A 121,896-nucleotide genomic window follows, 5' to 3' on the forward strand; every position below is an offset into this window, starting at 1 on the left:
TCCAAGGGACTCTCAAGAGTCTTCTCCAGCACCACAGTTCAAAAGCATCCATTCTTTGACGCTCACCTTTCTTTATAGTCCAACTCTCACATCCCTACGTGACTACTGGAAAAACCATAGCCTTGACTAGACGGACCTTTGCTGGCAAAGTAATGTCTCTGCTTTTTAATATGCTGTCTAGGTTGGTCATAACTTTTCTCCCAAGGAGTAAGCATCTTTTAATTTTGTGGCTGCAGTCACCATCTGCAGTGATTTTGGAGCCCCCCCAAATAAACTCTGTCACTGTTTCCATGGTTTCCCCATCTATTTGCCATGAACTGATGGGACCAGATGCCATGATCTTAGTTTCCTCAATGTTGAGTTTTAAGCCAACTTTTTCATTCTCCTCTTTCACTTTCATCAAGAGGGTCTTCAGTTCCATTTTGCTTTCTGCCATAAGGCGGGTGTCATCCGCATATCTGAGGTTATTGATATTTCTCCCGGCAATCTTCGATTCCAGCTTGTGCTTCTTTCAGCTCAGGATTTCTCATGACGTACTCTGCATAGAAGTTAAATAAGCAGGGTGACAATATACAGCCTTCCAAATCCTTTCTCAATTTGGAACCAGTCTGTTGTTCCATGTCCAGTTCTAACTGTTGATTCCTGACTTGCATACAGATTTCTCAGGAGGCAGGTCAGGTGGTCTGGTATTCCCATCTCTTTCAGAATTTTCCATAGTTTGTTGTGATCCACACAGTCAAAGGCTTTGGCATAGTCAATAAAGCAAAAATAGATGTTTTTCTGTAACTCTTGCTTTTTGATGATCCAATAGATGTTGCAATTTGATCTCTGGTTCCTCTGCCTTTTCTAAAACCAGCTTGAACATCTGGAATTTCATGATTCACGTACTGTTGAAGCCTGGCTTGAAGAATTTTGAGCATTACTAGTGCGAGGTGAGTGCAATTGTGCAGTGATTTGAACTTTCTTTGGCATTGCCTTTCTTTGGGGTTGGAACGAAAATTGAGCTTTTCCAGTCCTGTAGCCACTGCTGAGTTTTCCAAATTTGCTGGCATATTGAGTGCAGCACACTCACAGCATTATCTTTTAGGATTTGAAATAGCTCAACTGGAATTCCATCACCTCCACTAGCTTTGTTCGTAGTGATGCTTCCTAAGGCCCATTTGACTTCTCAATCCAGGATGTCTGGCTCTAAGTGAGTGATCATACTATCATGATTATCTGGGTCGTGAAGATTTTTTTGTATAGTTCTGTGTATTCTTGCCACCTCTTCTTAATATCTTCTGCTTCTGTTAGGTCCATACCATTTCTGTCCTTTATTGAGCCCATCTTTTCATGAAATATTCCCTTGGTATCTCTAATTTTCTTGAAGAGATCTCTAGTCTTTAGAATCAACCTGTTTGCTTCTGGAAGAACTATTCTTCACCATAGTCTTTCAGGGCTTCTCCTGAGTGTGTCTGTAAAGCCACAGCCATCCGTCTTTTGTGGGAGTTACTACACCAGGCAGACCAATCTTTAAATCAGACACACATGTTTTCATCCTCCATTGATTGATCACAACACTTCCCATGGGAGCATGGCTGTTGCGGGAGGGGCGGGGGGGGCATGGTTTAAGAGTTGGTAAAGAGTAGGAGCAGATACCATGGAGTCTAAGTCACCTACTCATGAAGTTTACTTGTTCCTTCCGAGTCTGTTTGGGATCAGTTTCATTTTACATTGAAATGCTATGTACATATCTACATTTAAAATTTAGCAGGTAAAACAATATCTACTTTATGATGGAAATCTTGAGTCCTAATCTCTTGGTTATCCATGGTTAGGCATTAAGTCTCCATCTAGACCCAACAGCAAGCCAGGAACAGTCCTTGAAATGGAGAAGAGTTGTTGGCAGAAGAAGACATGGTCTGCAAATTCCTTGATGGTCCAGTGGTTAAGAATCTACTTGCTGATACAGGGGACCCAGGTTCGATCCCTGGTCGAGGAAGAGTCCACATGCTGTGGGGCAACTAAATCTGTGCAGCACAACTGCTGATTCCACGTGCCACACGACTGAAACCTCCACGCCTTAGAGTCTGTGCTGCTCAGCAAGAAACACCCTGTGTGCAGCAATAAGACCCAGCACAGCACTCTCCCCACAGACAGACAACGAGCCCAGGGCCTGCTGGGCCTTGGTGCTTGACTGCTTCTGTGGCAAGGCAGTTTGCACCAACATCTGGACCTGCATTGTTCTGAACCCACTTTTTTCTGGGTTTCACTCAAAATTGACAGTCTTCAAGGGTACCCAGCGAATGAATCAGAGAAGCTTACCCAAGTAGTAAAGCCAAAGAAGGCAATCAGGCACTGTCCCTCTGCCTTCTTGGTGGTCCTTCATATATCTGAAAATGTCTTTATTTCCACCTTCATTTTTTCAGAGATATTTTGCTGGGTATAGAATTCTGGGGTGGCAGTTACTTTGCTTTTCTTTTGGTACTTTAAAGATGCCATGCCAATGAGACGTCTTCTCATTTACACAATTTCCAATGAGAAATTTGATGTCATCTTTGTTCCCCTGCACATAATGTGTCTTTTCCCCCTTCTGGCTGATTTTTTTTTCTCTTTATCAACAGGTTCTGAGCAATTTGATCGTGATGTGCTTTAGTATTACTTGTTTGTTTGGGGGGTTTTATTGTTTTTTCTTATGTTTCTTGTGTGTGTGTTTCACTGAACCTCTTGGATTTGTGATTTATGGGTTTCATCGAGTTTGGAAATTTTTCAGCCATTATTTCTTCAGATTTTTTTTCCTGTTCCTCTCTTTCTTGCTCTTCTCCTTTGGGACCCCAGTCCATATATGGGATCACTTGATATTGTCCCACAGTTCACTGATGTTCACTTTTTTAATTAAAGGATTTTTGGGGGGCTGTTCTAGGGCTTCCTTGTGGCACACAGGCTCATTAGCTGTGGCCTGGGCTCAGTAGTTGCTGTGCAGAAGCTTAGCTGCCCTATGGCTTGTGGTGTCTTAGTTTCCCCACCAGAGAGCGAACCCATATCTCCTGCACTAGAAGGCAGACTCCCAACTACTGGACCACCAGGAAAGTCCCTTATTTTTTTCTCCCCCCTCGCTTTTTAATTTTTTTGGATAAGCTCTACTGCTGTACGTTCAAATTCAATGATATTTTCTTACCTAATGTCTAATTTGGCATTAATCCCATACAGTATGTTTTTCATCTCAGAAAGTGTAGCTTTAATCTCTGAAAATTCTATTAGGTTTTTTTAAAAAATGTCTTGTATGACGCTACAAACATTTTGATCATGTGGAATACAGCTATAACAACTGCTTTAGTGTCGTTCTCTGCTGATTCTAACATCTGTGGAAGTTCTGGGTTAGTTTTGATTATTTGATCATTCTCTTCGTTATGGGTTGAGTTTCCCTGACTGTTTGAATGCCTAGAAGTCTTTGAGTAGATGCCAGACATTGTGATTTTATCTTTTTGGGTGCTGGATATTTTTGTGTTCCTATAAACTTTCTGGAATTTGGTTCTGGGATGCAGTTAAATTACCTGGAAACAGTTTGATACTTTGGGGTCTTGTTTTTATGATTTGTTAGCAGGCAGATCTGGAGCAATCCTCAGTCCCAGGCTAGTTCCCACACCCAAAGCACAAACTTCTAGGGAATTCTGCCCAGTACTGAATTATCAAGCTTTTCTAGTTTGTTTGGTGAAAAACAACACTAGTTCCAGTATATGTGAGTACCAGGCACTATTTGCTGTAGTCCTTTTGAGTGGTTCTTTCCCCAGCGTTTGATAGCTTCCTTCTGCACAAGTGCTGGTCAGTATGCTTCTGGGAACCTGGGGGACCCCCTGCAGATCTCCAGGGGTCTTTCTCAGTGCACTTCACTCCTCTTGGGTACTCTGTCCCAAGTCTTCTAATTGCCAGACTCTCAGCTCTGCTGCCTCATCTCAAAAGAGGTTTCCTTGCAGTTTCAGAGCTGTGTAAAGATGCTCTTAAGACACGCTATTCGAGTCCACGAGAAAAGAAGTTGGGGGAGAGTGTTCACTGCCATACCTGTGGTTACCCTAATTAGGCGAAACTGTACTATTGGAAGACTTCCCAGCAAGAAATGGCACGTAGGCTGTTTCAGAAAACTCAAATACTTGAAAAAGTTGTTGTTGTAAAGAAAGGAAAAATGAACCTGTGTGTTTTTCTGGAAGGAGTGAGGTTGCCACTATCCAGCTTTCACTGGGGGAAAACACTGCTTTTGGAATCAGTCCCCATTTCTCAGGTCCACAAAAACAAGTTTCCCCGCAATTTCAGAGCTGTGTAAGAAAAGGGGTCAGGCGAGACTGTTCTGTGAGTGTTGACAGCCATACCTGTTGTTACCTAATTAGGTGAAACTGTGTTGTGGCTTGATTACTGTATGCTGTGCATGTTTCAGGGCCTGGGGATAAGGCTAGGCTCAGTGTGATGTTTTTTAGGAGGTGGGGCTTTGGTAAATGATTAGGTCATGAGGCTGGAGACCTCGTGAATGGATTAGTGCCTGTTTATAAGAGGCCAGAGCTACCCCTTTCCATCATGTGAGAGCACAGAAATACAGCCCTCTGTAACCAGGACAGCACAGTCTCCCAGAACCAGACTACACTGGCATCCTGATCTTGGACTTCCAGCCTCCAGAACTGTAAGAAATAAACTTCTGTTGTTTATAAGGCACCCAGCCAATGGTGCTTTGTTTTAGCAGCCCAAAGTGATTAAGAGACACAGAGGAACCTCAAGGATGGATGCCTGAGGACACTGGGATTCCCTCCTCTGGGGAACCCAAGACACTCCGCCCATCAGCTGGTCACAGAGCCCCTGCCCCTGGTTTTAGATAACAATTCTATTGCATGACACCAGCTATCAGTGTGTGAGCATGTGAGCCAAAAGGCAGTTCAAGGTGCTTTTGGGGTATTAATTTCATTCTTCCAGAAACTTACTGAAATACTGGAGTAGGTCCTATTATTGTTCTCTTTTATCTTTGACAAAACTGAGGCACAGGAAGATTTCTAGTATCCAGACTAATGGGCAAGACTCACAGGTACCCAGTTTGCCAAGTGCTAAGGAAAACTATGGAGTGGGGCCTGGGGAGTTAGGCAAGGCTGCTCGGAGAAGGCAATGGCAAGCCACTCCAGTACTCTTGCCTAGAAAATCCCATGGATGGAGGAGCCTGGTAGGCTGCAGTCCATGGGGTCGCTAAGGGTCAGACACGACTGAGCGACTTCACTTTCACTTTCACACATTGGAGAAGGAAATGGCACCCCACTCCAGTGTTCTTGCCTGGAAAATCCCAGGGTCGGGGGAGCCTGGTGGGCTTCCGTCTATGGGGTCACACAGAGTCGGACACGACTGAAGTGACTCAGCAGCAGCAGCCCTGAAATGACAATTCTTAAACAGATTTGGGCTGAGCAGACAAAGTGAAAATGGTCAGGGAAGGGCTTGACAAGTGCAAAGGCCCTGAGGCAGGAGGGAGCAGGAATGGTAGACGAACAGCAAGGCAGTCAGTGAGACTGAAGTCAGATTCAAGAAAAGAGAGTAAGGACAGGACTAGAGGGCTGAGCAGGCCCAGGCCACCCCTGCTGTGTCTGGGGATGAGAGAAAATACTGTATAGATGGGGACATGGTGGGAATGAAGGACATTGTTATATGAACACTGGGACAGTGGCAAAAAACTGGGACTGTCCTAGACAAATTCAGGCATTTGATCACTTAAAATGTAAGGTGTACAGCAGAAACTAACACAGCATTTTAAATCAACACTTTCACTTTTCACTTTCATGCATTGGAGAAGGCAATGGCTACCCACTCCAGTGTTCTTGCCTGGAGAATCCCAGGGACGGCGGAGTCTGGTGGGCTGCCATCTGTGGGGTCGCACAGAGTCGGACACGGCTGAAGTGACTTAGCAGCAGCAGCAGCAGCATACTTCAAAAAACAAACAACAAACAAAAAAAGGTAAAGTGAAGAGTTTCGTCTTTACCCTAAAACCAGTGGGGCATCTTTGGTTTTGGGCCAGTTTTGTTGGCTTGGCCTTTTTTTTTTTAATTGAGGTATAATACATGTGTTTGTGTGATGAGTTGCTTCAGTCATGTCCGACTCTTTGTGACCCTATGGACTGTAGCTTGACAGGCTTTTCTGTCCACGGGATTCTCCAGGCAAGAATACTGGAGTGGGTTGCATGTCCTCTTCCAGATCTTCCTGGCCCAGGGATTGAATATGCATCGCCTGCATTGGTGGGTGGATTCTTGACCACTGAGCCACCTGGGGAAGCTCCATAACACAGACAAGTGTACGAATATTGAAGAGCATGGTTTATTGTTTTGTTCTGTACCCTCGTGGCTCCGTTGGTAGAGTCTGTCCGCAGCATGGGAGACCTAGGTTTGATCCCTGGGTTGGGAAGATGCCCTGGAGAATGAAATGGCAACCCACTCCAGTATTCCTGCCTGGAGAAGTCCACAGACAGAGGAGCCTGGTAGGCTACAGTCCATGGGGTCACAAAGAGTCGGACACGACTAACTGACTTTGTAAGAAAATTTTTTCTCCTTTTTCTTGATTAAACTTTATGTATGTATAGACCCAGATAGTAAGATGGGTCAAGATACAGAATGTTCCTAGTCCTGCAGCATGTATTTCCCCTGACGTATCCACTACTCTGACCTCTAACACCAAAGACTGTTTTTGCCTGCTTTTTAAAAATTAAGGTCTAATAGCAGTGACATACACTACTCAAGTGAACAGTTTAAGAATGTTCCTTATATGGAGTCCTGCATAACCACCATCCAAGTCAAAGTACAGAACACTCCTAGAAGCCCGGAAGGCTCACTGCTACCCATGGCACTCAATGCCTCCCCGACAGAGGGAGCCGCTATTTTGATTTTATGTCGGTAGGTTAGTTTTCTCACAGGCTTCTTTGGTGCGCTGTCTTCAACCTCATCTGCTCTGCCTGCCTGGCCCGGCTCCTCCTGAAGCTGCCCGCTAGTCCCTTCTCCCACTTTTCCCTTGAAACCTGGGAAAGTGAAGTCGCTCAGTCGTGTCCGACTCTGCGACCCCATGGACTGTAGCCAATCAGGCTCTTCCAGAGTACTGGAGTGGGTTGCTGTTTCCTCCCACTTTAGGGATTCCCTAATCCTACATCGTCATTGGAAAAGACCCTATGCTGGAAAAGACTGAAGGCAGGAGGAGAAGGGGATGACAGAGGATGAGATGGCTGGATGGCATCACCGACTCGATGGACATGAGTTTGAGTAAGCTCCAGGAGATTGTGATGAACAGGGAAGCCTGGCGTGCTGCAGTGCATGGGGTCGCCAAGAGTCGAACACGACTGAGCGACTAAACTGAACTGAACCCTACATCCTGGCTCCCCAGCCCTTGCCTGCTCATCCCCACGGCCTCAGTGACCCCGCCACGAGTTCTAGCCTGCCCATCCTCTTCCGACGCCAAGGGTTCCTCTGGGTGCAGATATTCACCATCACCCTCCTTCCCCAGCCACACGCATAAACCCGCAAACTGAGTAGCAGTCCAGAGGAAACGGTAGGCCGCCTCCTACCACACTGCCACCACAAGGCATCTATCTGCGGGGAGGGGACGGTGGGCAGTAGAGTTTGAAGCGGCCGTTGGAGGTGCATCACGAATTCATGGGGCGCTAGGTGGCCCCTCTCCGGCAGCCCCCACCCAGCCCGGGCCTCAGTCTCTCGCCCGTCAAGTCGGAGCAGGGCCCGCCTTTTCCCAAAGGCCGCCCCCAGCTCAGAGGAGGCCCGGCTTTAAAACGCCCCGTCGTGCGGTCGAAGTCGCCAGCGCTGCGGCAGCTGGGCAGCCTTGACGCGCGCCTCAGCGCACCAACCCCGACGCCCCCGGCAGGCCAGAGCCCGCGGGCGTCGCCTCGCGCCCCGGGGTCCCCTCCTGCGGGCCCCGCACACAGACGCCGGGTCCCGCACTCTCGGCGGCGCGCCGGCCGCTCGCTCGGCCCGCCCCCGCCCGGCGGCGCTGCCCTGCGCCCCCGCCCGCCCGGCCTTCCCAGCATCCCGGCCCCGCTACGGCAAGCGGCGAGGCCCGGCCCCGCCGGGAGCCGGGAGCCGGGAGCGCGGGGCGGGGCGGCGCGCTGAGGTCAGCGCGGCGGCGGCGGCCGGCCCCGCCGTGGTTGGCTGCGCCCGCGCTGGCCGCGCCCTGGTTGGCTGCGGGCCGCGGGGCTGGGCCGCCGGGTCGGGGCCTGGGGTCGGGGCTCGGGCGCCGGCCGGGCTTTGCGCAGCGGTGCTGGCCTCAGCGCTGCTCCGGGCCGACCCCGGGGGGGCGGCGGCGGCGGCGGGCGGCGGGGAGGGCGCGGCCGCGGGTGGGGCCGCGGGGCGCGCGGCGCGGGGGAGGCGAGCGGCGCCGGGCGGGGCGCGCGGCGGCGCCGAGGGGAGGGGAGCGGCCCATGGACCCGCGGGGCCCGGCGCCCCAGACGCTGCGCCGCCGGGCCCGCGCCCAGGAGGTCGGCCTAGGCCGGGGCGCGACGACGCGGACGGGGCGGCGGCGAGGCGCCGCGGCTGCCGGGGCTCGCGGCCGCCGGGCCCCCGCGGGCGCGCCCTGACGGGCCGGCCGAGCGGGCCGGCAGGAGGCCCGGCGCGTTGGGAGCGGGCCGCGCGGCACCATGTCGGCCAAGGTGCGGCTCAAGAAGCTGGAGCAGCTGCTCCTGGACGGGCCCTGGCGCAACGAGAGCGCCCTGAGCGTGGAGACGCTGCTCGACGTGCTCGTCTGCCTGTACACCGAGTGCAGCCACTCGGCCCTGCGCCGCGACAAGTACGTGGCCGAGTTCCTCGAGTGGGGTAAGTGAGCGGCGGCCCTGCGACCCCCGCCCCGGCGCGCCCTCCCGGCCCTCGGGCGGCCGCCCGTCCCGCCTCGTCACCGCTCCCAGGCCCGCCCGGCCGCTCCTCGCGTCCCTTCGCGGCCCTCGGCCCGGCCCTGCCCTCCTCCCCGGCCCTCGCACGTCCGCGCTGGGCCGTCCCGCCCCTCATCCTGCCCCTCGGAGCCACATCCTCGGTTCCCACCCCCGCCCCCACCGCCCGGCCGGGCCCGCGCCCCGCCGCTTCCTAGATCCACCCTCTCCGAGCCTGGATATCGTTTCCTGCAGCCCTCCCCGGGATATCCGCCCCGGCCCCCGCCTTTGGGGTCCCGAGTCCGCGTCGAGCTCCTCGCCCCCCGCCCCCCGCCCCCACTGGCCCTGCTGGGTCGTGTGGGCAGCGGCGCGTGCCTTCTGCATCCGCCTCCCCACCCCCGCGCGTCTCCTGGGAGCCCCTCCTAGGTGACAGCCTGTCCGCATCCCTTGGTGTCCAGGGCCTGAACATCCATTTTACTGTACCACCTCCAAGGGAATTTTAAAGTTGAAAGCCTTGTTTTGAAACGCCGTGCGAGAGTCGGTTGATTTTTTTTTTTTTTTCATTGTAATTTTGCCAGACCCTGGTAATGCTCGGGTGGCGGAGGGGAGGGCAGCTGGAACTGTTAAGTCTATGGAAGTCACTGTAAAACTTTATTCATCAGACGTCTGTATGCTTTTTAATCTTTGGTCAGCTAAATTATTATGTTCTATTAGGGCAGAATTCTGATTAACCTGTGCAAAGGTTAGAACCCCAGAAACAACTCCACGTGTAAAGCGACATCTTACCTTTCTCTGTCTCTAACTTGGGCGTCTTGTCAAGACCCTCAGCCTCGTTTAAAACTACCTAGAAGGAAGGTGAGATGCTTCTGTTCAGGGTTCAGGTCAGAGCTATGAAAATCTTGGATCGTTTGCGTTGTTGGGTTCAAACTGTGCCGTTTGGACCGTAATTTCTAACCTTTGGGGCTGATAAACCTGACTTTTTTACATAAATGAATGTGTTCTGTAGTTAGGACCCCTGGCCTGCCAAAATGGTAATTGGAATTTGGGATTTTGTTTACCAAATAAAACTTAAGTTGTTACATTTTTTAGAGAGCTTTCTCTTCTTCCCTCTTTAGTGAAATTTTGAAGTCTTTTGAGAGCAGCAGGAAAAGGAGGCCCACAGGCCCCAAGACAGCCTGTTTCGCTTTGTTTGGGGCTTCGTTTTGGTGCTGACCACCCTTCCTGGTTACATACAGTGTCAGTTTGAGAGTACTATTCATTTTCTGGCGTCATTTATTAGTGATGTGATCGCCAGCTGAATAATGAACTTGACTTCACAGTTGCTTTGAAAGTGACGTCTTTGGGGCCTCTTATATCCCAGCCTTCTGAGGATCCTGTTTGCTCTTCCTTGCTGAGCATTTGATCTTGGAATCCAGACAGTTTCACAATCAGGTTCCACTCAGTGCTTGGCTTGTGAGTCAATGTGTGATTGAAAGGAGGAAGCAGATGGAAGCTTGAGTTAGCAGGTGAGGTGTGGTCCCAAAGGCCTCTGGCCTGGGAACCTGCAGTGCCTGGAGGGGCTTGCTTATCCCGAAGGCCAAACCTGCGGTTGCCGTGCAGCCTTCTTAAAACCAGAGGGCACCAGCCACTCTGTGAACTGGTGGGTTTCGTTGGGGGAAGCTCTCAACACGTGAGGAGGTCTTACTTCATGAGGTTTGACTTTTCCCAAGTCTAAACAGAAGCTGTGTGCTGTAATATAGAAATATTTTGACTCTTTGGAAATTATGATTACAAATAAATGACATTATCTCCCTAAGAATTTCATCTGCACTGAGCTTTAAATACAGAGGAGAGGACTGGACTCTAATTTAGGTGGCATTTTTCGTGGAATAGTAATATGTTTGAGAAGCAGCATTTCATGTCATGTCTGTTAACATAGGCACCGTTGTAACTCCACAGCGTGTGTCACTCGTTAGGATGTGGGCAGCATTATTTATTTAGTGTTGCTTGGAATGCCCAGTTATGGTGCTGGAAAGCAAAGAGTGGTCTTTCGAATGGAATTGTGCGTGGAGCATTATTGGGTACTCTGACTTCTAGTGGAATTACTTCTGCTTTACTCAAGAAACACATACATAGGCTGTCACCCTGCGAGTTGTTGATTTACAGTCTGCATGATGTTTGTCACCTCTAATGTGTCGAGTCCTGGCATGCAGAGGACCAACCTTGGTAGGTATCTGCTGACAGTTATGTAGAAGTCTGGAAGCTCAGTGAAGAAAAATACCCGATTCAGCCCAGATTTGAGAATTCTTGGGGATTTTTGAGGACGTTTGGAAGGTATAAGTAATAAAGTTTTAAGTTTCAGAAGAGAATTTTCCACAGTGGTTGCATGGAGTAGACTCATCCTAGCCTCCACTGTAGGTTTTGCCTTTAATTTTCCCTTGATTATGTTTATAGTTTGATTAGTGTCCTCTATGAAATCCTGGACCTTAATTAAAAGTTGGAAGTACCCTGCTCTGCATGTGTATTTCTTTAAGCTATTTTTTAAATGCAAATTGGATACCGTTTGAAGCAGAGCATGCGAAACAACTTTGAAATTTCTACAAGTAAACAGCAACAAATATGGACAACTAAATGAGGTGAAGTTGTCTTTCATCTTCGTTATATAAAGATACTTGTACATGTGTTAAATTGTTTTCCCTGACTTAAAAAAATAATGACGGCTATTATGTTTGGACAGCGCCGATGTTGGAAGTTCCAGCCCATTGGCTTTGGATGGACCACAGTGGTCCTGTGCCCCAGCCCCCGTGTCGCTTGCAGACCAGGCGGGCGGCAGACCTCAGCCCGGTTCCCCGATTCCCAGTCCAGGCCCTCTTCTCGCTCTGTGCCACCGTACTTCCTCTGGAAGGGGTCGAATTCATCTCTGTAGCCCTCTGATAAATTTCCTCATTGGTGATTTTTCTTATGAATGAAGCATTACCTTGTTGGAGTTCTCTCTCATCTGTGTGAATTCCTGTAGCTTTTGGCACGGGATGCTCAGCGCCCATTGTGAATGGGATGTCTCTACCAAATTGAATGTGTTCAGGGCTTAACTGATGGTGCTGAATATCTCTGCTGCTGCTGCTGCTAAGTCACTTCAGTCGTGTCCGACTCTGTGTGACCCCATAGATGGAAGCCCACCAGGCTCCCCCGTCCCTGGGATTCTCCAGGCAAGAACACTGGAGTGGGTTGCCATTTCCTTCTCCAATGTGTGAAAGTGAAAAGTGAAAGTGAAGTCGCTCAGTCGTGTCCGACCCTTAGCGACCCCACGGACTGCAGCCTACCAGGCTCCTCCATCCATGGGATTTTCTAGGCAATAGTACTGGAGTGGCTTGCCATTGCCTTCTCCGCTAAATATCTCTACATACATTTTAATCTCAGTGACTTCTCGAGATAGAATTTTTGCGTGACATGGAAACACTTTTTTTTTTTTAAAGTAACAGATTTTGAGAAACAGATCTTTTGAATAATAAAATGTAACTTAGTAGAGGAATACTGGGATTGTGTAATAAAAAGTAGGTTAACACAATTTGGATTTGTAAATAGCTATTTGAAGTGCAGAGTGATATTGACTATGGCACTGTGACGGAACAGCTGAAACCATTAAACATTAACCTGCCCGCCTTACCTTTTCTCTCTTGAAACCTCCTCCATTGACAGTTGGGCTTTGAAGTAGACAGCAGTGTCTCTGTTAAGTCTAGACCTGTGGTAAATGAAACTGGAGTTGGAGTGAGTTGCCCTCACTTGAAGATACCACTGCCTGAAAGGGCTTAGGAGGTGCGGTGCATCGCTCTTCAGTTGCACACACACATAAGGTAAAAACTTCAAACACAGCGGCAGTGCGTACAGGAGCCCCCCTTGGCTTTGCCCTGCCCCCTGTTGGAGCAGCTGATGCCCTTGGAAGTCTTGTCCTGTCTGTGTTGATATTGGTGATGCTGGATAAACATGTGAGCAAACAGGACTGTTAATTGCAAACTATATTAAGTACAACAAAACTACCTGAACTCTTTTCTTGGTAAAGAGGCAAAACATATTTTTTTTAGAGTAATAAGGTAAAAGGATCATGCTGGAAGGAACTAAATACATATTTTTACCCTTTTTTTTTTTCATCAGAAAGGTGATAAAATGCATGTAAAGAAGATTTTGAAAGAACTGAAAAGACAAAACTCCCTGTAATTCCCTCACCCCAACCCCCATATTATGACATCTTTAAGTCCCTGCCCTGAATTTGATTAAGTTCCAAATGACAGTATGTTAGCATTACCTGAAATTTGTGCGAGAAGCTCTCTTACTAATGAAAATGCATGAGAAAAATACACTTTCCTTAGATTTAAAATCATAAGTATTTGGGGACTTCCCTCGAGGTCCAGTGGTTAAGATTCCACCTTCCATTGCAGGGGGTGGAATTCGACCCCTGGTTGGGGAACTGAGGTCCCATGGTCCTTGGGGGTGTGACCAAAAATTAAAAAAAATAAAATCATGAGTGTTTGGCCAGCATAAACTTTGTATGGTAATTTTTGAAGGCTTTATTTAGGTTTAAAATCTATCAGAAATTTTATTAAGTCAATAAAACAGATACTATGTATGAGATGAAGGTCATACGTTATAGTATGATTTTAAATGTGTTTCATATTAGATATTTGGTCAGTGTTACTGAGTGGTAGGTAACTGGCAACAAAATTGTTTTCAGATTAAAACTTTGTGAAAAGGATCAGTATGTAATATAATAGGAGACTTTGAATATTTTGTTATCTTTAGGAAAGAATTAGAGATTTGAAGAAAATTTTGAATTGTATAATTTCTTATACTGGAGCATCTTTGAAGACATATGAGATTTACTCTTATAAGGGGGCCGCCGACCTTACTGACGTGGTGATGCTTCCTGTCGCTTCCAAGTTGTGGGTTTGAAAACTGTTGGGAATTTGAGAGATGGCATGGTCTGTCCTCCACCCCCATCTCCCCTCTCTGTTGGGTAAACCAGGCTCTGGACTTTTCCCCTGATCATTTCTGAGCAGCTCACCCTCCAGCCAGGGTTTCTCTCCTCCATGGGCTCCTGGTCAGCCATGGGCTGCCTTGCCGGCACCTGCTATGTAGCATCTCAGTTTTATTTTAACCTTTTTTTCTCCTTCATTCCCATCCTCACTGGCCTAGCTGAAGATCTCAAGACCTAAATGAAAGCCTTTCTCCCTTGAAGATTTCAATATCTCTGCCTGATTAGTCTTCAACACTGCCTTGCATTTCATCCCTCCCCTTTTCAAAACTTCTGCCATGACTTTGGATTCTGTTGCCTTGAGAAAAATCAGATCTGAAATCTGCAGTCCAACGTTGGAATTTAAAATTGACCTAAAGGGAACTTCCCTGGTTGTCCAGAGGTTAAGAATCCAAGAATCCACTTTGCAACGCCAAGGCCTTGCGTTCCATCCCTACTCAGGGAACCGAGATCCCACGTGCTGTGGGGTGGCTTAGGCCGTGGGCCGTAACTGCTGAGCCTGCATGCCCCAACTCGGAGCCCGTGAGCCACAGCAGAAGATCCTGCAGACTCAACGATGATCCTGTGTGTTGCAGCTAATACCTGCTGCAGCAGCACACAAAAAAGGGAATGAAAGAACATACTCTTTCAAAGTAAATAAATAAAGTTTACCTGAGAGACTTCCCTGGTCCAGTGATGAAGACACTGTACTCCCAGGGCAGAGCACGGGTTCCATTCCTGATCAGGAAACTAAGATCCTGCACACTGCACAGCACGACAGAAAAAGAAGAGAAAAGAATAAAGACCTAAAAGGATACAGCTAATCCTGGTTTTAGAGGTTGAGATGAACGGCACATCTGACCATACCCTGGGGAGTGATTTTCTTTAAATGTAATTTTACTTTTATCAAAGTAATGCATTTACTCAGTTTTAAAAGTGAAGTGGTTCTACAGAGTTGGGATGAAAGACAGAAGTCCCTTTACCAGCCGGCCTGCTCTGGGCTCTCACTTCTCAGAAGCAACCAGTTTTAACCCTTCTGTTTCTCCTCATTATCAGCTGTCTTAGGCTGCCAGTGACAGAGAACCAGATAACAGTGACCTAATTGGAAGGACTGATGCTAAAGCTGAAACTCCAATACTTTGGCCACCTCATGCGACGAGTTGACTCACTGGAAAAGAGTCTGATGCTAGGAAAGGTTGCGGGCGGGAGGAGAAGGGGACGACAGAGAATGAGATGGCTGGATGGCATCACCGACTCTGTGGACATGAGTTTGAGTGAACTCCGGGAGTTGGTGATGGACAGGGAGGCCTGGCGTGCTGTGATTCATGGGGTCGTGGAGAGTCGGACACGACTGAGCGACTGAACTGAACTGAACTGAAACAAAATCAGGTCTTCCCTGAGAGCTCCGCTGGTAAAGAATCCACCTGCGATGCAGGAGAACCGGGTTCGATTCCTGGGTCGGGAAGATCCGCTGGAGAAAGGGATAGGCTACCCACTCCAGTATTCTTGGGCTTCTCTTGTGGCTCAGCTGGTAAAGAATCCACCTGCAATGTGGGAGACCTGGGTTTGATCCCTGGGTTGGGAAGATGCCCTGGAGAAGCGAAAGGCTACCCACTCCAGTATTCTGGCCTGGAGAATTCCATGGACTGTATAGTCCATGGGGTCTCAAAGAGTCAGACGTGACTGAGCAAGTTTCACTTCACTTCAAACAAAATCAAGGTTGATTGGCCTTTCATGCGGTTTGTGAGCAGTCCTGGGCTGGTTTGACAGCCTCGTTCCAAGAAGTCTTCAGGGACCTGCCCTTTCCTGCTCAGTCCACTGTCTGATCTGAGGGTGACCCTCCTCCCTACATTCCAGGCAGAGGGCGAAGGTGTCATTAAGTGGATGGGGGAAGAACCTTGGATGCTGATGGTGGGGGTTGTTGAGTCGCTAAATCATGTCCGACTCTTTGCAGCCCCATGGACTGCTGCACGCCAGGCTTCCCTGTCCCTCACTATCCCCTGGTTTTTGCCCAAGTTCACGTCCATCGAGTCGGTGATGCCATCCAGCCATCTCATCCTCTGTCGTCCCCTTCTCCTCCTGCCCTCAATCTTTCCCAGCATCAGGGTCTTTTCCAGTGAGTCGGCTCTTCGAATCAGGTGGCCAAAGTATTGAAGCTTCAGCATCAGTCCTTCCAGTGAGTATTCAGGGTTGATTTTCTTTAGGATTGACTGGTTTGCTGTCCAAGGGACTCTTAGAAGTCTTCTTTAGCACCACAATTTGGAAGCATCAGGTCTTTGGCACTGATGATTACTTATTTAGCAATTCCTGCCACAAATTTCATGTGTCTCTGTAGCATGCTTATGCTGCTTATTTCTGATTTTCCATTTTATACGTTATCTGTTAACTTTCTCCTATGGAAGAGAAGACCATAGAACCTTACGCGTCTCCTCCCCTGCATTGTCGAGACGCACTTACCCTTCCTCCCTCTTCGTTTTTCCAAATCTGGCTATATAATAATTATTGTTTAAATTGATATTCAGTGTTTGTTAACGGCTAAGCCACATAGGATGCAGTTAATTCCCAGTCTACTAAGACAAGGAATTATTTTTAATTGGAATGAATTATTTTTTCTCTCCCTTAGCGTGGATGCAAATGTATAGTCATGAATTCAGTGTAGAACTCCCCAGTGCAGTCAGCCACCTTGAGTGATCTCTCACTTTTCAGCCCTGTAGAGCCTTTCGTTTTCCTGTTCCACTTGAGGCAGTGTCTTTTCTAGGCCTGCTGCTTAGTTGCCATCCTGGGATTTCTCTTCATTCCTTATGGGAATTCTTTCTGTGCCTCTTCCTCTGTTGAATGGGAATTCCGGGACCCCATGTCTTATGTTCTGGTGGCTTCCCTGGAGAGAGTTCATCAGAGAGAAATTTTTTGGAGAACTAAACTATCTGAAGATGCCTTTTCTTCCTTTGTATTTGAATGGCAGTTTACCTGGGTATTGAATTCTGAGTTAAAAGTCATTTTCCCGCAGAAGTTTGAAAGCCTGACTTGGATGTCTGCCAGTTGTTGCTGCAAGGGGAGGCCGTTGTGATCCCCACGCCTTGGTGAGATTTGTTCATCCCTAGTGTTCCTTGGAGATCGTTCTGGTGGGGGCTCTTGGGTCCTTCAGCTCTGCAAAGCTTTCCTATATTATTTCTCTGTGAGCTCTGATTTCTTTACTCTGACTTTTTTGATCACCTGTTATTCACATGTTGGATCTTCTGGAGTTTTCTCTTAATTTCCTTTCTCCTACTTTTTTCTAGTTGTTGACCTTTTATCCTTTTTCTGTGAGAGATCTTTGACTTTATCTTCTAGTCCATACATTGCATTTTTATTTCTGCCATCATCATATCTTTCATTTCTAAGTGTTTTTGTCCCTAGTATTCCTTTTTATAACATCTTTTTTCTGTTTCATGAGGGCTCTTATCTTAAAAACCATGTCTCTTTGTGTTCAGCCACTGGGTGGTGTCTGACTCTTTGCAGACCCGTGGACGGCAGCACGCCAGGCCTCCCCGTCCCTCACTGTCTCCGAGTCTGCTCGGACTCATGTCCACTGAGCCAGTGATGCCATCCAACCTTCTCACCCTCCGCCCCTCTGCTTCTCCTCCTGCCCTCAGTCTTTCCCAGCATCAGGGTCTTTTCCAATGAGTCAGCTCTTGCATTGGGTGGCCAAAGTATTAGAGCTTCAGCAGTAGTCCTTCCAGTGAATATTCAGGACTGATTTCCTTGGGGATTGACTTGTTTGATCTCCTTGCAGTCCAAGGGACTTGCAAGAGTCTTCTCCAACACCACAGTTCAAAAACATCAATTCTTCGGCACCCAGCTTTCTTAATAGTCCAACTCTCACATCCATATATGACTACTGGAAAAACCAGAGCTTTAAGAGGATGGACCTTTGTCAGCAAAGTGATGTCTCTGCTTTTTAATATGCTATCTAGGTTGGTCATAGCTATTCTTCCAAGGAGCAGACATCTTTTAATTTTGTGGCTGCAGTCACCATCCACAGTGATTTTGGAGCCCAAGAAAATAAAGTCTGTCACTGTTTCCATTGTTTCCCCATCTGTTTGCCATGAAGTGATGGGACCGGATGCCATGATATTCGTTTTTTTAATATTGAGTTTTAAGCCAGCTTTTTCATTCTTTCACCGTCATCAAGAGGCTCTTTAGTTTCTCTTCACTTTCTGCCATTAAAGTGGTGTCATCTGCATATCTGAGGATGTTGATATTTATCCTGGCAGTCTTGATTCCAACTTGTGATTCATCCAGCCCAGTGTTTTGCATGATGTATTCTGCATATGCACACATTTGAGTTATATAGACATTTTCTTTGTTTCCTGTGTTGTCTCTGTTTCTTCTGAGTCCTTTTTATCCGGTTTCCTACTTTGGTCTTTGTCTTTGATGTCAGAAGCTCTTCTTCCAATGCCTGGTGATTATTTTCTGTCTTCCACAGCTATGAGTGGGCTGATTGGAAACTCTCTGTGTGCATAAACTTTAAATGTGAGCCTCACCATTAGGAAATAGGATGGGGACCTGGCCCATTGGAGGAGCGCTAGCAGAGTGCTAGAGTAGTTCCTTCTCTGGGCCTGTCGGTTTTCCCAGAGCAGGGCTCCTGGTCTCCAGCCTAGATGGTGGCGAGTGTGGTACAGGCCCAGCTGCCCGCATTCTGGGAGAGTGGGGGGCGATGGGTCTGGGTGGGAGATGTCTGGAGTGTGACAGCTGCTCCTGCAGACTTGCAGCCTGTTCTGTGCTCTGTCCGTCACTGTTTGTATGCGTGTTTAGTCACTCAGCCCTGTCTGACCCACTCTAGCCTGTGAGGCTCTGCTGTCCAGGGAACTCTCCAGGCAAGAATACTGGAGTGGGTAGCCATTTCCTTCCCCAGGGGATCTTCCCCATCCAGGAATCGAACCCGCGTCTCTTGTGTCTTCTGAGTTGGCAGTTGGATTCTTCACCCCTGTGCCACCTGGTGACACTCATTTCTGTTTAGTCTGCAAGATACTGGTGCTGCTGGTGATTGCTGTTTCTTGTCCCTCCCTCACATAGTCAACTGTCACTTTTCTATCTTTGCTGAATTAGATGCTGCTTGTCCATTTCCTCTGTGCAAAACTGTGTTGACTTTTCTAGTCTACTGTCGTCTTCTGTCATTGATTCAGCAAGTACTCTTTAGGACTTAGGAAGTGCCCAGGCACTGCAGTGGTGAACAAAATTCTGTTCTCTGGAGCTCATGTTATCCTTGAGGCTATGGCCCATTGTAATCCATGTTGTCATTTTAGCTGGGCTTCCAGATGGTGCAGAGGTAAGGCTGCTCTATACACTAGAGGTAACTGAAAGGTACTCTGATTTGCATCTCTAAATGAAGTCAGGGTGTATAGTTACCATTTTAGTTTTTTTGGCCAGATTGTGTATCTGTTATATTTACTCATTAGAAAGCTTCCCCTCCAAGTAGAAGGGAGAAATGCAAACATGGGAGGGCAACGTTTTTTTCCGGTAATTGCACAGCATTGGAAGAGAGAGAAAGGAGAATGGGTAAAAGGACGTGAAGACAAGGGACTTGGATGTTTTGAGAGCTGAAAAATGGCTGGAGGGACACAGGGGCGGCACCCTAGGTGGGCTGGGGGCGAGGCAGGGGTGGTGTCTGAATTGGCCGCTTGTGCCTCAGGGACCCTGTGTGTGAACTTTTATCTTTCTTGAAGTGACACAGACTGGTTCTGTTTAACTCCAAGGCTTTTGGTACGTAGGAAGAAATCACTAATTTAAAAAAAACAATAAGATATGCTCTTGCCAGTCATGATTTTCTAAAACCGTAAATAAATGAAATCCAAAGGTAGACAGCTCGGAGAAGGCAGTGGTACCCCACTCCAGTGTTCTTGCCTGGAGAATCCCAGGGATGGCGGAGCCTGGTGGGCTTCTGTCTATGGGGTCGCACAGAGTCGGAGACGACTGAAGCAACTCAGCAGCAGCAGCAAAGGTAGACAGACCAACCTTAACTGTGACACCCAAACTGCATTTTAAGACTGTTATTCTCTTGTGCTTTACCCCGTTCATATGAAAGAATTCATTTGAAAACACTGAGTTTCTCTTTTTTTTTTAGTTAAAAATTTAAATTAGGGGGCTAAATTAATTTTTTAACTTACTATTTTTAACTTGAAATAGAATTTGTATTGATTCTTTGTTGAGAAAGATGTTGATTTTATAATTAATGGGTTTGCAGAGCGACTTCACTTTCACACATTGGAGAAGGAAATGGCAACCCGCTCCAGTGCTTGCCTGGAGAATCCCAGGGACAGGGGAGCCTGGTGGGCTTCCGTCTATGGGGTCACACAGAGTCGGACACGACTGAAGTGACTTAGCAGCACCAGCAGCAATTCTTAAAAAAATAATTTTGCAGCTCAGATTTCTTTTTTAACTCTAAGTATTTGAAATCAGATTGTTGAAACATCTTTAAGTGTATTAACAAATCATCTTTCAGATGAATCTGGGAGAATGCTGATGAAGTATTGCTTTCAGATATGTAGGATATATTGTCTAATTAGCAGATTGGGAAATTATTGAGAATGTTCTATATCAGTTTCACCAATTAAGCTGTCAAGGGTAGCATTTATATTAGACTGTATTAGGACATAAAAAATGTTCTCAAAACATCGGGCATTATTGTGGTTTTATGTAATCAAAGTGACAAGCCTGGATAAATTTTCTTCTACAAATATATAATTTTTTTTAAAAAAAGCAAGATTTGCGTTCATGAAGTTTTGATAATTCTTGTGAAATGATATGTTAAGAAACCAGACATCTGTCGACAATATGAAGCTTGAATTGAACTGTACAGCTAACTGATTATTTTAGTGAAAAAGGAAGATTTCTCTGCCATTTACAGTTACCAGATGATTTCTTTTGTTTGTAACAGATTTATTGAGATATAATCCACATGCAAATTACCTATGTAAATTGTAGAGTTCAGTAGTTTTAGTATTTCACAGAATTGGGTAGCTAGCTCTGTTATTTCCAGATATTTTCATCACCTTAAAAAGAAATCCTTGAGCTATCAGTCCTAACTCCCTCTTTCCCTCGCCACCCCCAGGCAGCCACACATCTGGTTTTATTATATATTTGCACATTCTGGCCATTTCCTACAAATGGAGTCATATAATACGTGGTGTTTGGTGATGGCATTCTTTTCACCTAGTGTGATGTTTTCAAGGGTATATCTGTGTTTCCTTCCTTTTTATTGCTGAATAATGTCCTGTCGTATGGATTGTCCACATTTTGTTTACACATCCCTCAGTTGATGGGCACTTGGGTTCTTTCTACCTTTGAGCTGTTCTGAATAACGCTGCTGTGAACGTTAACGTACAGGTTTTCATGTGACATATTTTCCTTTCCCTTGAGTGTGTACCTGGAAGTGGAGTTGATAGGTCCTTTGGTAACATTGTGCCTGGCATTTTGAAGGACTGCCAGGTGGTTTTCCGTAGCGGCTGTCCCAGTTTACATTCTCAGCGGCAGTGATGGGGTTCCAGCTTCTCATCCTCACTGTGTGTCCTTGTTTGTCTTTGTTATTCTAGCCATCCTGGTGTGTGTGTGAAGTGGGGTTTCACTGTGGTTTTGTTTTGCGTTTGCCTCAAGGCCAGTGATGTTGAGTATCTTGTTTATTGTTTTGTTATTGGCCATTTGTATATGTTCTTTGGAGAAATGTCTGTTCTGTTTCTTTGCTCAGTTTTTAATTGTGTTGGTGTCCATCTGTTTTTCTGTTGTTGTAAGTTATGTACCTTCTGGATACAGATCCTACATCAGACATGTGATTGGCAGATATTTTTCTCCTGTAGGTTGTCATTTCACTTTCTTACAGGTTTCCTCTGAAGCCCAAGTGACTAATTTTGATGAAATCCAATTTAACTTTTGTTGCGTTTGGTGTCATATCTAAGAATCCGTTGCTAAATCCAAGGTCACAAGGATTTTATACCTGTGTTTTCTTCTAAGAATCTCATAGTTTTTTAGTTTTAGCTTTCACATTTAGGTGTTTGATCTGTTTCTATTTTTTTTTTTTTAGAAATAAGGTGTGAGATGGGAAGTTCTAACTCATTCTTTTTCATGTAGCTGTCCTGATCTCCCAGCAGCATTTGTTGAAGAGACTTTTTTCCCATTGAATAGTCTTGGCCCCCTTGAGCATGAATGTGTGGTCTTGTTTCTGGGCTCTTGGTTCTGTTCTGTCGGGTTGATGTATATGCCTGTCTTTGTCCAGTATACTGCCACGCTCTCGTGATTACTGTTGCTTTCTGCTCAGTATTGAAATCAGGGAGTTTGAGTGCTCCAGCTTTGTTCTTAAAAAATATTAAGAGTGTTTCGGTATTCTCGGTTCCTTGACTTTCCATATGCATTTTGGGATCAGTGTGTCAGTTTGTTTAAGGAAGCCATCTGGCATTCTGAGAGGGATCACGTTGAACCTCTGGATCACTTTGGGGAGTATTGCCATCTTACAGTATTAGCTTTTCCTGTGCATGAACATGATATTGCTTTCCGCTTATTTAGATCTCCAAATTGAAATGTGCATTGAAATGTGTATGTATATATTTTTTGTAGTTTTCAGAGTTTAACTTTTTTTACTTTTTTATCATGGTAAAATATATATGATACAAAATTTGCCATTTTAGCTTTTTAAGTGTTCATTTAGTTCCATTAATTTCATTCGCAGTGCACAATGTAAGATTTGTACTCATTTTGTTAAATTATACTCAAATGTCTTTTTAAAAATTCTATTATAAGCAGAATTGTTTTCTTAATTGCATTTTTGGATTGTTTGTTGCAAATTTATACAAGTACACTTCTTTTTAAAAAATAGCGATTCTGTATACTGCAAAATTGTTTAACTTTATTAGTTCTAATGGTTTTCTTAAGTGGATTTCTTAGGATTTTTATATACAGATCCATGTCACCTGTGAACAGAGGTTGTTTTATTCCTTCCTTTCCAGTTTGGATGCCTTTTGCTTATTTTTGTTGCCTGTTTGTGCTGACTAAACCTCCAGGACAGCGTGGAATAGAAGGGGGGCAAGCAGGGACACTCTCATCCCTAATCTCAGGAGAGCGCAGCTTAAGTCTGTCACCAGTAAGTTTGCCTTTTTCTGTGTTTGATCAAAGGCAGCTACGAAGCCAGCTGGGTTTTCTTTGTGATTAGTCTTTTGGTTACTAATTCAGTCTCTGTAGTTTTAGATCTGTTCACATTTTCTGTTTCTTGAGTCAGTTTGGTAGGTTTTGTCTTTTTAGGAATTTGTTCATTTCGTTCAGGTTAGTTTGTTGGCATACAGTTTTTTGTAGTATTTCTCAATCCTTTTGTTTCTGTAAGGTCTACAGTAATGTCCTTCTTTCAGTTTTAGACATTAGAGTCTCTTTTTTATTTTTTAAAAATGATTAAAATGGCAACTTTTATGTTATATATCTTTTCAGTTCAGTTCAGTCGCTCAGTCGTGTCCGACTCTCCGCGACCCCATGAATCACAGCACGCCAGGCCTCCCTGTCCATCACCAACTCCCTGAGTTCACTCAAACTCATGTCCACAGAGTCGGTGATAACATCCAGCCATCTCATTCTCGGTCGTCCCCTTCTCCTCCCGCCCTCAACCTTTCCCAGCATCAGAGTCTTTTCCAGTGAGTCAACTCGTCGCATGAGGTGGCCAAAGTATTGCAGTTTCAGCTTTAGCATCAGTCCTTCCAATGAACACCCAGGATCGATCTCCCTTAGAATGGACTGGTTGGATCTCCTTGCGGTACAAGGGACTCTCAAGAGTCTTCTCCAACACCACAGTTCAAAAGCATCAGTTCTTCGGCGATCAGCTTTCTTCACAGTCCAACTCTCACATCCATACATGACCACGGGAAAGACCATAGCCTTGACTAGACGGACCTTGGTTGGCAAAGTAATGTCTCTGCTTTTTAATATGCTATCTAGGTTGGTCATAACTTTCCTTCCAAGGAGCAAGCGTCTTTTAATTTCATGGCTGCAATCAGCATCTGCAGTGATCTTGGAGCCCGAAAAAATAAAGTCTGACACTGTTTCCACTGTTTTTCCATCCATTTCCCATGAAGTGATGGGACCAGATGCCATGATCTTTGTTTTCTGAATGTTGAGCTTCAAGCCAACCTTTTCACTCTCCTCTTTCACTTTCATCAAGAGGCTTTTGAGTTCCTCTTCACTTTCTGCCATAAGGGTGGTGTCATCTGCATATCTGAGATTATTGATATTTCTCCCAGCAATCTTGATTCCAGCTTGTGCTTCTTCCAGCCCAGCGTTCCTCATGATGTACTCTGCATATAAGTTAAATAAGCAGGGTGACAATATACAGCCTTGATGCACTCCTTTTCCTATTTGGAACCAGTCTGTTGTTCCATGTCCAGTTCTAACTGTTGCTTCCTGACCTGCATACAGGTTTCTCAAGAGGCAGGTCAGGTGGTCTGGTATGCCCATCTCTTTCAGAATGTTCCACAGTTTATTGTGATCCACACAGTCAAAGGCTTTGGCATAGTCAATGAAGCAGAAATAGATGTTTTTCTGGAACTCTCTTGCTTTCTCCATATCTTTTACCCTAACAAAAAAGTAATTGCAAGTAAAAGTAATTGAAATCCATCCATGTTATTGAGTGTAAGTAACAATAGCTAGTTTTTTCTGGTTGCTGTATTCCACTGAATTCCTTCCCCACAGTGTATCCATTCATTCAATGTGCATCTCAGCTGTCCAGCTTGGGACTGCTAATGAAGAGTGATACTACCAGAAATTGTTTTAGCTTTTAAAATTTCCCAGAGAAAATGAATGATTTTTCTAAATCCACTGCCTGTTTCCCTTAATGTTGAATTCTCTTATAGTTTGTGGAGGGTGGTCACAGATGGTCCAAGTCACGGTTCTTTGTCATTTAGGATTGTCCTTTGTACCAAGTATTAAAAATGTCAGCACCTGTATCACAGAAATTGTATTTGGCCAGTACTGTTTTTAAGTAGTGTTAAAATTATAAAAAATAACATATGCTCATGATTTGGTGAATTCAAGCAGTATAGAAGGGTATGTCATAGAGTAAAAAGTCTTCTTCCCTCTAGTTGTGTTATAACTTTTTAAACTTCTTTTTAGATTTTAGAGCATAATCTAGAATTTCCATTAAAATTGAATATTGACTTGAAAGGTTTTTTTAACATCAAAATATGTTTATATTTATTTAAAAATTTTCATAAGAAATTAATGTTGGAATATGGCTTCCTTTGTGCAATGTGGGAGACCTGGGTTTGATCCCTGGGTTGGGAAGATCCCCTGGAGAAGGGAAAGGCTACCCACTCCAGTATTCTGGCCTGGAGAATTCCATGGACTGTATATAGTCCATAGGGTTGCAAAGAGTCGGACACGACTGAGGGACTTTCACTTTGACTTCATTTTCACCAATTTTGTGTTGTCAGAGTTTATAGCATTTATGTGATGTTGTCACTTACAGAAGTCTTTTTTGTTTTGTCTACGTTGGTTGTACAATTTGGAAACTAATAAACAGAATGTACAATAGCTATAGGTGTGTAACGTCTTCACTGTGAACCCCGGCTGTGAACCTCTGGGCTGGGCCCAGAGGGAAGGCCCGTCCTGTGTCCTGAGCGGGAGAGCCTTCTCCGTGCTGGTGTTGAAGAGCCCCTGGACTCCTTCCTGACATCCTTTGCTGCTTCTGGGTCACATGCAGCTGCCTCTGTTTCTTATGCTCACGTCACTTTCTTGGATTCTTTCATTTTGATGACTGACTAGAGTCTTTTCCTAGTGTACTAATGCTGAGTTGTTTCGGTCGTGTCTGACTCTTTGTGACCCCATGGACTGTAACGTGCCTGGCTCCTCTGACCGTGGGATTATCCAGGCGAGAATACTGGAGTGGGTTGCCATTTCCTTCTCCAGGGGTCTTCCCCACCTAGGGATTGAACCCACATCTCTTAGGTCTCCTGCATTGGCAGGTGGATTCTTCGCCACTAGCGCCACCTGGGAAGCCTTTCATGGTTGTGAGGGGGGATGTGTATATGTTATACATACACACATATGTGTATATAGCATTCCCTCCCCGCCATGTAGGATCAAGGGTGGTAATCTTTCCAAGTTATTGCATTTCTAAAAATGTCTTCCCTTACCCTCATTTTAGTGGTGTGTGTTGTTTGACTGAGAATGGAACTCTGGGGTCAGAATGTCTCCCTCTTGGAGAAGACACTGCTGTATGATTGTGATGAGGTGCGGGGTGGTAGGAGGCTAGAATCTCCTCTTTCGGAGAATATTAATCAGATTTTTTTTTTTTTGGCTGCACGGGGTCTTTGTTCCTGCAGGCAGGCTTTCTCTAGTTGTGGTGAATGGGCGCTACTCTCTAGTTGCGGGCTTCTCTTGGGTTGTAGAGTATGGGTTCTAGGTGCATGGGTTCTAGAGTGCAGGCTCAGTAATCATGGCACATGGGTTTAGTTGCTCCGCAGCACGTGAAATTTTCCCAGACCGGGGATTGAACTCATGTTCCCTGCATTGACAGGCATATTCTTAAGCACTGGACCACCAGGAAAGTCCATTAATTAGAATTTTTTAAAGTTTTCTTTTTCCTGATTTGTCTGTTTTCTCTGGAGTCAGTTCTTTGTTCACCTTGGAACTTTTCCTCTTAATGAGTTTCCTTCAATTACTGATAATCCTTGGTTGTTGTTTTTGTCATGCAGTATTTAGAAAGCTTCCCTAAAAATAATATAGAGTTACTAGTTGTCCCTGTTGAGCGGTGATGTTTTTGAGTACTTCTAGATCCTTAGTCCATCAGGTTTGATAGTTTTTCTTCTCTGATAGCATTTTTGTAACAACTCTAGTTTGAATATAGATAAAACTTCATTTCATAAGAATAAAAAAAAATTCATGCCATTCTTTATGTCCATTTCACGGTACCACCCGTGTATCTTTTCTTATGGCTTATTTTTTTCCCTACTACAGTAATTATTTTAGATTGTATTATAAGTTTAATGATGCTTAAAATATTACATTTATTATCTGAGAAAAATATCCGGCAATAAAATGAATTTTAAATGTTTTTAAAATGAAGTTTGGAGTGGAGAAATTTAACTGATTGTCCCACTTTTCCCATAGTGTTCTCATTTCTCCATAGTGAAGGCTATCCTTAGGTAAACATTTAGCAGTCAGAGCATCACCTGGCCCTTCTGAAAGAGGAGTCTAGAGTATTCAGTGCTGTACTAGCATCAGTCAGGTCAGGGGAGAGATCTTTTACACCGAATACTGAAGCTGTTAGTCATGGCAGCTTTTCAGAGTTCGTATGAAATGTTTACCAGCTCATAAAACTGTTTTATGACCCAGAAGGAATTCCAGCAATAAAGCAAACGAACTCATAACAAATAACCTGGGCATGTAGTTGATTTTCGTGCCCAGATACGCTTCCAGTGAGGAAAACTGCTGTGTGGTTTGTGACAAGAGAAGAGCTCTGGTGATTTGAATTCTTTCTGTTTGGAATTCAATTGGTTTGAGTATTTGTAAAAGGAAACTAATTTTTCAAAACCTTGTAACGTCCCTTGTCATGCCTTCAGTTGTCCTCCATTTAGATATGAAATAGTCAAGGACACCACGTTTGAAAATGCCATTGTTCCTTTTTGGAGGGGCTTGAATTTTTCATATATTGATACTCTTTGTTTTTATAATTAGTATTAATAAAAATGATAGCTATTGATTATAATTCTATTTAAAATTTTTATCATAGGGACTTCCCTGGTGGTACAATGGATAAGAATCCACCCGCTAATGCAGGAGCCACAGGTTCTGTCCCTGGTTTGGGAAGATCCCACCTGCCGTGGGGCAACTAAGCCCATGTGACACAACTGTTGAGCATGTGCTGTAGAACCCTTGCTCGGCGAAAGAAGCCACCACAATGAGAAGCCTGTGTGCCACCATGAAGAGTAGCCCTCGCTCACCCTAACTAGAGAAAGCCTTGCACAGCAACAAATATCCAGTGCAACCAAAAAAAAAATATTATAGGAATCGTGAACGTTTTAAAAAGTAGAGATAGTTGACTCATGAACTCCTTGTTTCAGTCACTCCCTTCAACGGTTAAGTCACCATCTGTCTTCATTTTGATACCCTTTCCCCCAAAAAAGAGTGATTTTGAGGCAAATCCTAGACATCTGTCATCTCATTTGTAAATATTTCCCTGTATGCCTCAGGAAGATGAGGCCTTAGCCATATAAACATAGCATGTAACATAAAAATTTAGTATTATGTCACTGAAAAAATGACCATAATTCCTCAGTACCATAAAATACGCAGTCAGGGTTTAAATTTCTCCTTTTTTGTTGTTGTTTTCAGTTAATTTGTTCTGTAGCAGCCAAAAGGAAGTTACTCATGGCGTTTGGATTGCCCACCTCCCGGTTCTCCTTTAACCTATAGGCTCCCTCTCCGTCTTCTCTCCAGTTTCAGTTTATTTGTTGAAGCAACCAGACCACTTGTCTTGTTCTACTCCTACCGTTTGAATTTATTTCTAGCTGGACAAATTTGGCTTTTGACAAAGCATTCCTATACTATTGGCCCTGTATATTTTGTGGAAAATAGAGCTGTTAGGGGACCAAACTGATGTTAAAAAATAGATAGTTCTTACTTCATTTGAAACCTCCTTTTGTGAGGAGTATCGCAGTCAGTACCTGACAACCTAAGATCCTGAGTGTGGGCTGGGTGCCCCGGGGTGCTATGCCAGAGGTCAGTGGTTGGCATTCTGGGTGGTGATGCAGGGGCTTGGTGGGGGCTGGGGCAGTTATTGCCTCCCTTCCCCCTCGGTCCCTATGGAGACGTGGAGGCACCAATTTGACAGTGGGCACCTGCCTTTCTCTGGAGCCTACGTATCTGATTTGCCCCTCCTGTCCCCTTGCCCTCCCTCCCACAATGAACACTCTGTGACTATTTGAAGAGTTGATTAATGTCTGGCTGGTATCCTTCCCTTTTCTCCACACTTCATATTGGATTGTTGCTAGAAGTTTCTTAGAACTTTATGTTCTAAGATTCCCTAATATATTCCTATTATATTAGAGGAATTAGCCTAGCGTCTTTTCTGTATTCTGTACTTTATAGTTTTCCTTTGGTTTTTGTCAGCACTTATTGGTGTTTTGTTCTTAGTTTTAATATTGCCAGTTGCAGTGGAGGATGTCAGCGTCTGACGTTTCCCGTGCTGGCCCCTTCCTGTGCCGTATGCTCCTACTGCCTATACCGAATGCTCCCACTTCCTGTGCCAGATGCCCCACTTCCTGTGGTGGGTTCCCCACTTCCTGTGTCAGATGCCCCACTTCCTGTGGCGGGTTTCCTTACTTCCTGTGCCAGATGCCCCACTTCCTGTGTCAATTGCCCCACTTCCTGTGGCGGCTTTCCCCACTTCTTGTGTCAGATGCCCCACTTCCTGTGGTGGGTTCCCCCACTTCCTGTGTCAATTGCCCCACTTCCTGTGGCGGCTTTCCCCACTTCCTTTGCCAGATGCCCCACTTCCTGTGTCAATTGCCCCACTTCCTGTGGCGGCTTTCCCCACTTCGTGTGTCAGATACCCCACTTCCTGTGGTGGGTTCCCCCACTTCCTGTGTCAGATGCCCCCACATCCTGTGGTGGGTTCCCCTACTTCTGTGCCAGGAGCACCCCGCTCCTTTTCTGTGCCGGACGGTGGGTAGCTAGTCTCTGTCTCCAGCTCCCTTAGCAGCTTCCTCCATCTGGAGAAGGAGAGGCCTCGCTGAGGTGAGCTGGTCCCAGGGGAAGATGGAGTTTTTCTGGGTGGAGGGGAGGCCTTGGGGAGCGGGGTGGCGGGGGTGACTGTAAGGTGCCGAAGAGTTTCATGGAGTACGGGCTGGGAGCCGGAACCCTGAGGCAGGGAAGGTGGGTCAGGGCCAGACGAGGGCCGAGAGCCGTCCTCAGAGGGTGGCAGCCCCTTTGGGAGCGGAAGGAGGTGTGGACTGGCCTGGCCCGGAAGTCACTGCCTGCCTCAGGCCCCGCGCGTGGCAGCCAGGCCAGCCCCAGGTCATCCCCCGGCAGGCGCTCCCTGAGGGACCCTGGGGTTATGGGGAAGCGGGTGACCCCGCACACCCCCTCTCCCGACTCCAGACGCCCCTCTGCCAGCTCCGTCTCGTCTCGTAGAGAGGCGTTCTGGCCTTCCCGTCGCCTCGCACGCTCCCTTCACCGCCAGCGTGGCCCCTCTACTCGGGTCTGCACCTGGGGGCGCCCTCTCCGCCCGTCTTCCTCTAGCATTCTGGAGGGCCGCGTGGGATGCAGGGCAGAGCGGGGCCCAGCCGGAGACGGTGGTGGACCGGGCTCGGGGTCTCGCCGCTCAGCATCCTGTGTTGGTCGGGGGCTCCCATTCCCTGATCCGCTGCAGAGGTCCAGGGCCTCTGGGTGTGCGGGGGCTCGTCCCGCAGGGAAGTCACGGTGACTCTCTCAGGCTCTCCTCTTACGCTGGGGCTCGCACGGTCAGCGTCAGGATGGACGAGGCCACGAGGCCGGTTGGGAGGTTGTGCATGTCATCTGCACTGGAGGAAGTGACCCCTCCCCATGGGGACTGGGACGGCGTCCTGAGAGCAAGCCGCAGCGTGAGGAGTCAGAGGTGCGGTGTCGCTTCCCGGTCCTTCGTGTCAGAAACGCCCCCGCTGCCCTGAAAGACGTTTGTTCAGCTTGGGTGACCGTCAGGGAGCTCTGAGAGACACCTGGGCTCATAGCATCAGATGTTTTTTTAATACAAGACAGGTCTTACATAGAACGTAACAGTTGTTTGCTGGAGACACTTTGGAATTAACATTGTGACTTATCAGTTTTTAAAATAAATTAAGTTTTTGGTTTTTTAATCTGACTTCTGAAGAAGTGTTTCCTACTTGTCGGTGTAAGTGTAATGCTGTACCCTCCAGTGCATCCAGGTCTTAACTTTTTCTATAATCCTGCTCTGAAAAGTCAACAGGCTGGACAAATATTGTGCTCTGGAAATATTAGGAGAGCCAGGCAGCTTCCTGCTGAGGACATTCAGGGAAAGAACTAAGTAGGAGTGTGTGTGCAAATTTAGTTCAGTCAGAATCACCAGACATTCTGGGAAAGTATGATTTAAAAAAAAAAAAAAAAATTGAATAACACTTGTAATATAAATTTTTCATTTTTACTGAAGGATTGTTTAAGAAGAAGGCTGTTTTTTGATTGGTTCTTAGAGCATGCAAATGTAGGCTCCACAAAGCTAAGTGTTCTTTTTTTGAAATGTTAAACATGTGCCAACCTTTCAGTAAAATTCTGTTGATTTATGGGAAGCTTTTGTCATTTGTTAATTTTCAGTGTGTCTCATCTCTGGCCATCTAGTGGGAAGATGACCAGCTTACCAATGGCTGGATAAAACCAGAGTGACACTTTAAAAAGTCTTATGTACAAAACAGCTTCCTTTCTACTTCAGTTCAGTTCAGTTCAGTCGCTCTCCGCGACCCCATGAATCACAGCACGCCAGGCCTCCCTGTCCATCACCAACTCCCGGAGTTCAGCCATGAAATTAAACGACACTTACTCCTTGGAAGAAAAGTTATGACCAACCTAGATAACATATTAAAAAGCAGAGACATTACTTTGCCAACAAAGGTCCGTCTAGTCAAGGCTATGGTGTTTTTCCCGTGGTCATGTATGGATGTGACAGTTGGACTGTGAAGAAAGCTGATCGCCGAAGAATTGATGCTTTTGAACTGTGGTGCTGGAGAAGACTCTTGAGAGTCCCTTGGACTGCAAGGAGATCCAACCAGTCCATTCTAAAGGAGATCACTCCTGGGTGTTCATTGGAAGGACTGATGCTAAAGCTGAAACTCCAATGCTTTGGTCACCTCATGTGAAGAGTTGACTCACTGGGAAAGACTCTGATGCTGGGAAAGGTTGGGGGCGGGAGGAGAAGGGGACGACAGAGAATGAGATGGCTGGATGGCATCACCGACTCGATGGACATGAGTTTGAGTGAACTCTGGGAGTTGGTGATGGACAGGGAGGCCTGGCGTGCTGTGATTTATTTTGTGATGGTGAGCTAAAGATAAAGATAAAAGACGAAGGAAGACGTTTACCCTCTTTCTGTACTTTGTGGCTTGATTATTTTCCTTTGTGTTTCATTCTCTTTATGCTGACATTTTATTATTAAAAAAAATATCAAGCAGGGCGCTTGTTTGCTTTTTTTTTTAAGTGCCTCAGAAATGCATAGGTTCAGTTGGATAATTCAGTGCAGATAGTGTGGCATCCAGTCGGGACACATCCAATTGTTGATGTTCAAATAAACAGCATTGAACATGAGTGAAGCTATTTTTGTCACATCTAAAATACAACTTCTCCTTAAACAAGCTTCTTTAAAAAAAAACGAAATCACACAACTTGGTTCTTCTATACACTCGTGAGCATTTTGAAAATGCACAGTTTCCATCTTAACCTTGCAGGGCGAAAGAGTGTTGAAACTGCCTCGAGTACCCAGAAGCACAAGCCTGTGTGGGACTGGGTGGGTGACAGCTGGTCAGAGGTCAAAACCTCCAGGGCAGGCCGAGGGGCTGGCTGCTCCTCATTTCCCCCTTTTGGAAGGGAAGTGAGTGTGTCGCTTGCTTGGTTCTTCATCTGGTTCAGAAGCAGTTGCTTTGAGAGTAGGTTAAGTACTGCAGTTGCTGGGCGAGTTGCTGTTGCCGTTTTGAATGTTCTTGTTCTTCATGTCTGGCCACGAGGGGCTTCAGGCTACCATATTTTTGTCTCCTGAGATGTCTGACATAGGATTTGGTTCTGGAAGGTGGATATAATTTTTGGTAGAAACACTTCTTTTCCTTCTGGAGACATTTATTCCTTGTGTAAAAATATACAAAGCTGGTCACTAAGTATGGTAAACAGCTTGAACGAATTTTGGATAAGAGGAAATTACCTGTGAAAAGATTTAACTTTTTCAACACCACAATACTCCTTGTATATCAACCATCCAACTCAGAGACTTTGTCAGATTGAACTTGGGTCATTTAGTATTCAGCTCTGTACAACTGTTATGAACACTGATGTTGTTTAGGTGGAGAAGGTTTAGGAGCTTAAATAACATGTCCTGTTGGTCTCAGGACGTGTGCTAGAATTTTTTTTTTAGAACCGTGACATAAATTTGTTTTTCTGTTGTTTTCAGTTATATGAGTTTAAGAATAAATAACACTCCCGTTAACCAAAAATTCCACACACTTGAGCCCAGACAGGAGAGCCCACGCCATACACACAGATCACCAAAACAGAGTATAAGGAGGGTTACATGGTGGTGTTGGGAAGGCTTTCTTGGAAGCAGTAGATTCTGCTTTATTCTGACTGGGTCAGTGCTCAGGGGCTCTTCCTCAGGGCCGCGCAGGGAGTGGCCCTGCTGTCAGAGAGGAGCAGCCCCGCAGGCAGTGCCATGGGGCTGGGCGGGGCTCGATGCAGCAAGGCAGGCAGGGCCCAGGGCCTGACAGCTACCTGGGCGTGGGCTCACCCTGGGAGGAGAGTGGGCTCACCCTGGGTGGTGGCACAGTGAGTCCTCTCTGGTGAGCCTGTGATCGCACACGCGTATAGTGACCCGCGTCTGGAGACGGTGAGCTCATTGTCTCCATCCACAGTCGTGTAATTATGATAGCCCTCAGTCCTGCATTTTCCTAATTTACCGTTGAGGAAGCTGGGGCTGGGATCACGCATCCTGCAGCACCAGCGGGGCAGCTAAGTCTCAACTCAAGTGCGTGCTGTCAGTCACTGTGTTTGCTTCATCTCAGTAATTTTTTTTTGGCTGCACTGGGTCTTCGTTGCAGTGCACAAGCTCTATGGCTGCGGCAGGCAGTGGCTCGGTTTCCCCTCGGTATGTGGGATCTTAGTTCCCCAACCCGGGACTGAACCCATGTTCCCTGCACTGGAAGGTAGATCCTTACCCAGGGAAATCCCAGTAGTTTCCTTAAATATCCCTAATACCTTTTGAATAAATGAATGAATGAATCAGGGACCCACGCAGGGTCTGCTGTGCCTTCTTTACCCCTAAGTGTACGATGTCCCCAGAGTGGGGAGCACTGCGTGACCTGCATCACACGTTAGTTAATGCCCAGGGTTTTTTTTTAAGTTTATTTTTTTCAAGTGTATACAATTCGGTGATTTTTTTCTTTTTTTGTATATTTACAGAGTTGTACAACCATCACCACTGCCTAATTCTAGAACATTTTCATCACCCCACAGAGAAACGCTATACCCCTTAGTAGTCACTCCCCATCCCTCCTGCCCCAGCCCTTGGCAGCTAGTAGTCTACTCTGTCTCCATGGGTTTGCCTGTTCTGGGCATTTCATATAAATGGTTTTTGAAACTGGTTTCTTTCACTTAGCATAATGTTTAGGGGTCATCAGTGTTGTAGTGTATATCAGCGTTTCTTTTTTGTGGCTTACTAATATTCCATTGCATGGATAGTCCACGTTTATCCAATTAAAGAAATAGAAAACAAATTTTCCTTCTAATTTGATAAAGAGGTGCAAACTTTCAGTTACAAAATAAATGAGTCACACGTGTGAAATGAACAGTATGGAGAATATAGTCAGTAATTATGTATAATTATGTATCCCAAGAGCTCTCATCACGGGGAAGATACATTTTTAAAGTTTAACGTCCTGTCTATATGAGATGATCGTTGTTACTCAGCCATTAAGTCACATCCGACTCTGCGAACCCCTCGACTGCAGCAAGCCAGGCTCCTCTCTCCTCTACTGTTTCCTGTAGTTTTCTCAGATTCCTGTCCTTGAGTTGGTGATGCCATCCAACCATCTCATCCCCTGTCATTCCCTTCTCCTCCTGCCTTCAGTCTTTCCCAGCATCAGGATCTTTTCCAGTGACTCAGTTCTCCGCATCAGGTGGCCAGAGTACTGGAGCTTCAGCTTTAGCATCAGTCCTTCCAGTGAATATTCAGGACTGATTTCCTTTAGGATTGACTGGTTTGATCTCCTTTCAGTGCACGAGACTCTCTGGAGTCTTCTTCAACACCACAGTTCAAAAGCATCAATTCTTCGGCACTCAACCTTCTTTATGGTCTAACTTTCACATCCATACATAACTACTGGAAAAACCATAGCTTTCAGGACCTTTGTCAGCAAAGTGATGTCTCTGCGGTTTAATACACTGTCTAGGTTTATCATAACTTTGCTTCCAAGGAGCAAGTGTCTTTTAATTTCATGGCTGCAGTCACCGTCTGCAGTGATTTTGGAGCCCAAGAGAAGAAAGTCTGTCACTGAGATATCCATGAGATGATGGATATTTGCTAAACCTGTTACAGTCATCATTTCACAGTGTATCTAAGATCATTACTCTCTGCACCTTAAACTTGAAAAGATTTAAAAAATGGATTTACTCTAACATCTTGCATATATAATGTACAGCAATGTTAGTTATATTTATAATGTACATTGCACCAGAGTACTTATTCATCTTATGACTGTAAGCATACATTTTTAGTTTTGATGATACCTAATTCAAGTTAAAAAAAATTTTTTTTCAATTTTCTCATTTCTGCTTTCAAAAATTCATTGCCTAATCCAAAGTCACAAAGGTTTATAGCATTTTTTTCCTAAGAGGTTGATAGTTTTAGCTCTTACTTTTAGGTTTTTGATCCACTCTTAGCATTCTTAGTTGATTTTCATCTTTGGTTTGAGGTAGGAGTACAGTTGTTTTCCTGCGTGTGGTTGTCCACTGTCCCTGCACCATTGGTTGAAGAGACTGTTCTTTCAACCCTTTGAGTTTTCTTGAAGTTGTGCTTGTTTTGAGCTTCCTACAATGAAATTATGAGTATTTTGTGTCTTTTTAAAAAAATCATAGTGTGTGTTTTATTTTTGGCTGTGCTGGGTCTTCTCTGCTGCTCTCAGGCTTTCTCTGGTTGGAGCGGGCTGGGCTGCTCCCCAGTGGCGGTCCCTGGGCTCCTTGCAGTGACTTGCCACTGTGGAGCATGGGCTCTAGGGTGTGCAGGCTTCAACAGCTGTGGCTCCCGGACTCTCGAGCCCGGGCTCAGGAGTTGTGGTACACCGGCTCAGTTGCTCCGTGGCATGTGGGATCTTCCCATACTAGGGATCAAACCCGTGTCTTCTGCATTGACAGGCGGGTTTTTTACCACTGAGCCACCAGGGAAGCTCTGTGTCTGATTTCTTGAGCGTCCTGCTCTGCCCTTGAGGTGCATCAGTGCTGTGTGCCGCAGCGGGTCACTCTTTCTTCTTGATGAGAAGTATCCTACTGCAGGAATGGGATTATTATTATTACCACAGATAATATTAATAATAATATTATTGTTATAATAATTTATTATTATAGCAATAACCTGTTATCACAGATTATTCTCCATTCCCCTGTTAGTGGACATCTGGGTTGCTTTCAGTTTTTGAGGGTTATAAATAAAGCTGCTGTGGAAATTCTTGTATCTCTTTGGTAGATGTAACTAACTAGGTCATAGGGTACGTTAACTTAAGAGATACAGACAAATGGGGGAATGGAAGAGCAATAAATCAAATACTCTGTTTAGAGGATAGTGAAAGAATTGTTTACTTGGATTACCAGTTTTCAAAGAATTTGAATGAGACAGGTTGCTTTCACCTAAGATGATACTGACTACCATTGACTGTTAGTTCCTCAGAAGCTTTACTAATCATGAAATTAGAAGCAGCTATTGCTTCGATGAGTTGACTCACTGGAAAAGACTCTGATGCTGGGAAGGATTGGGGGCGGGAGGAGAAGGGGACGACAGAGAATGAGATGGCTGGATGGCATCACTGACTCGATGGACATGAGTTTGAGCGAACTCTGGGAGTTGGTGATGGACAGGGAGGCCTGGAGTGCTGTGACTCATGGGGTCTCAATGAGTCCGGCATGACTGAGCGACTGAACTGAACTGAACTGATTGCTTTCCTATGCAGAAAGAAAACCAGGCTTTTCTGAATTGCCAGCAATAGTACACAAAATTTTGATAAAATACTACCTACTCAATGATTAAGTTAAGAACAACAGGAAAAATAGTGGAGTTAATTTTTTCCTTTGATTTTTAAAATTGAAAAATTTTAATGTTTATGAAACATGAAGAGTCACTTATGTGGGAAATAAAGATTAACAAGGGGATGAAAAATGCCATATATTTATATGAACTTGGGCTTTGTGTTTTCAGTTTGTTTTTTTATCAGAAGCAGATGATCTCTATCCTGCAGGTTGTAGAGACTATTTTATGAAATTCCTGAAACATATGTAGATGCTCAGAAAGTGGTGATGATTGTTTGGGGTGCAAGAGAGTAACAGACAAATTTAAAGCCTTAAGATTTTACGTTCTTCGGTTTCTTGAATTGAACCGTGCTGTAACTTTGATTTAATCGTAAGGGAATGCCAGTGGATATTTTTGGTTGCTAAAAGTTCCCCCAAATGACTGATTACTGAAAATAAGTTGCCTTCCTTTCAATGTATCAATTTGCTGGTGATTTGCAAACTTCTTATTTCACTTTTCCCACTCCTCCTTAGTTGCCCTTTCCCAGATACTGTTTTTATCCCCATCCTTTGTTAAACAGCAGTGTCTTCTAGGAATGTGTCAGCAAGGCTGGGAGTTGGGGGCCGGGAAGGGTGAATCAGGACTTGCTCTGGGTCAGGGTTCTGGGGGCGGGGGCTTTGAGCTCCTCTCTGTCCTGTTTCAGTCTGGCAGGCGTTGTCAAGGAGGAAGCGCTCTGGGAGGAAGCGCTGCAGACACCCCCTTCCTTGTCCTGCTCACGACTCCTTCCTGCCCGCAGGTCACTGCCAAGTTGTCAGTGCGTGGGAGGGCGGCAGGTCTGGCTTTGTGCTAGGAAAGGGTGAGGAATTCAGGGATTTCTCTTCCTGCTCCGCACTCAGCTCATTTCCTGGTGACGGCCTCGCCCTCCAAGGGCGTCTCAGCACTGGGCGTGTGCAGCGCCCTGACCAGATGACCTGCAGGGCGTCATCTGTCACCACAGGGTGCACTGGGTACTGCCTTCTGTCTTCGTGGGAAGTGTTAATAGCTCAGGCATGGTTCCTGCGTGACTCTGCGACCCCATGGGCTGTAGCCCACCAGACTTCTCCGTCCATGGGATTTTTCCAGGCAAGAATACTGGAGTGGGTTGCCATTTCCTTCTCCAGGGGATCTTCCCAACCTGGAGATCAAACAGGAAAAACTGAAGAAAAACCATTTTGTAAAATCACTCATTTCTTCCCCAAGGTGCTCAGGAGGGTGCCCGGGCGGGAGCCTGGTGCAGGCGAGCAGGCCCGTCCAGGAAGGGCACTGTCAGGCCCTGGTGATAGCCAGAGACATGTCCTGGGCCGTTGAGTTTGTTTAAAGAAATCACTGTGTTCTGTGGGTTGCTATGGTGGGAGCTTGAGACATTGATCTTTGTAACCTAGAGTCATGGTTTGTTGTTAACAGCCAAGCCAGTGAAAATGAACTTTTTGTCTGCAGCCTCTGACACATCAGTAATGCTCACCCCAGCCCCATGCTGGTGGGCTCGGTGGCCACTGTGATGCCGGCGTGGGTTTGGAATAGACGGACTTTACCCCCACTCCAAGATGAGTGGGGATGTGGCCTGAGGAATCTTAGGATCCCCACCAGGGACTGGACCCCCGGCCTTGGCAGTGAGAGCACAGAGTCCTAACCACAGGAAGGTCCTATCGTTTTTTTAACAAAACATTTGGTGAAAGTGAATTCAAGTGTTTAAACTAGGCTCCCCTACCCCCCTTTTTTTCTTTAAAGCAGCAGGCTCTGTGGAGTTGTCTGTTCTGTCTTCACTCCCTCTTGCCCATTCTCGGACTCAGTCTAATCAGACTGCTGCCCCTCGCCGCTCCCTCAGACTGCTGCCTTAGTCAAGGCCGCCCATGGCCCTTAGTTCTCAGCTGCAGGTTGGAGCCCTGGCTTCCTGCGCCCGTGCTGGCCGCTCCCCCAGGCTCCAGCGCTTCCTTCTCTTCTCCCGTCCGCCTCCTCCCCCCAGAGCTCCCTGGGCTCCGTCCTTACCCTCCTCCACTGCCCCACTGACTCCCTGGGGCCTTGTCCACGCTCCAGACCCTGATGCAGTCGGGTCCCAAGACCCCAGTTCCCACCCCCAGCCTGGTCTCCTCTCCAGATTCCAGACACTTCCAGCGGCCACCTCAGACCGCCTGCTGGACACAGCAGCTCACCCCACGGTCTGCAAGCTGCCAGCCCTGCCTCATCCGAGGCAGCTCCCTCCTCCTGCTTGCTTAGGCCACGCCTTGGATAATTCTCCCTGTCCAGCAGGAAATCCTGTCAGCTCCACCTTCAAAATACAACCAGGATCCGACTCTTCAGACCACTGTCACCCTGTGAACTGTATGTGAATCTCCCTGCCCACCACACTCCCATTTTCCCTGCCTTTTTATTTTTTTTAATCTGAAGGGGTTACTATTTTTGTATAATCTACTTGTTCCTTAAATGTGTTTTTTCTTTTCAGTCTTATTCCACTAAAATGTAAGCTTGATGATGTTCAAAATGAAAATGAAGTTGCTCAGTTGTGTCGGACTCTTTGCGACCCCGTGAACTGTAGCCTACCAGGCTCCTCCGTCCATGGGATTTTCGAAACAAGAATACTGGAGTGGGGTGCCATTTCCTTCTCTGTGATGATGTTAGGGAGTTTTGATTGTCCACAAGTTTATTCATGCCACTTGGTATCATTCTCTGCAAATAGTGGGTGCAGCCCTGTGTAAAAATGATACAGTGAGCGCCACCTAATCAATGAGAACCCAAAGGGCTTTGTTTACACGTCACGAGATCAGGATCAGTCAAACAGGTACTTATTAAGTGCCCACCGTCTTTCTGTTGTGGCTTATCACAGGATGTTGAGTATGGTTCCCTGTGCTGTACAGGAGGACCTCGTTGTCTGTCCATCCTATACAGAATAGTTTACATCTGCTGATCCCAAGCTCCCAGTCCAGCCCTCTACCAGCCCCTTCCCCCTTGGCAGCCACAGTCTATTCTCTGTTTCCCTGATTCTGTTAAATTATGAAAACTTTTTGAGTTAAATTCTGGAATGGGGTACATTAGAGGGTAACAGAACCTAAAGCTTTTCTCCCTTTATATCTGTCTTTCCAGTGTATCCCCCAAAGCCAGATTAGATGGTCTCTTGGGGAAGATTACTAGAACTGACCCTCCTGACACGGCCCTAGCACTTTCTAAGCTTCTAGCTGGCGCCTCATTTTTCTTCCGTTGGGTTAGACAGCACTCCCCACCAGCCCCAGAAACCTGACACCAGGGCCCTGAGAAGACCCAGACCTGAGGTGCTGCGCCGGCTTTGGGTTGGAGAAGCTCTTGGGTGAGGGTGCAGATCCATGGTCCTCTCGCTCGTAGGATGGGGTGAGGCTGCCAGGCTTGTGGGGCAGCGGGTGCGGGGCTCAGCCTGTACCTGCTTAGGCCTGGCACCCACTCAGGGCTGCCGTTCAGTGGCCACTCACCTGCTGGCTCAGCCGTGGACGCACTAGGAAAGGCTTTGAGTCGTTGGGGTCCTGTTTCACAGTCACGCTCCCGGTAGACTTCTCCCTCTTCTCTGCCCTCTACCTGTCTTACCAAAATGAGGCCAAACAGAACAGAAAGAGAGCTAAAACTCTTATATCAGAAATTCTACTTACTGCAGAAAAAAATACGGATCTCTTAAAAGGTTTTTGTCCCATATTCCCCAAAAGCAGAAGGGCAACATACCCGCTGTGCTCTTTCAGGCCTATCTTCAGCACCTGCGTTTTGCCAGTCGCCGTACTGTAATTAATGACGAGCCTTTGAGCAGGTCTGGGAAGCTGACAGCAGCTGAAAGCCCTGACCCAGGGGCCTATCAGTCTCTGCCTCAGGCAGAGATTTTACTTTGTGTTTTACGCTTAGAAATAGGTTCTTAAACCGAAGGAGAGTAAGTCATGTGTGTGGAGATGTGACAGTCGTTACAGCAGTCAGAAGGCTCTGCCACGCCTCCCACGAGTCACAGCTGCTCTGATGTGTCCGGGGTGGGCGACAGAAGAGCTGATTCAAGTGGGGGGTCAGCAACGGCTAGTTCCCTGGGGGTGGGGGAGGCAGAAGGGCGGCTGTCGGGTAGTGTGGACCTTGCGGGTGGAGTTGCCCTCCCTCCACTATCGCAGCAGCTCCAGGAACCTCTGCTCCGTGGCAGCCCTGCTGGGTGAGGCATGCCTGTGGGTTGCGTCACACCCTTCTCCAGAGAGACCATCCTCCAGGGCTATGTAGGGCCTTCTTGGCGTACTTGGTTTACAGGGCTGCTTAGTGGCAGTTATTGAGTGCTACCCAGGAGTCTTCTATGTGTAACCTGCCTGGTAGAGCTTGTTCGTAATGAGTGTACCTTCTTGGTTGGTAACATAGCTGGATTCTAGGATAATTTAGGGGGTGGTTTCATTTGTTTATTTGCTGGTTGTAGTTGTTCAGTCACTAAGCCATGTCCAACTCTTTATGACCCCACGGACTGCAGCACGCCAGGCTCCTCTGTCCTTCAGTGTCTCCTGGAGCTCCCTCAAACTCATGTCCATAGAGTCGGTTATACCATCCAACCATCTCATCCCCTGTTGCCCTCTTCTCCTTTTGCCTTCAGTCTTTCCCAGCATCAGGGTCTTTTCCAATGAGTTGGCTCTTTGCATCCAGTGGCCAAAGTATTGGAGCTTCAGCATCAGTTCTTCCATTTGAATATTCAGGATTGATTTCCTTTAGGGTTGGCTGGTTTGATCTCCTTGCAGTCCAAGGGACCTGTTGGTAAATATGACATATAAACAAAAACAAAAAGAGAAGTGGCACCCAGTGGTAATGGCAGAGCTCCCGAGTAGTGAGAATGTACTGTGTGCTGACCCAGTGCTGAAAGCTTTGTGGGTTGATCTGGTCTCCCGCTCCTGTAACTCCTTGGATGCGCAGGGGAGGAGCCAGGCTCAGGGATGCCTTGTGAGTCTGCCAGGCCCCTGCAGCGGCCTGTGCTACTGGGGCTTCATCCCTGAACCCACAGTGGTTGTAGTTGGCCTGGCCACGTGGGTGTGCCTTTTGCTGAGTGACTGGAGAGTGAACTTCAGCGAGCTTTCCCCTCCCTGCCAGTTGGTTACCCACTATTTGTTCTGTGCTCCTGAATTTTCTTAGGCTTAGCAGGTAGGTGGCCAGGATGCCCGTGACTCAGAGGGAAGGGCCTGGATGTGCGCGGCCTGCCTGGTGCCCCACCAAAGCATCGCACAGGCGTCGCTTGTTCTTGGGTCACATTTTGCAACATGTGCACACATGTTCCTTGCTCATCAAAAGTTAGGTTTTTGTGCAGGACCTACCTTAGTACATGTTCTTGGTAACAAAGAGAAATTCTCGGACAGTTTTCACGTTTAGGAAAGAAAGGCAAGAAGTGAAAATACTGACGAGTGGTTATGTTGCAGAGCACCGTTTATAGAGGCAGCACCCCCAGCAGTGAGGGGGCCCCGCCAGGCTCCCTCCCCAGGAGCTGCCTCAGGTCTGCAGTGTCTGTGAGGGTCTCTGCGTTGTCTCTGTGGATCCGTCTAGATCCAGACTGATCGTCTCTGTGGGTCAGTTAGCAGACGTGCCCTGAGGCAATTACATCTCGGCTTAGGAAAGATTTCCATTCCCTTCTCCAGGGAGATCTTCCCCACCCAGGGATCGAACCCCGGCAAGTTCTTTACCATCTGAGCCATCAGGGAAGCCCCAGGGAAGATTTCCTGGGAACATTCTATTTTGGGTAGCGGGGAACCTGTGTGTGACTGTTAGCTCTTTCAGAACTTAGCATTGTACACTGGGATTTTTTTTTTTTTAACAAAACATATATTTGTATTCACATCCTCGAGGGATCTGGGTTTAGAAAAGACATGTGTTATGAAGGTCACTCACTTTACCCGGGTCTTTGCTTTGACAATAGAATCCCAAAGGACCGGGCCACGGCCGCTCGCAGGGAAGACTCCATAGTCTCTGAGTCACTTCCTCCTTGCCTGGGAGCTGCAGGTAGGAAGGCAGGCAGTTCTGAGTAATGCCCGTTAGTGAGGCAGCAGGATTTTATTGCAGTGATGGCAAAGCAAGAGGGACCACATGAAGAGGAACTGAGGAACGCAGTCCATCAACTCTGGAGTGGAGGCAACGATGCAGGGTCACGTGACCGACCCCAGGGTCGGTCTGGGAAGGCTCACTGCCTTCACATGAGAGCAGGTTGTTGGAATGAGATTGTTCCTGGTTTCTGTTGACTCACTGCGGCCTCCCCACCCCTGCTTCTCAGATTTTCACTGACTCAGTCTGAACCTTACTTGTGTTCTGAGTCAGAGCATTAAAGGACTTCCTTCTCAGTCCTCTAAAATCTTACACTGCTTTAGGTTAAAATTAACGTTTGTTCACTTCACAGTACTGTAGTTCCTTGTTATCAGCTTATCTGAAGAGTTCATGGTTGGAGAACTTTTATTTGGGAGTTAACAGGGCTTCTTGGAAGCTTCCACTTTCTCAGCTTCTTGTGAAGTATAGTATTCTGTCATTTAACAAAAGATCATCGTTGCTACAGCAAGTAAACTCCATTTAATGTAACGTAAGCACATTTTCCCGGAGAAGGCAATGGCAAGCCACTCCAGTACTTTTGCCTAGAAAATCCCATGGACGGAGGAGCCTGGTAGGCTGCAGTCCATGGGGTCGCTATGAGTCAGACATGACTGAGCGACTTCACTTTCACTTTTCACTTTCACACATTGGAGAAGGAAATGGCAACCCACTCCAGTGTTCTTGCCTGGAGAATCCCAGGGACGGGGGAGCCTGGTGGGCTGCCGTCTATGGGGTCACACAGAGTTGGACACGACTGAAGTGACTTAGCAGCAGCAGCAGCAGCAAGCACATTTTCCACAAGCTCTGGGACAGGTGTGACTCCCATCTGGGTGTTGGATCTGCACTGTGGGGACAGACTTCACCCCGTCTTGGAAGTGTGAGCTCCCTGGAGCCGGTGCTGGGGAGAGCGTTTTCTGCTTCCTGCCTGGCTGGGCCAGGGCCGGGCCCCGGGGAGCCCTGCCCTGGGTGCGCAGGGGGGCTGAGGTCACGCCTTGCTCTTCACTGTCCTCGGTGGCCACATACCTGGGTCCTCAGGGTGCTGTCCCGGCCTCGCCCCCCCCCACGTGGCATGCCCATCACTGCACCCCATGAGTGGTGGGGATGGGGAGCCTCCCCGGGATTAGGGCTGACTGTTCACAGAGGAAGCAGAGCTGCCCCTCGCATCCTCTGCATGTCTCCTGACCCTTGGGCTCGTGTTTCCTCCCCAGTACGTGTACTGTTTGGACTGGGTGATCTGAAAGGCCATTGCCAGTTCCCCGGGTGTGAGTGCCGCAGGGCTCAGGCCAGGCCTGGGGTGGGGGGCCAGCACGCCCCACCCTGCGACACCAGGCCGCCCCTCCCGGCATCCCTTCCAGCTGGTCTGCTCTTTCCTCTCTAGATAAACCAGAGGGTGGGGCATCAGTTTCTCATTTCACATTTTCAGTCAATTTCAGCGAAAGTGTCTCCCTCCGCCCTTCTCCACGGGGATCCCCATTTTCCCTTGCAGTTGGGACCTCACATTTGCCAGCGGTTGTCCTTTCTTGGTTGATTGATTCAGTGCCCTTTAGAATCATGAGAAGTTCTGTAGGAAGAGTCTTAGGTTGTAAAAGAATGAAGAGAATAGGAAAATTTTTCTCCTAATCAAGGCTTAGCTGTCTAAAGGCTAAGCTTTGTTCTGTCTTTTCTTGTTGGAAAAAATCCCAAGTTGTTGAATGTATTCTTAGAAAAAAAAAGGCACTCTCAGTGGAGACGGTCACCTTTCCTGATGACTGGTTGATGAGGCAGCTGTGTTTGCTGGTTCCCTTGTGTTCCACGTGTGGGGGTGGGGGCCCTGCTTTGGAACACCACATTCAGGCCCGAGGCACTGAGAGAGGGGTGTTGTGGGACTGAGGGGCGCACGGGGTGTTGTGGGGGAGGGGCGGCAGCAAACTCTGTGAGCCTTTAGGTGCTGTTGAAAGGTGCTCAGGAGTCATCAGCAGGGAAGTGATAGGACGGTGCTGGTTTGGGAGAAGATGGTGCTGAGGGGCACCCGAGGGCGGGGTGGTGGCTTTGCGACTGCCTGATGGGGTGGGCTCTTGGGGGCGGTCTCAGGTGGCAGCTGCAGGTCACCGTGCCTGTGGGGCAGGGCTCCGAGGGGTGCCCACCCCAGCAGTCACTGAGCACAGGTCCCCATGGGCCGGCCAGCCCGTGGCTGCACCTCAGTGCAGGGCTCTCCCATGTTTGCCGGTTGCTGGCATGAGAGGAGAGGTCACTTTACTCTTTCTGAGGTTCCAAGTAGTTGTGTTGTCTTATTTTAGAATCTACCGGTTCGTTATTACCGTAAAAAGCAAATGTTATCTTAAGCATTATAATGAATCTGTTTTCTTCAAGCTGCCCATAACATATGACTTCTGAGAGAATATAAATTATGTTTAAAATGAATCCCTAATGGTGTTTTGGTTGTTGTGATTTTGCTTTGCAACCTGACTGTTTTAAGAGTGTCGTGACAAGCTGCTTGCTCCCCAGTGGGCACAGCTCATAGAATCCTGGTCTCATAGAATTCTGAGGCGCACCGGAGCTCTAGGCTTAGTCAATGGCTGCTGCTGCTGCTGCTAAGTCGCATCAATCGTGTCCGACTCTGTGCGACCCCATAGACAGCAGCCCACCAGGCTCCCCCGTCCCTGGGATTCTCCAGGCAAGAACACTGGAGTGGGCCGCCATTTCCTTCTCCAAAGCATGAACGTGAAAAGTGAAAGTGAAGTCGTGTCCGACTCTTAGCGACCCCATGGGCTGCAGCCCACCAGGCTCCTCCATCCACGGGATTCTCCAGGCAAGAGTACTGGAGTGGGGTGCCATCGCCTTCTCCTTAGTCAGTGGAGCAGCCTTCAAAATGCTGCTGCCCGGTTCCCTTCCAGTGAGCTCCAGTTTCCTCTCAATAGGAAACCACCCTGGGGTCAGCTGGCTGCTCTGAATTGTGACGCTTGTTTGAAAACATGAAACAGCAGTAGGTAGGCTCTTGGGAGAACAGTCCGTTTGGTCTCGTCTCTGTCTCCGACTCTGCAGCGGGAGCCGTGAATCCTGTCCATCACCGCTCCCCACCCACTCGCCCTGGAGTCTCCCCCTGCTCCGCCCACATCGCGGGTGAGTGCTCCTCCAGAGGGTGACCCGGTGCAGCACCGTCATCCTCACCCGTGCTCCCTCCCGTGGTGGGAGGTGGCGCCCCCCCATACCTGCCCCACAGCCCCGCCCACTTTCCTGATACCAACGGATGGTCTTTAAAAAGAGGTTAAATTGTTTTGAAACAGTCTCAAACTTACAGAAAAGCTGCAGATAGCAGTATAAAGAATTTCCTCAACAATTTGAGGGTGAGTTGCTTACATAACCTCCCCTGAAGGTTGAGTGTGTGTTCCCTGGACCCCATAGTCTGCACCCGCAGATCAGGACTGTAGTACTGCGCTCCCCCAGCCACACCGTCCCACCTTCTCCTGCAGCAGAGGGACCGAGACCCCAGCCCCCTGCGCTTCCGTCCTGTCTCCCTCCCTCTGCAGGGTTGGGCCTGGCCTCGCCTGTCACGGCTGAGCCCTCTGTAGGCCAGTCTTTTCGTGGACTATCTCCATAGCTGAGGCTTCCCTCCTGCGTCCTGTGATTGAATTCAGGGTACAGAACGCGGTGATTCTCGTTGTGTCCTCTGGGTGGCGCGGTCTCGCTCCGATCCCCGGGTCTGCGGCGTGTAGGCCAGGATGTACTGTGAGGTCACTGTTCTCTGTTTGATCCAGAAGTATCTCGTCTGGATGTACTTTGAAACTGTAAATATCCCACTTCTCATCAGATTTTAAAACTTCTTGATTAATTTATTATCCGTGTGTATTCCTGAGCTTGTTTTATTTAATGGGCGGGATGATCTGTGACTGTGACTGTTTCCGTTCACTCTCATTCTTCGAGCACTTGCTTACTTTCGGGCACAACAGGGGGCTCCAGGCTCACCTGTGCTCGCCTGACCCAGCTCTGGAATCGACAGCTGGAGAATGGTGTTTAGAGACCGAGATCTCTCCCTAATGATGCTTCTTGTTGAGGCGATGCTGCCTCCTGGCCTTCCATGGAGACGGAGCGGGGCTTCCATGTGTGTGCGCACACCCATGACGTCCACACACTGAAAGCCATGAGTTCTCACTGCTGCCTCCACGTCTAATCCAGCACTGCAGGGCCTTTGTTCTCCCTTTTCTGACAGTCGTGACCCTGGCTCCCATTGTCCTGGGTCTGATTGCTGAGGCCATCAGGCTTTCCGTGTGTAACAAGCCCCCTGTCCCCGCTGTCACTGTGTCCCCCACACGGACGTCTTCCTCACCCCAGCATCACCCAGTTTGGGCTCTGAAGCTGCTCCTTCCTTTATCTTTTCAAGCTTTCGTTTGGGGTGTTTCCAGGGAAGTTGTTCAGAGCTGTGTAGAATGCATAAGCAGTGAAAATGGTTCCATCAGGAGAGGAAGAGGACAACTTGAGGAACATCAAGTAGGACCGCTGACGCGGGAAAAAGAGACGCCGAGAAAGCCAGCTGGGGCTCCCCCGCCACAAGGGCCTCCCGCTTCCCTGCCTCAGACGTCGCTGCTGATGGGTCCCTGAGGAGGAGGGGCTTTTGCCTGTTTTATGGAAAATTTAGTCAGAGGAGCAGATGCCTTTTCTAAGGTAGCAGGGCTACCAGGTGTCCCACTTAGAACTTGACTCCCGTGAATGGAAGGAAACCAGGACTTCTCTGGTCCCCGCAGCCGCATGGCTGCCTCCTGCAAATACGGGAGGAGTGAGCAGAACTCGGGGACGTTTCCCTGGACCGTTTACATGTTTATAGATTGTCACCACTAGAAATCAAGACAGACACTTCACACCAGGTTCCGGAGTTCTCTGAATAACAGATGAATGGATGGGCTGACTATCGTATCTTTATTAAAGAGTTACAACTTTCTAAGTCCTAATAATAGAATTTCAGGAAAAGTGAAATTGGTTTTATTAAAAGTAATAATTGCTATAAAATAAAAATAGTACAATTCAGATGAAAAGAGGCAGCAGAGTGGAGGCCTGGTGTTTACAGTTGTTATGTCTGACAAAGCCAAAGTAAAGTACTAAAGTACAGTTGATTAAAAAGGGTGAAGCAGAGGTCATGAGGTCAATGAGCAGATGTCAGGAATGAATAGTTAACATCCCAGGGCATATAGCCGGATATGGGAGAACATTACTTCACCAGGCATCAAAGAATCTTAATTTCAAAGGAAGACGAGGCATCAGTGTGGGGTGGAAGGCAGGTTAGGAACCAGATAAAATGTTAGTACCCAGAGGAGAGTCCTGAAATTTCATCCTAAAAATTAACTTAAAATAATTTTTTAAAAAAAGAAAGAAAAATCTGTGTGCATGAAAAGCTTATTGCAAATTTATTCATCATATGGAAATAATTTTTAAAGAATTAAACCTTTAACCTCTGCATTAGGTAGACACACAATTTTAACTTGTGGGTGTGTCAACTTACTGAAATATTATGCAGCTGTTAAAATGATAGTTGAGTGGTTTCGAAACATGAAAAATATAAGAAATTGAAAGCAAAATATGAAAAATAGCTATATGAACATGTATTGTGTCTACAAACAAGGGCTGGAATGGGAACACGGGAAGTTACAAGGATTTTCAGCATAGTTAGAGGTGGAGTTGTCTTTGATGTCCATGAACACTGCTGTTGGACCTGTGCGTTTATGACAGTGGCCTGCAGGCTGCATGAGTCTTAGGGGTTTTTGCAGCAGAGTGCTGCATGCTGTGTGGAACCCCCTCCAGGAGGAGTGTCTGCCGGGCACACACTGCGTGCGCAAGGCTCAGCTCCTTCCCAGGAGTGCCGCAGCATCGCCTTCCCAGGCTTGCTCTCCTGCTGGGGGAGGACGTGCTGGGCATGTCAGCTTTGTCGGGAGTGTCTTCCTCACAGTAAAATGAAGGCACCGTTTGGTTCCCCAGAAGACGCTGAGAGAGGCGATGGTCTTCAGTGGCTGTTGAAAGTCCACATTTCCATGATGATTCCTGAGAATGGGTACTTAAATAAATCATGAGGCGCCATAGGTGACCTTTTAAGTTCTAGCTCAAGGGTTTTCTTTAGCCTTGCTTTCTGCCCCTAAATAATTCAGGCCTGGTGTGTTCTGTTCCCTGATCTCAGCGCTGATGGGTATTTACAGTGGTGGCAGTGGTAATTTACTACCAGCAGGAGCCAAGAACCTTCTGCTGCTCTTTGTTCCTTGGATCAGCAAACCTTGCTTCTCAAACCTTCGTGGACTAAGCAGCTGTTTAAGGAGAAAATAGTTGAGTTAGATTAAGAATGTAGAGCTCAACTGGAAGTCCAGAAAGATGAGGTTTGCAGGATTTGGGGGAGATGATGGAGGTGCACATGCAGTTACAACAGACAACCCAGAGAGAACCTTTGTACGTTTGCCCACGTCCCCCCAGGGAGGTGCTGGCGAAGCTGTCATCCTGGAGGACCTGAAAGAGAGCTGTGGAGAACAAGTCCAGGTTGGCCCAGACACAGGGCTGTAGGCCTGAGGGTATGAGCGGTGTGACGGGCCAGGCGAGGGTGGGTCGGACGGTGGTCCCGCTGTGTCCTGTGTTGGTGGGGTTCCTGGCCCTGGGGTTGCTCTGACAGCTCAGTACCAGCTGGGGGCCCCAGGGCAGCAGAGAGTTCCTGTTCTCCCACAGCTCTGGGGCCAGAAGTCCCAAGTCAGGGGGTCAGTGGGGCCGTGCTCCCTCTGAAGGCCGTTGGGGAAAGCCTGTCCCTCCCTTTCGCAGCGGCTGGCAGCGGCAGCAGTTGGGGGCGTCCTTTGCTTGTAGCTGAACCCCTGGGCTTTGTGCCTCCATCTTCATGTGACTCCTCTCATCGTCTCTCTGGTTTAGGTTTTTTGTATGCGGATGTCAATCGTACTGGGTTTAGGGCCCACCCCGTTCCTGTTTGGGACCTCCTCTTAGCTTGATGACATCTGCAGAGACCCCACTTCCAAGTCAGATCACATTCACAGGTTGTTGGGGAGACACTATCCAACCTGGTCCACGTTGCACAGAAACCTGGATCCGTTTTCTTCTCCCTGAAGCATGGGTGATCATGCAGTGAACCTCGAGAAAGGTGTGCGGCCTGCGTGGGGGCGCAGTGCTCCCAGCCCTGCCCCCAGCACCGCCAGGGGCTCCAGCAACTCAAGGTAGTTACCGGGAGTCGGGAGAGTGCCTGAAGTCCTGCAGGCCGATGCGTGGCACCCAGAGCTCACGGACCTGGCCCGGCCTGTGCTGCCCTGCAGGAGAGTCGAGCTTCCACAGCTGGCTCAGTGGGGAGAGCCCCACTGCCCGGAGTTCCCAGAGGCCTCTGTGGTGACGGTGTCTGTTATGACACATATGGAAGTGCGTGTCCAGTATGATGCCCACCTTAGTCTGGTGTGAATGCTGACTCTCCAGATGCCCATGGCTCCTCAGATGTTGGTGTTTAGTCGCGACGTTGTGTCTGACTCTTCTTGCAACCCCACAGGCTGTCCATGGCATGTCCCAGGCAAGAATATTGGAGTGGGCTGCCATTTCCTTCTGCGTGTTTTAAAAAGTTTTCATTTAAAAAATGAAATGCTTCTAAATAAAACGTAACTTCTTAGAATGCCCCAATTATAAAATTTCTATCTGTTATCAACTTATTAGAGTAAATTGTTAATTTGACTTCTTTTCATTTGTAGCGAAACCATTTACACAACTGGTGAAGGAAATGCAGCTTCATCGAGAAGACTTTGAGATCATTAAAGTGATTGGAAGAGGTGCTTTTGGTGAGGTAAGGTAGCCTTCCCTCCCTCTCCCCTCCCTCCCTCCCATCCTTCAGTTTTGCCTAGCAGCTCTTATCTAGCGTTTCTAGGGTCCTGTATGCAATGAGGTAATTATTGGTGTCATTTGGCGAGTTCTTGGTGGATAAAATCTGAAAGATAGAATTAAGGAGAAAAAAAACAAAAGGTGGTGACTGGTGAATTACCCTAAATATTGTCTGGACCAGGATAGTTCTTTCTGACAGAGTAAATTTTTAAAATTATCCGTTTGTCAGCTGATAAAAGTCTTTTGGCAGTCATTTTAGAAAAAAAGAACCCTCGTCTCAGCGGTGCTCACTGTTGGTAGCCTGCCCGCCGCCCGTCAGTCCTTGTGGGGTTGAGTCCAGGTGTGTGTGTGTGTTGGGGGTGTAGATGGGAGCAGCCTGTGCACCCGGTCCTTGGGCCGGAGCCACTAACTTCCTGTCTCCACGCCCAGCACCCTCTGCGGGCTGCCCACCAGCAGGCCAGGATCCAGTGCGTTCGCAGGGGGCCCTTCACTGAACTGCAGTAACGCCGCTCCTTCGGATTTGCCTCAGCGCTCCTGGGCCGGGAGCCACGTGTGTTGGTGAGCCAAGCGCTCTGTCACGTCCCAGCCGCGCGTGTGCTCCGCCCGCCGGCGACCCCGCTGGGCGTGACTCGAGTGCTGCAGAGTGTGAGACGGCGTTGGCCGTGTGCGGCGTACATTTCACACGAGGCGAAATACACGCGGAAGGAAGCAGAGCAGGATTTAATGAGATGGCTTCTTTGCCCTGGAGTTTCTCATGACTGCTGTGGACTGGCATCTGTTTTAGAAAACATCTCAGCATTTTTGATGATTCTTGCACTGCTGGCACCTGATGACAGCCCTGCTGTATCTGCAGGGCTTCAGTAGAGTACCGAAAGAGAGTGCTGCTGTGAAACGCTTTCAGAATCCTGAGTGAGAAAGCCTGGCCTGCTGGCATGAATGTGGGTGGCTGTGTGTCATGCTCTTGTTTCTTCCTTGGAAACCCCCGGCCTTGGGTCAGACCCTGGCCCACGCTCTGTGGGGGGCCTGTCATCCTCATACCTTCCTCTCCCGCCCCAGCCCTGAGAGCGAATCTCTCCGGGCCGCAGGGGGAGGGGGCGGCCTGCCTCCGGGGGCAGCTCTGACCTGGGGCGGCCCCACGTTGGCTGTGGGCTGATGGGGGACGGGGATGTTGGCTGTTGCTTTCACATACTGAGGTGTACCTCCCCATGAGATGCATAGATCTGGGTGAACGGTTCCAGTTATGACAGCCATCTGCTCCTCTACAACCAGCTCCCCAGTCAGTACGGAGCATCCTATTCCCGGAGACGTCCTTCCCCTTTCTCCCCAGAGCCCCCACCTCCCGGGAGCCCTTCTCTCCCCCCGCAGGGAAAAAAGTGAGCTCCGCAGAGAAACAGCAGATCTCTCTTCAAACTAAAACCCAGCTCAGTTGCATATATTCTTCCACCAACTGTCTCCCCTATACCAGGAGCGGGGTGGTCTGCTGGGCACAGCGCTGGCCACGCAGAGCTGCACACTGACAGCAAGCCCTGTAGGGTATCAGGGTTGGGGGGCAGGAGGAGACCCCAGGGCAAGACAGGGATGGCCTTCGGAAGGAAAAAGCAAAAGCACAAGAGAGGACGTTGTTGTGTCAGAGTAGTTGACAGTTATTTTTAGTGCTCTTTGCCAAAGAACTTAACAAAGTGACAAGAGTCAGTTTCCGATTTTCAAAGAAGATAACATTGATCACTTTTCAGTTCCTCCTGGATCAAGAGAGATGCATCCTTGGAGTCCAGCCTTTGCGCCCTCTGCAAGTTTAGCAGCTTCTCTGTGTGAGGCACACAGTCAGCCTTCCCTGGGCTCTGTGGCCTGGGCCCCCACACCAGTCCTCCTCACCCAGCTCCTCTGGCCAGGCGTCCTGTGTCCGTCAGGCTCGCCTGCACGTGAGCGCTGCCCTCACCAGCGCAGCTGGAGTTCTGGGCACTGTGGCTCACCTTCTCACCACTGCCATTCCTCCCTGGAGTGGTCTTATCATCACGTGCCTGGAATGTGGCCCCGTTTCAGCTTCTGTCTCTAAGCACCAGGCGGATCGTGGAAATGGGATGCCCTAATCATTGTTGTGTCCTGAGTGTTCTTCACACGTGGTTCTAATTGAGTGATTGTTTCCTCACGACAAGCCAGGGATGGGGGAGAGTCTGTGTGCAGATCTGCCTTGTGTGTGCAACTGTACACAGACAGGGGTGTGTGCCCATACACAGACAGGGGTGTACACCCATACACAGACAGGGGTGTGTGCACCCATACACAGACAGGGGTGTGTGCCCATACACAGAAAGGAGTGTGTGTACCCGTGCATAGACAGGGGTGTGCAGCTGTGCTTCTGACACCACGGCGGCTCTGTTCAAGAGCCCTGCCTGTAGAAAGAACTCGCAGAGTCCGCTTGGAGGGAGTATAACCCTCTTATCTCAAAATTGTAGCAGAGCTCAGCGAAATTTCTAGGTTGTTATTCGACCAGGGCGTGGAGTCTCAGGGTGTTGGCTTGTTGCTGAGCTTTGAGCACGTCTGTGTCCTCCCCGCAGTGTTGAAAAGCGGCCTGGGAGGTTCCTCCAACCCTGTACTGCAGTGGGGGCTCACTCCCTGGCTTCCGAGGTGCAGTGCCCATGGCTGTGGCTTTGAACATGACAACAGGTCCCCGAGGGTGACTGTGTCAGGCACCACAGGCCTCCCGTGATGCAAGCAGATGCAAGGCTGAGGCGCAGGGTGGGGGGCCAGGCCCCAGGCTGGGCTGTGGGGGCAGTACTGGACCCTGTGCCTGACCCAAAGCCAGTGTCCAGCCACCCTGCCCTGCCATCCCTTGTTCCCAGGATGACTTAAAGAAGCAAAGCTGGGAAAGCTGTGTTTAGAAACAGGTTCACATTAACAGAACAGCTGTGTGCATAGAACTGTTTCGAGATCAGTCCAGCCCTTTACTCAGATGCCCTTTTGTTGACGTTTTATCTCATTTTCTTGATCATATTATAGCTGTGCTGCTCTCACTTGCGCTCCCTCCTGCCTCCTTCCCTGCCTCTGTGTGTGTGTGTGTGTGTGTATTTTATCAGAACCGTCCTGTGTGTTATCTGAAAGTTTTCTGTGCCCTGGCAGGGCTCCTCCGCAGAGCCACACTTTCTTGTGGTCTGTGTCTCATTCCCGGCAAGGTCTGGATCGTCACTGATGCTTGTCATTTTGAGAATCTCATTCTTTTTCTCAAAGGTTAGCAGTTCTTCCTAGCTTACCAGGTTAGACCATTTCTGTACTAAGTACTAGTAGTTCTTTTTTCCACTTAATATCTTACCCATCCAAAGTATAGCTAATTCCCAGGAAGAAATAGACAACTCCTCACATGATGACAGTGTGTGCCCAGAGTTCTTATTCTTAGACATGTCGGAGAGCCCACTAAATGTTTATTTGTTGTTATTCTTAATTTTTTCAGAGTTGTAGTGAGTTTGGCTGGTGGTTTCTAAACCGGCAGTGGACAGACAGCAGCTTAGGTCTGGTGTGAGGGTAGCGGCCCTTGGGGTGGCAGTGACAGGGTGATGGGGGTGGTTGCAGGCACTCGTGTGGAGGGGGCCCTGGCCGGGAGCCCAGCAGTGCAGGGCACATGCCTCCAACCCTCTGCAGGCTCTGGGAGGATTATATCTAATTGTGACCATCGTTGTAAGGCAGTCCTTCCCAGCACACGCCTGAGGGAGTGAGGCTCTGCACCTCAGATGGCACACCTGTGAAGGTATTAGCCACCATCTAGGACCGTGGTGAGGGTTAGCTGAGAGAGAGTGTGTACTGCTCGGCACAGCTTTGGGCACAGGCGGTGTTCTGTGTGTGTCGGCTTCTGTGATCACTGCGATGATGCTGCTGTGTGGTGTTGACTAGAAAGCAGGGGCATAAGTGGTTCCCTTTTGGAACTCTGTCCCATCCCTGTGTGTGGCAGTCCCTGGCAGCAGAGCCCAGGTGAGGGGTCAGTATCAGTGTTTATGGTTTTGTGATGGGGGCTTAGGGCAGTGAGTGAGTGAGCTATTTATATAGGGTAGGATGCACCATATGATGGTGCAGACATCACATCTCATGTGCAGCAGTGGAAGAATTCATCTGAGATTTGATGGGGACCTGAAGTCCAAGAGGACTTCCTGGATGAGGTGGCATTTGAATTGTACCTTGAAGAATATGGCTGACAGCCAGCATGTTGAGGGCTAATAACTATGTGCCTAAACCATCCTGAGCCATGTTGAATGTGTCAAGTCTTTTGATTCACACAGCAGTCTTAGGCCAGTCCTGCTGTTGTCCATTTCCTAGTTGTAGAAACTGAGGCACAAAGAAGTGAATCTGCCCAGGTTACACTTTGGAGTCCCCTGTAGGGAAAGAGCAAATTGGCCAAGATGGCGGTGGTCAGGCTCTCGTCCACAGCCTCTCACCCCACGTCTGTCAATACATGGCTACGTAACAGCTGAGGTCACATACAGCACTGCACATGTGTGTTGCGACATACCCATGGGCCACTTTTGTTCTGTAAATGCATATAAGCTCCACCCACAAAGCCCTTGCAGCCACGTGATGGTCTGTGGTAGGGCTGCTGCGCCAGCCCAGAGAGAAGAGCATGTCTGTGGTTCCTACGGCTTCTCGTGTTTTCTTCCAGCTTCCCCACTCGTGCCTTGCTCACACTGGGTTCAGCGAACAGTGAGATACAGCAAGACATCCCCTACCCCAGTTACTCACCGCCCTGGTGAAGAAAAAATCCCAGAGGCGAGTCCTGGCACGTGCAGGGCTGGCCGTGGGACTGAGAGGTGGAGGTGGGTGGGTGTGCAGGGAGATGAAGCCCCAGAATGCAGGAGGGGAGCTTGGGAGCCCCTGACAGAATGCAAAGCCATCGCTGTGCAAATGCCCAGACCCGAGAGAGAGGCCTGGCAGACCGTGTGCTCTGGTGCTTCAGCTCCGAAGTGATGGGGGCCGAGCCAGCGACTGAGGTCACTCAGGCCGCATGTGGCTAGAACCAACTGTTTTTTTTAATCAATTCATTTTTATTTTTGGCTGCACGGGCCTTTGTTGCTGCTGGGCCTCCTCTCGCTGCAAGGACGGGCCGCTGTCGGTTGCAGTGCTCAGACTGCTCCTTGCGGCGCCTCCCCTGTGGCCGAGCACGGGGCCTGGGCTCAGGGGTTGTCGCATGTGGGCTTTAGTTGCCCCGAGGCATGTGCAGCCTTCCCAGACCGGGGATTGAACCTGTGTCCCTGGCGTTGGCAGGTGCAGTCTTACCCATTGTATCACCAGAGAAGTCCTAAAATCAAGTTTTGATGCTTAAAAGGGCAAATCTTTACTTATACAGAAAATCTTACTTTCCTTAACAGCTCATTTTCCAGGGTTCCCAGGCAGTTAAGTTTTCTCTGTAATTAATGAAATGTGCTGCTGACCTTTTGTGCTTCGTTAACTGAATTTTTGTTGAACTCCCATTTGTATGACAGGTTGCTGTTGTCAAAATGAAGAACACTGAACGAATATACGCCATGAAAATCCTCAACAAGTGGGAAATGCTGAAAAGAGCAGAGGTAAGTGTGGTGCCTTAAATAAATCCATAGACAGGCAGTTTCTATGTCAGGAAAGGTCTGACGGAGCCCAGCTGGTAAGAACCGCAGTCCTTGCATGTCTGGACCTTCCTTCCTTCTGTCCATCCGTTTTTCCTTCTGTCTGTCCTTCCTTCCTTCTGTCTGTCCTTCTCTCCTTGACGAGAGCTGCTGCTTTCTGTCGTCAGGACTTCAGCTCCCCCCATCCATCCCTCTAGGTGTCGGCTCCTGACCAGGTGCCTCTCTCTGGAGAGCCCCCTCGGGTGTGTCGCGGGGGCAGCACTCCAGTGGTTAGGACTCCCAAGCTTCCAGTGCATGGGGCGTGGGTTCAGCCCCTGTCGGGGAGCTGAGATGCCACGTGCCTGATGGAGCCAGGAAAAAACCCTCAGGCGTCTTGTCTCAGTTCTGCTCCCAGTGCAGAAGGGATTCTTGAATCTGGGAATGTTTTGCCCTCCCTCCTCGAGGGGAAGGAAGGTTATAAGTGAAAGTAGGTGACCGCTGCAGGGCAGCCTGTTTGTTTCTTCCTTGTCCCTCTGGGTGGAGGCTGTTTCGTGCCCCTGGCCTTACTCTCCCCGCCCCCCCCCATCCTCCCTGAGGGCTCAGGCTCCCCGCTGGCCCTTCCCAGACTCGCCTCCTCTGTACCCAGGCTGCTGCTGCCTTTTGTCTGCCCCAGGCACTCACCTCCAGAACCACTGCCTCCTCCTCTGGAAATTCCTTCTCATCCCGTCACTCTGAACCCTCCTGGTAACTCCAGGTGGCCCCTGTGCTCTTTTCCTGGATGTTTACCTGCCGATGCTAGTGGCCACGCTGTGTGGACAGTCCACACAGCTGCTGATGGCCATGCAGCTCTCCTGAGCTCAGGCTGTCCCTCCTCCCGCACCGGTGCTCCCACCTCAGCACCCTGCTGGCGACCCAGGTCCGTCCTCTTGAACCGCATGTGGCATCTCCCCACCCTGTCCACACTCGTGTCCTCTTCCAGCTGCAGTGCCCATCACAGGGCCTTACATGTGTCATTGCTCAGACACGTGTTGGTTGACTGAGTTGTCACCAGTGTTGTGGTCACCTGGACTTGAAATGCAGGCATCCCATGACTTGGCCTTCTCTGCCCCCTCCCCGGCCCTGCCCCGTCCACTCTGCGTCTCCTCCTTCCGTCTTCACCCATCACCGACGACCCAGCAGCCCTTCTTCCTGTCATCGCTGGCAGGTTGGTGAACACAAGAAAATCACTGGAGCAGTTCTCGGGGGAAAAAGCTACTGTTACATGAAAGTTTGGGGACCGAATAAAGTGTTCAGGGAAAGAAATACTAGTAGCAAATTCTATTGAAGTTTAAATTTTTATGGAAGTGATTGATTTATGGAAGAAGCTAGCTGGGCCATGTGTAATGTAACTTGTTATGTTAATTTTGAGTGACGTGTGTATAGGGTAAACGTTAAAAATTATAAAAGCTTTAGGGGGAGATGACTCACCTTATCACACTAGTCATGGTGTGTGAGCACATTTAAAGAACTGAATGTTGCTTTTTAAATTTAAGCCTGGTTACACAGAACTTATAATTGGCATACTGTGCACCAAGTCCGAGCGTGAGCTGGGCTGAACCTCATGTGTTGGCCCTGGAAGGGCCGTGTGGAGGGCTGGGTGCAAGCCCCCTGGCGGGGAGGTGACTACTCAGCAGCCCCAACACACTCGGGGTGGGGCCACAGGGGCAGGAGAGAGCAGAGATCCCACTGCTGCTGTGGGCGCCCAGGAGTAGGTGGGAGCCCTCACGGGGAGACACCTCCCTGTATCCTGGAGGGCAGGAGCTGTGGCTTCGGAGCCTCTGTCCGCTCAGAGCCTCTGTCCACTGTAGGCCTGGAGGGTGGGGGCCGTGGCCTCGGAGCCTGTGTCTGCTCAGAGCCTGTGTCTGCTCAGAGCCTCCGTCCACTGGAGGATGGGGGCCGTGGCCTCGGAGCCTCCGTCCGCTCAGAGCCTCTGTCCACTGCAGGCCTGGAGGGTGGGGGCTGTGGCCTCGGAGCCTGCATCCGCTCGGGGCTATGCCCTGCAGCTGCCATCCCAGTGGACACAGCCTGGCTTTCTCTCCACTTCTTCACAGACGGCCTGTTTCCGGGAGGAGCGTGACGTGCTGGTGAATGGGGACTGTCAGTGGATCACCACGCTGCACTACGCCTTCCAGGACGAGAACTACCTGGTAGGTTGGGCCCCATGGGCCCTGTCCCGGGACAGCTCACCAGGGGCTCTGGCTCCTGTGCCGCCACTGAAAATGAGTGAGGCTCTTTGGGGCTGTCGTTGCCTAAACATGCACCAACGATAAAACCACAGAGGGTTGGTTTCAATGTGATCATCAGCTGAACTTTTTCCCTCTGATCAGTAAATAATGCACTTATTTTCTTCTCTTGGTTTATTGTGAAATGGGAATTTTCTATCTTGAATTATATGTAAGAATAAGAAACTGGGAATTCGGAACATTTGAACCTTGAACTGAGTGGCTTTTTCTGTCACGTTTCCCTGACGGTCATGTCTGGTGGCAGGTGCTGGTTTGCAGCCCTCCCCACTGGGGCGGCTGACATAGGTTTGGGGGTGACTCTGGGCCCCTGTGTTCTTGTCAGCTGTTTGTTCTGACTGCAGCTGGGGCTCACTGGCACTGTTGGTTGATCACTTGTGGCTCGCGCGTGTGGCAGGATGAGCTTGGGGCACAGGTGCAGAAGACACACTGGTGGGCAACAAACATGTGGAAAGGTGCTCAGCATCGCTCATTGTCAGAGAAATGCAAATCAGAGCCACAGTGAGGCGCCGTCTCACGCCAGTCAGAACAGCCGCTGCCGAAAAGTTTGCAGATAGTAAATGCTGCAGAGGGTGCGGAGAAAAGGGGACCTCTTACACCCTTGGTGGGAATGCAGACTAGTGCAGCCCCTGTGGAGAACAGAGTGGAGGTTCCTTAAAGAACTGGAAATAGAACTGCCATACGACCCAGAAATCCCACTGCTGGGCATATACACTGAGAAAACCAGAATTGACAGAAACCCGTGTACCACAGTGTTCATCGCAGCACTGTTTATAATAGCCAGGACATGGAAGCAACCTAGATGTCCATCCGCAGACGAATGGATAAGAAATCTGTGGTACATATACACAATGGAATATTATTCGGCCATTAAAAAGAACACATTTGAATCAGTACTAATGAGATGAATGAAACTGGAGCCTATTATACAGAGTGAAGTAAGCCAGAAAGAAAAACACCAATCCAGTATACTAACGCATGTATATGGAATTTAGAAAGACGGTAACGATAGTCCTATATGTGAGATCCCAAAAGAGACGCAGGTATAAAGAACAGACTTTTGGACTCTGTGGGAGAAGGCAAGGGTGGGATGATTTGAGAAAATAGCATTAAAACATGCATATTACCTACCGTATGTGAAATAGATGACCAGTCCAAATTTGATGCATGAAACAGGGCACTCATAGCCGGTGCTCTGGGACCACCCTGAGGGATGGTGTGGGGTGGGAGGGAGTTTGAGATAGTGGGGACACGTACACCTGTGGCTGATTCATGTCAATATATGGCAAAAGCCACCACAATATTGTAAAGTAACTAACCTCCAATTATAAGAAATTAATTTAAAAAATGAACGGGTGCAGGACAACCAGTTTGGAATGAAAGGTAAATCAGACCTTTGGCTTGGGCCCCGAGTGACTCATGATGGCTTTGTTAGGACTTTTAACTCTGAGAAGGACTTTCCAGGTTTGCCTGAACCTGGAAATGTGCATGCCATGGAGCTCTGAGTGGACGGAGTCTGCACGGACCTCGGGGAAACTGGTCTTAGCCCAGCTCCTCTGCCCAGGGAGCAGCCGGCACGTTTCCCCAGCCGTGGCCGCATGGGACTTGCAGGGCAGGGCCTTGGGTGACACGTGAGTTCACTCTGAGTAGTGGACTCCGTGTGCTTCCAGGAAGTGGAGTCATGTAGAATTTCTTTTATTTTATCTTAAAATAATCTCAGACCTCAGAGAAATCCCTTAGATTCAGTAGGCCAGGACTAGGTAACACAATGTGTTAGACTCTTTGTTTAGATTTGAAAAAACACATGTTTGTTTTGAGTCGGGGCAGCTGGGGTTTATTGGGCACAGCCTATGGGTTATCAGTCAGTCTTCCCAGTGGCCAGGCGAGTTAGGCATCTGTGGTTTTTCACCATTGTATGAACAGTTTCTGGGTCAAGGGGAGAGGACATCACTCATCCCAGGTTACCACACAGATCCAGGGACTGCTGGGACCTGGTCCCCGCCCTCTGGCAGGAGGGGGCCCACTGCACAGACCCAGGGACAGTGCTGGGACTCGGTCCCCGCCCTCTGGCAGGAGGGGGGCCTGGGGCCATCTCTCCATCAGCCGCTGCTTCCAGATGAGTGGCGCTGCTTCGAGTGTACTGTCTCCAGTTCACTTCCTGTTTTGTTAAGAACTGAGTGAAGTCTCTAAGTAGTACTAGGAAGAAAGAAGACCACATTTTTTTTCCCCCTGATAGTTTTCCTGCGACCAGCACAGCGTATTGCCGGCTTCTTCTGAGTTACGGTGGCTGGTTAGGAATTCTGGGTGAATGTGAGGGGCTGCCCCTTCAGACAGGGAAAGCTGCAAGACAAGGCAGGCGAGGCCCGGGGCTGCCCGGTGGGAACCCGGGGCTCCCGCCTCCACCACCCAGCAGCGCTCTTCAGGAGCAGTTACTGCCTTGTGGGGAGGATGCGCGGAGGAACGAGCCGGGCAGCTGGGGGCCTGAGCCCCACTGGGCACGAGGCGCCGTGGACTGAGTGGTCTTGTGACAGGAGGCCACCCTACAGAGCCCGTCCACGTCAGTTTCTGCTGTGGGCATCTAAACTGGGTATTTCATAGAAATTAAAGCTGTTTCACCAGTCTGAAAGGGCGTTGCCTTGTTGACTGAAGTCAGGATCCTGTGTTCCATGACATGGGAGATAGCCGGTCGCTTTCTCTTACTCCAGAAATGAGTTTCTGCTCGCTTACCTATAAGCCCTTGCAGGTTTCTTTTCCTGTAAACTTGTTTTCCAGGAGCCCACCGATCATTTCTAGCGCTGCTGTGATACACTTTCTGACTTTCTCTTCAGATTTCTAGGTGGACAGGAAAGCAGTGGAGGCTCGGCTAGCCATGGCGCTGCCTGCCCCCGCCGGTTCCTAAAGGAACCAAAGGTCTTGGCCGCTCATTCACTGGCTCTGCCTCACCCCGCATGTCCAGCCGCAGGTGCCGTGGTCTCTTCCCCCGGTTACCTGCCCTCTGTTGGGTCATCTCCCCTTCCACCCTTCCACGTGCCGTCACCCTCACCTCCTGCCCAGCCCGCTCTGGTCCTGCTCTCCTTCCGCTGGTCTGGTCTGCGCACAGGGCGGCAGGGGAAGCTGCAATCAGAGTGGAGCCCAGAGCCCCCCGGGGCCTGGCCTCCCTGCTGTGCTCGCCTCACTCACTGGCTCCTTTCTCTCAGACCCTTTGTCTGGCAGGCAGCCCCTGGCCGGGCCAGCTCCCTCCTGCCCTCAGGGCCCCCAGGATCCACATGGGGGTCCCTGTGCAGTGGCCCCCGGTTGGGCCCTCTGACACCTGTGGTTGGGTGTTTTCCTGGCCCGTCACTCTGAATTCCCGTGTTCCCCTCCCTCCGTGTGATGCCAGCCCCGTGAGGGACCCGTGGCCAAGCAGGTGCCAACAAGCCTGGTGCTGAGACAGTGAGCGGACGTTGTTCTGGTCTTTGTGTCACAGTCAGGGTGTTTGTCCTCTCCGTGTGCTTTTTCTCCTGAAGAGTTGATGTCTCTCTCCTGCCTGTGCTGGTTTGTGTGTGCCTCTCAACATGATCTGTAACGTCCTAATTTTGAAGGGGGAGGATTTCTCACAAAAATTTTCCTCTGGGAAGTTGTCATTCTAGCGTATCTTCTGAAGAAGATAGTCTGTTTTTCATAATCAAGGAAGTTTGTTATTTCCACATTTTAAAAAAATGAAGTTGGCGTCTTCTGCCCTTGCCAGTTTGTGGTCCATTCGAAGACCGTCCAATGTTGGGTGTCCTGTCGCCGCCCTGTCCCCGCGTACTTGCTTCCTCCCTGGGCTGTTCACAGCTCTTACCACCCTTGGCCCTGGGGGAGTTGAATCACCCACGGAGTCCAGAATCAGGCAAGTCACCAACAGCAGCTGGTATAATTCCTGCTGGCGTCACTCAGATGAGCTGTGGCTGCACCCAAGTTTCCCGGGCAGAGAAAGCAGGTCAGATGCAGGCAGCAGAGCTTCACTGGCAGTAGTGACAGCTCAGCTCACCAGGGAGCACGGCCCGAGGACAGGCTGCAGCGTGTGCTGAGCCGGCAGAGCCTGCATGGGGCCAGAGCCCGAGGTGCTGTCTGTTACATGAGGTGTCCCCCCCCACACGTGTGGAAACACCAGCGCTGCATGGAGCAGACCCTCGGGAGACAGAGGCTCAGCTCATACCTGTGGGCTGGGTCCTCCAGTGAGACCCTGTGGATGTGTGTCTGCTCTCACCTCGGCCACCTTTGCTGTGGGGGAAATGTCCATAAACACTTATTTTCCTTTCAAAGTTTATATTTCCTTAGACTCTCACTCTTATCTGTGAATCAACAAAAACTATTTTAATTTCTAGTTCTTTATAATATGTATTATGGGACTTCCTTCTCTTTTATTCTTCAGATATTTTGCAAATATTGTTTATTCTTTAACCCAGTTAAGAAATGGGTGGAAGAACTGATTAGACATTTTCCCAGGGAGGAAATGCAGATGGCCGACAGGTTCATGGAAAGATGCTCTTCATCCCTAGTCATCAGGGCGATGCAAATCAAAACCACAGTGAGATGTCACCTCACACCTGTCAGAATGGCTGTCAGCAAACAGGACACACATGACAGGTGTTGGCGAGGCTGTGGAGAAAAGGGAGCCCTCTAAATTGGAGCGGCCACTGTGGAGAACAGAATGGCAATTGCTCAAAAAGCTAAACATAGAAATACCATGTGACCCAGAAGTTCCCCTTCTAGGTATATATCCAAAAAAAAGCAAAACACTGATTTGAAAATACACACGCACCCCAGTGTTCATAGCATTTTTCTACAATTGCCAGCGTAAGTGTCCATCAACAGATGAACGGATAAAGAAGATGTGATTGTGTGCATGTGCGCTGTCTCTCTCACACACACACACTGGAATACTATCCAGCCGTAAAAAAGAATGAAATTTTGTCATTTGTAGGAATATGGGTGGACCTGGAGGGTATTGTGCTAAATGAAATAAGTCAGAGAAAGACAAATACTGTATATGTCACTTATATGTGGATTCTAAAAAATACAATATAAACTGGTAAACATAACAAGAAAGCAGCAGTCTTACAGAGAAGAGACCAGTGGTTCCCAGCAGGGAGCGTGAAGGAGGAGGGGCAACGTAAGAGTAGGGGACTGAGAAAGGAAGTTTTTGTGAGATTACATGAAATTATATGTATGAAACTTGAAATTTGTGAAGAACTATAGAATAAAAGAATCATTCAATAAAAACAAAAAGGGATTGGGGTAAAATATTTCTGAAGAATATGAAAAAAAGATTTGTACAAATCAAAAATTATACATTGCTCGTTTGCATAACAAGATGCAGCGACATCAGGAAATCAACAGTCCTCTGGTCAGTTGTAAGCTGAATGTGGCTTCTGTTTTGACGCCATCTGGTTATGTCGTGCAGGCAGAAATTTTACTGACGAGAATAGATATTTACTGAGCTCTGTTCCCTGGCGGATGCGTCACTTCACACCCAGCAGCACCTCAAGGTCCACATTCTGGGGGCGCGTCCTGGGCAACAGGAGCCACTCAGGTGCCATCCCTCCAGACCCCACGGGTCCAGAAGCTCTGCTGCAGGAGCGTGGCCTCTGATGATTGGGTCTGGTGGTGATGGATGCTGTCTTCTCTGCCCATTTGCAGTACTTGGTCATGGATTACTATGTGGGTGGCGATTTACTAACCCTGCTCAGTAAATTTGAGGACAAGCTTCCAGAAGATATGGCAAGATTCTACATTGGTGAAATGGTGTTGGCCATCGATTCCATCCATCAGCTTCATTACGTGCACAGGTAATCACCTTGTTAGGTGTTTTATGGAAACCACCATTAACGTGTTAAAGCATTCCTTTCAGAGCCCCAGGGCCAGGCTCTGCAGAGAATTTGGGAGGTTGGGGTCCTCCCTTTGGCTGCCACGATGTGGGGTGCCTTCCCGGGTCACTGCTTTGTGGCAGCTGCTGTCAGCTGAGGTCACCTTGTCCTTTTGTGTCTGTCTGCCATTGGCTCATGCTCTGCCCTGCCTGCCCCCCAGAGATTGTTTCCTGGTCACCCACAGAACATTAGGGGGGTTGAGTTGAGGGGCTCCCATCACAGCAACATAAAGGATTCAAACAAGTGTAACTGCTCTTCGGTGGCAGACAGGGGTGGCACCGTGGGACAGGCCCCCTCCTGCTTGCCACACGGCCCCTGCCCCCCGCCACCAGGATAGCGGCCTTAGTCATTGCCCAGCCTGCACCTCTGTGTCCGTCTCATTCTGCTGTGTAAGACAGGGATTCAGTCCTGTGGGGTTGGGTGATGGGGGGGGCAGGGGTTGTTCTATTTTACTTCTTTTCATCAAAGTGTTTCATGGCGATAGTTTTAGAAATTCAGATAGTTGTACAGGGCTTATAACAAAACATGAGTGTTCAGTCCTGCTCCACCCTGACGCCCCTGCCATAGGTAACTCGTCAATTTATAGTTGTTTCTTCTGGTATTTGCCTGCATATTTCCAGCTAACAGAAATGGGTTTCTGTTGCTGCTGCATTTTGTGGGATGGGGGTGGTGGTCTCAGAGCACTTCTGTTTAAGTGGAGGTTTGACTCTTACGTACGTAAGTACACCTGTCTCATCCCTCCTTCCCACTGGTCCCAGTTAGTGTCGTGCGGTTCCCGCTCGAACACCAGGAGTGTGACCTGCATGGGTCGCAGATGCTAGGCCGGCTTCTCTGACTAGGTGCTTTCCACGCCTCTGAGCCTGTCGGGTTTTCCTAACCAGATGCAGCTCATGCTTCTAGGGTAGCGATGGCTCCCAGTGTCAAAGGAACAGCCCTTCAAGTCTTACCACGAGTGTGACCCTGTTGCCCTGCGGGGGGGGGGGCGGCTTGCAGGGACCACGCAATCCTGCCCAGGGCCCTGGTCTCTGTGTCACGGGGAGCCCAGGGTACTGCCCCCAAGCAGGTGCTGCTTTCAGGGCAATGAGGTTTGGGCCAGAGTCACTCTTCTCTTTCCTGTGTCTGTAATGCCATTATGCCTGCTTTTATAACAGTCACTGTTCTTGTTTTCAACATCAGATTTTATACTCTTCTTGATGGAACTTTGCTTAATTCACTACAGAGAGATGAATGTCTTTGTAGTTGTCACAGATCTCCAGGGAAATTAATTCGACTGCCTTTTGAACAGTTTATTCTTTCCTGTTTTTCCCTAAGTAGAAAGCTTTCTGCTCATTTTCTTAATTGGTTGTGTAGAACTTTTGCTCTATCTTAACTTTAGGGCATAGTAGGAAACATTAAAATACGTAATTTGACATTGTTTTCTCCCTTAAAGTCAATGCAGTATTCAGACTAAGTGCTTGAATGACCTAGTGTAACAACAGAAGAGTTTGCAGTTAGATAGTACAGGAAGTCGGTCCTACCCCCGTCTCAGGGGTGTGCCTGAGTAAGTTAAGACTGCCTGTGGTGGGGCCGAAGGTGAGTGACTCCCATCAGAACTATGGACATGATGGGCAGGTTCAGACCATAGCTTTGGGCCCCTTTCCCATGGGAGGACGTGGGCCACGGCGACTTCTTCAGGCAGTGCCCGCTGCCCCCCAGCCGGGCCCCTGCAGACAGAGCGGCTGCGTCCCGCCTTTGGCAGCTTTACCCCTGCGAGGCTCACTGCAGGAAGCAGCGGGGACCTCCGACCCAGAGCCGAGCACCCCAGTGGGCACCACCCTTCCAAGGAGGTCAGCCTCGGAAACCAGCAGAGCAGAGACCAAGAGGCACAGGCTCCCAGGGATTGCAGCTGGCCAGGGATTTGTTTTTAATTTTAACATTTCCATCCAACTCTTTGTTTTAAAATATATATATATATTTATTTGGCTGTGCTGGGTCTTATTTGAGACATGAGGGATCTAGCTTCCTGGTCAGGGATTGACCTCAGGCCCCCTGACCTGGGGGCCCAGAGTCTTAGCCACTCCAGGGAAGTCCCACGGGCAGATTTTTTTTAATGTATTAAATTTATTGGTTGTTTTCTTCTAATGGTTTTATTTTTTACACAAGCTCCATTTGGAGTTTATTCTTATATCAAGAATGGATCTGATTTTATCTTTAATTAAAAGGCTCTTTGGTTGTCCCAGCACGAACTTACTTTGTTTGTGTCTTTGCCCACGGATCTGAGGTAGCATCTTTATGATATGCTCAGTTTCTTTATGAGTTTGGTTTGTTCTGGATATTTCATTCTGTCCCATTGTCTTTCTGTCTCTGCTCTGGGACTGCATCATTGCAGCTTGAAGTGCCATGGGGCCAAGTCCCCCATCACACCTCTCTTTCCAGTGTTTTCCTAGCTGTTCTTACATGGTGGTGGTTCCATATCAACTTTCAACATCAACTGGTCTGGCTCCAAAAAAAGCAGGACACTTATTTATTTTTAAACTTGATGAGCCCTTCAGTCTGTAGATTCAGGTCTTTTTTTTTTTTTTTTAAAACTTCTGTAAAGTTCTCTGGGGCTTCAGCTTCAGGTGTGATGTTTTATTGTTTTGATTCTTCAGGGACTCTTGTTAGGTGTGTGTTGTGCCTTTGCCTGTCTTCCATTTCCGTCTCCAGCTGCTTTGTCCCTGACCCTTTTTAATTATCTGTCCCATTTTTACTTTTTCAGATCCTTTCCTCTGTTTCTTCACTGCCTTTCATTTCATTTTTTTTTAATTTTTTGTTTATTTTTGGCTTTGCTGGGTCTTGGTTGCTGCACAGGCTTCTCTCTGGTTGCAGAGGGCGGGAGGACCTCAGCAGGCTGTCTTCTCTCACCGCGGAGCGCAGGCTCTCGGGCGCGGGGCTTCAGGAGCTGTGGCGCGCACACGGGCTGCCTTGCTCTGAGGCACGTGGGCTCTTCCCGCATCAAGGATTGAACCCGTGCCTTCTGCGTTGGTGGGTGGATTCTTCACCACTGAGCCACCAGAGCAGCCCTAGATGTTTATTTAAATTGATTCTTCTGTGGCATCTTACACTTTAGTTTTCATTTCTGTTAAGATCGTCTTTTTCTTCTATTTCTCCCCTGGGTTAAATCAAGTCCCCTCTTCTCCTTGTTTTTGCCTGGTTCTGTTCTTTGGTTTTGCCATGACTCGTCGCATGTGGGATCTTAGACTGGGCATCGAACCTTTGCCCCCTGCAGTGGAGGCTCTGTCTTAACCACTAGAATACCAGGACAGTAGTTTTTATTTTTCTGACTCATTGAGGGATTCTTTGGTTTTCTCTTTCGTATTCCTGAGTATTTATTTAAGATTTATTTCAGTTTGGAGTGCTTTGCTAGAGGGTTTTTTTTTTTTGCTTTACTGTTTTTGGATCTATCGTCTTTTGCTCACGTGTGTGAGACTTACTGTGTTGTTGGGAGTAGCGGGGGCTTTCGTGTGTTTGCACCAGGGTGTAGCATTCTGTCAGGCCAGAGTGGCCCGGCCTCTGTGTCCGTTCTGCAGGGGGACTTAAGTGGTCCACGTTGAAGCCCCCCTGCAGAATGTGGGCCTTGTCACAGCCCCTCTTGGTGGTTGTTACCAGCTGTGCTGCTGGGAGCATCCTTGCGGTCTTCTTGGTGAACAGCTTCCTTTTAAAGTCACACAGACCTATTCTGCCAGGAAGGAGGACTAGTCCCTTGAAGTCCACTGCCACCCCCAACTCCCCGCCTGGCGTTGGCCAGTGCACAGGACAGTCGGTAGGATGACGGGTTGAGTGAGACAGACTTGGCTTTCCTGCTGCGGGGTAGCTGGCAGACTGCTCCGCTCCGAGCTTCCCTGTTGTCGTCTATAACATATGCTTTGGGGAGGGGCCTCTGGTGCCCTGGTTCCTCACCGGCCCTGTTACTCATCAAGTGCCCACTCAGGTGTCTCTTCTTAGTGGTCACGGCCACCTGGCTCCCTAAACACTCTGTCCCTCTGCCTCCTCTTCTGTTTGCTCATGTTTCTTCGTAGCAGCTGCCACACGGCTTGTGCTCTGTGATGCCGAGACCCTGTGTAGCTGTGCCTTGCGTGTTCATGTCCTGACGTCCCGGCCAGAGGGAGGCTTCCTGAAGGCAGGCAGTACCGTCCAGCCCCTGCCGTGGGCCCGGGTTGAGAGCAGTGCCCAGCACAGGGAGGCCTGGGCTAGCAGGTGGTGGCGGGTGGGGTCTGTGACTGGTCCCAGCAGTTAATGGGAGTTCACCGCTGTTGCACGCCAACCACACCGCCACAGGGGATGCTCTCCTAGGTCCTGTCGTGACCAACTAGCAGTTCCTCTGGTGATTCTCTACTAGTGAAGGGCTGTGACCTACCTGAGTGTTAACTGAAAATGGTTCATCTGTGTGTTTATTTTACTAACAGAGACATTAAACCTGACAATGTCCTTCTGGATGTAAATGGTCATATCCGCCTGGCTGACTTTGGATCCTGTTTGAAGATGAATGACGATGGAACTGTAGGTATTTTTGTTGAAACTTTTCTATTTGGTTTTGTGTTTTGCTTGCAGTTAGAAGGGACTTACTTACATTTTCAATTTGAAATACAATTAAGAAACCAAGTTTATTAATGTAAATTAAGAAGACAAGTCCATTTAGAAAACAGTTGAAATTTTCTATTTATGGTTAAAGCACCTTGATTGCCTCTTGTGTTGGCGAAAGTGATCTGTGTGCCTTCTGCAGAGGGGGAGTCAGGGGTCCTCAGATCCCCGGGTGGCTCTCGGTGCGCCGACCCCGCGGTAAGAGAGAGGCAGCCCACCTAGTGGGCAGACCTGAGCCGTGTGTTGGTGCCTTCTCATTGCTGTCTGGGGCAGGACTTCCTGAACGGGGGTCCTTGATACGCCCCTCCCAAGGGCCAGCGGACGCTCCCTCTGCAGAGCAGGAGGACGCACTCAGAGTGACTGTCCCGCCCCAAGGAGACTGGACTTGGGCTGGGTCAGAGCCCGCCGGCCAGGTGGTCTCGGTGGGCCCCCCTGCCTCCCTCGGCCAGCTCCAGCACGTGGCTCTGCTGTGTTAGGGACTTATCTCCATCCTTCCCGGTGGCCCCCGTCACAGTTTGAGTTTTAGGTGTTTTGGAAGTCTTTTCTTTAAAACCTACACGCGTCATAAAGTGTACTGTAACTGCTTCTCCGGAGAGACCAGCCCCTCCCCCACCCCTTGCTGTGGGTTTTCAAGCAGCAGTTAACATAAAGCTGGCAGCACTTGACAGTGTTTTAAAAAGAGCAAGTCGGTTTACTCACTCTCTCTCCACAAAGCCAGTCTCTTATTTCTAATGTGATGGGTCTATTGCTGCTGTCCCCAAAGCCAGTCTTCTGACGAGGGAGCACCTTGGTCCGAGCCTGTGCTGGGCACCTTTCCCCGGGGGCTCACCTGCTTTACCTCCCGGTAGCTGTCCCCTGCTGCCCTGTCCGACTCCTGAGGACTCCCCACTGAGTCCTGCCGCCGGGCCCTGGGCTGTGACCAGGGAAAGGCTGGTCTTTTCGAGGACGGGCCTTCTTGGCTGTTTTCGTCACGTCTTACTGACCTCCAGTCCTGTGGACTCCACGTGCTCTGAGGCCAGTCTGTGACCTCTCAGCTCACCCAGCCCCCAGGTTGTCTCCTCAATGGTTGCAGTTCCCCATGTAGGGTGTGTCCAGCACCCAGCTGATCCCTGGACCTACTTCCAGATGTTCCAGTTTGGAGCTCAAAGGTAGGGTGTGGGTGAACAGCCCGAGCTTCCCCTGGGAGCGTGTCAGAAAGGCAGCATCTTAGAATCTCTGTCTCACAAGCGCGTGGTGTCTAGGCATGTACAAGGCCGAGGAGGCCTGGCCTGGATGCACGGGGTGCCTGGACCACACTTTGAGTTGCGATGGGGAATGTGGGGCTCCAGTGTTGTGTGGGGCTGGTTGGGCATCTAGGGATTGAAAAACCTGGCAGGCAGGTGAGTCTGGTGCATTCTGGAAACTGCCTGATGTTTAATGCTATAAAGATAGCTCTAAGTTGTGTCTGACTCTTGCGATTCCATGAACTGTAGCCTGCCAGGCTCCTCTGTCCATGGAATTCTTCAGGCAAGAGTACTGGAGTGGACTGCCAGTTCCTTCTCCAGGGGAACTTCCCGATCCAGGAATTGAACCCAGGTCTCTGCATTACAGGCAGATGCTTTACCGACGGAGCTACATGGGAATCCCTGGTTTAGTGCTATAGGAACGTTTATTTGCATTGAACTTTTCATTATGAGGTTTTTTAAATCATGACCACATGCCAGGTTTATCCTGTGATTGTCTCCTCACCTGCTGTCCCCTGGAGACATCCTCAGGCTCCCCTCACCCTACCCACCCTCTCCCCTAGGTGCAGTCCTCCGTGGCCGTGGGCACCCCAGACTACATCTCCCCAGAGATCCTGCAGGCGATGGAGGACGGCATGGGCAAGTACGGCCCCGAGTGCGACTGGTGGTCTCTGGGTGTCTGCATGTACGAGATGCTGTACGGAGAGACCCCGTTCTACGCCGAGTCCCTCGTGGAGACCTACGGGAAGATCATGAACCATGAAGTAAGCCATCGCATTTCCACCCGTGTGTGTTTGAGTCCCTGGGGAAGGGGGACGGGTGGAGCAGACTGGGTGGCCAGATGGGTGTCCGAGCAGGCTGCTGAGCGGGAGATGAGGGCGGAGGGGGACGCTCCCATTCCCTGGTGGAGGGTGGCAGATCCGTCAGGCCTGAACCCCTGCAGGAGACATAGGCTTCGGGAGCTAGTTGCAGGTCCATGCGGGGCCAGGTGGGTGGGAATTGCCCGAGGGGGCTCGTGGGCCACTGTCACCTGTGCGCCCGCCCCTTCCATTGGACGTCAGCTGTGCCCCTGAAGCCCGCTTGCCCCGAAGTTGTCAGGAACGGGTCACCTGTCCCAGCACGGTGGTGCTCTTGGTCCTTTCTTGCACCTGTTGCTTTTCCTCCTGCTTTTCCCCCTTTTCCCAACTATTCATTTTTCACTTCTGTTTCCCTCATTTTCTGTGTATTATTTCTTCTTCCGTCTAATGTTTTAGTCATCTGTGTTTTGTCTTTTTACCCCTTTCCCCACGCACATCCTTCTGACGCCAGGGTCAGCCTCTCTGCTGTTGGCTCACGGCACCCTTCCCCACCTGCTCGGTCACTCACCCAGACAGGCGCTCACTTGTCTGCTGTCTCCCGCCAGCATGGTCTCCCAGTATTTGCTCAAATAAGGAGCACGTTAACATTAAAGTCCTAAAGCATCTTTCGTTTAAATCAAGGAAAGTTATGCCTTTAAAAATTTTTTTTCAAAGTAGAAATGTATTTTTATTTATAAATTAATATATACTGTTAAAAACTTTGGACATGCCGAAGTGCATGCAGTAAGTTGATGGTGAAAGGCGCCCCATGAACTTCTGGTGGTAAGCGTGGTGAAGGTAACAAGTGGGGCTTGCTTCCACTCTAAGACCTGCTGTCCCTGAGCGCCTGCCGCCTGTGGGGCCCCACCCAGTCTGATCATTTATTCCACCTCCACCGCAGCCCCATGAGGCAGCGCTGCTGTCCCTTCTAGAGATTACAGGTGAGGTCGGGACCGCAGGGGCGGCTCGGCACACAGGCCCACGGTGCCCTGGTGGGTGTGTGACCTTGTGAACCTCCTAGCACATGGGAGAGGGGGACTGTCTAAATAAATGGTATCACGGGTCGCATATGACCAGGGTTCCGGTCATCTTTCTACTCAGTACTCAAAGGCTGACCTTAACATGTGTATGTGTGCAGTATATCTTTTTTTAACAAGTCCCTCTGTGATGACCATTGAGGTATTTTTCAATTTCCTTGGTCAGAGTAGAATGGCATCACGAACATATTGTGTTTTCTCATTGCTACTGTTGGTAAAATGCGTACTGAAGGATGTGCCCGTTTCTCTCCCACCTACAACCTGTTGTCGGTGTTCTTTGCCACCTTGATAGGTGAAAATTTATCACCATTTTAGTTTACATGAAGGGTGGTAACCAGTCTGCTGTGAGTAATACCGGTGAGACTTAGGGTTTTCTGGAATGAAGCTTCATTAGCTTCGGTTGCACTTGGTTACTGGGACATAGAAAGGGGCTGTTGCTCAGGAGCTGCTGCCTCTGCTCTGTTCCCCGTGATGTCTGCACACCTTGGAGTCCCCTGACTGCCCCCCTACCCCCCCAGGAGCGGTTTCAGTTCCCGTCCCACGTCACAGACGTGTCTGAGGAGGCCAAAGACCTCATCCAGAGGCTGATCTGCAGCCGGGAGCGCCGGCTGGGGCAGAACGGGGTGGAGGACTTCAAGAAGCATGCCTTCTTCCAAGGGCTGAACTGGGAGAACATCCGGAACCTGGAGGCACCCTACATTCCGGACGTGAGCAGTCCTTCCGACACGTCCAACTTCGACGTGGACGACGACGTGCTAAGGAACATCGTAAGTGTGGCGGCGCCCTGCCCTCCTCACTGTGTCCCAGGTCTGCGTGCGTACAGCTTGTTCATCACGGTGGTGAATCAGAGAACTGTGCCGACTTCCAGAAACTTTGGCGGTTGCCTCAAGGAATGCACTTCTCATTCTTGCCTTCAGCTTGGTCCTTAAAGAGATGGCTTACTCAGTTTTAAATAGCTGTTCTGTTTTAGGATTCATCAGAATTATTTTGATGCCTTTGTGCCTTTGTAAACAGTGTCATGTACACTGTTGCATCAGAGTGTCCCTTCTGCCCTGTCCGCCTGCCAGGGGCCTGCCCGTGGCCACACGGTGGCGTGGGTCTCTGGGTCTCCGGCTCCGCTCCTCCTCACTGTCCCTGTGTATGAGGATACGTTCGCTCTTCTGCCATCACGTGTGTTCAGCATGTGTGTGACCGTTTGCTCACATGGCTGGAGGTCAAGAGTGACAGGGATGAGAGGCCAATTTTGAGGCGCTGATGTCTCAGATTGTGGGTTTTCCACGTTGGGCGCTGGCCTTAAGGCCCGTCTGGTGTCTGACCTGGTCTCACAGGACCACTGATGAGCTCATCATTGTACCTTTTGGGCCCAGAGGGTTTTGCTCATGTGTTGTGAAATTATTCTGGTCTCATCAGACTCAGCATTCAGTACGCATTACTCTAAAAGTGAGTCTTGGGGATAGGGAAACTGAGGTTTAACCAGGGAAAAGAAAACTGTGTTTGACTTAGAGGCTTTCGAGGCTCTTTCTTAGTAAAGTAAGAGTGGAACTTTAGATGATGTTAGAGAAGACCGAGGAAGGTATTAATATTATTGTTGAAAGGATTTTTCCTGAACTTCAGATAAACGTGTTTCCACATTGAAATTTCCCAGGTAAATAACTTTGCTTTTATTTTTAATAGAGAAGGACCCTCAAAGTGAAAAATAACAGTAAACCCATGTAAAACAGTCTCCCTTTGGGCTCCAGACCCCGCTCCTGCCTGTGCCTGTTTCAGGGCTGGAACCCACGCCCCTGCCTCCGCTCTGCTTCCCCCCCTGCTCAGGGTTACGGTGAGTGGCGGCTCCTGCCACTTTAGAAGGTTCGCAGTTAGCTGATCCCACTTCAGCATGAGCATCGCTGTCTCGGAAGCAGTGTGTTTATCCCCTTCATGGCCTCGTGCTTTGGCTCAAGCCGGGAATGAGGAGGGAACTCGCTGGCACCTGGCTCCATGCGGGCAGTGTTCTGGGAGGCCCCGTGGGGCTCCCCGCTGCGCCGTTTCCCCCCCGGAACACTCTCCCTCCTGTTCTCCATTGGTTTGAATGGTTTCGTTCATGTCGTGTGTGTTCTCGTGCAGGAAGTGTTACCTCCTGGCTCTCACGCGGGCTTCTCTGGATTGCACTTGCCGTTCATTGGGTTCACGTTCACCACGGAGAGGTATGTCTGCGTGTGCCTCCCCGCAGGCAGGGTCTTCCTGTGGGACAGGGGGGCCTCCTCCCCACAGGCAGGGTCTTCCCGTGGGGCAGGAGGGCTTCCGTGTGGGGCCAGGCCCTGTCAGAGCCAGGAACTCTGACCTGTTCCGTGCTCGAGGGGGCTTCTCTTTTAATAGCCCATTAAAAATGGAAAAGCCTTTTTTTACCTCAGACTTGAGGGGGTTTGGCCCGCAGGCCCTAGTTTGCTGACCCCCGACCCCTGCCAGCCATCAGCTGGGCAGGGTTTGTGCAGGTGGTACACCAGGGGCCATGGCCGGCGGCAGGGTGTCTGGTCACACCCAGCTGAGCGTTGCCTTTGTCTGGGCTCTGCTGGCTTCTGTGGGGATTTTCGCTGCAGCCCCAGGGTTCCCGGGGGAGGGGGAGGGGCCGTAGGTGAGAGCCCAGCCCACTTGGGAGCACAGCCCCGGGAGCCCCAGCTGGGGGTCGTGTGTGTGGCCCGTCTCCAGGGGCCTCTGCAGAGTCGTGGTGCCCGTGGTGCTCGAACTCTATTTTAAGAGGACACTGGGCCAGGAAGAGAGGGCTGCGGGAGAGAGGCGGCAAAAGAAGACAAGTGGGGCTGCCACGGTGCCTGGAGCAAGGCCACGGAGCTTGGCTCCTGGCTCCTTCCAGCCGCGGGTGCCTGAATTGGTATAAATTTCTACAGAAGCGGCCTACTTCTGCCCAAGCTTGTGAAAGCGCTCTTCAGGTGTGAGATGCTGGAGTTAGTAGCGCTTAGGCCAGAGCGATGGCGGATTCCTTCCAGCCCAGAGGAGGTGTTCTGGGTGCGCTGGGCGTGTTGACTTCTTAGCCCCTCTGCAGAGGCTCTAGAGCCTTCCACCGCGTTCAGCTCCCTGGGTGCCTGTCACACCTGTGGACCCTGGGCCCCCAGCGAGGCGCCAGGTTTGTCAAGTTGACCCAGTGACCTCTTCCTGAAACAGACCCCAGCAGTGCTGGCTGGCACAGCACCCTTGGGCCTCCTTTGAGAAACACCAGCCAGGCCCTTCTGTGTGTGAGAGAGAGAGAGTGTGTGCACGTGCATTCCCTGTCGAACTCAGAAAAACGTCCCTGTCTGCACCTCTGAGTGTGTGTATGTGTGTGCGCGTGCACACTCACTCACTGTGTAGAACTCAGAAATGCCCCTGACATTGTCATCACATTAAAAGCAAGAGAAGCTAAGTGGCTTGACCCCGAGTTCAGCTCTGACGGAGAGAACCTTCCTTGACCCGAATCTGTGCATCAGAGTGCACTCGTGCAGAGGCGTGTCGTGAGTTGCTGCTGGTTGGTGAGGACCTTGGCTGTGCTGGTCCACGGGCTGGACTTGAAGGAGCTGTGTAGGGTGTTGACAGTTTGCGAGGGAGGACGAGCCCCAGAGGCTGAGGGGGCGGTCCCAGTGAGGGCAGAGCCGGCACGCCCTCGCCCCTCACCATGCCACAGCTGCCGGGGTGAGCATCAGGGTGCCTCTGCCCGCGGCCCACCAGGCCCTGCCAGCCCAGGTCCCCGTGCAGGAGGCCTTCTTTCAGTTCCTAGTTAAGTGTACACGGAGACTCAGAGATCACACTCTGTGCTGTCACAGCAAAGTGAATCCACATCATCTGTTCAGTGACTGAGTCACGTCCAACTCCTGCAACCCCACGGACTGTATAGCCCACCAGGCTCCTCTGTCCGTGGGATTTCCCAGGCAAGAACACTGGAGTGGGTTGCCATTTCCTTCTCCAGAATCAACTGTACTTCAATTAAAAAAGAAAGAAAATTATACTTCCCAGCCCTACAGAGGTGCTTTATCTGACCAGTTCTCTCCACTGCCCATTGTCACCCAGTGGTTTGCAGTAAGGTAGACTCTTGTCTGATTTTGGCTCCTTAAACAGTAAAGTCTTTTCTCAGTTGATTTTGTTTGCCAATTTGAAAAGGCTTATCTTTTACCCCAGGAAGTTTCTAAACGCCAATGAAGTCCTTGTAAAGTCTCGGTGGGTGAGAACATGCTGTTCTTTTATCTGCAGCTGCTTCTCTGACCGGGGCTCTCTGAAGAGCATCCTGCAGTCCAGCACACTGACCAGAGACGAAGGGGTGCAGCGCGATCTGGAGGCCAGCCTGCAGGTGGAGGCCTACGAGAGGCGCATCCGGAGGCTGGAGCAGGAGAGGCTGGAGCTGAGCCGGAAGCTGCAGGGTGAGGGGCGGGGCCTCTGTGCAGGGACCGCCCCCCGTCCCTCGCGGCCAGCTCCCCGTGGCCTGCGCTCACATATCTCTCCTCCCCAGAGTCCACACAGACCGTCCAGTCCCTCCACGGCTCAGCCCGGGCCCTGGGCGGCGCAGCCCGGGACAAAGAGATCAAACGGCTGAACGAAGAGATCGAACGTTTGAAGAGTAAGATAGCAGGTGAGTGTTCTAAGGTCACCCTGCTTAGTCTCTGTTCTCGGATCTTCCTTTCTGCAAAGAACATTCTTGGAGTCCTTTCCATTGGATAGAAAAGCAGGGGAAAAAAAAGTTAAATTTTAGCGAAGAGTTCCGGTTTTTGCCAGTTTATTTTCAATGATTTCTCTAACACGCCTCACTTCTACACTGTAGGAACTGATCTGAGCTGTTAGAGTCAGTGCTTCATCTGTGATCTCTCAGAGCATTTACATTTTTCTCTGTTAATTCTCCTCTTTGTCACTCTGAGACAGAACTGCCGAAACTTTTTCTGGAGCTCTCACCCACGGCTGGGTTTCCTCTTCAGTGTTAAAGTGCTAGATCTGGTGTCACCAAAGTGCATGTTCTGCGGCTCCCAGTTATCAGAGCTTCCTTAAGACTCAAGGCACCATTAAGTCCCAGCCCTTAGCCTGGCACGTGGCTTGGCACTACGCCTGACTCGTCTCAAATCAAACCCAAGTCAGTGACCATCTCTCTGCTTCCTTCTGGGACCCACCATCCTGATCCGAGAAAAGGCTGCCATTGAGTGCCTTACTCACCGAGACCCTCCTGCACCACCCAGCTGTGCTCGTCCGTTACACAGGAGCGAGGGCGAGAGCCGAGTGTGGTGGGTCTGTCAGGTGTGCCGGCGGCCGTGCGTGTGTAAGGGAGCCCAACTTGTTTCCTGTTTTTCTCAGATTCCAGTAGGCTGGAGCGACAGCTCGAGGATACAGTGACTCTCCGCCAGGAGCACGAGGATTCCGCGCAGCGGCTGAAGGGCCTGGAGAAGCAGTACCGCGTGGTGCGGCAGGAGAAGGAGGATCTCCACAAGGTAAGCGGGCCTGTCTGTGGGGAAGCGCATGGCTTCGCAGAGCGTGCGGTCGTGTTCACGGGGGCGTCGGAGACTTGCAGGCCCTCATCTGCCTCTGTGATGGTGTGATGACACGGGAGAGGTCGGGATTCCCGAGCCAGGCAAGCCTGGGTGCCTCATGGGCTCCCTAGGCCCAGGTGGCCTTCAGGCTGTGCTGGGGCCGATAAAGGGCCTTTCCAGGGAGCTCAGTTTTCGGGGCCAAGGCTGCAGCCTTTCACCAGCATTTGCTGTCACTTCAACAGCTTGACACAGCAACAGGTGACGCTTCTCCCCTTCCAGTCCTTGTTGCTGCTGCTGCTGCTAAGTCACTTCAGTCATGTCCGACTTTGTGTGACCCCATAGACGGAAGCCCACCCAGCTCCCCCGTCCCTGGGATTCTCCAGGCAAGAACACTGGAGTGGGTTGCCATTTCCTTCTCCAATGTGTGAAAGTGAAAACTGAAAGTGAAGTTGCTCAGTCGTGTCCGACCCTTAGCGACCCCATGGACTGCAACCTACCAGGCTCCTCCATCCATGGGATTTTCTAGGCAAGAGTACTGGAGTGGCTTGCCATTGCCTTCTCTGTCCAGTCCTTGTTAGGCAGATGTAAACAGCCTGTAACTATTTGTGTTCAGCAATTGATAGAGGCTTCCGAGCGGTTGAAGTCCCAGGCCCGGGAGCTGAAAGACGCCCACCAGCAGCGGAAGTTGGCCCTGCAGGAGTTCTCAGAGCTCAACGAGCGCATGGCTGAGCTGCGCTCCCAGAAGCAGAAGGTGTCGCGGCAGCTGCGGGACCGGGAGGAGGAGGTGGAGGCGGCCATGCAGAAGATCGACGTGCTACGGCAGGAGGTCCGCAGGGCCGACAAGGGCCGGAAGGAGGTAGCGTCGGGTGTCAGGGCCGTGTTGATGGGGTGTCTGGAGGGTCCCTGTAAGGTGGCTTTGAGAGTAGAGTAGAGGGCTTTGTGCCCAAAAAGTACCATAGAAACACGCCGTGACGTGATGTGACATGGCTTCCGAGAACTGAAGGCTAGAAGCAGGTGGAGGGCCAGTCTCAGCCCAGGGCGGTGTCCTGAGACTGACTCTAGGACCCTTGACACTCAGAAGGTCACCAGGGCCACAGGGAGCTTTGCGTATGTGGTTACAGGCCTTAATGTTTAACAACTTAGAAGTTAAAACTGAAAAATGTTCAACATAGCCACAGACTGATTCAATTCAGTTCATTTCAGTCGCTCAGTCATATCCGACTCTCTGCGGCCCCATGGACTGCAGCATGCCAGGCTTCCCTGTCCATCACCAACTCCAAAAACTTGCTTAAACTCATGTCCATCGAGTCGGTGATGCCATCCAACCATCTTATCCTCTCATCCTCTTCTCCTCCTGCCTTCAATCTTTCCCAGCATCAGGGTCTTTTCCAAGGAGTCAATACTTCCCATCAGGTGGCCAAAATATTGGAGTTTCAGCATCAGTCTTTCCAATGAATGTTCAGGACTGATCTCCTTTAGGACTGACTGGTTGGATCTTCTTGCAGTCCACGGGACTCTGAATAATCTCCAACACCACAGTTCAAAAGCACCAGTTCTTCAGTGCTCAGCCTTCTTTATGGTCCAGCTCACATCCATACATGACTACTGGAAAAGCCATAGCTTTGACTAGACAGACCTTTGTCGATACAAGAATGTCTCTGCTTTTTAATATGCTGTCTAGGTTCGTCATAACTTTTTTCCCAAGGAGCAAGCATCCTTTAATTTCATGGCTGCAGTCACCATCTGCAGTGATTTTGGAGCCCAAAAAAATAAGTCTCTCACTGTTTGCATTGTTTCCCCATCTATTTGCCATGAAGTGATGGGACCAGATGCCATGATCATTTTTGTGCGTTGCTTTAATGTCTGATTTAGTAGAAAGCACCCAGGTTCTCTTCTGTGTTTCTGCGTTGTCTGTAGTGATAACCTTTTCTGTATAATTTACGTGAAGAAAACCCAGCTCCTAAGATAGGGAATTAGAGGAGGAAGGCCTTGCCAGACCCTAAAGGGCTCAGGACCCCACTTTGAGAACTGCTGTCCTAGATGGTTCCATATGTGCTGCTCTTAACAGGCAGCATGTTTCCTGCAGTCCTATCTATAAATTTGTTGGGGTTCCCTCAGTAAACTGCCGGGAGGGCCTGGAAATAACTGCTCTGTTCCATTCATGTTCAGGGCTCTTTGTCCTTTGGCCTCAAGATGCCTGTGTTTTCTTCTTAGACAGTTGGTTCTGCAACCCCAGGACATTTGTGTTAATAATTACAGCCAACTCCCACTCTCGTCAGTGAACCCCTGATTGGGCACAACCCTTCTGGTTCTGGGGGTAGCCCTGCAGCCGAAGTAGCTGGGCCCAGGATGCTCAGCTTAAGGCGGGGTCATGGTGCACAGACCTCCTTACTCTCTCCACACACTGTGTGTGTTTGGAATCTCCCGTTTGGACAGTGAATCTGTGTTCTGCAGGCATCAGAAGTCCCTGTTTTCACGAACTTGTATCTTTTCTTGAAATTTAGTTTCAGTGTATCTGTTTAAATTAGAATTTAAGCTAACCAACCATTCCAGTTAAGTCCCAAAGTGTATTTCTCAGCCATTAACTTGTGATGGAATCTGAGGGACCGTGAAGAATCAGGAAGCTTTCTGGAGGCTTGGTTCCCTGGGACTTCCTCCCCGGGAGGGCTCCAGCTGCGGTGGGCCTGGTGGGTGGTGGTAAGCGGCGCTTTCTCCCTCTTTAGCTGGAAGCGCAGCTCGAGGACGCAGTGGCCGAGGCCTCCAAGGAGCGCAAGCTGCGGGAGCACAGTGAGAACTTCTCCAAGCAAGTGGAGAGCGAGCTCGAGGCCCTCAAGGTAGCCCGCGAGTCTCTCCTCAGGAGGGAGCGTGGCAGGCTGTGGTCCTTGGCGGCCGCTGGGTTAGAGTCCTGGGAACCCGACGTGGAAGCTCGTGGGCGCTTTTCGCTTTTCAGAACCAGATCCTTCACTTGGCCTCCTAGAGCCAGCCCTCGTACACTGACACTGCTTGCTCTCTCTGTGTCTTGGTCTGTGAATTCAGTGCAGGTCATTCTGGAAGGGGTCCTCACAGCCCATGTCCTGCTTGTCGTCCGCGGGGGGCTGAGGTGGGGTGGGTGTAGGTGCTCCCTGTTAGCTGGGAGACCTCAGATACAGGCCTCCACTTTCTGAGCCTGTCTCTTCATCTGTGAAATGAAGACGGTGGTCTCCTTTCCCTCACACCTGGCCCTTCGCCTGGACTTGGTGCCGTGACTGCGTCTCCCTGTCCCTCTCTTCACCTCTGTAGTCTGCCCTCTCCAGGCAGCTTGTCACTCCAGAGTTGGAGCCCGTCACGTCTCTACTGGCCGCTGATGGCTTCCTGTGGCTCTTGAATAACCCCGACCCCTCCTCCAGCCTCCCCGACACCCTCCTGTTCTCCAGTCTCGTGCAGTTCGCCCCCGACCCCACTCTCCTCACCCCCTTACCCCCATGCTCAAGACCCTCCTAGCCTGACAGCTCACTGCCATCCCACCACCCGTGACAGCAGAAACCCTGTGTGACCCTGTTAACAGGAGGTGCCTGACTCTCAGCCCTCTAGAGAATGCTCTGGTGTGAAGAATAGACCTCAGGAAGAGACCTTGAGGGCCATTCACAGCAGAGTGTGAGGCAGGGCCTCAGGGTCCCAGGCAAATCTGGACTCACCCTTTCCAGGGCAGAACCCCCCAACCCCTGCAAAACCTGCCCTGCAGCCATGGGAAGGATTGGTGCCCACCATCGGGAGCGCTTACTGTGTCTGCCGCCGGGGGGCGATGAGATGGGGCCCTCGAGGAGCACACAGAGATTTGTGATCTGTCCCAACCTTTGTCCTCAGATGAAGCAGGGGGGCCGTGGGCCAGGTGCCACTCTAGAACATCAGCAGGAGATTTCCAAGATAAAATCTGAGCTCGAGAAGAAAGTCCTGTTTTACGAAGAGGAGCTGGTGAGACGCGAGGCCTCCCACGTGCTGGAGGTGAAGAATGTGAAGAAGGAGGTGCATGACTCCGAAAGCCAGCAGCTGGCCCTGCAGAAGGAGGTGATGGTGCTGAAGGACAAGCTGGAGAAGTCCAGGCGAGAGCGGTGAGTGTGCCTCGCGGGGGCGGGGCCGGGGGAGCGCCGGCTGGGGCAGCCCTGACGCCTGTCCTGCGTCCTCAGGCACAGTGAGATGGAGGAGGCCGTGGGCACCGTCAGGGACAAGTACGAGCGGGAGAGGGTGATGCTGTTCGAGGAGAACAAGAAGTTAACTGCCGAGAACGAGAAGGTGATCAAAGGGATCTGAGCTGTCGCTCTCTGGAAGCTGTCATTCTTTTCACTCTTGAGTCTTAGAAGTTGGGTGTTATGTAACTTAATTTCTAAATGGTGGGGTATGTTTGGTCTTTAAAGTGGGATGTTTTCATTTAGTTACAAGCTGCTGATTACCTGTAACCACTAGCTCTGATCAAACTTTGACACTCACATTTCTGTTGAAGCGAGGCTTAAGTTACGTATGGCTAGGAACCCCACATTGGAAGTTAGGTTGGCAAACCCTCATAATGGGGGAAGAAAACGTGAAGACCCTTCGAAAGAGCCTGCAGTTTTGTGGTGCTGATGTCATGTGTAAACGAGTAATGAGTCATGTGTCCTGACTGTTTCCCACCAGCTCTGCTCTTTTGTGGATAAGCTCACTGCTCAGAATAGGCAGCTGGAGGATGAGCTGCAGGATCTGGCAGCCAAGAAGGAGTCAGTCGCCCACTGGGAGGCCCAGATTGCGGAAATCATCCAGTGGTATGTGCCCGCGGGCCTGGTCACGGTTCCCCAGTCGCCGCCCCGCCTCCACACCTCACGCTGCTTCTCTGCGGGCTCGGTACCCAGCTCACCTCCGTCTCCCCCAAATCGGTAATGTCTGGGGGCAGCAGTTCGTTCCAGTGACCGTGACATGGGACTGCAGGTGGGAGGCAGCACACCACGTGGCCCACGGTGTAGGTCGGGCTGGCCCCCACATGCGGAAACGGAGCAGAGCTTCCGGGAGCCCAGAGAGTGAGCTGGGACTGTCCTGACCAGGTGTCAGTGGTCACTGTGCCTGGGGTGGTATGGTGCTGAGCCTTCGTGTCTTGAGGAGGGACAGTGGGCAGCACTTGCTCACAGGACGGCCCTTTCCCCTCTAGGGTCAGCGACGAGAAGGATGCCCGGGGTTACCTCCAGGCCCTGGCCTCTAAGATGACCGAAGAGCTCGAGACGCTGCGGAGCTCCAGTCTGGGGTCAAGAACGCTGGTAGGTCTGGGTCTGGAAGCCGCGTTTGTGTTGCTTTGTGACGGTCAGTGGCTCCAGCTTAATATGAGTTCAGTGATGTGAGAGGCTCTCGTGAGGCCTGCGTGTTTTTTTTACTTAAATAGTTGATGGCTGTGTGGGGTCTCTGTTGCGGTGCGGGCGGCTCTCTGGTAGTGCTGCATGGCTCCTCGTTGGGGCGGGTCCCCTGGGGAGCGCGGGCTGCAGGCACACCGGCTTCAGTAGTGGTGGAGCACAGGCTTAGCCGTGCTGCAGCAGGTGGGGTCTCCCCAGACCAGGATCAAAGCCATGTCCCCTGCATTGGCAGGCGGAGTCTTTACCACCTGCAGCCAGCACCTTGTTCGTTGTCAGGGGATCACAGATTACTTCACCACCATTCATTTGTTTAGCAATTCCCTGTTGAGTAAGCAGGCTTAAGTTAGGACAGGACTCCGCCCTTGTAAAGGGTGCTTCATTAGTGTGATCCGTTGTCTGGTGGCCTGTGTGACTCTGCGAGCCCGGAGTGTGGCCAGCGCGAGGCTGGTGGCGCTGGTCCCTCTCTCCTCTGTCTCCCTTGTTAAAACATGCGTGCGTGACTTACCTTGTGAGACTCACAGAGTAAGCGTGCAAGGAAAGAGGAACGACTTCCTTACAATTCCAACTGGAATTAGACTCCGTGGGCCCCCAGTGTTATTCCATGTTCCCCTGGTTTGAGGCGGGGCCGGGGAGACTGAGCTGCCCGTCCCAGCACACACAACCCACAGCTCACCCGGCCTGTAGACGCGGAACCACGGGAGGCCCTCCTGGACGGGTTCCAGCGCATCCTCACCTCTCATTCTTCTCACGCTTCCATCATTAAAACACAATACTTTGGAAAATATTGATGGGTCATAATCTTATTGAAGGAAAAAAAACAGCTGTGTTCTTTGTGATTGGAAAACACTTTCATGTACATTTATAATCACCAATTAGAATAAGCAATTTATGTTTTTCATTTCTACTTTTTTCTTCCTATCATGTTTACAAATTCACTGGTACTTACAAAGCTTGATTTATATAAATTTTGTGCACAAACCTCATAAAAGATGAAAGAATATTATGATGGCTTATAGCAAAATGGAATTGTTGAGATTCTTGTTGCAAAATATCGTGTGGACAGTTCTTCGTGTCTGAGGACTAATCTGATGAGAATATATTTCCTTTCATTTTTCAGTTCAGTCGCGCAGTCGTGTCCGACTCTGCGACCCCATGGACTGCAGCACAGCAGGCCTCCCTGTCCATCACCAACTCCTGGAGTTTACCCAAACTCATGTCCATTGAGTCGGTGATACCATCCAACCGTCTCATCCTCTGTCGTCCCCTTCTACTCCCGCCTTCGATCTTTTCCAACATCAGGGTCTTTTCCAAGGAGTCAGTTCTTCCCATCAGGTGGCCAAAGTATTGGAGCTTCAGCTTCAGCATCAGTCCTTCCAATGAACACTCAGGACTGATCTCCCTTAGGATGGACTGGTTGGATCTCCTTGCAGTCCAAGGGACTCTCAAAAATCTTCTCCAACACCACAGTTCAAAAGCATCAATTCTTCGGTGCTCAGCTTTTTTTATAGTCCAACTCTCACATCCATACATGATACTGGAAAAACCATAGCTTTGACTAGATGGACCTCTGTTGGCAAAGTAATGTTTCTGCTTTTTAATATGCTGTCTAGGTTGGTCATAACTTTCCTTCAGAGGAGTAAGCGTCTTTTAAATTCATGGCTGCAGTCACCATCTGCAGTGATTTTGGAGCCCCCAAAAATAAAGTCTGACACTGTTTCCATTGTTTCCCCATCTATTTGCCATGAAGTGCTGGGACCGGATGCCATGACCTTAGTTTTCTGAGTGTTGAGCTTCAAGTCAACTTTTTCACTCTCCTCTTTCACTTTCATCGAGATGCTCTTTAGTTCTTTGCTTTCTGCCGTAAGGGTGGTGTCATCTGCATATCTGAGGTTATTGATATTTCTCCCGGCAATCTTGATTCCAGCTTGTGCTTCATCCAGCCCAGCGTTTCTCATGATGTACTCTGCATATAAGTTAAACAAGCAGAGTGATAATATACAGCCTTGACGTACTCCTTTTCCTATTTGGAACCAGTCTGTTGTTCCATGTCCAGTTCTAACTGTTGCTTCCTGACCTGCATACAGGTTTCTCAAGAGGCAGGTCAGGTGGTCTGGTATTCCCATCTCTTTCAGAATTTTCCGCAGGTTACTGTGATCCACACAGTCAAAGGCTTTGGTGTAGTCAATAAAGCAGAAGTAGATGTTTTTCTGGAACTCTCTTGCTTTCTCGATGATCCAGTGGATGTTGGCAATTTGATCTCTGGTGCCTCTGCCTTTTCTAAAACCAGCTTGAACATCTGGAAGTTCATGGTTCACATATTGTTGAAGCCTGGCTTGGAGAATTTTGAGCATGACTTGATTAGCGCATGAGATGAGTGCAGTTGTGCGGTGGTTTGAACATTCTTTGGCATTGCCTTTCTTTGGGGTTGGAATGAAAACTGACTTTTTCCAGTCCCATGGCTACTGCTGAGTTTTCCAAATTTGCTGGCATATTGAGTACGGCACTTTCACAGCATTATCTTTTAGGATTTGAAATAGCACAAATGGAATTACATTCCCTCCACTAGCTTTGTTCGTAGTGATGCTTCCTGAGGCCCACTTGACTTCACATTTTAGGATGTCTGGCTCTAGGTGAGGGATCACACCATCGTGATTATCTGGGTCATGAAGATCTTTTTTGTATAGTTCTTCTGTGTATTCTTGCCACCTCTTCTTAATATCTTCTGCTTCTGTTAGGTCCATACCATTTCTGTCCTTTACTGAGCCCATCTTTGTATGAAATGTTCCCTTGCTGTCTCTTAATTTTTCTTTTAAGAGATCTCTAGTCTTTCCCATTCTATTGTTTTCCTCTATTTCTTTGCACTGATCATTGAGGAAGGCTTTCTTATCTCTCCTTGCCATTCTTTGAAACTCTGCATTCAAATGGTTACATCTTTCCTTTTCTCCTTTGTTTTTCGCTTCTCTTTTTTTCACAGCTATTTGTAAGGCCTCCTCAGACAGCCATTTTGCTTTTTTGCATTTCTTTTTCTTGGGATGGTCTTGATCCCTGTCTCCTGTACAGTGTCATGAAACTCCATTCATAGTTCATCAGGCGCTCTATGAGATCTAGTCCCTTAAATCTATTTCCCACCTTCACTGTATAATCGTAAGGGATTTAATTTAGGTCATACCTGAATGGTCTAGTGGATTTCTCCACTTTCTTCAATTTTAGTCTGAATTTGGCAATAAGGAGTTCATGATCCGAGCTACAGTCAGCTCCCAGTCTTGTTTTTGCTGACGGTACAGAGCTTCTCCATCTTTGGCTGCAAAGAATATAATCAATCTGATTTCGGTGTTGACCATCTGGTGATGTCCATGTGTAGAGTCTTCTCTTGTGTTGTTGGAAGAGGGTGTTTGCTGTGACCAGTGTGTTCTCTTGGCAAAACTCTATGAGCCTTTGCCCTGCTTCATTCTGTACTCCAAGGCCAAATTTGCCTGTTACTCCAGGTGTTTCTTGACGTCCTACTTTTGTATTCTAGTCCCCTGTAATGAAAAGGACATCTTTTTTGGATGTTAGTTCTAAAAGGTCTTGTAGGTCTTCATAGAACTGTTCAAGTTCAGCTTCTTCAGTGTTACTGGTTGGAGCATAGACTTGGATTACTGAGGTATTGAATGGTTTGCCTTGGGAACGAACAGAGATCATTCTGTCGTTTTTGAGATTGCATCCAAGTACTCCTTTTTGGACTCTCTTGTTGACCGTGATGGCTACTCCATTTCTTCTAAGGGATTCCTGCCCACAGTAGTAGATATAATGGTCATCTGAGTTAAATTCACCCATTCCAGTCCATTTTAGTTCACTGATTCCTAGAATGTCGATGTTCACTCTTGCCATCTCCTGTTTGACCACTTCTAATTTGCCTTGTTTCGTGGACCTAACATTCCAGGTTCCTATGCAATATTGCTCTTTACAGCATTGGACCTTGCTCCTATCACCAGTCACATCCACAACTGGGTATTATTTTTGCTTTGGCTTCGTCTCTTCATTCTTTCTGGAGTTACTTCTTCACTGATCTCCATAACATATTGGGCACCTACTGACCTGGGAAGTTCATCTTTCAGTGTCCTATCTTTTTGCCTTTTCATACTGTTCATGGGGTTCTCCAGGCAAGAATACTGAAGTGGTTTGCCATTCCCTTCCCCAGTGGACCACATTTTGTCAGAACCCTCCACCATGATCTGTCTGTCTTGGGTGGCCCTGCACAGCATGGCTCATAGTTCCATTGAGTTAGACAAGGCTGTGGTCCATTGATCAGATTGGTTAGTTTTCTGTGATTGTGGTTTCTGTCTGTCTGCCCTCTGATGCTCTCTCAGCGCCCTACCATCTTACTGGGGTTTCTCTGACCTTGGACGTGGGGTATCTCCTCTTGGCCACTCACGGCTCCAGCGCCGCGCAGCTGCAGCTCACCACTCCATCCTTAGAAATGTGTTACCTACTTCCCGGGTCTGGTCACCTGAGCCTCCCCGTGGCTGCTCCCTCCGTCACCACTAGGTGGCGGCCCACTGTGCTCCCCACACCCCGGTCTCCTCCTGTCCCTGTCCCTCACTCAGCTTTCTCCTCTTTACTCCTACGGAGGAGAAATGAAAAAATTCTTAACTGTTTTCAATGAAAAATAAAAGTCTACCAAGACAGTCTCTCCAGATTTCTCTTATACTCTTGAAAGTCAGTGAAATACATCTGGAGTCTCAGTAAGAAAGAATGCTGCCCTCAACCAGTTTATTTCACTGTAGCTTCATCCTTCGGTTCCTCCCATCGCTCTTCCTTTCTCTTATTATTTTAGTCTTTTAATGATGTTAGTTACTGAGATGATAACATGGCACGATGTTCCAAGATGTAGGAAAATAAGAGGAATCTGACCCTAGAATACAGCTTAAATTGGTAAGAGCATAGTGGAACCATGTAGAGAAATTGTTCTACCAGGTCAGTTTTATTTTTGAGAAAGTAAATTGTATTCTTTGGAAGACCTCTAAGAAGGAAGTCACAAAATACCAAAACTAAAATTGGGTCCCGTGGACTTTAATAACATCTGAGAGTTAATATTTAAATATAATAAAGTCTCAAGATTCAAAGAAGATAAATTACCTGTTAGCGTTAATGTTGTTAAAGGAGTGAGCTGGTTCAGAATGTGTTTTAACATCTGAAACCACCTCTGCAGGACCCCCTCTGGAAAGTTCGCCGCAGTCAGAAGCTGGACATGTCTGCACGGCTGGAACTGCAGTCGGCCCTGGAGGCGGAGATCCGGGCCAAGCAGCTCGTGCAGGAGGAGCTGAGGAAGGTCAAGGACGTGAACCTCTCCTTTGAAAGGTGCCTGCCGACCCGGGGCTGTTGAGACGAGCAGAGTGCTGTTTCTGGCGCTCGGTGCTCAGGCCTGGGGCGCGGATGAGCACAGGCATGGTTTTCAGGACAGAATGAGCGTGTGTGAGTCTGCAGTTTTGAAGCGTCAGTGTTTCCTTCTGAGTGTGAACGGAGTGCTTACTGCCCTGAGCTGGGTGACAGGACCCACATGTCCGTGGATACCTCTCTGGCCTTCCTGTCCACCTCAGGCCTGTCCACTTCTTCAGCTTAGGATTTTTTTCTTTAAAAGCTAAAATCAACACACTAAAATATTCAAAATTTTTCCCCCACCTTCAAGCAGTCATAGAAAACACTGTTTGACAAGGCAGTGAATTCAGCAAACGTTTGCTAAGAGCCCACCATCTGCGAGTTCTGTTTGGTTCCCTCAGGATCTGTAATGACCTGCAGCCTTAAGAAAGCCGGGCTGCCCTGCCCGTGGTGGACCTGTTCACGTGGGTGGCTAAGCTCTGACACTTCTTCATTTGGGGGAGGGGGGCGGACCTGGAAGTGATGGTGTCACTAACAGGAAATTGTGTCAGTTTGGGGCTGAAAAACTGATCATGGTAACCGCTGCTATTTAAATATACTGCCTCTGTGCTTGGAGCTGCTGTGAGACCATTATTCCATGAAAACACATGACCCTTCCAGCATCCCTGTGAGGCAAGCGCTTGTACCACCCCCCACCTCACAGAAGGGGATGAGGGGCGGATGGTGACCCGGCTCTCCTGGAGTCACTGTGATCAGCACAGGGCTCTGAGTGAGGCTGTGCTGCTTGCCTCCCCCCGGGGCCCGCTGGGCCTGGCGCTGGCCCGTCCACGTAGCGCTGGGAGCAGAGGCCCCGCTGCACAGGCAGTGGCACAGTCTTTGGTGTGGCCCACGGTCGTGCTTATTCCAGGGAGGCACTTGGGGGCCTGACAGCGGAGTGACTGAGCCGCGTGTCCTCAGAGGATGCGTTTAGAAAGAGATGGGGACCGTTGGGGACTCCATTAGGGCCTTGTGAGATACGTTTTATCAACTGTGACTTTTCAAGTGAAGCTCGTGTATGATCCATGACGCAGTGAGCAGCAGCTGATGCTGAGAGTGGGCTTGAGTGTCTGTCCAGTGGGTCTGGGTGCTTTCCCGGACACCTGGATAAACACCCCCCCAACACACACAGACACACCCCACACACACACAGAGACACATACAGCCTTCACACACACACACACACACTTCACACAGACACACACACCCTCTGCACACATGCGCGCACACACAAACACACACACCCTTCAAACACACACACACACATACCCCCACCCTTCCTACCAACCTACCTACTTCGACACTCTGAACCAGCAGAGATGACCTGATCTCAGGGCACTTAAAGCCTTTTATTTTGTATTTTAGCAAACTAAAGGATTCTGAAGCCAAAAATAGAGAACTACTAGAAGAAATGGAAATTCTGAAGAAGAAGATGGAAGAAAAGTTTAGAACAGATACTGGTAAATTAGGATCATAAGCTTCTGTACCGTTTACATACAAACCTTTTTTAATGAAATGGTTTTATTTTAGATTTAATTTCTTTTATTTTTATTGGTTTTTAGTTCTATAAGGAAAGCGCTTACCCTGATCCCAAAGCCCAAAGCCTGAAATAGGGTGCGTCCAGAGGTTCCTCACCAGACAGGCAGCCACAGTGTTCCATGCAGTCTTCCTTTGTTCCATCTTGAAATGTGAAGCGGGTACCTGTGTCTGTATCATTAGGCCTCCCAGAGGCCTGCCCGGCCCTGTCCTGTGCTCAGGCGAGGCCACAGCCCTTGGCTGACCCGGGTCCTTTGTGCAGCCAGCTCGGCACAGCGCCCGCTGGGTGTCCTGCCTCTCCGGTCCCCTGCCGCGGGGCGTGCTGCGTCCGTGTGGCATTTGCTGCGGGGCTGCTGGTGGAGGGTGAGCGTGCGCACGCTCAGGCTCAGCTGTGCCGGCTCTGGATTCTGCTCCCGGGCTGTGGGTTTGTGTCCCCGGCACAGGGCAGGCGGGGGTCCCTGCCCTGCAGCCTCGCTCACCAGGGATGTCCTTGCTCGGAGTGGCTGAGAAGTGGCGCCGCGCTCACGTCCCTCATGAGCGGGGCTGCACACCTTTCCATGTGTTTGAGGGCCTTCTGTACCTCACTCTGTGGTCTATAGATTTGTATTTTCTACCCATTTTTAAAAGTTCAGATTGTGGCAAAATTCTTAGAAGCTGTTTATATATTGAGGGCTAGAGTCTTTTGTTTGACAAAAGTTGCAAATAATTTTCCTACTTTGTCTTTTTGTCTTTTTACTTGGCTTTTTTTTTTTTTTTAATAGTTTTATCTATTCTTGGCTATGCTGGGTCTTCATTGCTGCATGAGCCCATGCAGTGAGCTTCTCATTGCTGTGGCTTCTCTTGCTACAGAGCACAGGCTCTAGGGTGTGTGGCCTTCACTTATTGCGGTCCCTGGACTCTAGAGCACAGAGCTCAGTAATCTGGTGCACAGACTTAATTGCCCCTCGGCCAGTGGATCTTCCTGGATCAGGGATCACACCCATGCCTCTTGAGTTGGGAGGCAGATTCTTTACCACTGAGCCACTAGGGAAGCCCCCTGATTTTTTTTTTTTTTTTTTGCCAAGCATTAGGTGTTTTGTTGTTACTGTTTTCATTTTGTTTTGCTGTTTTAATTTTTACGTGTCAGATTTGTTAGTTTTTTTCCCTTTTTTAAGTCATAGGGAAATATTCCCTAAGTCCCCAGTTGTTCAAGTAATTCACCCATGTTTTCTTCAGATACTTCTATGACTTCATTTTTAAAATTTAGATTACTGATCCATTGGAAAGTTACTGTGACATACAGTTTGAGGAGGACCCATTCTGTCTTTTTTCCTGAGACTTGTTAGTTGTCTGATGCCAGTTATTAAAAAGTTCCTCTTGATGCTGACTTCAGATGTCAGTCTCACCATAGATGAGATGAGTTGCCATGGGGGCTGAGGGCTGTTTCTGGGTTTCTGCCTTGTTCATTGTCCATGGGCAGGACCCATGCTTCTAATTAGAACGTGTGCTCCAGTGAGTCTGCGTTAGTGTTTGGTAGGTCTCCTCCCCTCCCACGCCCTCGTTTTTAGAGACTTCCCAGGTCGTCTTCCTTGGTTACTCCAGACGTCCAGCTCTGGGGCAAGTCTATGGTATTTTTACTGTAATCTCATCAGATTTATCAGTTCACTTACAGAGAATTGCCAACTTGATGATACTGATTCTTCCCATAAAGCTTAAGAAACAGTCTTAAATTTTGTATCTTAACAAGTCTCGTTTTATTCTTACAGGACTCAAACTTCCAGATTTTCAGGATTCTATTTTTGAGTATTTCAACACTGCACCTCTTGCACATGATCTGACATTTCGAGTAAGTGTTTTTTTAAGTGACAAATGAATTTATGATAAATTAGAAATATTAATAGTTTAATATGGTTTGGCTGCCTGTGACCACAAACATACCAGTAAGTTAACATGTGACAGTTGTCTCAGCTATTGACCAGGGATGCTGAATGTGTCAGGTTTGAGACGGTTAAGGTGCGTGAAGTGTTCTCACTTTCTCAAATCACACGCAGTGAAGGATGTGCTTGGCACCTTCAGGGAAGACATCCCCTTCAGGCTCCGCCTGCGTAATGAGTGTTTCAGATAGTTTTTAAAACACACATTCTCCCCCGGCAGCTGGGCACGTTACCCCTTCAGTGGCTTCTGTGCAGACTCACTGATGGTGGGGTGGGTGGTATGGAAGAACAGCCCGGATCCAGGCCCCCTGTTGATGGTGCAGCTCAGCGCCTCTGCTCGGGGTGACCGCACCGGAGGCAGCCAGAGCCCCCGCGGCGCAGGAAGCAACTCCTGGGAACAGTTGGGCCCATCCTCCTCAGCCGCTGAGGCTCTTCACAGCACCCCTTGGAGGCAGGGCAGTTGGTCCTTCTTCCTCCAAACTGCAGGGTGGACCCTTCCTGGCCACCCCTGAGACAAGCCAGTGAACGTAGTGACAGCAAGTCTCATTAACAGGACCTCTGATGAGTTTGCCGTTGGGTTTGTTTCCTTTTTACCAGAAAACTTTAAACCTGCAGGAAGACCGAAATTAGCATGGTGAACACACACGTGCCTCGGGCCTGGCATTCTGCCTATTGCTCTCTCCCTCTCTGTGTACACACGGAGCTTTCTGAGAGTGAGTTGCAGGCATTGTGACCCCCAGACACTAAACTCCGGTGCTGCTTTGCTGAGGTCACTGAGCACAGTGCCGCCCCCAACAGGGACGGTTTGCACAGCTGCCCCTGCTTTGCCCAGGAGCCAGCGCCTCTCTGGTCTCCTTCCATCTGGAGTCGCGCCACCCCCCACCCTTTTATAACCCTGGTATTTTTGTGGTGTCCAAACCGGTTGTCTTGTAGGTTGTCCACTCTTCCTCTTGATTAGACGTGGGCTGGACGTTTTGACGTGAACTCTGTACCAGAGATGGTGTGTTCTTCCCACAAGTGGAGGCCACTGGGGATGCTAAGCTTCTTGGCCCTCAGGTGGAGGTGGTGTCTGCAGACCTGCCCCAGAGGGTCTCGGGAGGCACCAGTGGTCATCCGTGGGTTAGCAGATCACCGTGATCCTAGCCTAGACCAGTTACAAAACCCAAGCTGAACTGTTGCTCACAGCGTTCCGGGCACCCACCTATTTACATGCACCTGTCAAGAGGGCTTTTTATCGAACACGTGATGCCGCCTTTTCCCTTAAGTCCTCAGTTTTCAAGAAGCAAATACATGTAACTGTTCACGTTGGCGGCTCTTCCAGACACCCACTGCTGGTCAGGCCCGTGCCTCCTCCCAGCGCTGCAGGGCCAGACACAGACTCCCGAGAGGCTGAAACTCGGGTCTTCGACAGGATGGGGGTGGGCAGCAAGGCAGTGGCTTTTGTCTAGAACCAGTGGATGTTAGGACTCCCAAGAGGCTGAGACTCAGGTCATTGACGGGATGGGGTGGCCAGGAATGCAGTGGCTTTTCTCTAGAACTAGTGGACGGTAGCGGTCCATGGGCCAGGAGGTTTCTAGTGCGTCCCTCCTGTCACTGGGGCGGCCGGAGGAGCAGGCTGTGTGGGACCCCGAGACCCCATCCCCTGTAACCAGCACTCCTTCCGGTTTTCACGCTTAATTTTCGTCCCTCACTACCCCATGACTGAAGTCGGAAGAACAGTTACTGATGAAACACTCCTTGGTCAAAGTCGTCAGGAGGGTTTGCAGACCTGAGAATCTTCTGATAGAAGGTCCTCGTCTGCCTTCCCCGTGCGAAGCTGCAGTTTGCATTAAAACGTTGGCCACAGCGCTGAATCAGTAGGTTTTTCTGGAGGTTTGTATTGGGTGGGAATGATGGTTTTCATTCCTCCCATCTGTCACAGCCAAGGGCTCCGTCTCCTCCTGCACGTCCTCTCTGCCAGCCTCTTGGAAAGAAGTCAGTCACTGCCAGCATCAGGCCCGCCCTTATCGCCTCCGAGTGTGGACCCCTCCCCATCCCATCTGCATCCTTTTGATTAATTGTCCAGCTAAATGAAGCTAGTGGGGCTGTTCCTTGGCTATAGCTAAATTACGAAATGTTCTTTCGCCCTTCATTTATCTAAAAATGCAGCTCTAACTCATTTATATACCTCGTTTATGGGGGAAAGTTACTTATATTTGTGGCTAATTGATCTGGTCTTTCCCTTATGAGTTTGCTTACAGAATCACACATTGCAGTATGTAGTCATGCATGTGTTTCTGTGTGCACCCTGCCTACCCGTGTGAATTTGGCTCCTTAGGCAGCAGCCTGGTTAATTCAAGCCATTGAAAGTGTTTCTCTGATGTGATTCGATGGGATTTCGTTGTGGAACTACCTGCCCAGCTCCCCTGGGTCACCTGTTGATGAGGCTACATAAATTGTGTGCGTTCGTAAAACAGTGCCTTGTGATGAGGGAATGTTCGAGTCGGGAGCACTCCTGAGGTCATCTGTAGGTGGTTTTAGAATGCGGCTTTCGCTTCAGCTTGTGAAAGTCATTTGAGAGTCTCGAATTCTTTGAACCAAGCATTGCTTCCCTGTGTCATGAAACTTACAGGGAAATTCCTCCTTCTGGTCACAGGTCCACTGCCCTTTTCGATGTTAGAATTTATCCTCGGTCCCAGAAATGAGGCTGTGGAGCACTCGGCCACTTCAGCTTAGGGCTCCCGGGAGTAGAGTGAGTCACGGCCTGCAAGCCTAGAGGGCGGGCCAGGCTGCAGTTGCAGGGGAGGCCTCGGCGGTAACCCTCCCTCATGGTCACCCCACCCCAGTTCACTGAGGGCAGTGGTCTCGGGAAGGCAAGACAGTTGTGAGTGAGGTGGGGTCCCTGGTGGACAGTGCAGCACTGAGTCTGGGCTGGGCCCCCAGGTCCCCAATGAAACGCACTTTTTAAATGAACGACGTGCAGTTAGCCTCTGACTTCCTCAGGATGAGTTCCCTTATCCCCACAGTGTTTCTCTGCGTTTGTTTTCAGACCAGCTCCACTAGTGAGCAAGAAACACAAGCTCCGAAGCCAGAGGCATCCTTAGCGGTCTCTGTGGCCGTGGGCGCAGAGCAGCAGGAGGTGAGCATCGCCCCGTCGACCCCCGAGAGCCGGGGTCTGCCCCCACCCCCCATGTCTGTGCACCTTGCAGACCCTCACAGGCGCTACCCTGACAGCTTGTCCCTCTGAGGCAGCCTCATTTGAGAATTCCTGTTGGGGCCTCAGCCTGCTGAGGGTGGCTCCACGGCTGTCCCGACAGCGCAGTAGATCAAGACCGCAGAACGGTTCCTGCTAATCAGTGCTACCGAGTGAGGGGTGCGCTGAGCTGGACGCTGCTCACCTGTCCTCGCTTGTCCCCAGGACATGGCCCGGGCCCCTCAGAGGCTGCCCGCCACACCGCTGCCCACCGCACAGACCCTCGCTCTGGCGGGACCAAAGGTAAGGGCTTGCTCTTCCCTGAGGGGCAGGGGGGTTTCTTGGTTTCAGGTGACTTTTGTGTAAACAAGCCGAGGTTAATATTTTCATTACACAGTAATGTTTTGTTCTGAGTAGCATGTTGAGCCATAAAGTGTCAGGACCCTGTGTTTTCTTAATTAAACCAGTGACACATGAACGCATTTTAATTGGAAAATTTCAGAGTCTGGTCTCGCCAGGCCTCGTCTCCTTCCACAGCCGTGTGCCACTCTGTGTTAAGCGTCTGTTAAGTCCCTGCTTCACATGTATCCCATGTATCTGGTTGCACTTTGAGCCCTAGAGAACCATGTGGTTTATGGGAGGCAAATTTTCCTCCACATAAATGGAAAGCTGCTGAACATGCCACTTCCTAACTTGTCGTGCTCATCAGTATATCTTGGAGAGCTGAGCCTGACATTCAGGGTGTGATGAGGTCCTAGGTTCCCAGCTTAGCAGACATCTGGCCTCATGTGCTGGATGCTTTTCTTCTTTAATGTAGGCACGGCCTCTCTTAAGGCTGAAGCTGTGGACAGCTGTGCCTGCTAGAGATGGGGGCTTGGTTTAATTTGAGACTCGCCAACAGCCAGGCTTTGGGCTTGCAGCTCTCAGGGAGGCAGAGAGCAGAGCGGGCTCTGGGTTTTGTGCTGGTAAAGCCCTCATTCTGACAGATGGCTCCACATCTTCTGTGCCCTGAAGGGCACTGATCCCTCCTTTCTGCTGCCTTGAGCTTCATCAGCTCTGTGGTTCTCACGCCATTGTCCGTGGGGTCTCCTGTCCACTCTCCCAGTGAGGAGTGTTGGGTCTTTCCAGAGTCTTCCTGGGAGAAATGAGCTGCTGTGGGGGGGCTGTGCACCCCAAAATGTGGCCCAGGCCAGCCCTGGACCTGCAGGCGGGGGCTCGCGTCAGTGTGTTATCAGCGGTGTCTCCACGGTACCCCGGCCTGCCAACCTTGCCGGTGTGGGCAGTGAGGGTGCTCACCATGGGAGGCACATGTGGGCTCTTTTTCTGGGTCAGCCTCTCCGTGGATGGCACCCCTGGGAGCCACATACCTCATGGTGAAAGCGTGTGATTCAGCCTCTAGAGATCGCGCCCCAGAGGTTGAAACGTTCGCTCACGAGCAGGTGGCCCCATCCCCATCTCCCTATCTCACCCTCAACGTCCTTCCTGCAGCCGAAGGCGCACCAGCTGAGCATCAAGTCCTTCTCCAGCCCCACGCAGTGCAGCCACTGCACCTCCCTGATGGTGGGGCTGATCCGCCAGGGCTATGCCTGTGATGGTGAGTGCGCCTGCCCACCCACCACGAGGGCCCAGGGTGGGGGGGTGGTGAAGGCCTGGAGCCCGGGATGGCCCCACCGAGAGGGGGCCCCGAAGGCTCCTCTGCCGGCTGAGCCGGGCCCAGCCAAGGCTGAAGTCCTGCTGCAGCGGACAGTGTGCTGCTCCAGGGCGGCCAGGGTACCTGCTCATCCTTGGTTGCTGTAAAATTAACATCCATGTCTGTTCTCCAAAGTAAGGGAAAGCAGAGTAAAAAGAACTTTAAAATATTTCACTACCAAGTTGTCTAGAGAGACGCACCACCATGTGGCCTCTGCTCTTCCGGGTCTGTCATTACTAGCATTTTACGCCGCCGAGTTGTATGCCTGTCCTGTGCCCGGGCCGATGAGTGTGCAGAGAAGTTAATTGACACCTGTGTCCCCGAGCATCCGTGGGAACTGTTCCCTTTTAGGGGTGCCACACATGTCCCCTGCAACCGCTGCTTCGGGTGCAGGTCTCACGGCATGTCCCGTGCTTTTGCAGTGTGCTCGTTTGCCTGCCATGTGTCCTGCAAAGACCGCGCCCCCCAGGTGTGCCCCATCCCCCCCGAGCAGTCCAAGCGGCCTCTAGGTGTGGACGTGCAGAGAGGCATAGGAACAGCCTACAAGGGCTATGTGAAGGTAGGACATGACCCACGGCTGTGCTCGGGCGGGCGGCCAGCCTGCTGACCACAGACACACCTGGCTGTACTGGAAATACATCCCTTTGCCCCATGTGCCAGTTCCGGGTGCCCTGCCCTCCTGGGGTCCTCAGGATCCCGCAGAAACACTCATCCAAGGCCTCTTGTCCCACCTCCTGGGCTGACGGGCTTTAAGCCCAGTGCCATTTGAAGGCACTGTGCTGGGCCCAGCATTCCATGACACTCCACATCTGCTGTGAACACACCCATCCGCTGAGTCACCCACCTGGTCTCCTGCAACCCCTTTGGTCATGGGGTGGCTCCTCCTCAGCAGCGTCCCGAGCTTTTCTGGGCCCAAACGCAGCTCTGCTACCAACCTGGGCCGGCCAAGCAGCAGCAGGGGAGGACCCCGGCATGGCAGCCGCCTCCAAGTCTCCTGGGCTTGCCCCTCCACTGCCTGCTGCTGGTGCCCTGGCCCTGGGGGACACAGTCACTTTGATCTGCAGGTCCCCAAACCAACCGGGGTGAAGAAGGGGTGGCAGCGAGCCTTTGCGGTGGTCTGTGACTGCAGGCTCTTCCTGTATGACCTGCCCGAGGGCAAGTCCACCCAGCCTGGCGTCCTGGCCAGCCAAGTCCTGGACCTCAGGTCAGTGTGTGCTGTCCACCTTCATCCTGGGGGTGTCACCTGACTTACTTATTTTACAGCGGGGGCCCGCTGCTTGGTCATCTCTAACCTTGCTCCTTCCTTCACACCCTGAGTCGTGCCCGCTAGAAGCCTTCCTGCTGTGGATGTTTTTGCCCTGAAAGTTTTGCCAAATAGGCATCTAATGAGAAAACCACGTGCCGCAGAACAAAGAGAACACGCCCCACGCACCGCGCAGCCTGGGGCGGCCTGTGTGCTCCGCCTCCGGGAGCCCTTGGCTTCCCGCAGCGTCCGCTCAGCGGCACCTCTCGTAACTCCCTCATGTCTTGTCAGTTCCTTCCTGCCGTTGGCACGTGAAAACGCAGATCCCCCATTAATGTCTCAGTCCCTGAAACGGGCAGAGTAGCAGCACTTTGAGGCCTGGGCCTGTGAGAAGACTAAGCCAGTTGAGAGACAGGGTGAGCTTAGCTCGGAGCCTGGGGGCGCCGCTGCCGTGGCGACCACATCCCCACGTGAAGAGCCTGTCCCTGTGCCACCTGCCCCAGCCACCCGCTTTGCCATCTGCCCTGGAGCTGCCTCGGCAGCGTTGGTACCCGGGGGGCCCATGGGGCAGGGGTGACCAGAGGGCACCTGCAGTTTGGAAACATCCCCAGGTGGTCCTGCCCATCCCTCCAACATGCACGCCCACACACACACAGGTGTGCCCAGCCCAGCCGTCCTGAGGATGTGCTGGGTGTCCCCGGCGTCTGCTGCTCACAGCCCAGGGTCAAGAGCGGCTGGGGGTGACTTCCCGGCTGCCACGGCAGACTTCATTCCCCTGTTTACGGCCAAGCAGACAGGGCAGAGACGTGGTGTGTGTACCTGCCGCGCGGCCTGGCACGGCCTGAACAGTGTGGCTCGGGGAGGGACTTAGTCCCGGACATCCCCCACCACTGAGGTGCACGGGAGGGGTTTAGTCCCGGACGTCCCACACCGCTGAAGCGCACGCGAGACTCTTACCCTGTGTAGGTGCGCCTCGTCAGCATCAGTGTCCCCTGTCCGGGTGGAGGCAGGGAGCCGCTGTTGTGTTCTGGAAGGTTTTCTCAGAGGTGTCCTTTCTCATCATGGTCCCACGGGTGGAGGACGGGCCCCCTGTTCTGAGCGTGTTATTTCTTACAGAGATGAAGAGTTCTCTGTGAGCTCCGTCCTGGCTTCAGACGTCATACACGCCTCACGCCGAGATATTCCATGTATATTCAGGGTACGTTTCCTTCCCGGTTTTTCAACGTGCTTCATGAATCATTAAAGCAGTGCACGTGGCTAAACTGAAAGCGTTGTTAATGAGCATTTCCTAGTGTGGTAGCAAGGGGCTCGTGTGAAGGGACCTCCTGTTTCTCTAGACTGTCGGCCTCTCTGCTTATCCATCCACCAGCCCCCTAGCCCCCCGGCGCCAGGCCTTCCAGCTCCATCCTCGTCCTCAGTCAGTCTGTCCTGGCCCCTCCATCCAGGGCACTGGGTGCGGAAGCTGCCTCACGGGTTGGCTGTAAGGGAAATGGGCCCTTCAGCCTCCCTCCCGGGGACTCACTGGCCATTAACCTGAGCAAAGCAGTAAAGAAATCGGTAGATGCTGCTGTTAGCAGTCTTGTCGGCAGAGGGGGGGCGCCCCCACTGGGCGCACCCTGCTGGGCTGCTGGTGGGTGCTATGGCTTCAGGAAGCTTCCAGAAGACTGAGCTCCCCCTCCACTGGGAATTTTCACAGCAACAGTAAAACCTGGTTGACCACAAAACCAAGACCACGGATCATTTTCTGTTAAATCACGTCTCTATTGAGAACCTGCCTATGTATGTAGTACAGAGAATCGCCATCATTGTGTGCCCAGATGATTCTATAGCAGCTAGAGTCGTGCGTGGTTCCTGGTGTTTGGGGAGCCCCCAGGGAGGTGGGTGTGCGAGAGTCCATTGTCCCTGGATGTTGGTTTTTTTTTTCCCCCCTTTCTTTTTGTCTTTTTTCTTTGCTTTGGCTACACCGTATAGCTTTTGGGATCTCAGTTCCCTGACCTGGGGTTGAACCTGGGCCCTTGACAGTGAGAGTGTGGCATCCTGACTACTGGACTGCCAGGGAACTCCCACCCCAGCTGGACGCGTTCTGAGAGTGGTTTCCCGGCTGTGACAGGAGCAGTTAGAGGGAACAGTTAGCCAGTTTTGGTGAGAGTGGAGTGCCCTGCACTCGGAGGTCAGGCTGCATGTGGCCCCTGTGGGCGGCTGGACCGGGATCCCAGCGGCCCGTAGAGGGAGCACGGGCAGCGGCCTCATGCTCAGCCCTCCAGGCCATGTGTCGCTGCCCCCGTGTGCCACCATCTTACGACCCGTTTGTCTTGTTTTCTGTCCTGAAGGTGACGGCCTCTCTCTTAGGTGCCCCTTCCAAGACCAGCTCACTGCTCATCCTGACCGAGAATGAGAACGAGAAGCGGAAGTGGGTGGGGATCTTGGAGGGCCTGCAGGCCATCCTCCAGAAGAACCGCCTGCAGAGCCAGGCGGTGCACGTGCCCCAGGAGGCCTATGACAGCTCGCTGCCCCTCATCAAGGCCGTGCTCACGGCAGCCATCCTGGGTGCGTGTCCCGCGCTGCGGTGCCCGCGCAGGGGGCCAGGGCGAGTGGGCAGCATGGGAACTCGTAGTTACTCCAGAGACAGAGGATCGTGACTTCCTTTGCATCATCCGCAGATGGGGACCGGATCGCCATTGGCCTTGAGGAAGGGCTCTACGTCATAGAGGTGACCCGGGATGGTGAGTGCGCGGCGTTCGGGCCATGTGCCTTGTGCCGCAGACAGGGGTCAGCGGTGGGGAGGGACGCGTGGGCATTAAGGTGGGTTCCCTGGATGGCAGAGTTCAGTCTCCGCGTCAGAGAGCCTCACAGAGAAAGGGATCAGCTAGCGGCTGAGGAGAGGAACAGGCCACAAATGAGACAGATGATGGACAGCTGTCTGGCGCTTGTCCACCTGCTCCATGGGCTGCAGGCAGGGCCCACCTGCTCCAGTGAGACGCCGAGAGCAGTCTCGAGAGTCCTCCCCGGAAGGACGGGGTGAGGGGAGACGGGCCCTTAATTCCCAGGCACACTGAGGCCTTATCAGACAAAACACTTCTTACTTCGCTTCACATTTTGACCTTTAATTCCTCCCAGAAGAAAAAGCAGGAGTATCCCTGAGTCTCCCAGATCACTGCCCGGGCCTGGCTCCAGGGGTCCCCCCAGGGAACAGGGGGCTGCCCTGAGGGGGGCGGTGGCCCCTTCCCCAGGAGCCTGGGATCTCGGCACTCCAGCCCCAGGGAAGAGTGGGGAGCACGTGTGGCCCTGGGGTGTGGCGGCTGCTCTTGCAGAGCTGTTCCCCATCAGGATCCAGACCCAGGACTCTTGACTCAAACCCCAGTGGAGGTCCTGACCCAGGGAGGGTGTCGAGGGTCCTGGGTTGGTCTGGAGCCCCCAGGAACAGGTGGCTGCATCCTGTGAGTGTATCTAAAGGTCCAGTGAAGCTGGAGACAGCCCTTTGTTTTCCAGATGCAGGGTCTTGGGTTCAGGGATGAGGGGGGATCCAGGGTGCATCCTCAGGGCCTCCCTACACTCAGGGCCTCCCTGCACTCAGCACCTCCCAGCCAGGGGTCTGGGCCAGGGGTGTGAGAGAGACGACACAGCGGTGGAGACAGTGGGGCATGAACCAGGAGGGCTTCCTGGGGGGTGTCCGCAGAGCCCTGGCCTCACGCTCCCGCCCCGTCCCACAGTGATCGTCCGTGTGGCTGACTACAAGAAGGTGTACCAGATCGAGCTCGCCCCCAAAGAGAGAGTCGCCGTCTTCCTCTGCGGCCGGAACCACCACGTCCACCTCTGTCCATGGTCCTCCTTCGATGGGGCAGAGAGCAATGTGGACATCAAGCTTCCAGAGACAAAAGGCTGCCAGCTCATAGGGACCGGGACGCTGAAGAAGAGCGGCCCCACCTGCCTGTTCGTGGCAGTGAAGCGGCTGGTCCTTTGCTATGAGATCCAGAGAACTAAGCCTTTCCACAGGAAGCTCAGCGAGCTTGTGGCCCCTGGCAATGTACAGTGGATGGCTGTGGTCAAGGACAAGCTCTGTGTTGGCTACCCTTCCGGGTTCTCTCTGTTGAGCACCCAGGGAGATGGGCAGGCTCTAAACCTGGTAAATCCCAATGACCCCTCGCTTACGTTCCTCTCACAACAGTCTTTTGATGCCCTTTGTGCTGTGGAGCTCAAAAGTGAGGAGTACCTGCTTTGCTTCAGCCACATGGGACTGTACGTGGACCCACAAGGTCGGAGGTCACGCGCTCAGGAGCTCATGTGGCCTGCGGCGCCCGTTGCCTGTAGTATGTATATGTTTTCTGTTGCCATACCCCGCCGCCGCTGCCGCCCGCCGGTCAGCACGTGTCCTCTCTGCCCTGGTCTGTCCTCCTGCCCCTCAGCCGAATGCTCGGGGAGGCTGCAGGAGAGGCGGACTCCCCAGCTTGCTGCGGGGGACAAGGTGGGCCCAGGGCCACTCCCTGGCCGGTCAGCTGGGCTTGCCCACCCCTCCCTCGGGGGGCCCTCAGCCAAGGAGCCAGGCGGCTGGCTGGCCTTGCTGGGGGAAAGCGAGGCGGATGGGAGAAGGACCTGTGTTATTTCACTTTTCAAAAGACGTTCTTGGTGACGTGTAAACTTTACACAGTCATGACAACAAGCTAAAGGTTTCTGTGGGCAGAAAGCACTTGGCCCTGACCTCTGGGCTGGGATCCTCCCGGGATAGACGCCGTGCTGCGGGCAGGAGCCGCTCCGGGTGGCTCAACTGAGCGTCCTTCTGCCAGGACGATGGCGCCAGCCTCTGGAGCCTGTGCTCCACACCCTGCCAGCCTGCTATCTGCTGTTGTGTCAAAGAGCCTAACCTCGGATCCCGCCCGCTCAATACAGGGGATAGCAGGTGGTCTGCGTGGTCACCCACGGGTCACACGTCAGCTTCATGCTGGCAGGGTGGGAGGGGGTGTTCTGTTTTTCCTTGATTACCTAAAAGTACCCTCTTGGATCTGCCTTGTTGCTGGCCTCACCAAACTGGCAGAACACCCACGGGCGCTGGGACCAGGAGCCAGGGCCCGAGGGGTGCTGGCTCTTTACCGGCCTTGTTCGCCCTTGGCCTGGGCACGGTGCGGGCAGCTGTGGCCTCCTGGTCTCCCCCGCCGCGCCCCCTTGTCCTCCTGGGCAGCCAGTGCGTGAGTGGGCTCGCGGCCACCTGGTAACTCGAGCAGGACACAGGTCGCTGGGGGCCGCACGCTCTGATCTTGGCCGTGAGGGAGCTGGCGCCGAGGTTGCTGCATTCTCTTCCAAGTCCAGCCCTCTCTCGTCCTCTGAGCTCGGTTCATCTCCATGCACGGTACAGACACCAGCCAGTTCTAGAGCTGCAGAAATCATTCAGGAGCTCTCAGGGCAGAGAACTAGCACTGCTTCCTGCTCATTGCAAGCCCCACGTGAGCATGCGTGTGTCCTCACACACACACCCCACCCCACCCTGGTCACAGGGGCCCCATCCTTCCGAAGAGCAGCCTGGGAGCCACACGGGGCGGTGACCTGCCCACCACATAGCAGGGGCCTTCCTGCTGATTTAACCGGTTACTTATTAACTTGGCAGCCGAGTGTATCATTCTGCCAGTAAACTGTTTGCAGATGGAGCCCCACGTGCTCCCATGTGAGAGGAGCTGCCCCTGGAGCCCCCATGTGGGAGAGGTCTCCGAGGCCCTTCAGGGTCCTCTGGCCATCTTCATCGTGTGTGGCACTCAGGAGGCCTCGCGGTTTGTCTGAGATGTCACTTCCAGGATAGTTGGGCCACTGGTTTCAGTGTCTTTTGTTCCCTAAACCCTGTTGTATTTTCTTTTTTGTGCTGCAAATAACAGGTGTGATCAGGCAGCCCATTTGGAATTATTAACCACAATATAGCAGAAGCATTTTAGAAATTCAGCTCATTAAGTGTGATGTGGTGAGGAGTGACTTTCAGCCCTGGGGAGGAGGAGGACAGGAACCAGGCTGAGCCAGAGACCCCCGCCCACTCGGCGTGACAGCTGCGCCCTCCAGGATGCGCTCTGGGCCGGCTCACGTGTCTGCCCCGCTGTCCTAACAGTGGGAAAGTCCCCGTTGACCTCAGGTGCCAGGGGGCCTGCTGGCCCCCCGTCTCCCAGCCCTAGTGCCCCAGGAGGGTTTTCCATCCAGACCTGCAGTGGTCCGCCCTCAGTGGGAGAGGGGAGAGCAGCAGGTCCCCAGCTCGTGGCAGGAGAGTGTCATTGTGTGTGTTCAGACCGACTACAGGAGGGTGGCCTGCAGACAGCTTCGGGGAAGGCCAGCGTCTCACTCGGAGCACAGCAGTAGTTTCTTGGGGGAGGTTTTAACTGTTTGCTCAGAAACTGACTTCCTGACATCTCCTAAAGGAGTTTACCTTAAGGAAAAAACGTTAGGCCCCTGCCTGGATTTGTGATGCATTCAGCCTGAAGTAACAATAATAAGCTTCTGCTGTAACTGTATAACAAACAAGCTAAATGAAAAAGGAAGTTTTGAGTAGGTCGTCGTCAGCGCTCAGTGTGCAGTGGTATTTAAAACATTGTCAGATGTCAGGAGCGGAGGTTCCCTGCGCAGTGGGGCCCCGAGGCTTGGGCCGACGCACCCCGTGAGGGGCGGGTGGCCCTCAGCACCGGACGGCCCGGGCTCACCCCTCTGCTCCGTGTGCGCCAGGTTGCAGCCCCACGCACGTCACGGTGTACAGCGAGTACGGCGTGGACGTCTTCGACGTACGCACCATGGAGTGGGTGCAGACGGTCGGCTTGCGCAGGGTAAGGCTCGGGGTGCGCACGTGGTGCCCGCCGCCCGCGCGGGGCGGCCGCCTCACCCACCTGGTTCCCAACGCAGATCCGACCCCTGAACCTGGAAGGCAGCCTCAACCTCCTCAACTGCGAGCCTCCCCGCCTGATCTACTTCAAGAGCAAGGCCTCGGGTGAGCCCTTCTTGAGGAGGGTGAAGGGGGGATGTGGGGGGTCTTCCCAGGAGTCAGCAGCCCTGCAACCCTTCCCCGGTCCGCAGGAACCGTGCTCAACGTCCCCGACACCTCGGATAACAGCCGGAAGCAGATGCTGCGGACCCGGAGCAAGAGGCGCTTTGTCTTCAAGGTCCCAGAGGAGGAGCGGCTGCAGCAGCGGCGGTAAGAGCCGCAGGGGCGGGGTGGGCGGGGTGAGCGGGGGCAGGACCGGGCGGGGCCTCATGCCGCCTCCCTCCGCAGAGAGATGCTCAGAGACCCGGAGCTGCGGTCCAAGATGATCTCCAACCCCACCAACTTCAACCACGTGGCCCACATGGGCCCGGGCGACGGCATGCAGGTGCTGATGGACCTGCCTCTGGTGAGCCCCAGCCGCCCCCACCATACCCCTCCCCACGGCTCCCTAAGGGTCTGTGGCCATCACTGTCTCTCACGGTGTTGTGAGGACATCGCTGTCAAAAATGACTGCTGGAACAGCGCAGTAAGGGCAGGTAGCATACTATGCCCTCTCATTGCCAGTTCTTAGTGCAAAGCTGACCCGATGCGGCTATCCAGAGGGCTTTCCCAGCCTGTTTCCCCATGGAGGCCCAGGGTCGCCTCCTGGTGGTGCTGTAGGCTCCGCACGTGGCCTGCACGCTCTGCCCAGGGCCTGGCTACCGGCAGCGGTGCGTGTTCTCTGGCTGACAAACTCCTCTCTGCGCAGAGCGCTGTGCCCCCCGCCCAGGAGGAGAGGCCGGGCCCTGCCCCCGCCAGCCTGTCCCGCCCGCCTCCGCCCAGGAACAAGCCCTATGTTTCCTGGCCCTCATCAGGTAGGGACCCAGAGGGGGGCCTGGAAACGGGGCTGGGTTTGAGGTTCTGCTCTCAACTGTTTACTCAGGGTGATGGCCATCTTCGTTTTGTAGGGGGATCTGAACCCATAGTGGCTGTGCCGCTAAGGAGTATGTCTGACCCTGACCAGGATTTTGACAAAGAGGTGAGGTTCGCCTGGTAAAGGCAGAGGCCCGGGGTCTGAGGCTCTGACTGCCCTGGAGCAGCCACCTCGGGCCTCCGCGGTCCCCAGCCCCCCAGAACTGCCTTCTCTGGACTGCTCAGGCTGTGCCCCAGGGGAGGACACGGGCTCCGCAGCTGTGAGTCTGTCGGGAGAAAGACGGGTTCTTCCCTCCTCGTCGTGGCCTCAGGAGACCGAGGCCACCTTCAGACCCAGCTGCCCAGTGGCTTGGCCCCCTGGCCTAGCTGAGGAGGGTGCAGCCAAGGGCCCCTGAGGTGCTGGGGCCCAGCTCTTCTCCCGGGCACTGACTGGGTGGGCGTCTGTGTGCTGTGGAGTGTGCAGGGAGGCTGCTCCCGTCTAGACTTTTCTGCGTAGTCTCGCACACGTGACTAGAACACCAGGAGGTGCACAGATGGCCTTGTGCGTCTTGCCCTCTCTCCTCCTCCTCCGACAGCCCCGTGGGATCAGAGTGTTGAGGATCAACACAGTGTTCTTGGGCGGTCCCATTCCAGATGGCAGTGTCCTCAGTCCCCCTGTGTGGTGGGGGGAGGAGAGCAGGAGGCAGGGTGGCCTGAGGGCTGGGCTCCAGCAGCACTTCGGTGACGGGAGGCCAGGGGTGCAGGGCTGCTGAGCTGACGGCAGGAACAGGGCTCTGCTGCACAAGTCCCTCACCTTCCTGGCGTGCCCAGAACTCTTTAGGTGTACGGGTTGGGGTGTGTGTGGGTTGGCCGTTTCCTCCTCCAAGTCCACCTCTGCACCCTTCACCTGGCTGCTCTTGAGGGACTGTCTCCTTCTACTTGTTCACAGAAACTCTTTGTAGATTGTGGGTATTACCTGTTGCAAGTACTTTTCTCAGTATCACTGACATTTTAATTTTGTCTTTAATTGTAAAGGTGTTGTCATATAGAAATATAACACATAGAAATTTTTAGTTCCTGTACAGTCTAGTCTTTTTCAATTAAGATAAATTCTATTTTACTCTCTTTGAGAACTTGGCAGGCTTTTCCTTTCTGCTTGTCACTGTGTTGTGAATGTGTCTCAGCGGGTGTGAGTGTGTAAGTGTGTCCTCGCGTTTGTGGGTGAGGATCTGAACCGCTTCCTCTCTAAGCACATGGCACCACTTACTTCTCTCTATCCTGTAGGGTTACCCTTTAGTATTTGTGAAATCCTTTTGTTTACGAGTTTCTATTCCTGGAGCCTCTGCTGCACCACCTGTAACCTGAGAGCACAACACATTTGTTCGTCCCCCATTTTAAGGACAGTTTCTTAGCTTCTCCTTCAGATTTATCTGTCTGTGGCTTCCCTGAGTCTTGGTTGCTGCCTGGGCTTTCTCGAGTTCCAGTAAGTGGGGGCTGCTGTCTAGGCATGGCGCACAGGCTTCTCATCGTGGTGGCCTCTCCTGCTGTGGAGCATGGGCTTAGTTGGCCCGCAGCATGTGAGATCTTAGTTTCCCGACCAGGCATCGAAATCACGTCCCCTGAACTGGCAGGTGAGTTCTTACTCTGGGCCACCAGGGATATCCTAGTAGTATATTGTGAAGTAGTAAGTTTGGGAAGTGTGAGTCCTCCAGCTGTTTCTTACGCAGTTTTCTTTTGACTCTTCTGGGTCCTCTGCAATTCTGTGTGAATTTGAGGATTGGCTTTTCCAGTTCTATGTTCTTGCCTGGAGAATCCCAGGGACGGCAGAGCCTGGTTGGCTGCCGTCTACGGGGTCGCACAGAGTCGGACACGACTGAAGCGACTTAGCAGCAGCAGCCTGCCCCAAAAAGTCCTTTAGGATTTTGGTAAGGATTGCATTGAATCTGTAGGTTGATCACGTGGGGAATGTTGCCATCTTAACAGTAGTCTTCCAATCCATGAACATGGGATGCCTTTTGAATTATTCAGGTGGTCTTTTTAAAATTTTTTCAGCCGTGTTTATAGTCTTAGTATACAGATCTTTCACCTCTGGTTAAATTTATTCTTAGGTATATTTTATCCTTTTGGATGCTATTGTAAATGGAATTGTTTTCTAAGTTTCCTTTTCAGATTGCTCATTGCTGGTGTACAGAAGCAGAACTGATTTTTGTGTTGACCTTGCATCCTGCAGCTTTCCTGAATTCGTTAGGCTCTTTAGTGTTTTTGTCCCTACAGAGTCGGGTCAGCTGTGAGCAGATGCTTTTACTTCTTACTTTCCCTCGTGGCTGTCTTTACTTGCCCAGTGGCTGGACCTTGCAGCACGGGATTGAGCAGCAGTGACGGCAGCAAGCTGGCCTCATTCCTGCTCTGAACGGGGAGCTCTGCCTTTTACCCCAGGCGTGAAGTTAGCGGACTGCTCACTGACACCTTTGTCATGTGGGGAAAGCTGCTCTCTATCCCCTGTGCTTTCACCTGAAAGAGCCTCGCGTCTGTGACCTTGGGCCACTTGGTTGCCACTCTGCCTGCTTTCTTCATGGCAGAGTCGCTCCTTTTTGTCATAGTTACGCGAGTCATCGGTGGTGTTGGGCCTTGGCTTGTGATCTCTCCTGCAGGGGCCACGTGAGAAGTCTGTGGAGAGTGTGTCCTCGTGTCGGAAGGAGGCAGCAGGGGCCGCCCCTGCCCAGGCAGCCGCAGGCCCAGGCGGCGGTTCTCATGCTGTCCCCATTCTGTCTTCACAGCCTGACTCAGATTCCACCAAACACTCAACTCCATCCAACAGCTCCAACCCCAGCGGCCCGCCGAGCCCCAACTCCCCCCACAGGAGCCAGCTGCCCCTCGAAGGCCTGGAGCAGCCGTCTTGCGACGCCTGAAACCACTGGCTCCTGCCACAGGGCCGGGGCCCAGGTGGTCTCCAGTGTCAGTGCCAAGACTGAGCTGAGCCTCCAGTGTTGTCCAAGGAAGTGTAGAATCGATGTGTAGATATGGAGATGAAGAAAACGCTTTATTATAATATGATCAGCTCCGTGCCGCACTGTCTGGCGGTAGACCAGATCACCCTCTGCACAGCTGTGAGGCGACGCAGCTCCATTTGCACATGAAGGACGCCCCCAGCCCCTCCCGCCCACCCAGGGCCAGCCGCGGCCCCCGCGGGACACAGGCAGCTCAGGACGGCCTTGGTGCTGCGTCCGGCCCCTTTTCCCTGAAACCGTTTCCTAGGCGCTTAGGAGCATCGTAGGAAGTTGTATATCATTCCCAGTGTCTCTAGAGTCTTGAAGACAGGAAGCGTGGAGGTTAGTTTGTGGCCTTTTTGTTCGTTTAGCCCGTACACAGTCAGAGGCGGAAGTCCCCCTGCCGACCTTGTAGCCGTGGACAGAGCCCCTCTCAAGTCAGTCGTTCCCAGTCTCGGCCACACGTGTCGCCAGTCTCCACTACTGTGAAGCCAGCTGTGCTGTGTCCTGCTCGCTTTCCACCGCTCACCTCCTGCCCTGAAGCCAGTGGGTGGCGGGCAGCTGGGCCCCGTGCCCACGAGCCGAGAGGCCGCGCCCGGGGGTGCCCCGCCCCGCATGGAGTCCCGCAATTCGTGCCCTCTACTGGATGGTGTAGACGCCGCCACACTCCACCCCGCACCCCACGTGCTTCCGCCTCCTCTCCCAGCGCCAGGGCCCGGGGTGGCCTCTGAACGCTCGCTGTGAGCCGCCAGCAGGCTTCCCTCTGCCCCCTGCCAGCTGACATCCTCGCGACGCTGTGGAAGATGTGCATTTTCCGTGAGTCAGCACTGAGCGACGTGGACACCACGGCCTGCCCGTGCATGCCACGTGCCCAGCACCTGCCTGCCCACCCCCCGGGCCTTCCCCTGGGGCTGGCACCTGCTGGGGGTTCTGGTTTTTACTTTTTTAATGTAAGTTCTGAGTCTTTGTAATTATTGAATCGTGAGAACATTTTTGAACAATTTACCTGTCAATAAAGCAGAAGACGGCAGTTTTAAAGTTCTCGATGGTTTGTCTGAATGGCGCGCGCAGTCAGCTGGTGCCTGGGGCCCCCAGCACTGGAAGGCCCACCCTGTTCTGCAAAGAACCATCTTGCCTTGGAGCGGTGGGGGGTGGAGTCCACACCAAAGGCGCCTGTGTCCACATGGCAGGAGCCAGCCTCCAGGGCCGGGACCTCTCGCCTGCCCAGGTCCTGGGGGCCTCCAGGGGTTCCCTGCGCGATGGTAGGCAGGATTGGGGTGGGCTTCTGGCTGGAGAGAGGGGGCTGTCTGGCCAGAGTCCCTGCTAGGCTCAGTCAACCACCCCCAGGAGGGGGCACTCACGGGGAGGCAGGGTGGGTACATGGCACTCTGGGGGCCCAGGAGCCTGTGGTGGGCTGGGTACACTGTTTGCTCTGACCCGCAGTAAGCTCTTGGTGACACGTGGGCAGGGGGTGCTGAGGATGGACAGGACGCAGAGAGCTGGCGCACAGTCCCCGGGGAGCGTCCCGGGCCCCCCTGCAGCTCCGCCAGTCAGTGCAGCCAGCGGGCCACCCCCGCCCCCGCTGGGGCAGGGGCACCACGAACCGCCTCCCCCCATCCCCACACAAGGCATAGGCAGACACCCCCGAGGCAACGTCCAGCACCTGGAAAACAAGGCAAGTGCGAGCCCATGATGAGCAGGCGGTGGGCAGCTGGGCAGTGGGGTCAGAGAGGGCATGAGGTATTGCCCCCCACCCTGCCCATCTGGACATCTGCCCCACAGGAGCACCTGTTATCGGTCTGAAACAGGTGCTCAAGTGTGAGCCGTTTGTAAATGAAATACTAGCTATTGTAAGTAACCACTGCCCACAACGTGGGCGAGCTTCATGAGGTGCTGGCCGCAGAGCACAGAGCGATGGGAGCTGAAGAGCGAATTCACCGTCAGAAGGTCAAGGGGGTCACCCTCGGTGGGCGGGGGCGGGGGTCTCCCTGACAGTTCAAGCTGGGCACGCATCCGTATACACACACAGACACACACACACACCGTCCCAACTGTCTGGCCCCAGCGCATCCCACGCAACCTGGGCCTGAGCAGCTGGCAGCCAGCTCTGCCACCGCCTTCGGTTCTGCTCCCGCCCCGCCCCGCCAGCCCCCTCCCCCCAGTAAGGGCTTCTTCCTGGGCTCCTCCGGAACACAGCAGGCCCTCCTAGTTCTGGGGGGACCTTCTCAGGCCGGAACCTTGGGCCGCCCCAGCCGATAGGCAGCACCCAGGACTACCCTGGGTGTAGGCGTCAGCGGGCACGGGCTCTTAAGAACCATCCGACCTGGCTCTCCCAGCTCCGACCAGGCAGGGGCAGACGGGCGCGGGACAGGCGCGGGGTGTCCACGCTGACACCAGGTGCAAGAAATCGCTTTATTGGGCCAGACCACCCCATCCTGGGCCAGCAGAGGGTGGGGGATCCCGCGGGGCCCGCGATGCCTGCTGGATGGGGCTGGGGTCGGAGTGCGAGGGGCCGGTCACGTAGCCGCTCAGGCCTCGGCCTCCGCTTCGCCAAACAGCGGATTAAGGAAGTAGCTGCGGCTGGAGCTTCTTTGGTCCGACTTCGGGATCGGGAGCTGCGGGAGCGCAGAGTCAGGGAGCCCGGCCGCGGGGAGGTCCCGCACCCCCGACCCCGGGCGCCCCTCACCGCCTCCGCGGAGTCCCCCGCGTAGAACACCGGGTTGTGGAAGCCCAGCGGCGCCCCGGCCCGCGCGGGAGCCGCCTCGTCGCGCCTCCTCCACCTAGAGGCGAGGACGCGTGTGAGCCCGACACACCCGAGGCCCGAACCCCTGCCCCGCGTACCGGAGCCCCGCGTACCTGAGCCTCCCCTCGCGGCGCAGCAGCAGCGCCCCCGCCAGCAGCGCCATTAGCATCAGCAGCCCCGCGGCCGCCAAGCCGCCCGCCAGCCCCGCGCGCGCCGGCGCATTCAGCCCCGCCGCCGAGCCGCCCCAGACGGGCGCGCCCGACTCTCGAGCGGTCGCCGAAAGGACTCCGAGGGTCTCGCCTGCAACGGAGGGCGCCGGCTCAGAATCCCGGGGCGCGGCGGGACCGGGGGTGGGGGGCACTGGGAAAGGGGTGCCGCGGTTACCGTGCTCCGCGATGTCAGCCAGGAGGGCCCGGGCCAGGCGCCCCGCGCCTCCGGTCTCGGGCCCGGCCTCTACCAGCACCACCTGGATCTCCGTGTCCCCCTTCGCGCCTGAGGCTTCGCGGAGCCCGAGCGGGCGCGGGACCTTGGACACGGCCACTTGCAGCCCTTGGTACTGGGGCTGGAGAGGGAAACAGAGTTGGCCCGGGGACTCCGTCCCTCGGACCTGCGGGGACAAAGCGGGCAGGGACAAGCGCTTCGCAGGCGGAGAGCGGACGCATCAAGGAGGCGGCGGAGGGGGTGCTCCCCGACCCCGGCGGCGGAAGGGTGGAGGCTGGGCTGGGGGCGCGATCTCAGTACCAGAGCCAGGAAGGCGTGCAGCAGCCGCGCCCGGTACTGCTGCAGGTCAAAGGCAGGGCCGTGGGTCAGCGAGACGACCGCTCCTGCAGCAGGAAGGAAAGGAGGGGTCAGCCCCGCAGGTCCGAGCCCGGCAGGGAAACAGGCTGGGGCGAGCCAGGGTGGCCGCGCCGCCCCAGCTCTGAGGGGCGCGGCGGGGCGCTCACCGCAGAGGTCGCAGCACTGCCCTTCGGGCCGGAGGGGCTCCAGGCAGGCGGCCTGGGGGCAGCCGCCACCCAGGGGTTGGAGCAGTGCGGCGCAGATCCACGCCTGCGCCTGCCAACGGCGAGCGGGGGTCAGGGCGGAGAGGGCGAGGGCCAGACCGGGAGAGAGCGCCGCGCGCCCTGGGAGAGAGCGAGCGGGAGCCGGCGGGGCGCGGCGGCACAGCCCCGACCTCCCGCCCAGCGCCAGGCCCGGCCGCGCGCCACTCCGCGGCGGGCCGCCCTCACCTCGGCGTTGCCGCAGACGCAGCCCGACGGGTCCGCGCAGGCCTCGGGGTCCACGCTCAGAGCGCCCGGCCCGTGGAAGCGCAGGCGGCCTGCGCGGGACGCCAAGAAAGCCGCCAGCTCCTCGTCGCGCGCGAACGTCTGCAGGGGGTCGGGAGAGCCCGGGAGCCGGCCGGAGCACGAGACCGCGGCTGAGCGCGCGGAACCCACCAGGCTAGCAGGATGGGAGGCGCCCCGGGCGGAGCCCCGCCCGCCCCCCGCGCGCCCGGCCCACCTGGCCCAGCGCCTGGACGCTGCGGACGCGCACGGTGCCGGCGCCCGGGCCCAGGCCCACCCGGAAGGAGGCGTCGGCCGGGAAGACGACGTCGTCGTGGCGGCAGGGCACGCGCTCGGCGTCCACGGAGAAGAGGCCGCGCGCCGCGTCCCCGGGGCGCCACAGGCGCGGGTCGAGCCACAGGAAGCGGTCGGGGTCGCGGAAGCGCGCGCGGGCTCCTGGGGGGCGCGCGACCCTGAGCTGCGCCGGGAACGCGCCCTGCAGGCCGGCCCCGCCCGCGGCGCGCCCCCTCACCTGTGCCGCAGTCCGGGCGCGAGCCGGCGGCCGCGGCGCCGAATCCAGCTCCCGAGGCCACGACGAACTCCCCGTCCAGCGGCAAGAGCTGCGGGACGCACGGGCTGAGGCGCCGGGTGGGCACCCGAGGGGCCGGCTGTGCGCCCACGCCCGAGCCCCGTCCCCGTGGGCGGGAGAGTCTAGGCCGCCGACGGGGCCGCTGAGGTCGGGGCCGGGGGCACCTCGCCCCGGCTGAGGGTCCGCTGGGCCGAGGGAGCGGGGAGTTTGAGAAACTACAATTCAAGGGCCCGTCGGCTCCACGAAGCCGGGCCGCCCTCACCGGGAGGAAGGGCGGCTGGGGAAGAGGGAACCGGGGCGGCGGGGCCGCGCGCCTCCCTCCGGCGCGGGCAGCTCCTTCTCCACGGACGCCCAGGCCTCAGGAGTCAGAGGCCGCGTGAAGGCCCGGAGCGGGGGGCCGCCCGCCCTCCCCTCCGCCCAGCCCGGGACCCCACCCCACCGTGGGGCCGGGACGGAAGGTGAGGGCGGGACCGGGGGGCTGCTCGGTATGGGGGTCCCCGACGCTTAACACCTCTGGGGAGAGGCCCCAGCTTGCTCCACAAGGTCTGCTCTTCAGCCCCTCAGGCCCCGGCAGGCTGACACCGGGCAGAGTGAAGGTCGCGGGCCAGCCTCGTCCGCGGCTGGGGGTGCAGTCCCGTGCCAGCCAGGCAGGACCCCCCCCACCCCTGCAGGCGCCAGGGCCGCACCCTGGAGACCGAGGGGCGCAGGGTGTCCGCAGTGTGACGCTCCAACAAGAACTTGGTTTTCAACCGAACCAAAGAGGAGAGTGTAAATCATACACGATGAATGCCATAGTTGAAAGACAGCAGGAAAGGGCCGAGACAGGGAAACCAGGAGAGGTGGGAGCTCGACAGCAGCGCCAGCATTCAGATACAAGGGCAGGGCGCGGCTGAAGAAACCGGGAAGAGCAATTCTCCGCATCCGAGGAAAGCTGGGAAACCTCTGTGAAAGGTCTCACTGGGGACTTCCCTGGCAGCCCAGTGGTTAAGCCTGCTCCCAATGTAGGGGCTCGGGTCCAGTCCCTGGTCAAGGAACTAACATCCCACACAGCACCACCAACTATGTATGTAAAAAAAGACAAGGTATTTTAAAAAGGAAAGGTCTCATTGAATGCCAAATAAGAAAATCACAGGAAAATCACAGAATGCTCTTATGAATATCAAAGACAACACTGTACAAGCGGCAGAGGGAAAGAAATCACCCAGGAAGGAAAGACATTGAAGGACTGGGTTTCTCAGCAACAACGCATGCAGACAGCGGAACGGGCTGCCTGAAGACGTCTGCAGAACAGACACTGCCCTGGACATGGCTCTGCCCTCCAGAATAGTGTGTCATATATTAAAGGATAATAAAACGATCTCTAAGCCTGAAAGACTTCAGAAGTATTGCCACACACAAACCTACACTGAAAACATGCTTGGAGGAAGTAAGAAGGGCAGAATCCAGAAGCTAAGAAGAGATATGGAAAGGAGGGTGATGAAATACTTTTGTGATGAAATAACAAAAATACCTACTGCTGTCTCTTAATAAATGTTTAAATAAAGGACTAAATGTGATTGGGGAGGGAGAGACCGCAAGGTCATGGACATACAGTAAAGACCTTACTTGTTCAAGGGAAAATACACATACTGAAAAGGTTAAGAAATCAGTAAGACTGCCAAAAACCTAGATGAAGTATACCAATTTCTAGGAAAGTTTAAAATAGCAAAATTGATGCAAGAGGCAATAGGGTATTTGAACTGACAAGTAAGCATTAAAGAATTTTAAATGTCACTCAAAGACCTCCTATTCCCCAAATTCCCAGTCCAACCAAGGGTTTTATAGGTGAGCTCTGCTAAACCTTCAAGGAAAATTTAATTTCTTCTTCCCGAAGTTGTTCTGGAAAACAGAAATAGAGTGAAAAATCACCAGTCCATTTTATGAGGCCACTGTAATCCTCATTCCAAAACCAAAGGAAGGCACTTCCCTGGTGGCACAGTGGATAAGAATCCAGCTGCCAATGCAGGGGACACAGGTTCGATTCCTGGTTGGGGGAGATTCCACATGCCGCGGAGCAGCTAAGCCCGTGCACCCTGTAGCCTGCGCTCCGCAAGACACGCCACTGCGACAAGAAGCCCACGCGCCACAAAGAGGAGTGGCCCCCTTGCAACAAGAGAAAGTCCACTCAGCAACAGAGACCCCCCTGCAACCAACAATAAATAAACCCAAACCAAATGAACGACAAAAGGGGAAAACTGTAGGCTCAGTTGACTTACTAACAAAAACGTGAAGATCCTAAACAAAATATTAGCTGATTGGATCCAATTATGTATCACATCCCAAGAGCGCAGGAAGAAAGGGATGAGAAAAGCCCCCATCCCAAGTTCTCTGCAGCGTGTATGACGGTGTCCCAGCAGATGGCAGTGGAGAGTCTTGCGCCACCAAAATCAGTATGACAGGGAAGGTGAGTGTCTTGAAGAGGCACACTTCGACCGGCACCTGAAGGAAGGTGCCAGGAAGACGTCCGTCTCACAGGACAGTTCCGCCTCAGAAAACCCCATTAATAGGCTACGGCGGGAGGGGCCTGGTTACATCTCAGTCAATGTAGGAAAAAAAACACCTGGGAAGTTCAACAACCCATTTATGATCTTCCAAACAGCTGCCAGCAAACTAGAAACAGATTAGAATTTCCACAGTTAAATAAAGTTATCTACAAAACCCTGCAGCAAACATTACACATAGTGGAGAACCTTGACATGTCTTCTCTTTTGTGCTGGAACAAGACAAGAATGCCTGTTCTCGTCACTTTTGTTTAACATAGGGGTAGAGGTCCTGGACAATGATATAAGGAAAGAAAAAGAAATAAAAGGAGTTGGGACTGGAAAGGAAGAGGAACAAGGGTCATTATTTACAAAGATAACCACGTAGACGATATCATTCTTAAAAATAGGGCACCATTCACAATAGGAACCAAACTGTATAAAGGATTTATAAATTAGCCACTACTACACAAACCCTCTACGTGCACCATTTTAAGACTCTAGTAAAGAGTTTTATGGCCAATGACCTAAAATATTTGAAGAGAAAATCCATGCTCTCAAGTGGATGACTTGCATATATAAAGTTGTCATTCATTCCCAATCAAATTCCAGGGTTTGGGTGGTGGTGGTGTTACCTGATAAACCTACTCTATGATCCACAAAGAACGAGTCAAACTTGAAACAAGGGTGAAGGTGCAGGGTGGGCGGTTTCCACCTGGGTCCTCTGAGGGATGACCTCTCAGAGTGGAGGAGAGGCAGGGGAAATTGACCCAGTGGGTTTTAAGACAACTCACAGAGCCTCAGAGTGGGGACACTGTGGTGCTGGCAGGAGAACAGGCAGAAAGATCAAAGGAACTTCATGCAAAGCTCGAAGAGAACCCCCACGACACCTTGGGCAGCTGGCGAACAGTGACCCCAGTGCCGCAAAGCAAGGGGCAAGGCTGGTGGCTGGAGGAGGACATGGGAAACAGCTTAATCCACGGAGAATTCAGCTGGTTCCCTAGTTAGCGTCCGACTCAGACATGTGCCCCGATGGGAAAACCATGACCCAATAGACATAATATATGGCTGATTATGGTTATGACTGAGAAGCAGGGAAGAGACAAACAAAACACCGAAAACACAGGTTTAAAGCAACCAATCTTGCATCTGATAGATAATAACAGGGGTTTCTTATCAGCAAAGGGAAACATAGGCAGAGTCCATAGTGAGAAAACATTTGCAGTAACTCAACAATTAATGGGTAGAAAATAATAGATTCTGGGCAATCTGCCCGGAAATGGGGAGAGGGAGGTGTTCAGGAAGAGAAAAATCCCAGGGAGAGAAGTTCCAAACCAAAGTGAAAAGTGAAAGTGTTAGTTGCTAAGTTGTGTCTGACTCTTTGAGACCCCCGTGGACTGTAGCCTGTCAGGAATTCTGTCCACCGGATTTCTCCAGGCAAGAATACTGGAGTGGGTTGCCATTTCCTCCTCCAGTGGATCTTCCTGACCCAGGGACTGAACCCAGGTCTCTTGGATTGCAGGCAGATTCTTTACCGTCTGAGCCACCTGGGAAGCCCACGTTCCAAACCAAGAGAAATGCAAATTAAATCACTGAGTTGCTGTGCCTCGTCACAGGTGGCATCTCGGCAGCTGGACCACACTGGGGTCCCATGGGTAGGGCTGATGGAAGGCCCTCAGACAGCACTGGGTCCTTTCGACCCCCCGTCTCTGTACCCTGGGCTGTTTCCACCCAGGACCTCCGGGGGCTGCCCTCTCCTGGCAGAGCATAGGCAGGGGAAGTGAGGGGGGTGCCCCATGGGGCCGTGCAAGGGGTACAGACGTACAGGACAAAAGGAGGGCTGGCTGGGCAAGGGAAGGAAAGGGCAGAGAGAGGGAGCGGAGAATGAATGACGGCATGACCGTTGTCTCTTTTGAGATCTCCAAGCACTCCCACAGGAGGTCATCAAGGTAACTAAGACAGCCAGAAGGGACCCCCAGGTCCCAGCACCCCCATCTCCAACTGGCTCCTCTATACGCGGGTTCCCGCCAGTTCCAGGCACACCCCCTGCCCTCTCCAGGCCCCTGTCTGGTTGCCACGGTCCCCAGGACTGTGGGGGCTTCTGGGTGCAGCTGCTGGCCCCCCGCCCTGGCTCTGCCACTTCCTCCTCCCCCTCCCTGCCCCCTCCACACCTTAGTCTTTGGGTTGGACTCGTGGGAAGGGCGTCTGGACCTGGGATCTACAGGAGCCGGCACGTCCTGCCCGAAGCCCCCTTCCCTGGCTGCAGGTGAGGGCTGGGGTCTCTAACGCCCCCTGCCCTGTCCCCCGTGGGGCCAGACTCCCAGAATTGATGCCGCTTTCGAAAACCATCAATTAACCGAACTGCCTCCAGGTGGAAATAAGGGGTACCCAGACCCTGCATCTGGGCAGCAGAGTGAGTGGTGCCCATGCCTCCTAGGCCACCGACGGCCCCCACTCACCCACAAAGTCCAGTGGCCTCTGGGTGAGGACCCCACCCTGGAACTCACACCGTGAATCAGCTTGAGAAAAAGGTCCCCTGACTGAGTTCCAGTGCCCAGGACAGGGAAAGGCTTTGGTAGGGCGGGGAGGGGGGCTTCCCTGAGCAAAGCTTAGAAAGGACAGACTCCTGGGTGACAGGGCCCAGAGGCAGGGCTAGGAGGGACAGGAGGTGCCTGCACACCCCCTCCAAAGCTGGGCACAGCCTGGGCTGTGACTGTAGGACCGGTGTCCCCTCCCATGTGGTTCCCCACCCTTCCAGATACCCCTCCACAGGCTAAGGGCCAGTGGATTGCAGGGTCAGGCCCCCAGGTAGAGCCCAGTCAGGAAGCAAGAAAGAGGCCTCAAGTTGACCAGGGCGAGCCCCGTGGGCCCCCATTCTCACTGGGCACCCATTCCCAGCCCTGCTCACCATGTCTGAGATGCTGTGACCTTCTCGCACCAGGATCGACACCATCTGCAGGCAGAAAGGATGTCAGCAAGTGCCCCCCCTTACTGGGCTCCTGGGGCCTGGACCACGCCGGGACCCCCCCACGGCCCCAGGAGTGGGGTCAGGCACCTTGTCCGCGGGGAACTCGACAGCAGCACCTGCGCACGGGGTTCGGTTCTGGCTCCAATTGGTGGCATCGTCAAAGTTGGTGCTGGGGACCCAGACTTTGTAGGCGGCCCGAGTCAGGGCTGGGGAGGGGACGGCTGAGCGCTGGGGTTCCTGCCCGGAACTCCCAGTGCCCAGGAAGGACGATCTCGCCCAGAGAGACCTGGAGCTGGAGGGTCCAGGCGTGGGACCAGAACCTGTGGGAGCCTGGCCCCAAGGCTCCCCAACTTCTACTGAATCTGCAGAGTCCGTTCAAACGTGCCTTCCTCAGGGACTCCCCCAGCCAAGATCGCCTCCTCCCCCGCCCCCAGTTCGCCCTGCCAGGATGGTGGCAACCACAGGACTGAGGCCATCGGGGCAGGGAGGCCTCGGCCCAGGGGAAGAAACTGGGGGACGGGGCAGGGGGCGGGCGGCAGGCCGGATCTGCCCGGGAGCTGCGTGTGGAGGGGTCGCCAGGGGCTCAGAGAGGGGAACCGGGACGGGCTGCAGTTCTTGCAGCTCCGGGGTAGTGGGCCGCCCCGAAAACACGCCCCCGCCTAGGGGCCCCGCGGGGGTTAGAGGCGCCCTGGGGCCGGGGGCTGGGGGGCGGGCGGCGCGGCCGGCCGTCGGCCTGGCCCGGGGGCTCCGGGAGGCTCCCGCTCGGCCCGCGGGCGCTGCGCCGGGAGGGGCCGGGCGGGCGGCCGGGTTTCGCAGCCCCTCGCGCTCCCGCCGCGCGCCCCCGGCGCCCCCACTCCCTTACCGCACAGCTGCAGCCACAGCAGCGCCCGGCCCGGCGCGCCCATCCCGCCGGACTTCGGCGTCGCGGACCCGGGGACTTTGCCCCGCGGGGCCCGCGTGACCGGGCGGGGCGGGGGCGGCGGCCGGGAGGGTTCCACACTCAGCCCGAGCCGCCGCAGCGAAAGCGGGCCCCTCCCACACGCCCAGCTCCGGGACCCGAGGACCTTGGGCGCTCGGAAAGGGGCTTGTGGGGACCTCTTCCCCAGGAAACGGCGCCTCCCTGCCCCAGGTGCAGCTGGGCTGCACCCAGCCGCCTGCACGGTGGGGCCGGGTGTCGGCTTGTCCAGGGGCCGGTCCAGGCAGGCCCTCCTGCCTCCTAGGCAGGTGGACTGTGGACGGTGGCAGGCGGGTGGCGCCTGGTGTCCGCTGTGTGGAGGGCGGGGGCAGCTGAGCCCGGATGCACGGTGGGTGGCGGAGGGTGTTGTGCTGGCTGCCGATGGATGAGGAGGGAGCTGACGGGAATGGTGAGGGAATGAGGGAGTGGGCGGCAACATCGACAGTGCGTGGAGAACCGTGGTGTGCGATTGATGAGTGCTGGACGGTGGAGGCGGGCTGGATGGCGGACAGAGGCTCCACGGTCGGTGGCGGACAGACGTGAGGAGTCGCAGGTGAATGCAGAGAGCTGTTCACAGGTGGTCAATGGCTGAACGGATGATCACTGGCGGTGGGGGATACAGTAGGCTGGAAGACAGGTGAGGGAGGTGGATGGTCGCTGCATGAAGAGTAGTGAGGGTGGAAGGTGACTGGTGATTGGACAAACGGATGGTTGGTGAGTGAAAGATAAACTGTCAGTGTCAGATGGATGTGTCTATGTATGGATGGCCTGTTGAGCTGGATCAATTCAGTTCAGTTCAGTCGCTCAGTCGTGTCCGACTCTCTGCGACACCATGGGCTACAGCCAGGCCTCCCTGTCCATCACCAACTCCCAGAGTTTACGCAAACTCATGTCCATTGAGTCGGTGATGCCATCCCACCATCTCATCCTCTGTCGTCCCCTTCTCCTCCCGCCTTCAATCCTTCCCAGCATCAGGGTCTTTTCGGATGAGTCAGTTCTTGGCATCAGGTGGCCAAAGTGTTGGAGTTTCAGCTTCAGCATCAGTCCTTCCAGTGAATATTCAGGACTGATCTCCTTTAGGATGGACTGGTTGGATCTCCTTGCAGTTCAAGGGAATCTCAAGAGTTTTCTTCAACACCAGCGTTCAAAAGCATCAATTCTTTGGTACTCAGCTTTATTTATGGTCCAACTCTCACATCCATACATGACTACTGGAAAAACCATAGCTTTGACTAGATGGACCTTTGTTGGCAAAGTTAATGTCTTTGCTTTTTAACAAGCTGGCTAGGTTGGTCATAACTTTCCTTCCAAGGAGCAAGTGTCTTTGAATTTCATGGCTGCAGTCACCATCTGCAGTGATTTTGGAGCCCCCCAAAATAAACTCTGTCACTGCTTCCACTGTTTCCCCATTTATTTGCCATGAAGTGATGGGACCAGATGCCATGATCTGAATGGTGAGCTTTAAGCCAACTTTTTCACTCACCTCTTTCACTTTCATCAAGAGGCTCTTTAGTTCTTCTTCACTTTCTGCCATATGAGTGGTGTCATCTGCATATCTGAGGTTATTGATATTCGTCCCCTCAATCTTGATTCCAGCTTATGCTTCATCCAGCCCAGCGTTTCTCATGATGTACTCTGCATATAAGTTAAATAAGCAGGGTGACAATATACAGCCATGACATACTCCTTTCCCGATTAGGAACCAGTCTGTTGTTCCATGTCGAGTTCTAATTGTTGCTTCTTGACCTGCAAACAGGTTTCTCAAGAGGCAGGTCAGGTGGTCTGGTATTCCCATCTCTAAGAATTCTCCACAGTCTGCTGTGATCCACACAGTCAAAGGCTTTGGCATAATCAATAAAGCAGAAGTAGATGTTTTTCTGAAACTCTCTTGCTTTTTCTATGGTCAAGCAGATGTTGGCAACTTGATCTTTGGTTCCTCTGCCTTTTCTAAATCCAGCTTGAACATCTGGAAGTTCACAGTTCATGTACTGTTGAAGCCTGGCTTGGAGAATTTTGAGCATTACTTTCCTAGAGTGTGAAATGAGTACAATTGTGCGGTAGTTTGAGCATTCTTTGGCATTGCCTTTTTTGGGGGTTGGAATGAAAACTGACCTTTTCCAGTCCGGAAAAGTTTTCCAAATTTGCTGACATATTGAGTGCA

The 121,896-nt window shown here is 51.6% G+C and overlaps 2 protein-coding genes across 5 annotated transcripts; one reads left to right on the top strand and one right to left on the bottom strand.

Moving 5' to 3' along the window:
* The first annotated feature begins 8,361 nt into the window (after positions 1 to 8,361).
* On the top strand, positions 8,362 to 109,743 carry CDC42BPB (CDC42 binding protein kinase beta). 2 transcript variants are annotated; one of them, XM_055418596.2, is made up of 37 exons: positions 8,363 to 8,801; positions 50,559 to 50,650; positions 56,148 to 56,231; positions 58,337 to 58,432; positions 64,190 to 64,338; positions 68,841 to 68,934; positions 70,802 to 71,002; positions 72,630 to 72,878; positions 74,218 to 74,297; positions 76,330 to 76,496; positions 76,586 to 76,705; positions 77,416 to 77,549; positions 78,202 to 78,444; positions 80,312 to 80,422; positions 81,432 to 81,676; positions 81,752 to 81,857; positions 82,236 to 82,360; positions 82,741 to 82,846; positions 88,128 to 88,276; positions 89,696 to 89,790; positions 91,612 to 91,691; positions 94,808 to 94,897; positions 95,177 to 95,254; positions 96,440 to 96,545; positions 97,064 to 97,200; positions 97,706 to 97,845; positions 99,001 to 99,082; positions 100,215 to 100,431; positions 100,545 to 100,607; positions 101,595 to 102,191; positions 104,572 to 104,669; positions 104,746 to 104,830; positions 104,917 to 105,034; positions 105,113 to 105,230; positions 105,573 to 105,678; positions 105,772 to 105,842; positions 108,493 to 109,743. In XM_055418596.2, exons 1-37 carry the CDS (start codon positions 8,627 to 8,629, stop codon positions 108,622 to 108,624), a joined length of 5,139 nt encoding a protein of 1,712 aa, XP_055274571.1. In that variant the 5' UTR covers positions 8,363 to 8,626; the 3' UTR covers positions 108,625 to 109,743. The 2 variants fall into 2 exon arrangements, 1 of the variants encoding a protein (XP_055274571.1); XR_008684873.2 differs by lacking the exons at positions 105,113 to 105,230; positions 105,573 to 105,678; positions 105,772 to 105,842; positions 108,493 to 109,743 and having other exon boundaries at positions 8,362 to 8,801; positions 101,595 to 102,007.
* A 1,363-nt stretch (positions 109,744 to 111,106) lies between these two features.
* On the bottom strand, positions 111,107 to 120,178 carry AMN (amnion associated transmembrane protein). Of its 3 annotated transcripts, XM_055417647.2 has the most exons (12): positions 119,643 to 120,131; positions 118,868 to 118,986; positions 118,721 to 118,765; positions 113,237 to 113,324; positions 112,943 to 113,160; positions 112,672 to 112,809; positions 112,390 to 112,498; positions 112,187 to 112,269; positions 111,830 to 112,007; positions 111,559 to 111,745; positions 111,389 to 111,482; positions 111,107 to 111,317 (listed from the first exon to the last, which is right to left on the bottom strand). In XM_055417647.2, the coding sequence occupies exons 1-12, from the start codon at positions 119,683 to 119,685 to the stop codon at positions 111,231 to 111,233; spliced, it is 1,389 nt and encodes a 462-aa protein (XP_055273622.2). In that variant the 5' UTR covers positions 119,686 to 120,131; the 3' UTR covers positions 111,107 to 111,230. The 3 variants fall into 3 exon arrangements, 2 of the variants coding, with proteins under 2 accessions (XP_055273622.2, XP_088685893.1); XM_088829767.1 differs by lacking the exon at positions 112,390 to 112,498 and having other exon boundaries at positions 112,943 to 113,324; positions 119,643 to 120,133; XR_016035690.1 differs by lacking the exons at positions 111,107 to 111,317; positions 111,389 to 111,482; positions 111,559 to 111,745; positions 112,390 to 112,498 and having other exon boundaries at positions 111,873 to 112,007; positions 119,643 to 120,178.
* Between the last annotated feature and the right edge of the window lie 1,718 nt (positions 120,179 to 121,896).

Source organism: Moschus berezovskii, chromosome 21, assembly GCF_049115385.1.
Source record: "Moschus berezovskii isolate FMDL1 chromosome 21, NW_MosBer_1.0, whole genome shotgun sequence".
Lineage (NCBI taxonomy): Eukaryota > Metazoa > Chordata > Mammalia > Artiodactyla > Moschidae > Moschus > Moschus berezovskii.

Coding starts and splice junctions, on each gene's coding strand:
- CDC42BPB (XM_055418596.2), top strand. CDS start 8,627: ATGTCGGCCAAGGTGCGGCTCAAGAAGCTGGAGCAGCTGCTCCTGGAC. Junction 8,802..50,558: donor GGCCGAGTTCCTCGAGTGGG/GTAAGTGAGCGG, acceptor TTTCATTTGTAG/CGAAACCATTTACACAACTG. Junction 88,277..89,695: donor GTGAACCTCTCCTTTGAAAG/GTGCCTGCCGAC, acceptor TTTGTATTTTAG/CAAACTAAAGGATTCTGAAG.
- AMN (XM_055417647.2), bottom strand. CDS start 119,685: ATGGGCGCGCCGGGCCGGGCGCTGCTGTGGCTGCAGCTGTGCG. Junction 113,161..113,236: donor GCGCCCGGACTGCGGCACAG/GTGAGGGGGCGC, acceptor CGCGCCCCCCAG/GAGCCCGCGCGCGCTTCCGC. Junction 111,483..111,558: donor CGCCGCGAGGGGAGGCTCAG/GTACGCGGGGCT, acceptor CCTCGCCTCTAG/GTGGAGGAGGCGCGACGAGG.